Genomic DNA, 120,822 nt, shown 5'->3' on the forward strand with positions numbered 1-120,822 from the left:
CGGTTAGAATTAGGAAAGAGGAAGCAAATCGTTTCGTACGTGTTCGAGGAATGTCGACTACGTACGGATGCAGACCTTGACGATGCCTGGCAGTGCGATAGTAGAAAGGTGAAGGAGGAACCAGGTCAAAGAGTTCTTGTGCACACTCTCCGAAATATATCCTGTAGAATACCGATAGACTGGCAACTTTACGCCGATGTTCTAAACTTTGGAGTTTAGTATTCATCAGTGCTTCGTCACCAATGAGTCTTCTAGCTCGGCTTGGTCTTCAAAAGTGTGCGGAATTTCAGACCAGTAAATCTAAAAATACCTAAATAATTCTCAAAAACGCCTTTTGATTTATGCATTCACTTTGATTTAGGAGCGCGAACGAAATTATTTGGTTGATATTTTTATGCGCCACGCCGTTTTATTCATATTTAATGGCGCTATTTGTAAATAGGAGTATGATTTAGTGGGGACATTATTTCTCGTGAGCGTCCATTAGCGCAGGATGTATTAATAAACTGGAATTTTGTACGGGTGTAAGTTTTTTTGTTTTTAAAGGGTTGCTTATTGGACGTTTGAAAAAATTCAACTATCCAGGTTTAGATTAGACATATTATAAAGTCATTAATCTATTAGGTAGCCACTAGATGATTCTTACGGTTTCGGTTTTTTTAAAAACTCTGATTTTTTCGGTATGAAAGTAACCTATGGTTTTCTCCAGAATGCAAGCTATCTGTGTAGTCTTTTAAGTATACCTATCATTTACAAGGAACCAGACAAATCTGTATGGCGCTACATGCAGCATGCGTACACCGCTCGCCCTCCCACTGCTAAACATGCAGGGAAAGCCAGCCACCAAGCAAGCAATACGCACCACCACCACGCCGCACCACACAAATCCCACTCAACTCACACCCGACACCGGAGCAACCTCAGGAGAGGTATACCTACAATGCACACTTACAAAGACCTTTAACACTTGCAAAGACTTTGCATACTTTGCAAGTATGCATTTTAAAGCATGGAACGCCCTTCCGGCATCAGTTTTCCCTTCCATTTTTATTATGGGTATTTCAAGTCAATAGTGAATAGGCAACTTCTAGACAAGCGCGCTCCATCTTAGGCTGCATCATCACTTGCTAGCAGGTCTGATTGCAGCCAAGCGCTAGTCGTAAATTAAAAAAAAAAAAATATCTGCGAAGTCTGCCAGTCCGCACTGGGTCATGCAGCGTGGCAGGCCTAAACCCCTTCTCATTCTTAGATGAGAACCATTCTCAGTAGTGGGCTGGGATGGAATGATGATGGGACAGGTAGGTAGATGCGCTGGAAATTCAAGCACGTAAAATTGGCAATGCCTAATTGCGAATTAACATATTTTATTGCCAGAACAAAATTGCGAAAGCAGCTTTTTGCGGCCTACACGGAGGTCCTCATTGCATTGGAAACCAGCTAATTACCACACGCTTTAGTCCCGGCAGCCATATTGGCAGCGCGGCCAAGTGTCAAGGCGTGGTCCAACAAAAAGGGCCTATTTGTTCGATTTGAAAATGGAATTTTAATCGTCGCCCAGATAACTTTTTAGCCACTGACCTCTGCTTACTAACACAAATACCTACGCTAGACTTGAGACTGGCGAAGTGGAATTGCTATCGATACGCATCATAAGAAAGAAAGAAAGAAAGAAAATGTATTTATTTGTTGTTGGTGTCATAGATAAAAACAAAGTACATATACAAATATACATTTTCATCTGTGACACCACCCCAAATGGGTGTACAGCTCAGCATTATGTCCTGCATCATATGCAGGACGCTGATTTTCAGCTGTGACCCGGGTGACGCCACAGTCACAACAGTGAGTAAATTAAAAAATAATTTAAAATAACTTTAACCACAATATGTGTAGTATCCACATAAATATATATATATATATAATATATAAATAATAATAATTAATAATATAAGTATATATATACATATATATAAATAAACAGTTATAATCTTATATATTATATAATAGAAATATAATATATATAATATACATGAATAAATAAGTATGCAGAAAATAGTAATCTAGATAATGGATGTTTCAGCCGCAATATTTTCGAACTCAATTTGCTTGAATAATATAAACTTTTTCAATTTGTTCACAAAATTAGCTTTGCTACTATAATATATGTACTTTACAAGGAACCAAAAACTTAGTTTGCTATAATCATCCAAACCAAAGAAGTCTGTATAGTGCAACATGCAGCATGCGAAATGCACCGCCCGCCCTCCCACTGATAAACATGCAGGTAAAGCCAACCAAAAAGCAAGCCACACGCACCACCACACAAATCCCAACACCACTCGACGCACGTTTCCCCCTGACACCGGAGCATCCTCAGGAGATGTAGACCTTACAATGCCCAATTGCAAAGTAATTTTTATTTGCAATTTAAAAGTTTGCATTGTAAGGTTTCATTTACAGATTTCTTTGGTTTGGCGGATTATAGCAAATTAAGTTTTTGGTTCCTTGTATATCATGGATTTCCGCAAAATAACGCCTGCTTCTACAGTATAAACTACATTATATTATATCTACTTATAAAAGTAAGAACTAATATCATATTGACTCATACTTTGTCTAATAGAGTGTTTTGTTTGACATTTTCATAAACATACACAGCCACCAACGCGCACACACAAACACATGCAAAAGTATATGAACCTTCTGGCATATGAGCAACTCTCTTACTCCCAAAAGAAGGCTCCAAAATCTTTGCATTATTGCTAACCTAAGTTATTAGAAATAAACTTGATTTTCGAAATTTTGGCGCTTATAATAGCAATGAGCGTTATATTATGAACGTACCCACTTGGAACTAAATGTACCTATGTGATGAGACATCTTTCAACATGGTGTTAAGACAATGATCATTTCACAGGTAACCATTTAACAGGTAGGTTTTCATTTCGTAAGGTACACCTTTTCCAGCGTACTTACACAGGTCCATTTCAATGCTTTTTTACAGCCGCCACCGCATTTCGAACGAAATATTCCACGAAAAACATGCTTTTATCGTCCCAATTAAAATTGCGAACGCAAAATGGCTTCCGATCCGCCATTTTGTCGCGTAAAAAGTTCGCTTATAAATGGGTTGTTTGCCTTTTGTCATTCCAACGTCGCTTATTAGAGGAATGGTAAAGTTGCCGATAACAATAAGTTGGTATTGTTATTCTTTCAAAAGTTAGGTATGCGTAAAGTTTAGAGCCTCAATAGCTCAACCGGTAAAGGAGTGGACTGAAAACCGAAAGGTCGACGGTTCAAACCCCGCCCGTTGCACTATTGTCGTACATAGTCCTAGCACAAGCCTGACGCTTAGTTGGAGAGGAAAGGGGAATATTAGTCATTTAACATAACTAATATTCTTAAAAAAAAAAAAAGTTCTATTTCCATTAAAAACATAATTATCTTGCTTTGCCTTAGATACCTACTAATGTCTTGGAATAAACACTAAGGTGCCCACGCACTCGAACTGATCTGCAACTGAACTGCAGCTGAACTGCGCGTCGCGGCAGCGCGCTGCACGATATTCTCTCCGGTCAGTAATCATATAGGTACCTACTACCTATGTACATAGGCTTGCCACATTCCCCGTATTTTACGGGTTACCCCGTATTTCAGCGGCATCGGGCGGACGGACGGACGGATAGACTGACAGACAGACAGACAGACAGACAGATGTCTGATTTGATCACGTAGAGAAACTTGAAACGTTGGTACTTAGCTGTCTCCGTCGTTAGTTAAGTAAAGACTAATATTAGTTATTTTTTAAGTTCCTCTATGGAAGACATCATTAAAATAACTACCTATTCTCTGACTAACAATAATGGCTGTCTTTGATATAAATAATGCTTGTTATTTTTAAAGTTTATAAAGAAAATCTCTTTTCTTGCATTGTTATTAAATTTCAATATTAATAGTTAGATATAGGACTTCGTCTGTGTTGGTGTTAGCTGGCGGGCGTGCTCTGCCTTTTTGGAGTGTTTTTTTTTGTTAAAACTGACTGGAAAACGCTCTAAGGGGATGCCGTGCGTATGTCGGCGAGCGCCGGCACAGACGGGGTCCATACTTGTATAGTTTAACTAACTTGTTACAAATAACTACAAACTTGACATTGGTTAATCTTTGTAAAGCCAGACGAGAGGAAAAAAAAAGTTAGATATAGGCATTAGGTAAAGGGCATCTAAGACCGTATAGCGTAGTTAAGATATTGCCAACTATTCGGAGAGCCCGGGATTCAATTTCAGGCACTCACCTCTCACTTTTCGGAGTTATGTGCGTTTTAAGCAAATTAATAAATATAACTTGCTTTAACGGTGAAGGAAAACATGAAGAAACCTACATATTTAAGAGTTCTCCATTATGTTCTCAAGGTTGCGTGAAGTCTGCCAATCCGCACTTGCCCAGCGTGGTGAACTTTAGCCTAAAGTGAGACCGTAGTCAAGGGCTAACTTATCACACTTCACTAATATTATGAAGGCTAAAGTATGTGTGTGTGTGCGTGTGTGTGTTTGTTACTCTTTCACGCAAAAACTATTCGACGGATTTGGCTGAAATTTGGAATGGCGATAGATAATATCCAGGATTAGCACATAGGCTACTTTTTATCCCGGAAAATCAAAGAGTTCCCACGGGATTTCGAAAAACCTAAATCCGAGAGAACAAAGTCCCGGGCATCATCTAGTCATTGAATAAAAAGTAAAAAGTCGGTCAAAATGACGACAAAGCGTCTACTAAGATGCACTTCTGTAGGTCGAATCTTTTACAATCGAAGGACAAAGGTTTTGTGGGCGTGAATCTATTCATTAGAAACAAATTTATCTTTTGTGTTCAAAGATAGAAACAAATTTATCTTTTGTGCTCTCAAAAGATGTTGTTTTGTGAATCGCCGCGCCATCTCACTAGAGCTAGACTGTTGGCCGTTTGAACGCATCTTCAAAAAAAAAATGTGGTACGCCTATGGAAAAGATTTCGAACAAATCCTCCAAAATAATATTGTAAATGCGAAAGTGTGTCTGTTTGTCTGCTACGTTGTCAAAGTCTATATATTAAACTGATTTAAATAAAAGGTACAGAGATACTTAGCTTGTATCTCGGACAGGTTAAAGACTACTTTTTAGGTATCACGGAAAATCAAAAAGTTCCATTGAGATTTTTAAGAAACCTAAATATACCCAAATGAAGTCGCGGGTCTAATCAAGTAATATTTTTTTATTCAGATATAAGTTAGCCCTTGACTGCAATCTCACCTGGTGGTAAGTGATGCTGCAGTCTAAAATAGCAGCGGGCCAACCTGGAAAGGGTTTGCAGTTTTTATTAAACCCGTACTCCTTTGGTTTCTACACGGCATCATATCGGAACGCTAAATCGCTGGGCAGCACCTCTTTACTGGTAGTGTGGTCACTAGCCACGGCCGAAGCCTCCCGCTAGACAAATAATATGTAAAAACCCCACCACACCACACCACAAAAAAAAGAGAGAGAAAATGAAAAAAAAAGAGAGAAAGAGAGTGTAAAAAGAGAGAGAAAGTAAATTATTATGATATAACAATATTCAAATTTTATCTACAATTTTTGCATGAACTGCACTATAAAATCCGCCTCAAAACTCAAGGACCAAATCTCTAATGACCGCCACATGGCGCCAGTTTCACGGTGCAAAGTGAAATATGGTAGAAAATCGAGCTATTGCACGCCCCCCGGCTATTTGCAGCTATTTCAAGCCATTTTCAAGCTATTGAAATAATGACGGGCAGCTGTTTTTAACCCCCGACCCAAAAAGAGGGGTGTTATAAGTTTGACGTGTGTATCTGTGTATCTGTCTATCTGTGTGTCTGTGGCATCGTAGCGCCTAAACGAATGAACAGATTTTAATTTAGTTTTTTTTGTTTGAAAGGTGGCTTGATCGAGAGTGTTCTTAGCTATCATCCAAGAAAATCGGTTCAGCCGTTTGAAAGTTATCAGCTTTTTTCTAGTTACTGTAGCCTTCACTTGTCGGGGGTGTTATAAATTTTTAATTTACACTTGTATTAGAAAGTGATAGCTACTAAGTATTTTATTTATTTATTTTTATTTTTCATGTACCAAAATTGTAGTTAGTACCTACCTAGCCTAGGTACCTCAGAATAAGCAAAACTAGGGGCGATTCTAAAATCGATGCTAAGTACAAACTACAAAGTAATAATAAATTAAGTTACATTGGAAATACATACCTACTTATCTCTAAGCAGAGATTTCTTCCAGCTTCCCATTCCCATACCTACTTATATTTTGCTGTGTGTGATGTGTGTGTGTGTGTGCGTGCGTGCGTGCGTGCGTGCGTGCGTATCTACGCACATACGGACATACTTAGGCTACTTTTTATTCCAGAAAATCGAAAAGTTCCCACGGGATTTAAAAACTTATAGGTACCTATCCTCGGGAATGAAGTCGCGGGCATCAACTAGTTAGTAAGTAGGATTTTTTTTTTATATAAAAGAATATTAGCCATGCTGATATCATGACTAATACTCCCCTTTCCCCTCCAATTAAGCGTAAAGCTTGTGCCAGGAGTGGGTACGACAACAGTGCAACGGGTGGGATTTGAACCGCCGACCTTTCGGAATTCAGTCCGCTCCTCAACCGTTGAGCTATCGAGGCTCAAATTTCATACCTATATCTTAATAAGTTAGATATAAAAATTAAAAACACATAATTAAAAATTAGTCTCATCGTCTTATGCCGCGTAACACGGTATTTACAAAGATAAAAGCCGGTAGCCGGGTCGTTGAGGTATTTGTTGTGCACAAACACATCTTGTGGCTTTGACTAATTTCCGCCGCGGCCAGGCAAAGGCTGTTTGCTTATCGGCGCCCGCACTCAGGAATCACACATATATAAATTACGTGAAATAAATCATCGCTTACTATGTGCCTCATAAGAAACCTCTGAGTCACCCAGCGAGCGATGGAGTTATCTATACTCTATAGTCTATACCTACTAATAAATAAAATTGTGACTGTCCGTTTGAACGGGCTAATCTTCAAAATGGCTCAACCTATTTTGCCGGGACTTTCACAGACAAGTAGGGGATTAACCAAGGAGTAACATAGGCTACTGTTTTAACCGATTTTAAAAATGGAGGAGTTGTGTTTTTCTACCTATGCACTGATATCTCCGAGATTTCTGAACCGATTTGCGTAATTTTTTTTTAATCGATAGAGGAACTTTGGGACATTGTTCCATAAAAATTTGGATTCCAACTCCTCAATCCTGATGCTGCAGGGGATCTGACCAATCCACGCGGGCGAAGCTGCGGGCATCATCTAGTTCTAGTAGATATAGACTATTATTATACTACACTACTACTTATTAGGTAGGTACACTACTTTAACTTGACAGACACGACGGACGGACGGACAGACAGATAGACAGACAACAAAGTGATCCTATAAGAATTCCGTTTTTCCTTTAGAAGTACGGAACCCTAAAAATCACAATATAGGTACTTGACGGCAGGGGTTTTCTTATGAGATACTAGAGGATGCCCGCCACTTCGTCCGCGTGGATTTAGGTTTTTAAAGATCCCGTGGGAACTGTTTGATTTTCTGGGAGTTGCCTATGTCAATTACAGCGACGCAAGCTACCTCGGTACCAAATTTCATACAAATCGGTTAAACGGACGGGTCTTTAGGAATCCCGTGCGAACTCTTTGATTTTCCGGGATAAAAAGTAGCCTATGTCGGTCCCCGGGATATAAGCTAACCCTGTACCAAATTTCATCAGAATCGGTTAAACTGTTGGGCCGTGAAAAGGTAGCAGACACAATTTCGCATTTATAATATTAGTAATTAGTATGGACTTAGATAATACCTAAATTATAATATAACGTAAATAACGATTGGGGTATGGCTCCTCTCCAAGTTAGCCCGTTTCTATCTAAGACTGCATCGTCACTTACCACCAGATGCGATTGCAGTAAAGGTCATTCTAATCGAATAAAAAAGATAGATTTGGCTCTTCTATACAATGGATGGACGATAAATAGATTTTAATTTCTTACGCATTACACAGAACTCATAAAAATAGCATAAATCTTAAACTTTATTACCAATAGTCAATAGGTAACACAAAAGATCTATTGAAGTAACCACAAAACGTTATTTTGGTGAAACTTCAAGGTGGTCTCAGGTGAAAGAACATTGCATATGGTCAATATGAGTCAAATTAGTCCCCTTTGTGACCGAAAGTGGCTATTGTGGAGCCATTATACCTCAAATGGCACGGGTCACTTTTTGCTATTTTTGAGCTTTCAAAGATGTTTGACGAATTTTAAGTAGCATGTTCATGGATTGACCTTGAGTTAGCTGTTAGAAGGATACAATAATTCTCATAAGGCTAAAAATTAGTACGAATGTTTGGAACACCAATAAATGAATTGTGAAAAGTCCCCATCGATCCTAAATTTACAAAAAAAAAATTCAAGGTCAAAGTTCACCAAAACAGGATTTTTGCATTTTCCAGCTAAACGGTACAAAACCGCTATCTTTTTTCTAAATATAGATGTACAATATTTCCTGCCAGATCTGTGATTTTGGTGATTTTGGTACCTTTGAAGGTCTTGAAAGACAAGACAGGCAGTCAGACAGACAACGAAATGATCCTATAAGGGCTCCTTTTTAGGGTTCCATACCTCAAAAGGAAAAACGGAACCCTTATAGGATTACTTTGTGGTCTGTCTGTCTGTCCGTCCGTCGTGTCTGTCAAGAAAACCTATAGGGTACTTCCCGTTGACCTAGAATCATTTGGTAGGTGATGAGTCTTATAGCAGAATAAACGAATAAATCCGAAAACAGAGAATTTGTGGTTACATCACAAAAAAACATTAACAGGGCTCTCTCGGTCACTCGTTTCCACTCGTTTCATACAATCGTAGTTCCAATTTCATTTGAATATTAAGCAACCAAAGTCCATGAAATTTTGCAGACATATTCTAGAAACTAATATCTGTGTCTGTGGTGTTTTAGATTTTTCTAAAAATATGTAGTTTTAAAATTACAGGGGCTCAAAGATTTGTATGAAAATTTTTAAGACCGTGTAACTTTGAAACCGAATATTTTAACAGAAATCTAGAAAACCACAGACATAGATATTAGTTTCTAGAATATGTCTGCAAAATTTCATGGACTTTGGTTGCTTAATATTCAAATGAAATTGGAACTACGATTGTATGAAACGAGTGACGGAGAGTGCCCTCTTAAAATGTTTCACAAAAAAATTAATTTACTAAATCACATACATATTGATGGCGCTATTGTCATTAACTTTCTGTGTTGCACATAAAAATATTAAAATGACGATGTCTTGTACGATGGTTCGGAATCTTTCGTATGCGTGCCCGACTCGCACTTGTCCAGTTTTTTAGGGTTCCGTATTTTCTCTGGATCTCCTGAGAAAAAAGGAACCATAAAAAGGTCTCAACCTAAATATCCGAGGTGTACATAGCGAGTGGTCACAGGCTAAGTGGCGGGTCACGGTACTTGCAGCGCACTAATTGCCGTAACAGCGTCAATATTTGAGATCAATTAAACAAATTCTTTAATTATTCCTACTGTGTACCTGCTCTGTGGCGCCGATGTTTGCTCGGTATTACTCTATGGCTTTTATCTTTTTAATGTTCCATAATATACCTTCGAAGGCTATTCACATTTTTCTAGAAAAAAGGTATGACTGTGAACTATAAAAAAACCTCGGCCAAGTGCGAGTCGGATTCGCGCACCGAGGGTTCCGTACTCGGGTAATTTTCCCGACTTTTTACACGATAAATCAAAAACTATTATGCATAAAAATAAATAAAAATCTGTTTTAGAATATACAGGTAAAGCCCTTTTAAATAATACCCCACTTGGTATAGTTATTTTACTTTGAAAATTGAAACACATTTTAATTTATTTTTTAATGATGTAGCCACAAATTCACGGTTTTCGGATTTTTCTTTACTTGTGCTATAAGATTTACCTACCTGCCAAATTTCATAATTCTAGGTCAACGGGAAGTACCCTATAGGTTTTCTTGACGGACACGACAGACGGACAGATAGACAACAAAGTGATCCTATTAGGGTTCCGTTTTTCCGTTTGAGGTTCGGAACTCTAAAAAGGTATTATTGGCGTCACTCAGAAAAGCAGGTATTATTTAAATATTTTTATCGAATTATTGGAATGTCCTCTCCAAAACCAACACAAAAAACACTAGTTCAATGTGTAAGGTTATCCGAGAGTTATAATCTAAAGAAACTAATGCCAAAATAAGTAATTTAATTAGAGCGTGATTGCTATCACAACATCTAATTATCCAGTTCACAATCCAAATACCGAAAATATGCGATATCGCTCCGAATCTCAGAAGGAGACTGAACTTAAACCTTCAAAACACCCGTATTTATGCAAGTTCAATCTTGTTGGCCTCCTAGTAACAGATTGTATGACATCGAATGAGCCAAATATCGATTTTACCAAACTACCTTCATCAGCTAAATTAATAATTTTATATTATTTTTGACAACTCAAATCAACTTTTTTAAAATAACCTTACAGTATGAACTATAAAAAATTAAAACATTGCTTCGGTCTGATAGCACGTTAATAAGTACTTACCTACTACTAAATTAAAAAAAAAAACATTCAAAACTTACACGGTTTTTAAATCATACAAACTCAATACGCGATGAAGCGGCAATATACCTAATTAGAAAATAAAAAGAAATATTATATTTTTTTATTAACTGGCTCCTCAGATAAGTTACTAATTTTTTATTATCTAGAATTAATAAATATTATTTAACTTAGGTCATGTAGCTCTCACGGAACCTCAATAAAATATTTTTTTAGAGTTCGATCGCAATTAAAAAATGATAATATATAACTTTTTTTATTAAATTGTATAGGTGTTAGGTATACACATATAAATATCAGCTTTTAATTGGGATTGTATTTGTTTTATCGACTAATTCGTGTTTTTTTGATTATTTTATACCCATCACGCTATTCTATGTAGGCTTTATTGATATATTTTTTGATTCTTCAGTGAAGAAAAACATTTATCAATTTTCAATAGCTATCTTCCATTTTTCCGTTACGGTTTTGCTCAATGTTTCTGATACCTAAGCACCGCTAAGGTTTTTTTTTTAAAAAAAAAGAATGTTATGAATGCTAATCATGACTAATACTCCCATTTCCCCTCCAATTAAGCGTAAAGCTTGTGTCAGGAGTGGGTACGACAATAGTGCAACGGGTGAGGTCTGAAAATTAAAACACATTCTAATTTTTTTTTTTTTTATGATGTAATCATAAATTCGGGGTTTTCAGATTTATTCCTGTACTTGTGCTATAAGACCTACGGTCTACGTTAATCGCCAATCATACAACTAGATTTAAATGACCTATAAAAGTAACGTGTCAAATTTTATGCCCGGTAACGACTATTATACGAGTATGTGAAACGTTGATTGCAATTTTATTAGGTATGGTGTAAAAGAAAACTAAAGGCGATTAAAGGGTGTGTAATTTCAATTTAGGTAGATGTTCTAAGAGTGAAAAGGCATCCTCTAGGCAAGTGTGCTGTAATCTAGACCTCATCATTGCGTTTTTAGGGTTCCGTACCTTAAAAAAAAAACGGAACCCTTATAGGGTTCGTCTGTCCGTCTGTCCGCCTATCGGTCTGTCCGCCTGTCCGCCTGTCCGCCTGTCCGTCTGTCCGTCTGTCCGTCTGTCCGTCTGTCCGTCTGTACGCCTGTCCGTCTGTCCGTCTGTCCGTCTGTCCGTCTGTCCGTCTGTCCGTCTGTCCGTCTGTCCGTCTGTCCGTCTGTCCGTCTGTCCGTCTGTCCGTCTGTCCGTCTGTCCGTCTGTCCGTCTGTCCGTCTGTCCGTCTGTCCGTCTGTCCGTCTGTCCGTCTGTCCGTCTGTCCGTCTGTCCGTCTGTCCGTCTGTCCGTCTGTCCGTCTGTCCGTCTGTCCGTCTGTCCGTCTGTCCGTCTGTCCGTCTGTCCGTCTGTCCGTCTGTCCGTCTGTCCGTCTGTCCGTCTGTCCGTCTGTCCGTCTGTCCGTCTGTCCGTCTGTCCGTCTGTCCGTCTGTCCGTCTGTCCGTCTGTCCGTCTGTCCGTCTGTCCGTCTGTCCGTCTGTCTGTCAGTAAGTGTAAGTTCTCCTACGCTTATAGCTTGGAAGTTTGGAAGACTTGTTAAAACTCATTTATAAGAGATAGCAATACCACTAATTATGTGTTCGTCTGTCTGTGAGTACATTTGAAATGCTTAATCAATATAATTAAGCAGTTTTATGTGCCCTCGGAGCCGCGTGCAATCAACCAAGCCTTTTATTATTAAGTGTTTAATATTTAATCACTTAATTTTTGAGTTAGCTTCAGAATAAAGCCATTTGCGTCTAATTGTAAGATATTATGGTAAAAACTTAATATCCTATAATACAATATTAACAACCCATATGCAAAAACCGGTAAGTCGGACTCCACATGAAGGGTTCCGTATATTTTAATTCGCCTGGTGGCCATTTTCAAATTCGCCATCTTGGTTTTTTTATTATTTGTTGTTATTTATAGCCGCTTGGCGCGCTATGGAGCAAGTTACTCCACTTGCTCCATATCCAAGCTTGGGTATCACTCTCATGGATCAAATCCGGAACGAGGAACAAAAGCGATCGACATAGCTCAAAGGATTAGCAAGCTGAAGTGGCAATGGGCAGGTCATGTCTGTCGCAGAACTGACGGCCGATGGGGCAGACGTGTTCTGGAGTGGAGACCGCGTACCGGTAAGCGCAGTGTGGGACGACCTCCAGCCCGCTGGACCGATGACCTGAAGAAGGTGGCGGGGAGCGGGTGGATGAGGAAGGCGGCGGACCGTGTTTGGTGGCGCGCTCTTGGAGAGGCCTATGTCCAGCTGTGGACGCTTACAGGCTGATGGAATAGCGGCAATAGCAATACACAGTGTGAAAATTTCAACTCTCAATTTATAAGAGCAGCAATTCATAATGTAGTAAATATGACAATTGTATGTTCGCCTGTCTGTCTGTACTTCTGAAATGCTTAATCAATACAATTAAGGAGGTTTATGTTCCTTCGGAGCCTTGTCCAATTAACGAAGCCTTTTATTATTCAATGTTTAATATTTAACAATTTAATTTTTAACTTCAGAATAAAACCATTTGGCTACACTAATATTATAAAGGCGAAAGGTTGAGTGTATGTGTGTGTGTGAGTGTGTATGTTTGTTACTCCTTCACGCAAAAACTACTGGACGGATTGGGCTGAAAAATGGAGATAGATTACACCCTGGATTAGCACATAGGCTACTTTTTATCCCGGAAAATCAAAGAGTTCCCACGGGATTTTTAATAAAACCTACATCTACGCGAACGAAGTCGCGGGCATCAGCTAGTATTAAATAATTGTAAAACCTAATCAAGTGCGAGTCGGACTCCACACAAAGGGTTCCGTACAAGAAATGGAAAAGAATAGAATAAGTACAATAGATTTTTATTCAAGTAAACTTTTACAAGTGCTAAAATAATTTACCACAAAATTGTACTTTGGACACGAAATAACTGCCATATTTCATGATTCTAGGTCAACAGGAAGTACTACCTACCCTATACTATACTGACGATCTAGACAGACATGACAGACAGATAGATATGACGAAGTGATTAAAAATGATGAATAGAATCTCTTGACAGGTCTTGACAGACACTACAGACAGACACAGATGACGTAGTGATTAAAAATCATGAACAGAGTCTATTTGCTGAAAAACGTGGTTTCAAATAGTACTACACGTACGTTAATTAATAAAATAAATAAAATAAAACGTAAAACGTTTCGGAATAAAGTTGTCAAATAGATAAGATAGTCGAGTTTGCACTCGGCTCACCTCTGCCTGCTCATGCGCATTAAGACCATTACAGCTTTCTTGGGACCCATTATAGGGAACAGGGCGATTCTGCAACTAAGTTATATGCATTTTACATTTTATCACACTAATATTATAAAGGCGAAAGTTTGTATGTGTGTGTGTGTGTGTGTGTGTGTGTGTGTGTGTGTGTGTGTGTGTGTGTGTGTGTGTGTGTGTGTGTGTGTGTGTGTGTATGTTTGTTACTCCTTCACGCAAAATCTACTGGACGGATTAGGCTGAAATTCGGAATGGAGATAGATAATATCCTGGATTAGCACATAGGCTACTTTTTATCCCGGAAAACCAAAGAGTTCCCACGGGATTTCGAAAAACCTAAATCCACGCGGACGAAGTCGCGGGCGTCAGCTAGTAAGAAAATAAAGTCGCATCCATTTAAAGGTGAACGCACACTTATCCGAGCATAACACGTCGAACGACTCGAACGATACGAATTCTGTACTGGATAGAATTCTGTGTATGAAATCTTCCGATTCGGACGATTCGACGCGGGGAAGTGTGCGAGGTTTCATGAGATTTCATACACAGAATTCTAAAATTCGTTTCGTTCGATTCGTTCGACGCGTTCGGCTCGGATAAGTGTGCGTTCACCTTTAGGATAAGTTATGTGCATTTCAAAAAACTAATATACCTAATTTTGGTTTAGGTATATTAGTTTCTTATCTATACTAGTTATAATCACATCACACTAATATTGAAGGCGAGAGTTTGTGTGTATGTGTGTTTGTTACTGTTTCACGCAAAAACTACGGGGCGGATTTGGCTGAAATTTATAATGGAGATAGAGTATACCCTGGATTAACACACAGGCTACTTTTTATCCCGAAAACTAAAAGAGTTCCCACGGGATCTTTAAATAACCTATACCCACGCCAACAAAGTCGCGAGGATCAGCTAGTGGTGAATAAAAACTAGATGGAACAAACAGACCAGAAACAAAATGATCAGACGGGCATTTTTTTTTGCCCTAAAGTAGCCCTAAAGTAGCCCTAATTTTCTTTGATTTCACATCGTCATAGACTTTACTCCATTCCATTCTATCAGTCTGTATGCGTCCACTGCTGGGCATAGGCCTTTCCAAGAGCGTCAACGGGAAGTACCTACCCTATAGGTTTTTTAACAGACACGACAGACGGATAGACAACAAAGTGATCCTATAGGTAAGGGTTCCGTTTTTCTTTTTGAGGTACGGAACCCTAAAAAATACACATTTTTACTTATTTTATTTTAATAAAATAGTAGCACAAAATAGTTGTAGAATAACCCGCTCGGCACTTATCTCCGGATTCATCGGCGCACGCGACGTTTTCTAATTTGTAATTACGCGAGCCTGCCTTATTAACTTATTACCTTTGCCAGCCACGCCAGAACTTGGCTTAATCAGGTGTTGCTGGCGAAATACACTTATTATAACAGCATTAACAAACAAAACGGCTTAGCTTATCAAGTTATTTCAGGATACATACAGAAACCCGTAATTGCGAAAATAAAATACGGGGTTAATTAAACTCCCGTATTTTTTTCTGTCTGTCCGTCTGTCGCGTCTTTCAAGGAAACCTATAGGGTACTTCCCGTTGGCCTAGAATCATGAAATTTGGCAGGTAGGTAGGTCATATAGCACAAGTGAAAGAAAAAAATCTGAAATTCGGGAATTTGTGGTTACATTACAGACAACCGTCCAAGTGCGAGTCAGACTCGCGCACCGAGGGTTCCATACTCGGGTATTTTTTCGACATTTTGCACGACAGACAGACAGACAGACAACAAATTGATCCTATAAGGGTTCCGTTTTTCCTTTTAAGGTACGGAACCCTTAAAAAAATGCGTTCATGAACAAATAATTAGTATTTCCAATTTTCAAAGTAAGATATTCTATACCATAAGTGGAGTATCATATGAAAGGGCTTTACGTGTACATTCTAAAACAGATTTTTATTTGTTTTTATACATAACAGTTTTTGATTTATCGTACAAAATATCGAAAAAAATACCCGAGTACGGAACCCTCGGTGCGCGAGTCTGACTCGCACTTGGCCGGTTTTTTAAGTTTACGACATTTTCTTGTTAATTGGCCTTATCTATAACCGCAACACCTAAGAATTTCAATTACCAAGCACCTTAGTTAATTGAATCGCGCAATATACACGGGATATTCAAATAAACACGAATCCAAATACCAAATCTGGTAACCTTTATTGGGTTTGAATAAAGGGCGAGACGGAGTATCGGGGCTCGGATCTATTGTAATTATTTCCTTTAATCCAACGGATAGCATCGCACGATGTCTGAGCACCATTAGCAAGCCACCTCGCCACTCCGACACCAGAGGTCGTGCTCGTTTAGCTTTGCTTTTGGTCTTTTTTTAGGGTTCCGTACCTCAAAAGGAACCCTTATAGGATCACTTTTTTGTCTGTCTGTCTGTCAAGAAACCTATAGGGTAGGTACTTCCCGTTGTCCTAGAATCATGTTTGGCAGGTAGGTAGGTCTTATAGCACAAATACAGGAATAAATCTGAAAACCGCGAATTTGTGGTAACATCATTAAAGATAAAATTAAAATATGTTTCAATTTTCAAAGTGAGATAACTATACCAAGTGGGGTATCATATGAAAGGGCTTTACCTGGACATCCTAAAATAGATTTTTATTTATTTTTATGCCCAATAGTTTTTGATTTATCGTGCAAAATGTTGGAAAAAATACCCGAGAATGGAACACTCAGTGCGCGAGTCTGACTCGCACTTGGCCGGTTTTTTTTATTTGTGACCAAATTGGTAAGCATTAATAAATAAGATAAATTAAGTACTAGGAATGAGGTGATCCGCAGGAGAACCAAGGTAATAACCCAAACTATTAGAAAGCCGAAGTGGCAGTGGGCAGGCCATGCCTGTCGTAGAGGCGATGGCCGTTGGAGCCGGAAAGTCCTTGAGTGGAGACAGTGTATAAGCAAGCGTGGGGATGCCCACCAGCACGATGGACTGATGATATAAAGCGGCTGGCGGGAAGTGGCTGGATGAGGAAGGCTGAGGACCGGGTGTGGTGGCGCTCTTTAGGGAAGGCCTATGTCCAACAGTGGACGTCCACAAGATGGTAATGATTGTGATAAAGTACTTGGAAGCTAAGATGCAGTGAGTACAGGTAAACCCCTAAACAAGCTTGTATGGTACAGTCGCGTGAGGCGAGTCAAACGGGATAATTGCGTCTGATGCTCGCGACTGTCCCGTCCTAATGACTGTAATAAGTACCACCCAGACGGCGAGCTTCGATACCTGCGGAAACGTGGAGATGGACTTTATATTATGGTGGAATTTGATGTTGGCAGGTAGATACTTCATCCAAGGGATTTAGGTTTTTTAAAAATCGCGTGGGAACTCTGTCAATCAGACATAGGCCTGGCCAAGAGCGCGCCACCAAACACGATCCTCCGCCTTCCTCATCCACCCATTTCCCGCTATCTTCTCGAGGAAGTTTGTCATTTCCCGAAATAAAAATCCAATAATACTTCTGCTTCCCATTGCTCCAACGTTGGTCCCAATATAAAGCTCTCGCCATAGTAGCGTCGCACAGGTTGACGAGCTGTAACCTTACGACTTCATTAGAGCGCGTCAAGCGACCGCTCACGACGCGCCTCGCCATCGCCACACTGGTTGTGGACAACTCACTACTGCTTCCCATTGCTCCAACATTGGTACCAATATAAAGCTCTCGCCATAGTAGCGTCGCGCAGGTCGAAGAGCTGTCACCTTACGACTTCATTAGAGCGCGTCAAGCGACCGCTCACGACGCGCCTCGCCATCGCCACACTGGTTGTGGACAACTCACTACTGCTTCCCATTGCTCCAACATTGGTACCAATATAAAGCTCTCGCCATAGTAGCGTCGCGCAGGTCGAAGAGCTGTCACCTTACGACTTCATTAGAGCGCGTCAAGCGACCGCTCACGACGCGCCTCGCCATCGCCACACTGGTTGTGGACAACTCACTACTGCTTCCCATTGCTCCAACATTGGTCCCAATATAAAGCTCTCGCCATAGTAGCGTCGCACAGGTCGATGAGCTGTCACCTTACGACTTCATTAAGCGCCCAGTACACAATGGTCTGTGATGGGCCACGCTTTGCAATGCACAATTGTAGGCCACGATCACTTGGTGTTCACACAATGGCGCATGGCTCATTGCTGCCTGGCAAACCACTTGCGATGGACGTCGAAGTAATTACGGCTGCGTACTATCCCGGTCAGCGGCCGGTGACGAACTAAACAATGGCCGATTGTGTAAACACCACAGGCCACGCTACGCCACGATTCCTTTGAAGTGTGCCCAAAAAACCGACAACTCCCCGATTGCGCGCCACGATTGACAATTGTCCGCCATCATATACCATTACCCCCTGTACACAATGGCGATGGCCTGTAGTGGGCCCGCATGGGCCATTGTGTACTGGGGCCTTTAGAGCGCGTCAAGCGGCCGCTCACGACGCGCCTCGCCATCGCCACACTGGTCGTGGACAACTCACTACTGCTTCCCATTGCTCCAACATTGGCCCCAATAAATGCCTCTAGTATTTAACTGTCCCGACATTGGTTCCAATAATTGTCAAATCTTCAACATTTCTAAAATTACTACCTGTGTGTTTGTTGGTAGGTTTGTCCTTCAATCACACAGTTAGGGAGCAACGGATCAACGTGCTTTTTTTCATGGATATAGGTTTAAAACCTGGAGATATAGGATGCTTTTTAGATTAAAACTAACATAATTTTTAATCCTCTACTTTAATAAGGCTAGGCTAGCATGAATCTATTTCAAAGAAGTAGAATAAGCAGCTGTAACGGACAGACAGGGTTATTTTTTAACATTTCGGTACGGAACTCTAATTAATGCAATGTTTCATTGATTGCATCAAAGTAGATAGGTGCACTGGGCAGTATCTTTCAGTTTTCCAGATTGTTCTAATTTCCCTAAGTGACGTTAATGGCGTCCGTAACACGCTCGGTATAAACTTACTTATCACGAGTTAACGCGTACAACTCAGCTGTGGGAAATATTGTCTCTATATTATCTGATACAGGGTGCTCTGAGAAAAATGTTAAGTCGGCTATGATATAATATGGAGGGTGGGGCTTGAGTTTCGGAATTCCGGTTTTGGTAAAAACTCTGGAGTTTCGAAAGGTTTCAGGTTAGTTTATAAAATCATGGAATTGGCGTGAACGTAACTGGAGTTTCGATTTCAATATTTATTAGAAGCTAGAGAATGCCCGCGACTTCGTCCGCGTGAATTTAGGTTTTTAATGATCCCGTGGGAACTATTTGATTTTCCGGGATAAAAGTTGTCTATGTCAATTACAGGTACGCAAGCTACCTCGGTACCTCATACGAATTGGTCAAGTCGATTGGTCAAAATCTGTTAAAGTGTTGGGCCGTGAAAAGGTAGCAGACAGACAGACTGACAGACAGACAGATAGATAGACAGACAGACAGAAGACAGACATGGATAGGTAGAACTTTTTCAGCAGTTACATATACCTACAGTCTTCATAAATTGTACCTACATTAAGAAATAGAGTAGGTATGAGATAATAAGAGTAATTAATACCTCAGTATGACATAAAACTTATCCAGTTTTATCAATGAAAAGCATTATAAGAAAATCTTATGGGTACTTACTAATTAATTTTACCAGGTCGTAAAATAAAGTTTATTTTTTACTCGCTGATGCCCGCGACTTCGTTCGCGTGGATGTATGTTTTTAAAATTCCCGTGGGAACTCTTTGATTTTCCGGGATAAAAAGTAGCCTATGTGCTAATCCAGGGTATAATCTATCTCCATTCTAAATTTCAGCCCCATCCGTCCAGTAGTTTTTGCGTGAAGGAGTAACAAACATACACACACACATACAAACTTTCTCCTTTATATATTAGTGTGATAGTGTGATTTTTCAGACTTGAACATTCATTTAAGTGCAATAAATATTGAAATTAAACGTATTCACGTGTAATGAAGCTTCGAAACTCCGGCCTTTTAGAACGAAGCCGTGGATATCTTCTAGTTTCCATAAATCAAACACGCTGTATAAATGAGCAATACACATTTCCTATTGGGCGGTAAGTAGCCAGCGGCGTGGGTACGGGATAGCACGGGAAATTACATTAGCAAATTGTTGTGTAAACGTATGTGGGAACCGTACACCATGGAGGCCTTCCCGGTTCCCATAGGATGTACTTGTAGTATTTTATAACTGTTTTCGTAGTACAAACAGTCCGCTTTTGTGTACCTGAGTTTATTGTGGGCTCTTCTTAGACCGGGCGCGTTTGGAACCCTCGTAGCTTTAGTTTTAAGTTTACGAATCCAGACTCATGCATTAAGCAAGTTTATGAGAAAAAAGGGATTCTCCAATTACGGTATTTGCCTTCCTGCCATTCTAAGTCAACGGGAAATATTCATATCTACCTAATATCTAATATAGGTTTTGATTCCCTTGATGGGCTTTGACTGACAGACAGACGGACAGACAACGAAGTTATCCTGTAAGGGTCCCTTTTTCGTTTTTTAGATACGGAACTCAAAAAAAAAAAAACACCCTCATATTAATGATAATAATAATAATTATTCCGCAGTTATGAAGTTTTCCTTTTATTTTCAACTTGGTTAGAAATCGCATCAAAGTACTATTCGCAATATCAACAAATCAATTGTTTTGTTTGCATATCAAAGAGATCCTCAAGTACAATTCACATCTTCCAACCTTCAAGCATTCACCATTGTTGAAGAATAAAAGACAATGATGTGACAGACGGACAGACAGGACAGGCTGTATTTACAAGGCTTTGTTAATTATGGTGTGCTAATTTTTAGGGTTCCCTACCTGAGAGTGCAAACTAGACCCAATAGGGTCCAGTTAATAACTAAGCCTCTGCTGTCTGTTCGTCTATCCGTCTGTCTGTCAGTCAGCGGGCCGTATCTCGTGAACTGTAATAAATAGAGAGTTTGACAGAAGATGAAGGAAACGCTATTCTAAAAGCGTACTTAGGTATTACGTATGGGACTATGGTTATATCATGTATACTTAATGCGTACAAATTGACTTCTCACGCGCCATCTTTTTTTTTATTTGCTTTAAGTTTTTAAGTTTATGTATCAATTGTCATGTCAAAAGTACAATTTTAGGTGAACGGTAGCTCGACTCCGTAAAACCTGCGTCAATCGTTATTACAATCGCAATTGTTGTTATTGACTTTTATGATATTCTTGTTGCAACAATGCATTGTAACCAATAGTAAGCGAGCGTCAAGCAATCAGTGGTGTTTGCGATTGTGACATTGTAGCTGTCATTCTACCGCAATCGAGCTGAGGTACTTTTTAACCGACTTCAAAAAAAGGAGGTTTTCAATTCGTCGGAATCTTTTTTTTTTGACATGACAGTTGACCCATAGAATTAAAATGGCGCGTGAGAAGTATATTTTGTACGGACTATAAGTAGAGAATTTTGCTCATATATCACTAAGGGCCGGCGCACATATTATGGCGGAGCGCAGCGCAGAGCATGCCCGCGAAGTTTTCTAATCGCCTGACACATTACGCGAATTCTTACCGGAGAATGCGCGAGCACGCGCGGGACTGCGCGCGGATGCGCGAGTATCCGCACGGATGCACAATTGATTTTAGATATTACTAGCGACCCGCCCCGGCTTCGCACGGGTGTTCCGGGATAAAATATAGCCTATACGGATTCGGAAGAATCCCTCTAAGTAATGGTAAAAGAAATTTTGAAATCGGTCCAGTAGTTTTTGAGCCTATTCAATACAAACATAAAAAAATACAAAAATACAAAGGTTTCCTCTTTATAATATTAGTATAGATTTCAATGAGGACAATGTCGATAATATTTTGACTGTGAAAAATGCTCTGCGCTGCGCTCCGCCATATTATCACATATTATTATGTGCGCCGGCCCTAATAGGTTAGCCTTCAAGTCCTTGTCATTGTAGTCAAAGATGAACGACAAAGAGGCGACACCTGGCATTCGTTATTGGCAACGCATCGCTAATTGCCGTATGCTAATGCTTTAACACGTCCTTAACAAAGATTACTGATGAACTCACGGGTTTTAATACTGGTTTCACTTAGAAGCAACCTGTTTTAATATTCTGTCACGATTTTCCAACATGATGCATGATGCTTGAGTTTGAGTATGTACTTACCTAAGTAAGTATTTATCTGCTTTACTCTGGTTTTAGTTTAAACAAGTGTAAATTAAAAATTTATAACACCCCCGACAAGAGAAGGTTACAGTAATAACTAGAAAAGAGCTGATAACTTTCAAACGGGTGAACCGATTTTCTTGGATTATAGCTAAGAACACTCTCGATTAAGCCACCTTTCAAACAAAAAAAACTAAATTAAAATCGGTTCATTAGTTTAGGAGATACGATGCCACAGACAGATACACAGATACACACGTCAAACTTATAACACCCCTCTTTTTGGGTCGAGGGTTAAAAATAGTAATTATTGTAGAATTTTGTACACAAAATTTCATCCTAGCTCAGCGTCAACCCACAACTGAACACGGGTTTCCTTTTAGAATGAAAAAACCACCCAAGTGCAAGTCAGACTCGCGCACCGAGGGTTCCGTACACGGGTTTTATATCCGACATTGCACGATAAATCAAAAACTAGTCTGCATAAAAAAAAAAGCAGTTAAAGGCGTGACCCATTCAAAAATCATTTATTTACGGTATACATCCTTGTTTGAGTTTCAGAAATAAATTACATAACAACATTTGGAGTACAAAGACTGCGACAGACTGACACACAGACTCACACAAATGATCCTGCAAAGGTTCCGTTTTTCATTCGCACGTATGGAATCCTAAAAATTATAATTAAAATCTTAGATACTAAGCTACAAAAGGCACCATTAGATTTCTAATAGATAAATCAATATTTACACAAAGATTCACTGATGATCGAACCACTGTGGGTGTTTGTAATAAACCCGTGAAAATGACGTAATGTGTGTAAATAAACGTTCAAGCTCATAATTGAAGAGTACATAGATAACATTAATTAGTGGCTTCATAGTAATTGCAGAAAATAATCACTACCCATATTATAAATGCGAAAGTGCGTTTGTCTATTGGTTTGTTGATTTGTCTATATTTTACTTGTGCTATAAGAGTTACCTACCTGTATTTCATGATTCTAGGTCGACGGGAAGTACTAGGTTTTCTTGAAAGACACGAGTGACGGACAGACGGAGAGAACAAAGTGATCCTATGAGCGTTACTTTTTTCCTTTTGAGGTACGGAACCCTAAAAAAATACATATTGCAGGATTTTTCAACGATTTTCAAAAATTCTGAAGCCGTAACATCCGTTAGGTCATTTTTTTCGTATAAAATATAGCCTATGTCACCCGGACCATTCCAACGAATCAATTGACACCTCATTCATAAAAATCGGCCAAGTAGTTTAGGCACTACGGTGGAAGACACAGAATCTGGATACAAACAAACATACATACATACATACGTAGACTGCTAAAATCATTAGCCTTCCTTTTGGCTTTGCCGCAGTTGGGTAAAAAATATAAACTGATAGTCTCACTTTCGCATTTATATGTATTAGTATTGTTAGGTGGAGTTGTTGATAGTCTATGCGTGGCCTAGCTCCCTCTGACGTTCTACAAGAGTCTATGGTACTCTGTGCTCTAGACACGCTCTGGTGACGCGTAGAATGGCGAGTGGCTGTTGTGCTATAGTTGTAAAGTAATAAAATAAGGAAACAGTCGAATAAAAGTATATTAAAGTACATACAAGTGTTTTATGTCTATTAGTATGGATTAGATAAGTATTTTACGTGAAGTCGAGCTTATAAAAAAAAAAGATTCCGACCAATTGAGAACCTCCTCCTATTTTTGAAATCGGTTAAAAAATCAAAATATCAGCGCCAGCGTGCGATGACTCAGATTGCTTTAATTAACGTATCTCGAGCAATCTCTACTCGCCCTTTAACGATAGCTAGGTATATTAATTCTATCCTACCACCCTACACTAGTTGATATCGGCGACATCGTTTATTGCCTATCTTTTATTGAAAACTTAGGTTACGCACACATCCGATCCGAGTCCGTGAAAATACGGATATAACAAGTGTAGGTAAATTAAAAATTTAAATAACACCCCCGACAAGTGAAGGTTACAGTAACTAGAAAAGAGTTGATAACTTTATTTAGGATTAGTTTAGGAGCTACGATGCCACAGACAGATACATAGATACACAGATACACACGTTAAACTTATAACACCCCTCTTTTTGGGTCGGGGGTTAAAAAACTCGGACAGAACTTGGATATTGCTTACGCACTAGCCAGAGAATTATCTACATACAAACGCACTCTCCTATTTTAATATATGCTTTATAAATAGGGTTCCCTGGGCAGATGTTAGCTACTCGTTAACGAACATGCTGCGTTCTGCCCATTCATCGGTGATGTTGCTTACTACAACGTTGTCCATGTCCCGCTCGATTGCCTTCGCTTAGACCTTAAGTCCTCAACCCAACCGTTAGGTACTTAGACTTACCTACCCGCACCCACAAAACATGTGCGGACAGGCCGGTGTTCCGGTAGTAGTAATAGCCAATAGGTAGGTAACTAAATCAATTTCGTCTGTGCATACGTATAGATATGTAAACCGAGTTAAATTTTATTCAGCAAAAGCTAGGCAAAGTCTGATATGACCATACAGATCAGATAGTCAGAGAATAATCTACATACAAACGCACTCTCCTATTTTAATATATACTTTATAAATAGGGTTCCCTGGGCAGATGTTAGCTACTCGTTAGCGAACATGCTGCGTTCTGCCTACATCTTAATTAAAGACGACTCGAGGTGGGGCAGAGCGAAAGTTTTCTCGATAATTAAATGGGTAAATAAAGGCTGGGATTTCTTAAACTAAATGTGGTAGATGATGTGTGTTTTGTTGTTAGGACTTATTTAGTTAGAATGTTTTATTTATGATATTTTTTGTTGTTTCGATTTTATTTTAAAACTAAAGTATTTCAATGCTCGAATTCTGTCAACGTTGATGAAATTTCAAATCTCTTACTAATATCACAGATATTAGTACTAATTCTGAGCGCAAATAAAAAAACTTAAATATTCGTAACTATATTTTTCTAACCAATATAAAAAAAGGACAGGACAAACCAAATTTAATTCAGAACTGTCCAAATTCGTGACTTTAGATGCCAATCGTGAGTGAGCATATCGTTTAAAAAAAGTGCACTTAATTTTTTTTTTTTTAAATTCATTTTCCGTCCTTTTTACGCAATATTAATAAGAAAAAGATGCAGATACTCTAAATTTACTTAAGAGAAAACATTAGAATCGTCGCCATTATGAAATATTAAGCTTGTTGTAAAACGCGAGCGGGGCACAACTTTCTTCCCAGCGTTCAGTCGTATAGGGTAGTATATTGATGAGCAATTAAGCGCTGTGTTCGAGCAATCTCGGCGAGCAGAGAGATAAGGGCATTTGTTGGTGTCTCCGGGACAACTTTATGCTAATTCCGACTTTTGCCCGATCAATAGACGGTGGTCTTGGAAAGGTGGACTATAAAGGATTGCTTAATTAGCGTTTGGCTTGGAATTACTGTCATTTATCATGGTTTAGTTTGCCTTTAAGCCTAAATACAAGCTTTTTTTATTTTTCGTCAGTTATGTGATGACGCTTCATAATTAGCCGATCGATCTTATAAGGGACCTAGGAAGGCTAACGGGTATAAGGTGACTGCAATGACTGCAAAAGCTGCCAAATGTGCAAGAGATGCAAGAACCGCAAAAAGGCGCAAGAACCGCAATCTCGGTGAGCAAAGAGATATGAGCAATTGTTCATGCACTTGAACAACTTTATGCTAATTCCAACTTTTGCCCGATCAATAGACGGTAGTGTTGCAAAGGTTTACTGTGAAGGATTGCTTAATTTGGATGAGAAATGCTGTCATTTATTATTTTAAATACTTGCTTAATTTTTTTTTTTATTTGAGCACAGTGATGATGCAATCTCTGCCGGCTATCATTCGATCAATCTGATAGGAAGCCACGCTGGTGGATTGCAGTTTAAAGTGGTTGCATATGGCCGCAAAAGCTACCAAAGATATAAGAGGTACAAAAGCCGCAAAAAGCACAAGAAGTGCAAAAGCCGTAAAAAGCAAAATTGTACACTTTGCTGAAGTACTAGTACCTTGTTATAACTCGGAACTGCCAACTTTTGGATAGTGCCATTTTTGTTTTTTTTAATTTGCGATGTATAAAGAAATTAGCTGTTTTCAAAAGCGTCTAATTATTTGACTGAATATGACTGAATGGCGCGCCTATTTTACAATTGACTCCGCCATGCATCAATGGCTGTTTGTCAGCGAAATGATGCAGTACCCATCACACTGAGTGCTCTCAGAGGCTTTGCCTTTTCATTCTTTCACTTGGCTCGTAAAATTTATGAAGATTACAACCGACAATCACGCCTCTTCTAGTCCTTAGGCCTTGACCACGTGAATTGACAGGATATTATGCAAAAATATATTTCAAAATGAAAATTAATTTATTAACCCCCAAAAAAGGGGTTTTATAAGTTTGACGTGTGTATCTGTGTATATGTCTGTGGCCTCGTAGCTCCTAAACTAATGAACTGATTTTATTTTTGTTTGAAAGGTGGCTTGATCGAGTGTTTTTAGCTATAATCCAAGAAAATTGGTTCAGCCGTTTGAAAGTTATCAGCTCTTTTCTAGTTACTGTAACCTACACTTGTCGGGGGTGTTATAAATTTTTAATTTACACTTTTTTCATGTAGCGTCTAGCGTCTGTGACTCTACCACCGGTTCGGAATACAGATTCTATTGAGAAGAGCTGGTAAAAAATGCAGCAGTTACTCTTTTTAAATCATAAAAGGTTACATTGTGTAATACTACACAGCACTACACCATATTATGGAAAAGTGAAAGCTTGCTTCCATGCAACTATGTCACTAAAGAATTCATCAAGCAATTTTTTTTAATTCATTAGTAAGATCTCATCAGTAGAACTTGATCAGTGTGAAACTGGTAAGTTTACCGAAATATTAATCAAGCTACAATCACTGTCTTAAGACTAAATAGTCTGCTGGCTAAAGTCTACAGTTTGTATTAACCCTAAAAATCAATGGACACTCAACCTTCATCCATACTAAAGATTTATTAGTTCCTATTCGAACATAATCTCCACTAATTCACCGTAGAAAAATGTCGAGTTTATAGCCACCTGGACAAAGCCCTTTGTCGTCCGACTCAATATATTTTAAATGACTCCTTCAGACGGCCGCTCGTGAAGCCGATCCTATTGTGACTGATTCGAAAATCGAACGCCCGGGATATTTATTTTGAATTAAGAATAATTTCTTTTTTAGCTGCCGTCTGTGGAGTGTGCCGCGCATTAGTGGCCTTTGTAGAGGTTTTATTAATGAAGGATGGATATGACTTTTGGTTTTTTTTATGGACTACCGCATAGATCAAGGACCAAGGTGTGACTTTGATATTATGTATTGTTGATATAGGTAGTCCTGTTTAAAATCTTGTTTTCTGCAATGTGACTCTGCATACACATAGTAACGTTATGTATACACTTATACAGTCAGCATTGGTAAATATAAAAAAAAACCTAGTTATACACCTGGATGCATCACTTAAATTTTTTTAAGTCGCTCTTTTCAGTATCAGCATTCACTAAACGGACTCTAGTACATACAAGTACCACTATTATAAGTTGCACCGATTTACCTGCGCAGAAATCGTATTTTTGAATGACGCAAAAGTACATATTTCAGCCACTCATAGTGCGCGCCCGTCCGCCAATGGTTCTTGTCTACGCACCACATTTTGTACTCGCGAATTATGAGCGAGATAGCATGAGCCTCTGTTGTTCTTGTGTTTAAAATCTTAACGTCAAGATAATATAAGGTCTGTATTTCATTGGTTTTAGTCGGCGTTAGATTGCGCTGTTCTGCACAAACGACTTTTGCCGAGGCGACTAAAAAAGTGGTAGTAAATACTGTAACCTATTCTGTGATATTAGTAAAACATTGTCCAAATAGGTAGAGTCGGCAACTTTATAATAATTTTATTACCCGCTGCGGAGGTCTAGTGGGCGTTGATTAATGTGTATTCTCCAGTGTTGGTGAACGGATGTGGGGGAAATAAAAGTTTAATTGAGTTTCGTCTGTCAGATGCTCGAACACGCAAGAGGAATGGCCGGGAGCGATGGGCATGCGAGCTTCGCCACGGAGTAGATACCTGTCCTATCTATAGTTAGTTATATCTACGCACATTGCTCTTTGGGTTTTTCATTAAAAATAAAAAAATAAAAATAGCTACGTGTTTTATTATCTTCAGAAATCCTTACCCCAAAGGGGTTTTAATTAGGAGATGAAATTTTGTATGAAACTCCGTTATTTTAGTTAGGTATATCTATGAAAGAAAATTCGTTTATTTTGGACTTTCAGACAAAGATAAATTATTTCTTCGGAATTTTTAAATAGAGGGTTTTCCAAAATTCGTAAAATCCACGTCCGCTGTTAGTTTTAAGTTTGCAAAATATTTTAAATTATTGAATTCACTAAAAAAGTACGTCAAATTATGTCAAATTTTTATGACGCCACATCTGTGAATTTCATACAAGCTCCCTCACTAAGTGAGCGTTCTGACGTTTGATAAAAAGTCACTGATTTGACTAGTAATCCTCATCCCTATTAAGTAGATAGGTATATAAGTAGGTATAATAAGTAGGTAAGTATAATGCTCTACATTTCTTATTGAAATGTTTTTAAGTATTTATCTATACTTAAACAAGATAAAAATTAATTAAGTATAATAATACTACACAGATTAAAAATGCAAAAAAGAAAAAGTAAGAAATGGCGGCAGGTTAGTCGCCAAACATTGCTTTAATAATAATTCGCGGGGCAATATTTATGGCGTTCGATATTTAATTTCTCACAAAGGGGTTCCCGCCTTTCGCTAACGACCGCGCGCTTTTTATAACTTTTTTTTTTCAAACTACAGAAGGCTAATGCTGACTTGTTAAGTGATTCTGTGATATTAATGGTAGTTAATGAGGTCTGATTATATTTGAAACGGTTATCATATTAGGATTATCCTTTTTACTCGTAAATATTTTATACTAAGCGTTGCCCGTGACTTCGACGTATGAATTTAGGGTTTTTGAAAATTGAAAAGTTGATTTTCCGAAACCAAAAGTAGCCCTTGTCCTTAAGGCCCCGGGATGCAAACTATCTGAACCAAGCCTCAAAATCAGTTAGGTACTTAAACGTGTGGGTCGTGAAAAGCTAGCAGACAAACAGACAGTTAAGTCAAAGTCAAAATCATTTATTGAAAATAGGTACTATTGTACTCCTTTATTGGTCAAAATTGTTAAATTACTGTATATATTGTATATATTGTACAGTAGGCTCAAGTCTAAACCTAAAACACCTATAAATTACATTAAAAAAAGGAACCTAAAAAATATCGTGCTTCAAAAGCATTTAATAAGGAACTCAGAGCGAAAAAAAAAAAACAACTCTACCCATTTTTAAAAAGTTTTTAAATTACATTAAAAAGAACCTCTTAACAGCGTAAGTGTAAGTACTAGCCATACAAACACATTACAAACACTTCAAAAGGTTCGAAATATGAATTTTTCGTATAAACTTTCGCCGCACTCTTTGTCATCCGACGCCCGCTACCTGTGCCCTGTGCCTACACCACTGCACCGCCACGCTTCGTTACTGAATTTGTGCATTCCAAATTTGAATTATGACCGCCTTTTTTAAATGGCGACGCGTTGACTTGGATTCTTTATCATGTAGCGCAAAGTTATTCGAAATTTGAATTTTGCGCACATTCTGATTCTGTTTTTCTTTTTTCTTGAGGATGTTGGGGTTAGGAAATCATTTTTAAACTGTTATAATTTGATGGAACATTATTTCATAGACTAAAATGAAAATATTCTAATGTAATGAAAAATTCTAATGTAGTTAATTAAATTAGGTATCCAATTAGGTTATTTCAGGTCTGTTATACTATTATTTTGTGGCTGCCATACTGATATTTTTTGAACATGCCGCGCTTTTCCAGTCACTTCTTTCGTTTGCCGGACTCTAGCATCGAGCGAGTTTCATCCAAACTCACACATGGTGTAGTTCCACCAGACGCTAGTAAAAAAGTGGCGCCAAGAGTTACAGGTCAGTTGAAACCGGAACGCCCTTTGCGCGGCAGTATGACAACTTCTGAAGGAATTTTATAGTACCGATTCCTAATGAACCATAGAGACGGGTGTATCCTGCGCAGGCGCAGGGCGGGGCGTCTTGCGGTTATTTCCAGACTTTATGCCCTTTGACATTGTAGAAAATACGCTTGTAGCTTAGCCAGAGTGAACTGGAGTGAGGAAACTCTTGTTTTGATCTTGAATTGGCATCTGTCAAATATTGCTAAGAGTTTTTTTTATTCATTACAGGCAAGCTCTTGACGATGATGAAAAGTGATGATGTGGCCCGTAGACGCGTTTACCTAGAAGATGCCCATTCACTCTTGTTTTAAAGATACCCGGATTGTAATTGGTAGGAAACACAGATTGCGGAAGAGTATTCCAAACCTTAGCCATACGTATGCGGATTGCGGAATGATGACGCAAATCGTTTCGAACGTGTGGATGGACGTGAAATCAAAGATACTTACTTAGTTGTTTCATGAGCCTTCGTAGGCAGGCGTCAAATGCAGGTAACATTTGACGCCTGCCAATGAAGCCTCGAAGTTTTGGTATATAAGTTTCGTGAACTGTGCCCTAGCTTTGTCGTATTTCAACGGATATACGTCCACTGCTGGACATATTAAACCTGGTAGAGAGCCGCCATGTTTTGAAGCATATACATAGATGTCAAAGGTGCGTCAACCCCGTACCAATAATATTTATGTAGTAGGTACTAGCCGATGCCCACGACTTCACCCGCGTGGATTTAGGTTTTTTGAAATCCCGTAGGAACTCTTTGATTTTCCGGGATAAAAAGTAGCCTATGTGCTAATCCAGGATATTATCTATCTCCATTCCAAACAGCCAAATCCGTCTAGTAGTTTTTGCGTGAAGGACTAACAAACATACATACACACACACACACACACATACACACAAACTTTCGCCTTTATAATATTAGTGTGATTGAGAATCGGCACCTTTCCTTTCGTAAATGAAGCCTCAGTATTTTACTGTCGGTTGACCATCCCAAAAAATTGATGAAATTGCTAAGGGGCAACTCGGCTATTCGGACGAGTTTCTTTCGGTCGAGATGTCTAAGGCAATTTCTAAACTACAATTTTTGTTTTGAGAAGTGATGGCAAAATTCCTAAGCAGATAGGTATGCGTCTACATGCAAAATGCGAACCAAACATTGACATTTGAAATAATTAACATGAATGAATGAACCGTTCCAAAACGGCAGCGTTTATCATTAGCTTTTTTTGCTTCAGTTTTTAGGGTTCTGTATCCGAAGGTTGCCAACGTGGCCCTGTTACTACTCCGCTGTCCGTTCATCCGTCTATCCGTCAGCGGGATGTATCTCATGTAGGTAGATACCGTAATTGATATCCAGAGAATTTTCATTTTTTCAGAGTGTATTTTTATTGCCGCTAGAACTACAAATAAAACCAAGATGGAAATTTCAAAATGGCCGCCATGCAAATAATAAAAAAAAAAAACATAGTGTTGTATCTTGTACGACGATGATACGGAACCCTTCGTGTGCCAGTCCGACTCGCACTTGACCGGGTTTTTACATGAATATGCTTAGTTAATGACCTGGAGAGTGATATAGGTAACTTTTTACTCCCCAAAATCAAAGAGTTCCCAGGGGATTTTTAAAAATCTTAATCCAACGGACGAAATCGCGAGTATTAGCTAGTTTGAAATAATTAACATAAATGAATGAACCGTTCTAAAACGGCAGCGTTTATCATTAGCTGTTTTTGCTTCAGTTTTTGCTCCGTTTTGGAATTATGGAATTAGTTTACAAAGTGTCAAACTACAATGCCGCATAATTAGTAGAGAAACACATTTCGATGGTTGGGTTACAAAAACGCCGCATGCTTTTATGATTTAGGACCTGCTGGTTTTCGACCCCGGCTTCGTCCGCATAAATCGAAATGGAACAAAAATGTAGTGTTAATATTTGTTTATGTTAATTTAACTAACCCTAGGTATTAAAAATGTCTACGTAGATTAATTTCTTTTTACGATTTACCCTTCAAATTTTTCTCTGAATTTTAACAAGTGTTAATTAAAAATTTATAACGCCCCCGACAAGTAAAGGTTACAGTAACTAGAAAAGATCTGATAACTTTCAAACGGCTGAACCGATTTTCTTGTATTATAGCTAAGAACACTTTCGATCAAGCCACCTTTCTGTAAAGTCGGTTTACTGACGATAGTTGAAAGTGACAACAAAGGCCGATTGTGCTTCTTTGTCGCTCGTTCCGCGCTCTCGCTTGCACTTCAAGCCTTACATGGAACGCCTCAGAGCGAGGTAACGCCGCATGAGTCATGTTTTTTCGTGCGTGCAGCCGGCTCTATCGAATTATAAGACGTTGTCACGTCAAAAAAACTAATTAAAATCGGTTCATTAGTTTAGGAGCTACGATGCCACAGACAGATACACAGATACCACGTCAAACTTATAACACCCCTCTTTTTGGGTCGGGGTTTGAAAACGCTACTTTTAGCCTTGATCTACCCCACTAGTGAGGGTATGTGAATTTCTAGAGAGGTTTAGTTTCAAAGAAGTTTCAAAGTAGGTACCTATAAGTATGTAAGACCACCCCTAACTAAATAAAATAAATAAAAAACTAACTCCCCAATAAATCTCAGCATAAATTACTCCAAAACTACTGCGCACTGAATGGACCCAGTTTACCAAAATGGTGGATCATTAAAATCAAATCCCGTAACAAATGTATATAAAACGTTATAAAAACTCTTTGTGAATAAGTATGGTACCTACTCTTTGTGAATTTTAAAGCTTGGACCACACTTCTGGCGATCTAGACTTATTTTCTCCGTTCACTGTAGCTCCCGTATTTAATGAGTAGGTAATCTATGCTTTGCTTGAAATTTTTCTTGTTATTTACAAGAAAAATTGGCAATCAGTGGACACTGCCGACAGGAGAGAAGTTAAAACTTAAAACTGTGATTTAACAGTGATTTTTTAATTGGATTTTCAAATTAACTGTACTGACTACCTACTTATTACCCCCCCGACCCAAAAAGAGGCGTCTTATAAATTTATTAATTTGGCGTGTATCTGTGTATCTCTCTGTGGCATCGTAGCTCCTAAACTGATGAACCGATTTTAATTTAGTTTTTTTTGTTTGAAACGTGGCTTGATCGAGAGCGTTCTTAGCTATAATCCAAGAAAATCGGTTCAGCCGTTTTAAAGTTATCAGCTTTTTTCTAGTTACTGTAACTTTCACTTGTCGGGGGTGTTATAAATTTTTAATTTACACTTGTTAAAATTCAGAGAAAAATTTGAAGGGTAAATCGTACTTTTGACAATTGACACATAGATAGAGCAAATATAGCGTACGTTCTCAGATATTTTGTTGTATTTGTAGGTCTGAAATTAATTAATCGAACAGCGAAGAGTAGGTCTCAAAATGCAAAGCCTAAAATCTCTACACACATAAAAATAGTTGACCGCGACGGTCAGTGAAGCAGCCAACTGCTTTTAGTGTGCTTGGGCTTTAGAGAGATATTAATATAGGTCGTATTTAGAAACGCAGAACGCTGAACTCAAGACAGCTCGCAGTGGGATTGGGGCTTTAAATGCCATGAGAGCTATTTGTAATAAATTATAGAATAATTCGGGTGTAACAACAAATAAATCCTTAATAAGGTGTCGTTAAACTTTATTATTTAGTAACTGACTCCACTTAGAACTATTGTTAATTTTTTTTACCTCCCCAAACATCTGTTGGGATTCGCAGTATGAGGAAAATTTGGAGATGCAACCGAGCACAAAAAGAACACTTTTTCCATACGTTTTCTGAAAGTACCTACTTAGTACTCATATTTAAAAAAAATATACTAAACACTGCATAAATTTCAACCCCCTATTTTACCAACTTAGGGGTTTTTTTAAAAATCCTTTCTTAGCGAATGTCTACGTTATAATAGCAACCTATCTGCATGCCCAGCCCGATCCATGCAATCGTTTTAGCTGTACATAGATAGATAAGTCAGTCAGTCAGTCACCTTTTCCTTTTTATATAGTTTTGTATAGATGAAAATATTACTACAAAAAAATCATTGTGGAATGGTGCCAAAAATACTGGCTACATTTCCGCGCTGGGCAGTCAGGTTGACGCTTTGATTATATACTCTTAACTTTACTGGATTTGAGAATAATATTTTATTTTATGCTTGAACTTAGGTAATTAATAAAATTTATGGTAGAACTCTATTTTGTCATTATCAAAGTATTTGCCGTAATTCCAGACAGAAAATGTCACAAAAACAATTTTTTTTTCAAACCTTATTTTCTTGTCATTGAAATAAAATAGATAACATAGCAGTGCTTTTTATGGAATTAAAATCTAATAAGTCTTTCGGAATTACGATATAAAAGCGTATTGGTACTCGATCTCACAAAGGATTTCTGCACTTTCCATACTAAACGATAATAATATTATGACGCTGTAATCCTAAAGTTAGTGGTTTTATCTAAGCTGTTTCCACACACTGCCGAGAGTGACAATATTTATAGTTTATAGCCTCTATTATGCTACCGTAGAGCCGTATTGTGAGACCACTGTTGGCTCGTAACTTTTTATTACCGAAATTATTACTTATATAATGTTGTAAATGAATTATTGATTTTTTATACGTAATAATACTATCGAATAATCTAAAATTTATGCATAGACATCTCTATGTTGACTGCCTACGCCTAATTTTGTAGTAATAACTACTTACATACGTCATTATAATCTCATCTGATGGTTTTTTTTTTTGAAAAGAATATTAGCCATGTGATATTATATATTATTAGCCAACACTGATATTATATTATAGTAAAATTGTTTTTCTGTCGCTTGGTATATTTTAATGTTGTAGTACATTTATATTTATGAACTCGAAATTTTCTCCTCTTTCATTTGACATCCCACTCGATACAATAGCAAAAAAAAAAATTTGGAGATCCCCCACTTTTTTGCTGTAACATCCGTTAGATCATTTTTTTTCGTATAAAATGTAGCCTATGTCACTTGGACCTTTATGACGAATCAGTCGTAAAGATATGTTCCAGCCTGACTGTGAAAAATAATAACGCAAGCTTCCTTTTGTATCCTTAGTGCCAGGACTACAATGGGTTGGTACTCACGAAATAGAATACCTTTAAATTGTAGTAAAATTATGCGAAATTATGAATGGGGTACAAAAGACCCTTTTTCCTTAAAATACCTTTCACGCGTCAATGAAAACTACTGTGTCATGTTTCGGTAAACGAATGAAAGTTACCAAAATCATTAACAAACCAAATAATGATTGAGACACGCCGACGCCTGTGTGTCGATACATTGCAAATTGAAACTTAATGATTTCATCATTTAAGTTTAATTTGAAATGTAACAACAAACGTTGCAATAAGTATACTTATTTGATAAGTGAATTACAACTTAATGCCATTATCATTAGAGTGGATCTCTATTTTGTATTTAATAATCACTTAAATTGCAACCTAATACAGCAGTCGCTAAAGTTCAATTCAGAATGCGTTTGAAATCAACCCGTTCACAGAGATTGTGATTTTTTTTTAAATAATAATTAATCTTTCAATTGTATCATTAGCCGAATATAGTCGTGTTTACTCGTGCAATCTCGCGTCACTTCATTTTCTCTCCCTTTAAGTCTCATTTTAATGATAAATGATTGGAGAAATTGATGATTAATGACATTCTTCGGACGCGATGAAAAGATGCTAGCATGTGTGTCGAGGAATTCTAAGTTACCCTTACCAATGAAATGGATATAAATAATATACAAGCACGCTGGAAGGTTTTACCCATAATGGCATTTATAGTTCAAAAAAAAAACCGGCCAAGTGCGAGTCAGACTCGCGCACGAGGGTTCCGTACTCGGATATTTTTTCGACATTTTGCACCATAAATCAAAGACTATTATGCATAAAAATAAATAAAAAATCTGTTTAAGAATGTACAGGTGATTCTCCACTTGGTGTAGTTATCTTACTTTGAAAATTAAAAATATTAAATAATTGTTCATGAACAAATTTTTTTTGTGATGTAACCATAAATTCACGGTTTTCGGATTTTTGTCCTTCACTTTTGCTATCTACAAGACCTACTTACTTACCTTTCATGATTCTAGGTGAATTCTATAGGTTTTCTGACAGACACGACAGTCTGGCATATGGACAAACGGATAGACAGATAGACAGACAAACAGATAATGATCCTATAAGGGTTCCGTTTTTCCTTTTGAGGTACGCAACCCTAAAAAAGGTCGGCAATCGCAAGTCCAGCGTGTATTATAGAAGTCAGTGTAAGTTACTGAATCGTCAGATGTTTTGGGATCCATACAATTCCTGTGTCATTCATAACGTGTTATTGATGGTTCGTTGTTTGAGAAGTTAAATGAACTTAAATATACCGATGTCATTAAGTTGGATAGATCAGGAGCGATTGTGTTAAACGCATTGCTCTATTAGAGTTGTGATTTTTAACCGACTTCAAAAGCGTCTCGACGCACATTTCCAATAAAGTAAATATAAAATAATTTATAACACCCCCGACAAGTGAAGGTTACAGTAACTAGAAAAGAGCTGATAACTTTCAAACGGCTGAGCCGATTTTCTTGGATTATAGCTAAGAATACTCTCGATCAAGCCACCTTTCAAACAAAAAAAACTTAAAATCGGTTCATTAGTTTAGGAGCTACGATGCCACAGACAGATACATAGATACACAGGTCAAATTTATAACACCCCTCTTTTTGAGTCGGGGGTTAAAAACTAAATAATCGGGGATTATGTCCAGGTAGAAGAAGAGCAAGAGCATGCCAAATCAGAATCTGGAATGCACTTTGGTGACTTGATTGTTCCCCAACTAAACATTATAATAGGCATAAAACCGATCGCTCATGCAGATTCAGCTAGCATATGTAAATACGCAGATGACATAATAATACAAGGGTGGGGCCCGGACGCTAAACGCGTTTAGTTGGTATTAAATTCGATATATTTTTCCATATCATGAGGGGATGCTGCGAGGGGTGAATATTGGATGATGGTATGCAATATTATAGCTTATTTAAATAATTTATTAAAATAGCAACTTTCACCGCATGGATGACCGTAGAATGCCCTATCCGGTGGGAATTTAAAAAGATCTAGTCTTAATCCTTGTCTGTATTACAACGGAAACTTCTGTGCAAAATTTCAGCTTTCTAGATCCATGAGATTGGGTTTGACGTTGATGACAACGATGCGATGGAGTCGACGACAAGGAAAGATACTCACTTGAATTATTTATTTCCAATTAGGACCCTAAAATACAAATGTCAGGCCAAAAATACAAGCTAGGTAGGTACCTATCACACATTAAACCAAAGGTGCCTCAGTAACTTTCTGTTTAAACGCTACAGTTAGGATTGCCACCAATTATTGATATACGGGTTACCAGCATCAAGAATACGGGTTTCAGTTTTTTTTTACGGGAGAAAGTGTTTTACATAGATTGTTCAAAGGAACAGCTTTTAAAAGCTCTTCATTTTGTGCAACAAATGTATGAAAATCTTTGCATCTGCCTTCATAGTATAAACATTGAGTGATTTCAGCTACGCCGGATATCGTCCACGCATTGCCGCACAAGAAAAATATGACTTTGTAATAAATACGGGAGCCTCATTTACCCCGTATTTCATTTTCGCAATTACGGATATCTGTATTATCATACCCTGAAATACAGGGTAGCCCGTAAAATACGGGGCATCTGGCAATCTTAGCTAGATTAATAGATTAATGTAGTGTTGCATAAGCCCGTCCCTGCAGTCAGCTAAGCCTCGCTGAGCTCGGTTTAACAGTCAACTGAGCCAATAAAGGGAAAGCCCTTTCCGAATTCATTACTGTGTTTGTCGTTATTGCGTATCGTTGTCGTGTCGTAGTCGAGGGTATATCGTATTACAATACTTTTGACATCGTTATAGGCGACAGTTTTTAACCCCCGACCCAAAAAGAGGGGTGTTATAAGTTTGACGTGTGTATCTGTTATTGGCGTCACTCAGAAAAGCAGGTATTATTTAATTATTTTTATGGAATTATTGGAATGTCCTCTCATTTACCAACACAAAAAACACAAGTTTAATGTGTAAGGTTATCCGAGAGTTTTAATCTAAACAAACTAATGCCAAAATAAATATTTTAATTAGAGCGTGATTGCTATCACAACATCTAATTATTCAGTTCACAATCCAAATACCGAAAATATGCGATATCGCTCCGAATCTCAGAAGGAGACTGAACTAAAACCTTCGAAACACCCGTATTTATGCAAGTTCAATCTTGTTGGCCTCCTAGCAACAGATTGTATGACATCGAATGAGCCAAATATCGATTTTATCAATCTACCTGCATTAGATAAATTATTAATTTTATATTATTTTTGACAACTCAAATCAATTTTTAAAAATAACCTTACACTGTGTATCTGTCTGTGGCATCGTAGCGCCTAAACGAATGAACCGATTTTAATTAACTTTTTTTTGTTTGAAAGGTGGCTTGATCGAGAGTGTTCTTAGCTAAAATCCGAAAAAATTGGTTCAGACGTTTAAAAGTTATCAGCTCTTTTCTAGTTTTCTTGTAGAAAAGAAGGTTAGATAACCGTTAGGTTCATAATATTATGTCAATTGACAAGTGTCAAGCTGGACGTTGCCTAGATGCATAATTATTTATTTGAAAATGATGTTTTGGAAAACTCAGATACTTTGGATCGTAGGCGCGGAATAGACCAAGAAAATCGGTTCAGCCGTTTGAAAGTTATCAGCTCTTTTCTAGTTACCTACTGTAACCTTTACTTGTCGGAGGTGTTATAAATTTTTAATTTACACTTGTTCTAAAGAACATCAGCCATGTAATTCACTTAGGTACCTACATCCATACCACTTGTTCGGGAAACTCAGCCATTTGGAGACCTACGCCAGTGGACCTGGCTAGACTCACCATCATGATCATTACCCAACTTTTTATCACGGAAAATAATCTTTCCTGGTTATATTTAAGTAAATTACATCTAATCCACCGGTCAAGGCAGCCAAGGTCGGTCCACCACGCTGTCTAAGTAAATTGGCAGACTTCACACACCTTTGAGAACATGGAGAACTCTCATGCATGCAGGTTTCCTCACGATGTTTTCCTTCACCGTTAAAGCAAGTGATATTTAATTGCTTAAAACACACAAATTGAATCCCGAATAAGAGACCGAGGTTTTAACCACTAAGCTATTACAGTAGGTTTTAATATAAACAATTGTCATTTAAATACATAACACCCATAACACCATTCATTTCAACGATTCGGACCCTAAGCGAATCGTTTAAGCAATTTAATTCAATAAATTCACAGTAGATACTTACTGTAATTGTTAAATCATTGACTTTGCTTGTCGCATCATTTTATTTATGTGCGTTGCTTATAAATAGAATTATATTCAATGGGATTATAATTCGACAATCGAGATCGAAAATGGATACCTAATGCCTAAAACTGGGCTGTATTGCGTCACTCACACATTTATATTATTAATACTTCTATATAATAATATTTTTTTTTTTTAAATTATCACTATATACTCATAATTGCGAACGTCTGTTTGTTGGTTGGTACGTTGGTTTGTCCTTCAATCAGATCACAACGGAGCAATGAATCGATATGATTTTTTGCATGGGTAGGTAGGTATAAGGCCTGCAAAGTGACATAGGCTACTTGGAAAATCAAATAGTCCATTTTTAGTTTTTTACTATGATACGGAATCCTTCGTATACGAGTCCAACTTGAACTTGACCGGTTTTATCCATACTAATATTATAAATGTAAAAGTGTGTCCGTCTGTCTGTCTGTCTGTCTCTCTGCTACCTTTTCATGGTCCAAAAGTTTAACCAATTCTGACGAAATTTGGCACAGAGTTAGCTTATATCCCGGGGAATAAAAGAGTTCCCACGGGATTCCTAAAGACCTATCCGCTTAACCGATTTGTATGAAAGGTACCGAGGTAGCTTGCATGCCTGTCATGACATATGCATCTATTCATTCCGGAAAATCAAACAGTTCCCACGGGATCTTTAAAAACCTAAATCCACGCGGACGAAGTCGCGGGCATCCTCTAGTTACTATACTAAAACGTGACGTCTGTCTTACCATCTGTATAACCTCCTTCTAAGTAAAGGTAAAAACGATTTAGATTTGTACTTTACAATTGCACCAGATTGAAGGTACGGGTCGTTAGGTCGAATTGGGGAGTTAAACAGTACCTATAGATAAACTCCCAAAGCGGTCGATTATACCCCATAAAACGTTTATACGAATAATGTTTGACGTTTGGATACGTGTTGCGGCGTTTTTATAGGGGTTTATTGAGTTAACTGTGGGGTGGATGTGATTGCAATAGGTTACGCGTATAAAATATGTATGTGTTACTTCCCTCATACTTCTTCCCTGCCACTTCGGAGGCAGGGTACTTTATACCTTTCAAGAAAAGTTCGTTTTTAGGGTTCCGTACCTCAAAAGGAAAAATGGAACCCTTATAGGATCAATTTGTTGTCTGTCTGTCTGTCTGTCCGTCCTTCCGTCCGTCCGTCCGTCGTGTCTGTCAAGAAACCTATAATTATTATGGCTTATGAACATAATATTATGAATAATAACCTGCAACGACCAACGCAACACAGTTCGATAACAAATTGACTAATTAAGGAAAAAGGATAAGGTTTATTTTGAGCTAATTATACCTATTAATAGCTAATGAACAATAATATTAATTAATACAATAATGAACTTAATTGGTAATTATTTCTTTAATAATTTTTTCCTGTTTGGTAAGGATCGGTTTAATAGGCACGATTATTTAGTAGGTTCATAATAATGAGTAAAGGTCATCGCACACACGACACTTTTAGTAATAGCGAACTGCGATTTAGTCGCTTTTCGGATCCTTAGTCTCTTTTAGATCCATAGAGATCCAGAGAGAGAGAGAGTCCTCCTAATAATGTTTTTAGAGGAACTCTAGCTCTCTCTCTCATGGATAATGTCCGAGACGAGAAAATTTGTAGAAGAACAAAAGCGACCCTGTCGGTCGTCGGTAATATTCTTTTTGTAAAATCTAGTTAAGTAAATTTTTTTAAAAAGAATATTAGCCAAGTGTATCATTATGACTAATATTCTCCTTTCCCCTCCAACTAAGCGTAAAGCTTGTGCTTTGAGTAGATGCAACAATAGTGCAACGGGTGGGGTTTGAACCGGCGACCTTGCGGATTTCAGTCCGCTCTTTTAACCTTGATTGAAATTAAAATTAGTAAAATAAAACCCGTAAAACAGTTCTTAAAGCTCGTTTAATTCCTTTAATATGTCATACAAACATTTACATACATCGTGTGTTTCGGCCCTAATTGAAACAAATTACCCTCAGCTTTTTGGTAAACAGGAAAACCACACAAATAAAATATTTTATTGGGAAATAGACTGTACATAATTTATTAGTAACAAAATAACATTCATTTTGGTCAATTGACTAAAAGTGTATACCTACTTGTTATCTGGTACCTACGTATGTATACCTATCTAGAATACCTATACCTATTTTCTTGAAATGAATGTGATCTGAATATTAAGAAGGTTACGAAACTAAAAAACTAATAAATGTATGATGATAATATTACTCAAATCTTTCTTGATATTTTAATGCGGTACAAATTAACTACATATGTAGGTACTTCTTTGAAAAACTAAAACCCGACTGCGAGCGTCTTAATAAACGCTGAAATATTAGAGTAAAATTATTTTTCTGTCGCTTGGCATATTCTAATATTGTTGTAGATTTATATCCAGATACTCAGAATATTCTCCTCTTTCATTTGACATCCCACTCGATACAATAGCAAATTTTTTTTTTTGGATACCTCCACTTTTTTGATCTAACATCCGTTAGGTCAATTTATTTTTTAAAATATAGCCTATGTCACCCAGACCTTTACAACGAATCAATTGATACCTCATTCATCAAAATCAGCCCAGTAGTTTAGGCGCTACGGTGGAACACACAGAATTTGGATACAAACATACATGCATAGACTATTAAAATCATACTCTTCCTTTTGCCTTTGCCGCAGTCGGGTAAAAAAGCAAGCCTTGGTTAAGAAGTCTTATTGGCTTCCTATTCAAAGAGTCTGGGGTCTAAAAACTAAATCTACGCGGATGAAGACGCGGGCTTCATCTAGTTCAAAATAAATATGGGAACTTATCTAATTCAAAATACATAATAACGTTACTCAGCGATATCGCTCCACAATGAATGAATGATTGTGTAATGTACCAGAAGTGAGCAAATTCGTTTTTAAACGGCTATCAGTCGGTCATTAAAACGGTTGTGAATGCGTTCGCCTGTGCCACGCCATTTTAGGTTACTGGGGTGGCCACGAACTTGGAAATGCTATAAAATTGATAGCTAAATTAATATCTGTGTTAAATTTGGGGGTTGTTATCTCTGAAACTCCTTTTTAGCCGACTACGGCAAAGCCAAAAGGAAGGCTTATGATTTTAGCAGTCTATGTATGTATGTATGTAAGTTTGTATTTATGTGTGTTCCACCGTAGCGCCTAAACTACTCTCACATTTTTTGGATGTGACATCCGTTGGATGGATTTTTTTCGTATAAAATGTAACCTAGATGTCACCCAGACCATAATAACGAATAGATTGACACTTCATTCATCAAAATCCGGCAAAGTTGTTTAGGCGCTACGGTGGAACACACAGAATCTGATACAAACATACATACATAGACTGCTAAATTCATAACTCTTCCTTTAGGCTTTGCCGTAGTCGGGCAAAAACAGATGTGTAAAACTTAATCTGCTGGCTGGGTGGCTTTATTTCTTATTTTAAATTAAATTTTAATCTATTTTCCTATATGAATTAAAAAAAACACATTCTAGCCGTTTCATAATTCACGAACTCGATAATAAACGATAAACTCAGCCGTCGTAACTTAGCCTAAGTCCTCCTTTTTTAATCGACTTCCCAATTCGTCGGAATCTTTTTTTTTGTAATGTACCTAGGTATGTATGCTCGCTCGACTTCATACCTAGGTAAATTACACGTGTCGCTAAACAAAAATCATTTTAACTTTTTAGTGTTTGTGGTTTTTGAAGTCAGTTTTTTTTTGTTTTTTTATTATTCTGTAACATAGTCACCCTACTTACTTGCGTTTATTAAGTAGGTACACTCGATAATGGGACAGCACTACAATAGCGTTTGTCCAACACAATAGACTCGACTGCAGCGATTGTCGCCCCACATCTGGGATCCCAGATAACGACTCTTTGATCGTGGACACCTTGTTCATTCCATTTTCAAATCTTATGTCATTTCGAATGCGGTTACAGATTATACAGATATTTATTATCAGTGTTTTTTTCACACTTGAACAAATTTTTAATTTTTAAAGCCTCGATAGCTCAACGGTTGAGGAGCGGACTGAATTCCGATAGGTCGGTGGTTCAAGCCCCGCCCGTTGCTCTATTGTCGTACCTACTCCTCGCACAAGCTTTACGCTTAATTGGAGGGGAAAGGGCAGTATTAGTCATGATTAGCATGGCTAATATTCTTTTTAAAAATCCTTTTTTTAATCAAACAGAATTGCGACTATTTTTATCATGGTCATCTTTTTTATTCCATTTTCAAATTTATGTCATTTTTGCGGTTACAGATTATACAGATTTTTTTATCTATTTTTTTAGAGTAGATTGTCCTCGACACAGAATTCAAAAGTGAATAGAACTGGTGTCCATATGCTATTCTTTAAGTAATAAATGGAAACATAAACGTCTAAAAGTTAACATACAAAGAACGTAATGTGTGGCGATATGAGGTTTACCCACGCACTGTGAACATAGGTAGATACGACCGCAGAAACTAGATAGGTATGCCTGCTTTTACAACAGAAGCGCACATAAGGTGCTTACTTTCATTAATAAGCATTTCTATCAATATTCTCAATTCTGTGCTGTTGAAAGTTCAAACATTAAATCACAAAATCTCAACGAACCTAATACTCACAACAAGCGTAACTCTAATCATTTGAACAACTCTGTAATCATACGAACACTTTAAAATCGCCCCACCTTATTATATCAACCATTTTAACTTGACCCTCCCACCACCCATTAAACTTCTCCCCATAGGTAAATTACGCATAATTTTAAATACAGACAGGTCAAGTTGTATTGGTGTAGGGTAACAGGGTAGCCTATTAAGTGATGGGTAATTTAGGAATACATAAAGTACATAATAGGGTCCTTAACTCGGGCTAAATGAGGTGAAAACTGGGACGTTTACCCTACTTCCCCCGAAGGCTGGAGATGGAAACATACTTGCAACACTTGTTACTTATTGAGGAGAAATCAGTTAATTTAAAATTCATTTTCATCCTTTTTAGCACTATAAAAAAGACAAAGATGCAGTAAAAGTTTAGAGATAACTCAAAATTTAAAAACCCCCGACACAAAAACCTCTATAAGAAAACTAGAAAAGAGCTGATAACTTTCAAACGGCTGAACCGATTGTTTTCAATTATAGCTAAGAACACTCTCGATCAAGCCACCTTTCAAACAAAAAAAAAACTAAATTAATATCGGTTCATTCGTTTAGGAGCTACGATGCCACAGACAGATACACAGATACACACGTCAAACTTATCCCCCCACCCCTCTTTTTCTCCCCCCCCCCCCTCTTTTTGGGTCGGGGGTTAAAAACATCAGAGTCCACGCTATTCTGTTTTTAAGCTCTAGAAACATAGAAAAGTTTATTAGGTAATTTTTCTTTGTGCACCATCCCACGCTCTGTTCTTATACCTACCTAATTTTTTCACCAAAGGTTGCTTGTAAGAGATTGCTTTAGCAATAAAGCCGCCTTTGCACCCTCCTGTATAGTTTCTTCTGTGTGTCCTGTACTTATGTGTCTGTAATAGAGAATTCTTAGTAAAAAATTTAAAAAAATTGAACAGGTATTAAACACGCGTCATATTGTCGTTGAGTGGCGTTTTATTAGTATGTTTCCAGCATCAACCTCCTCCCCAGTGTGGGCTAATGGATGCGATATGGCGAAATACAAACGATGCTCACTTGAATGACTTTCGTAATCATTTACAATATTAATTTATATTTAACTGTGATTGCCCTACCGTTGAATTTAACTACCTAACAGTAGGTATAAATGAAAGGAGGAGAATAATATAATTATTATAGCTAGCAAAAAGGCCTTTGATTAGGTTAAGTACTTACCTAATCAAAGGCCAAGTGCTAACTTGTATTTTAATACAAAAAAAAAAAAAAAAATTAAGAACTTTTTATGAAATTCCTATGAATCTCACAATTCACTTATCTAATTTTCTATTCTTATGAATTAGTATGCCATAAAAATTAAACACAATACCTAATACTTCGGATGACAATAATAAAAGTCAAGAGATGTATGAACCCTTTTTTTTAATCTATGACATCAAAGCGTCCGCTCGAACAGATGTGCCATGGTTTTATTACCATTTAATGCCTATAAATAATTTGATTAGTTTCGTATTTATCAACATGGGACCATCACATTCTAAACGTCACCCATGCATGCGTTCATTCACTCATTCATTCAACTTAGGGTTATCACGTCATTATTTTAACAGTAAAAAAAATTTAAATCGGAAAACGTAAAATGTGTATTAAATGTTAATAAATGCCTAAGTTCGTGTACATAAAATATACTAGGTATATTTTTCATTATATTTCATTAGAATTTCTATAAAATATCTAGGTATAAATGGTACCCTAAGTACAATCCATTAGATATTAATAGAAAAGATTTTTTTTAAATTAAATTGTACATAATATTATCATCTAAACATATAAAGAGAAAGTCCTGACTCACTGATTACCTATCTTATCCACAGACAAGGGATAAGGCCGTACTTTAAGAAATTACCACAGAATCTGTTCACATACTGTTATTTTGAGCCATTTTTTTAGGTGATGTAAGCTTTTGGAAGCAAGAATGACTTGATGTATATTTAGTACTAGCTGATACTCGCGGCTTCGTCCGCGTGGATTTAGGTTTTTAAAAATCCCGCGGGAACTCTTTAATTTTCCGGGATAAACAGTAGACTATGTTACTCTCCAGGTCGTTAACTTTAACCATACAAACAATCACGTCAATCCAACTCAACCACCAAACAAACACATTTATGCATTTTTAATATTGGTACTTGGTAGTGATTCTGTGATGGCAACCCTAAACTCAAGTAGCTATGTTTTATAGCTGAATCCATACAATTTACCAAATACCGGACAACCATTTAAAAGCCACTAATGTTATCTTAATATCTTAACGGAATGAACACGTCACTTTTGACATACAATGATCCCATAAAACGAAAAATAAACACTCAATTGCAAACCCTATTCCAATAGCTATAAGAATAGAAATGAATCATCAAAATCGGTGCTATAATATTATGGTAGTTTATTATTCGCGTTTTTTCGCAGCACCTTCTTCTATAGAGTTCGATATCAAAAGATTTTTCGAGTTCTTTGAATTGACACAATAAGCTTTTGCACGTGGTTGTAAGCACGCGTTCCAAATTCGAATACATTCCAATTAAAAAAATGTATTTATAGTTACCTATGTGTACAAAATTCCATACTTACTTACATCTGAAAATATAGAAAGTTCGTAGGAATATTCGTATTTGACATATGCTTTTGGATAGGTCCTAATAGTATTAAAAAGATTATCAAGAGAAAACAAATAGGTAAAATTAACTAATCAGTTATTAAACTTAAAAAAAAAACAATTGCTCACGCCAATTCCTATTAAGTAATTTTAAAAATACCTAGAACAAATAGAGCCTCGATAGCTCAACAGTTGAGGAGCGGACTGAACTCCGAAAGGTCGGCGGTTCAAACCCCATCCGTTGCACTATTGTACCCACTTTTGACACAAGCTTTACGCTTAATTGGAGGGGAAAGGGGAGTATTAGTCATGAGTCAAAAGTCTGTCCATGTACCCAACTATCTTCTGTACAACCGATCTTTACGAAACCATGAGATAGCTTGCACCCTAGAGACAGTTATAAGATAGGTATATAACCTCTAAATTCTGATCCTGGACAGTTATTACAATATCTCATGGATATTTAAAAACTTGAATCCACACCCGCGAACATCTTAATAAAAAATCAATACTAATATTATAAATGCGAAACTGTGTCTGTCTGTCTGTCTGTCTAGTACCTTTTCACGGCCCAACAGTTTAACCGATTCTGACGAAATTTGGTACAGGGTTAGCTTATATTTCGGGGACGGACATAGGCTACTTTTTATCCCGGAAAATCAAAGAGTTCCCACGGGATTCCCAAAAACCCATCCGCTTAACCGATTTGAGAGTATGTAATTTGGTACCGAGGTAGCTTGCGTCCCTGTAATTGACATAGGCAACTTTTTGACCCGGAAAATCAAACAGTTCCCACAGGATCTTTAAAAACCTAAATCCACGCGGACGAAGTCGCGGGCATCCTCTAGTTAAAAATACGTCTATTTGAAAATATACCGTTCATTTCCTCTCCTACCTACCTACATAATTAAGTGACAAAGAAAAGTTGTAACTAAAAATCACAGAGTAAAAACCACCAGCCCCATACAGTTGGCGGCCACACACGTCGATGTTTAACCTCCTTAAAAGCACAACAGTAAAAGGTGTTAATGCGCAAACCACACGCGTTCCATTTTTAAAACGCAAACACGCATTTTAAAAACCATAATCTGCTTAGCTCGCTGAAATGGACATATACAAATACGCTGGAAGACGTGTGCCATACAAAAGTACAGTTACTTTTTGCGCCGGGAATTAAAATTTGACATGGTTTTCGTGTTGACACCATGTTGACAGATGTATCATCACTACCATTTAGTTCCGAGTACGCTCACATGATACGCTATTACTATCAGTGCCAAAATGGCGTAAAATCGTTGCTTCAAAAACAGTTTGGCAATCGCAGGTCCAGCGAGTGGTAATAGAGGTCAGTGGCTTAGCTTTGGCGCCTCTGTTTGTTCGAAATTCGAATGTTACACTCTTGTTACACTTCCCTATTCTTTATTCGATTGTTACACGTTGGCCGTTCGTTAATATTTGTTGAGGGTATAATGCGTTCAAATTAAAAAGATCTCTATTTACAAACGCATTACAACTGGATGGGGAAGAGTCTGGGGGTCGATTTAAAGTGGTTTCGTTAAGTGATGCTTAAGTGGGAGCCCTGATGTTTGGTTGTTTTAGGACGCTGTTTGTTTTTGGGCTTACACGACTCCTCTTTAACAAGATTGTGTTTATTTTTATCTGTTCGAACGAAAGGGGCTTTTGGTATCGGCAAAGGGACTTAATTATTGTGAAGCTTATTTTTAAACGCTTATTTTGATATTTTGAGACACAATTATTTATTTAAAGCAACCCTGATAACGGGCCGCCATTTTTTTAAATCCACTCTTGTGGCATACTTAGCTGTCAAAAGGTGGTAAGCCCCGGGTAAATATCTATGTACTTAATCTGTGTTCCTACGCCTAAGTTTCACACTCAAATTATTAAAAAAATCTTTGCACTCTTATTGTGACTTGACATAGGTCGGTAAGAGAAAGAATTTGTCTTTGCAGGCGTTTTAACTTTTACTATAATATCTTTGTCAACGAGATTATAAAACTCCATATTAACATTCAAATACCTATTACATTTTGGATTTTAAAAAGAAAGAAAGATTTTTTGGAAAATCCAACAGGATCTTTAAAACCCCTAAGTCCACGCGGACGGAGTTTTGAAAAATAGCTAATAAGTAAGTATAAACAATAACGATAAAAAACCATAACTGCAATTAAATCCGAATGAATATTTGCGCAATTTCTTAATTTCAAAAACAAAAGAATCTCGTCTTTTATGTCCTTTAACAGGGCTCTCTCCGTCACTTACTCTATACAATCGTAGTTCCAATTTCATATGAATATTAAGCAACGAAAGCCCATGAAATTTTGCAGACATATTCTAGAAACTAATATCTATGCCTATGGTTTTCCAGATTTTTGTTAAAATATTCGGTTTCAAAGATACGCGGTCTTAAAAATTCACATACAAATCTTTGAGCCCCTGTAATTTTAAAACTACATATTTTTTGAAAAAGAAAAATAAAACCGACTTCAAAAACCAAAAACACTAAAAAGTAGAAAATAATTTTTGTTTAGTTACACATGTAATGTACCTAGGTATGAAGTCGAGCGAGCATATTAAAACAAAATTAGAAATCCAAGAGTGAAGCTCGCCCGACTTCATACCTAGGTACATTACATGTGTAGCTAAACAAAAATTATTTTCTACTTTTTAGTGTTTTTGGTTTTTGAAGTCGGTTTTATTTTTCTTTTGAAAATTTTTTATTTCACAATTTTTAGTGACCTCACTGTACTATAATATGCTATGCCCAGTTAAAACCCTACTGTTTACTAAGCTATTACAGTGATCGCGAGCAATTTGCTCTTATCCATTGAGGAGTTTTGTTCTCCATCTCCGAAGATATTCATCAGATCTTCACCAAATCTGTATGGGACCACCTGCACAGTATACCCTTTCAAACAAAAAAAAAATTTTCCAAATCGGTCCAGGGGTCTTAGAGTAATCGGGGAACATACATAAAAAATAAAAAAAAAAAAAGATCCCGACGAATTGAGAACCTCCTCCTTTTTTGGAAGTCGGTTAAAAATCTAAAACACCACAGGCCAGATATTAGTTTCTAGAATATGTCTACAAAATTTCTTGGACTTTGGTTGCTTAGTATTCAAATGAAATTGGAACTACGATTGTATGGAGTAAGTGACGGAGAGAGCCCTGTTAATAAGAAATTGAGATATAAATTACGGAAAAAAGCGCGGGAGCGACAGATAAAGCATTATAAAAACCTAATACCGTTCCTCGAGAGGCCCTCATAAGAAAACAGCTTAACTGAAAATTTATACCGAAATAATACGAAAGGGCAATCATTTTTTAAATAACGACTTTCATATTCCCGAGTGGCGCGAACAATTTAGCGGAGATGAGATATTTTTTTATTAAAAGTGGGGGAAAAATGGGGGGGACGGGACTTCGGCCATTACAGCGAGAAATGACTTTTTAGTTGGCGCCTCTTTTCATAAGCTACAGGATGATCGGTATTCGGAACGGCATTCCGAACCAGCGGTAAATTATTTTGACGATTCAAAAGCATTTGTAAAAGTCTACTTGAATAAAAATCTATTCTATTAATAGAATATTAGAAAAAATATATCTAGATACGATCTATGACATAAGAATAACTTCTTATGTCATACCTAAATCGTTTTTTATAGTATGACTACAAAGTTCAATTGATTTCAAACCACTCAAAAGCGCTGGTCAGATCCTTCAATAAGACGACTTCTTTAAAATGCTCGCGCTTTCTAAGAAAAACTTAAGGATGCATTTTAATGCAACGGGTCAATGGCACGAACAATTTTGCGGTAGATATACTTAATATACCTAGAGATACCTACCTATTTTTTTTTGACGTGACAACGTCTTATAATTCGATAGAGCCGGCTGCACACACGAAAAAACATGACTCATGCGGCGTTACCTCGCTCTGAGGCATTCCATGTAAGGCTTGAAGTGCAAGCGAGAGGGCGGAACGAGCGACAAAGAAGCACAATCGGCCTTTGTTGTCACGTTCAACTATCGTCAGTAAACCGACTTTACAGACAACCAATTTTTTATTAAAAGTGGTGGCAAAGTGGGGAGTCAGAACTTATTTTCCTATATTATCTTGTTCTCTCAATCAGACAAATAACTTACCGCTATACTTACCAGGAGAGATCGCAGTCAAGTTACTTAGTCAACACATTTCCTTTATGCTCTACAATTGCTTCTTCTCTATTCCCCTGTATTATCTTGTTCTCTCAAAGAGACAAGTAACTTACCTATACCTACTTACCAGGAGAGATCGCAGTCAAGCATCTAATTAAAAATCAGAGCACGCTGTATAAGGTGGGCAATAGAAAAGCGGTGAAATAATAAAACGTGCGTCGCTTCGCCGCCCGCCCTCCCCCGCCCAGCGCTGTCATCGTAAACACATTTCCTACCTTCTTATTCTACAATTGCTTCTTCTCCATTTTTCTGTAGGTATTAGGAATAAGTAATCCATACTAATATTATAAATTTGCGAAAGTGGGTCTGTCTGTCTGCTACCTTTTCAGGGCCCAACAGTTTAATCGATTCTGACGAAAGGTACAGAGTTAGCTTATATCCCGGGGATGGACATAGACATACTTTTTATCCCGGAAAATTAAACAGTTCCTACGGGATCCTTAAAAACCTAAATCCACGCGGACGAAGCCGTGGGCATCCTCTAGTAGGATATAAGATCATCTTTATCTTGAAAATAACCTACCTACTATAGGTAAGTATAGCTATTTTTTACATTTTAAACTAGCTAACCCATTTTAGCGACTGTTGAAACAAGTGAAGTTTTTTATTCAGATAGGTACAAGTTAGCTCTTCACTGCAATCTCACCTGGTGGTAAGTGATGATGCAGTCTAAGATTAAAGCGGACCAATCTGGAAGGGGTATAACAGTTTTCATTAAACCCATACTCCTTTGATTTCTACACGGCATCGTACCGGAACGTTTAAACGTCCCACCAGACCAGACCAGAGAAATTATAAAATTCCAAACCCCTGGCGGGAATAGAACCTGGGACCTCCCACTAATACCTAAGACCACAGCGTTTACCACTGTGTCAGGAAGGCCGTCATTCTGTTGCAAGTCTGGCTGAGATTTAGGTATAGGACGCACTTCGACTTAGCTTAGACCTGCTAAGACACTGTTAAACCGAGACGTTATATCACTGGCATAAATCTATCTCGTTTTAACTGATACTTATTACTTAAGTCTGAGTACGTAAGTACCTACGCTCTATAGATCTCAGCCTAAAAAGTCGGTTTTTGAAGTCGGTTTTTTTAAGAATATTAGCCATGCTTATCACGACTAATGCTCCCCTTTCCCCTCCAATTAAGCGTAAAGCTTGTGCCAGGAGTGGGTACGACAATAGTGCAACGGGTGGGGTTTGAACCGCCGACCTCTCGGAATTCAGTCCGCTCCTCAACCGTTGAGCTATAAAGGAGAAGAAAATAAATCTTTTTATTTTAATCAACAAGGGCTCAATTTGTTAGTACTTAAGACAGACACACTCAACTAATGTTAAACTAAAGGTCTGGACTTCGTCTGTGTTGGTGCTGGCTGGTGGGCGTGCTCTGCCTTTTTGGAGTGTTTTTTTTTTTTGTTAAAACTGACTGGAAAGCGCTCTAAGGGGGTGCCGTGCGTATGCCGGTGAGCGCCGGCACAGACGGGGTCCATACTTGTATAGTTTAACTAACTTGCAAATTACTACAAACTTGACATTGGCTAATCTTTGTAAAGCCAGATGAGAGAGAAAAAAAAAACTAAAGGTCTGTCAGTCCATTTACTTACACCTAAACATAAGGGGATAGCATTTCCCACACAAAATCAATCACAAAGTTATCTCCGACACAAGCCGACATAAAGCCGTATACAGACATCACCCACCATTACTCTTTTCATTACCAAACGATAATCTCCCTGTACAATTAAATCGCGTTAATTGGCAAGAGGGGGATGTGAAACCGCCCTAACAAAGCCCAATTCATACCCCCCTATCGCCATTCAATAAGATTCAATTTCGCTTATCAGTTATGCAGAAGGTCCTTTGTTATTAGGGTTGTCATTAATTGCCAGCCATATTTAGATCATCATAGTGATCACTTCTTAGCACGGGTTTTCTCTCAGGCTGAGATTCCTTCTAATTCTTAGGTTGAAATCTACAGAGCGTAGGCACTTTGACTTTGCTCAAACTTAAGACACCGTTAAAACGAGACAGAATTATACCACCGGCGTAAATATGTCTCGTTTTAACTGAAACTTAAGTCTAAGCAAAGTCAAAGTGCGCTCTGTAGATTTCAACCTAAGAATGAGAAGGGCTTTGGCCATAGTCAACCACGCTGGTCCAGGTCGAATTGGAAGACTTTACACACCTTTGAGAACATTGTGGAGAACTCTCAGGCATGCAGGTTTCCTCACAATGTTTTTTTAATTGCTTAAAAATAATAATGCACCTATGTTTATTTTTCTCTCTCGTCTGGCTTTACAAAGATTAGCCAATGTCAAGTTTGTAGTTATTTGTAACAAGTTAGATAAACTATACAAGTATGGACCCCATCTGTGCCGGTGCTCGCCGACATACGCACGGCACCCCCTTAGAGCGCTTTCCAGTCAGTTTTAAGAAAAAAACACTCCAAAGAGGCAAAGCACGGCCGCCAGCTAACACCGACACAGACAAAGTCCCTGCACCTATGTTATTCTCCGAAAAGTTATTTAAGGTTTATTTCACTGCATTTAATTTCAAAGATATCGTACAAAAATATACTTCACTAAGTTCACAAATTATTACCTACATAGAGAAGTGGTGCGGTGAAGGCAGACTTGCCTAGAACAAGATAAAATACAGTTTAACACTTTTTTTTTAGGTTTCATGGCAGCCATTTTGAAATTTTTGGTATCTGTTGTTGTAGCGGCAATAGAAATAGGTAAGTAAGTAAGTACACAGTCTGAAAATTTCACCTCTTTCTCTATTAAATACAGTTTCCGAGATACAGCCCGCTGACAAACAGACAGACGGATGGACGGACGGACAGACGGACAGTAGAGGTATCCGTTTTAACTAGTCTAACTAGGTAATAGGGTCCCGTTACCACCCTTCGGTACGGAACCTTATAAAAGAAACTGGCAACCCTATTTCATTAATAACTGCGAATTGTCCCCAATTGTTGCGCAATTTTGAACCTTATCCCCTTGAATTACGATTTATTAATGACGGTTTTTTTGGCCGTAAAAGATCACAGATATCGATATAATGCGATTAACTTTAAGTGACATAGCGCTAACGATTTGATTTCGAATAGCTTTTGTAATCGGATTTTGATATATTTATGTCCTTTTGATGGTGGTTCTTTAAGAGGGCTCTCTCCGTCACTCGTTTCATACAATCGTAGTTCCAATTTCATTTGAATATTAAGCAACCAAAGTCCATGAAATTTTGCAGACATATTCTAGAAACTAATATCTATGTCTGTGGTTTTCCAGATTTCTGTTAAAATATTTGGTTTCAAAGTTACACGGTCTTAAAAATTTACATACAAATCTTTGAGCCCCTGTAATTTTAAAACTACATAATATTTTTAAAGAAATTTATAAAGAAAAATCTAAAACACCACAGACACAGATATTAGTTTCTAGAATATGTCTGCAAAATTTCATGGACTTTGGTTGCTTAATATTCAAATGAAATTGGAACTACGATTGTATGATACGAGTGACGGAGAGAGCCCTGTTAAGAAGATAACCTTGAGTCCTCATCATAAAAGGTAAGTGACTTCTTTGAAGATTAAGTGGGTTGGATTCTGTTTGAGTTGTAAGCTATTAGGTACCTAATTTTGGTAAATGTAGGAGCTTGAATCCCCCTTTCACTAAAAGTCCTTTACAGTATCAAGCCAGTATAGAGGTTATAATACCTATGTAGGGTAAGCCACCCAGAAGTCATCCCCTCACCAGTAATCGGCCTAAACAATATCTCCATAAGAATACCTATCTATGTAGGGTAAGCCAACCAGAAATCATCCCCTAACCAGTAATCGGCCATTACTAACAATCTCCATATGAATAGTGTTTTCAATGATTCTATGATCTAAAATTTATATCTGTACTTACTTAGGGTTTATTTAGTTACCTATTACAATATTTTCACCATGAAAAGGTGCGCTTATTAGGATCACAGCAGAAACAATTACTTGCCTACGTTCAAAATTAATATTACCTTATCATTTATACCTACTTAGGTAAATAGTAGATATTTATCTAAGTACCAAAGTATAGACACAGTAGAGGTCTTCAATGATCCCTTTAGCAATCCCCAAACAACACAGAACAACTAATAAAGATACCGAAGCAGACGAGCGAAGCGAAATTAATTCACAGCCAAGTTGCCAAGCGCATTCAATCCCGCTTCCGGAGAGAGCTGTCGCTTAGCGTCCTTTTAGAGAATACCTATTCCTAGATAGGTACCTATCTAGGTACATAGGCACATCACATTGTACTGCGACACGTTATGAAGGCCGTTTTGACATCTTGGAATAGTGATGTGACAGAGTAATTTATCGGAAAAAAATGTGCTGGCAGTAGAAGTAAAACCTTCAGAAACTTATACCTACCTATTTCGTGAAAGTGAACGCGAAAGATTCAGAAAAGTAAACGACAAAATGAGACGAATCCAGTATCAGTGAGTAGGATAACTATTGTAGGGTTTATTTGTTATACCTACCCAGGTAAGTAATAATGTTACCAATTTTAAAACTTATTTTACAGAATATGACACGAGAGCTGGTATGGTAGGTAACCTACCTTTGGTAATAATAATAATAGGAAAATCTGAATAATAAGTTACCTACTTAGCTATAAAATATGGTTCAATAAACCTTTTATAAAGTTTTCTACTTGAATTTCTTTATTGATCCCCATTGGTTTTTGACGCAAAAGAGACGCTTCGAAACTGTCTTCTCAGACCTGGGCGCGTTTGGAACCCTCGTAGCTTTAGTTTTAAGTTAGGTAATTAATTATCACCACTATATCGTACAAATTTAACAATTTCGACCATCAAAAAGAGTACAATTGTACCTACTTTGAATAAATAATTTTGACTTTGACTTTGACCTTGACTTTGTTGACAGTGACAGTTTTTTTTAAAAACTTCATTTGGGAACAAACGTCAAAACGGCCTTTGTAGTTCGTAGCCTGCTTCAGATATAGAATTATAGATACATAAATGTCTAGGTAAGTTGGTACATCACATTGCACCTAGCACCCGTGTCATAAACAAATCAAACATGGCCGGCGCAGATATTAATGAGACAATGAGACATTAGTTCGCTACAAAATGCCTCCGTATTCGCGAATAATTAAATCGTAAAGTCCCCTCTATGCCGCCTACGGCACCCGTCTATTTACTCCTTTTTCCATTCAACACAATAGCCACTGCAATCTGATACCAATACTACCAGAACATCACTAGTATTGTACCAGTGTCGATAAAAAATCAACTGTATAAATGTAGCGATACGGTTATAATTTCAATGGCACGGTATAACGATATATACCGTATTCCGTAGAGACTATTAATTTGAGCGCGACGGACCACGCCTACCCAATATCGCTTGACACACATGTCGGATTATATCGTTGTCTCGCTCTATCCGCGCCGCTTATTAAAATTCCTCGCTCGGTAGTTGCATCTCTCTCTAATGTACTGAAGAGGGAGGTGGTAGAGTGAATTCGTTTGCCGTCTGCGCCAATGCCAGCGCGATTTTCATCGCGCCGCCACGCGAAATATTACGCGGACAGTTTTCCGAACGCATTCGCAACCGGCGTTGCGCAAATACGCCACAATCGCGTCCGAAAAAATCAAATGCTGCCTTCTAATAATCTCCTAACTGCGAGATATTTACAACGATTTCCTAATACAAACGTGAGCGTTGCGCAAAGTACGCAAAAATCGCAATAGGTACTTCATTCGAAAAACGGAAAATCAAGTGTTATCTTCTACCTATAGTGTTTTCTTGATGTATTCGCAAACGTGAGAGTTGCAAAAAGTACGCAAAAATCGCGACACAGAACTGAAAAAACGAACATTCAAGTGTAATCTACTGGCAAATTACTTACTGCAATATAAAAATTTCCCAGTACTTAAGCATAACGGGAGCATAACGCAACACAAGCCAAATTCGTGCCTCAGCATTCTTATTTTTTTTTTTTTAACTAAGTGGTTACCAAATTAGACGGACAAACGCTTTACCAAAGTGTGCAAAATAAACCACATTCGTTCTATCAAACCAACAAACACAAGAATTCGGAAAGTGTGACTCCATCTACTTGCCTACATCATTATTGCTGATTACCTGCTGATACCTAGGTATCCACCTAGATACTCTGTGACTTTTCAACTTGTGATAAACAAATAATAATAATATTATAACTGCTAAATCGATACTGGATCCCAAATTCGCATCTGGATGCGTGATTTATGTCTGACTCAATGACACCAGTTTTTTAGTCACCCCTAAAACTAATAAACAATCTACTGTGACTGTAACCATTTGCAGGTATCTATACCTTACTTAGCAATCCTTTCCACATTGGATGCATGGATTATTAAAAAAAAACATAAATTTTTGGTTAATTAAACATTACCAAAAAAATAAAATAAAATCACCAATTCAACTCAAAGAAATACCGTGAACTTTGTCTCGTACCTATTTTCATTTAGTTCCTAAATCGCACATCACTACTCGAATAAAAAAATCAAGATTAAAAAAATAAGAAAACCTTATGATTATTGATTTATCGGTAATCGATATATCGGTTCGAAATATCGATTAAATTACTAATGATTTGGGAGAAGTGAAATGGTGATGTGAAATACCGTCGGAATGATACCGCAGATGAAATGAAGACTTCGATAGAATGTGAGCGGTCGGAAGCCGCTGAGAGCGTGGGAAAGGGACGGATATCGTTCAGCGTCGATTCTTTATTAGGGAGTAAGAGTGAGACGCCACGAGACACTCCTGACGCGATATCCAATGATGCAGAAAGTGCTGTAGAGTCTGATGATAGTGATGTGGATATAGAGGACTTGGAATCGAATGTTGGTGATGAGAGAGATGAACGAGATACGAATGATGGGGAGGAAACGGAGAGTCGGGGTGTGGTGGTGCCACAGCCGTTGTTGCCAAGGTTGTACCAAGGCCACGGTCCACCAACTTGGCCGTTTGGAGCCTTCCCCTGGATGACTCCAAACCCTATGTTCCGGGCTGGATCGCCTAATGGTAAGTCGCCACCTTATCTACCTTGTTTTGTTAGGAAAGTTAGGTATACCCATGGTACCTACTTAGGAACATTGGGCTCGACATCAAAATAATACCTTGTTAGAGCAAGCTAAGTATATGGAAAAGCTCTGACGAGTCATAAAGACAAAATCACATTTTTAGGGCTCCGTACCTCAAGAGGAAAAACGGAAGGATCACTTTGTTGTCTGTCTGTCTAGAAACCTATAGGGTACTTCCCGTTGACCTAGAATCATGAAATTTGGCAGGTAGGTAGGTATTATAGCAGAAGTACATCTGAAAATCGCGAATTTGTCGTTACATCATTAAAGAAAAATTAAAATGTGTTTCAATTTTCAAAGTAAGATAACTATACCAAGTGGGGTATCATAATATGAAAGATATATACATATATTATATCTATGTATAAAAGTGCTTTACTTGTACACTCTTCAGATTTTTATTTATAATAGTTTTTGATTTATCGTGTAAAATGTTGGAAAAAATACCCGAGCACGGAACCCTCAGTGCGTGAGTCTGACTCGCACTTGGCCGGTTTTTTATCTCTGTCATAGTTTAGCTTTGTTTTGTTGGGCCCAGTAGTCATCTGTGCCCAACAAGCCTCAGTGATAGTAATTTATGGCGAATATCACGAGTTTTATTTAGTTTTCTCTTTTAAAAGTGTTGAAGGTGTGAAGAAAGCTATTTACTAAGTACTTATAGTGTATAGCTGTGTGATCCGCTGTAATAGTCATAGGAAGCGCAATTTAAGAAACATAACCTTTCATTCGTAAGTATGATTTGTTTATGTTCTTTTGTCCCTTTCGGGTATACGCATCTGACAAATCTACCTTGATTCTTTATCTGAGGGTATTTACCTAACGTTTGATATAACCACGTATAACGAAGACTGAAGAATTACGTAGATTTAGGTAGGTCAGGTAGTAATACCTAAGTAAATAAGTAGGTAGGTACTTACGTGGCAACTTGGATTTGTTATAAAATCTATTTATCTTTAGTTGCTGTGTTTAGTCGACTTGCAAACGTGTGCGAGTTGGACTCGCATGCAAAGAATTCCGTACCATCGTCAAAGGAATAACACTTTTAATTTTTTTTAATTTTGATGGCAGCCATTTTGAAATGTTTATTAAGTACCTATTTGTTGTTATGCGGCAATAGAAATAAGTACCTACACATTCTGTGAAAATTTCAATTCTCTTTGGTTCACGAGATACAGCCCGTTCTCAAAAGACGGACGGACGGACGGACAGCGGAGACTTCGGGAGAGATCTATTATTATTAGACTTGCAACGAATATTCGGTTACTATTCGGTATTCGGCCTATTCGGCTGCGTTTATTATATTCGGCCGGATACCGAATATCTACATATTATTCGGCCGAATACCGAATACTTAAATAATATACTTTGTCATAGAGAAATAATTGGTAAAATGAAAAATTAAAATCGATTGATTACGTATATATATTCATATTTTCATTTCTGTTATAATCATTTAAGTTGTCATTGGTGCATAACACAGGTACATAATCATCTTATGAATTGGAAAAATGGAGGATTCTATGTATTTGTATTATTGTGGAAATCAAAATTTAGAAGGGTAAGGTTCTCATTTCTTTTATAATCATTTATTAAGTAGTCATTGGTACATAAAACAGGTACATATTTTAATCCAATTTAATAAAAAAAATCCAGCCGAATACTTTTGCCTAATATTCGGCTATTCGGTCAGGGGCCTGGCCGAATATTCGGTATTCGGTATACTGCCGAATATACTATTCGTTGCAAGTCTAATTATTATAGTAGAGCGTACTTTGACTTTGCTCATACTCTACGCTACGTAAGTAGGTACCCTCTATAGATCTAAGCCTTAGTAGTAGCTGTGGTACCTAATGAGTTCCCGTTGGCACCCTTTATTGCGATAGGTACTAAGTACCTAAGTAGATGTCCCATCTTAGACCACATCATCACTTTCCATCAGGTGTGATTGTGGTCAAACGCTTACATATAGTGAATAAAAAAAAAAGTGTTATTTCATATCTTGTTCTGATTTTCGTTAAAAAGCATTAGGTACTTAGGTAAATAACATTGAATGAATCAAAAAGGCAGGATCCATCCATCTTCTAAGTTCGTAATTTTTAAATTAATTTTTCCCAAATTGTTCTTATGCACCTTAGCAGTAGGTAATTTATCAATTTGCGTAATGCAGTTGTTAGCAATTCAAATTTTAAACAAAGGTAAAAAAAACATGCTTTACCAACCAAAAAGGAACTGGTCAAGTGCGAGTTAGACTCGTGCACCGAGGGTTCCGTGCTCGGGTATTTTTCGATATTTTGCACGATAAATCAAAAACTATTACTTATGCATAAAAAATAAATAAAAATCTGTTTTAGAATGCACAGGTAAAGCCCTTTCATGTGATACCTACCCCACTTGATACTTACCTATAGTTATCTTACTTTGAAAATTGAAACACATTTTAATTGTTTTCTGTGTTATAACGGTTGATGACGGTTTTCGGATTTTTCCTTTACTTGTGCTATAAGACCTACCTACCTGCCAAATTTCATTATTCTAGGTCGTCGAGAAGTATCTACCCCTATATTTGATTCCCTTTTCTTGACAGACAGACAACGAAGAGATCAAGAGAGAGAGAGGCAAGGGTTTCGTTTTTCCTTTTAAGGAACTCTAAAAAGAGAAATACAAAAACAAAGACAAATTAAACACCTAACTAAGAACTTTTCAAAACGACTTTTGCGAGGACAATGACTGTATGTTAATATAACCTCTAAAACTCTTTGTTTAATATACTTACCAGCATACCTAGTAGGTACATAATATACCTACTAAGCTTGAAATGATGTTGGCTTCATAGTCGGAGTGTCTGAGGTTCGATCCGGGCACGCACCTCAAATTTTTAAGCACCTAAGTATAACAACAGTGAAACGAAGTGTCTGAAGCGGACAATTATTATGGACTAGCTGACGCCCGCGACTTCGTCCGCGTGGATTTAGGTTTTTCGAAATCCCGGGAGAACTCTTTGGTTTTCCGGAATAAAAAGCAGCCTATGTGCTAATTCAGGGTATTATCTATCTCCATTCCGAATTTCAGCCAAATCCTTCCAGTGGTTTTTGCGTAAAGGAGTAACAAACATACACACACACACACACACACACACACACACACACACACACACACACACACACACACACACACACACACACACACACAAACTTTTGCAGATCTTAGGACACTGGTCCTAGGTCTCTGTAAAAGTCATAACCGATCATAACAAATCTGCTTATACCTAGTCTGTCGACTGGTCGCAGATCACACACGAGGAAAAAAAAAACGGCCAAGTGCGAGTCGGACTCGCGCACTGAGGGTTCCGTTCTCGGGTATTTTTTAGGTAAAGCCCTTTCATATGATTCCCCGCTTGGTATAGTTATCTTATATAGGCAAGATATTAGTTTCTAGAATATGGCTGCAAAATTTCATGGACTTTGGTTGCTTAATATTCAAATGAAATTGGAACTACGATTGTATGGAGTAAGTGACGAAGAGAGCCCTGTTAATATTATGTAGCATGATAGGTACCCGTGGGTACACTTTGATTTTCTGGGACAAAAAGTAGGTAGGCATAGACGTCTGACAGGTCGACGCTCATACAATTATCATACAGAAAATTGCAGAGAAATTTCTACTCTTTCCAAGGTACGGAACCCTCTGTACGCGATTCCCACTCGCACTTGATTGGTTTTTCAAAAATAGGTTCAAAGACGTAGGTTACCTATATTTTACTTGAAGGCCAAAACAAATCAAGGTTGCCAGACAATTCAATCAGAAAACGATTAATAATATATTGAATACAATACGATGCAGACTACTAAAATTACTTGCTCATGAATAGCCAGTTTAGCAAACTAAAGTTAAAAAAAACCAGCCAAGTGCAAGTTGGACTCGCGCACTGAGGGTTCCGTACTCGGGTATTTTTTCCAACATTTTGCACGATAAATCAAAAACTATTTATGCATAGAAATAAAGATCACAGTTCTATAAGTTCTTAAGTAGGTAAATATGGATTGCCTGAAAGAGATCACTAAGTAGAGTACCTAATAAGGTCGTCCTTTGTTTGTAAATCTTAATTGATATTCCGCCCGATACAATAGCAAAAAAAAAATTTTTGGAGACCCCCACTTTTTTGGATGTAACATTCGTCAGGTCGATTTTTTTTTTGTATAAAATGTAGCCTATGTCACCCGGACCATAATAATAACGAATCGATTGACACCTCATTCATCAAAATCGGCTCAGTAGCTTAGGCGCTACAGGGAACACACATAAATACAAACATACATAGACTGCTAAAACCATAACCCTTTCTTTGGCTTTGCCGTTATCAGGTTAAATACATACCTACCAATATAAATGTTGTCATTTGATTAACCTATTGAAATTAGCACCGGATAGTCTTACAATCGAAAAAAAGGTTAATTAGCACACAATATAAGTAATAGGTATATTATGTAACCTTTTTGACATAACTTTAACAATACTTAGGTAGGAAATTCGACTGTTTTTGGTAAACTTCCTAATGACTCATTAACGATTCAATGACTATTTAAAATGTTTGTATAGTAATTTGTTAAACTATTGTTTAAAATTGTAAAAACGGTTATAGTCGATTGGGCTTCTTATTCGGTAAGTCTGGCAACTTTAACAGGGCTCTCTCCGTCACTCGTTTCATACAATCGTAGTTCCAATTTCATTTGAATATTAAGCAACCAAAGTCCATAAAATTTTGCAGACATATTCTAGAAACTAATATCTGTGTCTGTGGTGTGTTAGATTTTTCTAATAATATGTAGTTTTAAAATTACAGGGGCTCAAAGATTTGTATGAAATTTTTTAAGACCGCGTAACTTTGAAACCGAATATTTTAACAAAAATCTGGAAAACCACATACATAGATATTAGTTTTTAGAATATGTCTGCAAAATTTCATGGACTTTGGTTGCTTAATATTCAAACGAAATTGGAACTACGATTGTATGAAACGAGTGACGGAGAGAGCCCTCTTAACTTTTGAGCTGTGTGCGTTCACTATTATCACTTGCTACTTTGAAGGAAAATATCGTAAGGAAACCTGCATAATGTTCTCAAAGGTTTGTAAAGTTTGCCAATCCACACTTGGCAAACTAGGGGATGGGTTGAAAATATTATGATGATGTTAGGTACCGGTGTAAAAGAAACAACGGGTTTTGTGAACTACCATTAGATACCTATTTAATACTCTCAAATCATTAAGCGCGCATTCTTATTAGAAAACTTCGATATCTAAGTAGGTAAGTAGGTAGGTAATTATACCTACTAGGAAAATTTTGAGATTTTTACCTAGTTCTTACTAGAATTTGTTAATAGTTATCATAAAGAGTGATTGATGTTTGGCCTTAGTTGTGACAGCACATATCAGTCAACTTAAGTTAAGCAACGTTGAGAAAAGTCGTTACATGGATGACCGACTTTAGAGTTTAGACGTCCAGTCTTCAAAAGAAAAGTGGCTAGGCGGATTGGAATCTTACATAACATTACATAATACTTTTGGAAGTTTATCCATGGATTTTCAATCATCAATTCGGCCTCTTAATAACTTAAGTAAACATTTAAGGAACTTAAGTAGGTAACTACGCAACGACGTATGGATATTAAAAAGTCCTAAATCATAGTAACAAATAGTTTTAGTTGTTTATGTAGTTAATGAGTCACTAAATAAACTTGAAGACAAGACACCTTTGTCTGTCGGCAACACCTTGTGTAATTAATGGGCGAACATTCCTCCGCTCGTTAATTTCTGTCATCGGCTGTTAAATTAATTACGGATTATTGATTCGGTTCACGATTTTATGTTGCGATAAAATTTGTAGAGTTCGGCAATCGTTGATTGGAATAGTAATCTAAGGTCACGCTCAGTCACTTAGCTCAACGGATTGCGAAGCTGAAGTGGCAATGGACAGGGCACATAGTTTGAAAAACCGATAGACGTTGGGGTCCCAAAGTGCTTGAATGGCGACCTTGCACCGGGATAGCGCAACGTTGGAAGACCCCCTATTCAACAACATCAGGCGAGTTGCAGGGAGCCGCTGAATTCAGGCGGTGCAAGACTGTTTTTTTTAAATTAGTTATATAGACTTGGCTGCAATCAGACTCGCTAGCAAGTGATGATGCAGCCTAAGATGGAGCGCGCTTGCCTAGAAGTTGCCTATTCACTCTTGACTTTAAGGTACCCATAATTATACCGTCCATATAAGAGGCCTAGATTATGTCCAGCAGTGGACCTATCGGTTGTTGATGATGATGGTAAAGGTCACACTCAGAGTCACTCAACGAGCGATGGAGAGAGCTATGCTTGGAGTCTCTCTACGTGATCAAGTCAGAAATGAGGAGCTCCGTAGGAGGACCAGAGTAACCGACTTAGCTCAACGGATTGCGAAGCTGAAGTGACTCTTGACTTGAAGGTACCCAATACCCATATTATACCATCCACATAGAGGTCCAGCTGTGGACCTATCGGTTGTTGATGATGATGGTAAAGGTGACACTCAGAGTCACTCAACGAGCGATGGAGAGCTATGCTTGGAGTTTCTCTACGTGATCAAGTCAGAAATGAGGAGCTCCGTAGGAGGACCAGAGTAACCGACTTAGCTCAACGGATTGCGAAGCTGAAGTGACTCTTGACTTGAAGGTACCCAATACCCATATTATACCATCCACATAGAGGTCCAGCTGTGGACCTATCGGTTGTTGATGATGATGGTAAAGGTGACACTCAGAGTCACTCAACGAGCGATGGAGAGCTATGCTTGGAGTTTCTCTACGTGATCAAGTCAGAAATGAGGAGCTCCGTAGGAGGACCAGAGTAACCGACTTAGCTCAACGGATTGTGAAGCTGAAGTGACTCTTGACTTGAAGGTACCCAATACCCAAATTATACCATCCATATATAAGAGGTCCAGCTGTGGACCTATCGGTTGTTGATGATGATGGTAAAGGTGACACTCAGAGTCATTCAACGAGCGATGGAGAGAGCTATGCTTGGTGTTTCTCTACGTGATCAAATCAGACATGAATACATCTGTAGGAGAACCAGAGTAACCGACTTAGCTCAACGGATTGCGACGCTGAAGTGGCAATGGACAGGGCACATAGTTTGAAAAACCGATAGACGTTGGGGTCCCAAGGTGCTTGAATGGCGACCTCGTACCGGATAACGCAGCGTTGGAAGACCCCCTATTAGTTAGACGGACAACATCAGGCGAGTTGCAGGGAGCCGCTGAATTCAGGCGGCGCAAGACCGTTTTTTTTTTAAATTAGTTATATAGAATTGGCTGCAATCAGACTCGCTAGCAAGTGATGATGCAGCCTAAGATGGAGCGCGCTTGCCTAGAAGTTGCCTATTCACTCTTGACTAGAAGGTTCCCATATTATACCGTCCATATAAGAGGCCTATAATATGTCCAGCAGTGGACGACTATCGTTTGTTGTTGATGATGATGATGTAGGTCACACTCAGAGTCACTCAGCGAGCGATGGAGAGAGCTATGCTTCTCTCTCTACGTGATCAAATCAGAAATGAGCCGTCGGTGAACGAAGAGTGACGGCTTGCGTCGCTGAAGTGGCAATGAGCAGGGCACTTACTTAGTTCGAAAAACTGGGGTCAGATGGTACTGAAATTGCTAGAAACTTAATTGATTACATATAAATTACATATTTACTTGAATGCATATACAGGGTGTAACCAGAACCCTATCAAAAACGAAGCCAAGTACTGATAATTAGGTACTGATAAGATACAATAAAAAACTACGAAAAAAATAATCCATATCCATACTAATATTATAAATGCGAAAGTGTGTCTGTCTGTCTGTCTGCTACGTTTTCACGGCCCAACCACTGAACCGATTTTAATGGAATTTGCTACAGACTTGGGATACATCCCAGAGAAGGACATAGGCTACTTTTTATCCCGGAAAATTGAGGAGTTCCTACGGGATTAAAAAAATCGAAATCCACGCGGGCGAAGCCGCGGGCATCCTCTAGTTAAAAATAATAATAACGCTAAGTTTTTGCTAGCGTTCTGGTTACACCCTGTACCTACCTACTCCGCTGTCCGTCCAACCGTCCGTCCGTTTGTCACTCCGTCTGTTTATCAATGGGTTGTAGATTAGTAAACCGTAATAGGTAGAGTTGAAATTTTCACAGAATGTCCATTTTTGCCGCTATGATAACAAATAAAAAAAAATTCAACATGGCTGCCATGAAAATTAAAAAAAAAAAACTTGTATGGAACCCGTTGTGTGCGACTCCGACACGCACTTGACCGACTTTTATCAAAGCGAAGTTGCTTAATCGGAGCAAAATCATGTTTTTACGTCCTCTAAAAATGCGATCACAGAGATATCGTTTAAGAAACTGATAGCCAATTATGATTTCCTGAGGGACTTCATTTGTTTCATCTTACCTGCGCGCGCGCATACTTCCCAGTACTCCGCTATCGGAATGATGCGTATTTCTTAATGATTGAAGCCATTAACGATAGCTTTTTTTATCGATCGCAGTTTTGTCGCTTGACTACGATCTTAACTGGTTAATGAAAATGCAGATTCATTGCCCGAGTATGGGTAGTATTTGACAGTTATAGAGCAAGATCCCAAGACCGCTAGACATTACTTATTGAGAAAATTCACTTTCTTAGAAAATAAGGAAGATCTGGCGGCAAAATAATGGTCGAAGATGCCAATCTTGGACCATTACTGTGTATGTTTATTTACAAGGAGCCAAAAGCCTAATATATTGCTGGTATTATTTGCTATAATTCGCTGAATTGTAGGTATGGTGCAACACACAGCATGCGATTTGCACCGCCCGCCACATAATAAATGCTTATTCTTTTTTTTAATATATATTTATTAACTTAAAAAATATACAGAGAGTTTTTGTAACATTCAGCGCCACAAAAACCACAATTGGTTTAACCGGGCACTGAGTTAACTTATTATAGCTATACAACAAACCAACATAATGACAAATCTAATCTAAATATCTTGAAATATTGTTTCGGGTGATAACGTTTTTATTTTTACTCCTCCAAACGTTTACAAAATTAGACAATTTTGGTCTCATTAGATTCAGTACGCCTTAATCTAGGCTCGTACGTTTCATTTTTTTCGTATTTTAGATTTTAGTATAGTTAAATGTATAAAACTAAATTAAAATATAAGTACTCAAGAAAGTTTTTAAGTCAAAAATATGGATATTTAGACGCTAGCAACTTTTTACAACAGCAATATTTCCTTAAAAGAACTAGCATAGCATAGATCATTCAAAAAATTATGAAAATTATACTACATTTACGTTGAGAAAAACGTTACTTATCGTTTTTTAGCCCCCGACCCAAAAAGAGGGGTGTTATAAGCTTGACGTGTGTATCTGTGTATCTGTGTGTCTGTGTATCTGTGTATCTGTCTGTGGCATCGTAGCTTCTAAACTAATGAACCGATTTTAATTTAGTTTTTTTTTTGTTTGAAAGGTGGCTTGATCGAGAGTGTTCTTAGCTATAATCCAAGAAAATCGGTTCAGCCGTTTGAACGTTATCAGCTCTTTTCTAGTTACGTAACCTTCACTTGTCGGGGATGTTATAAATTTTTAATTTACACTTGTTGTATGAAAATTTACAAGTAGACGCTCCTCTTAAATTCTCTGTACTTTTATTCTGTAAAAACAATATATGAAATAAATAAGTGGTTTAAATAAATAAAAAAATAACATTTTAATCTTTCACAAAACGTAGGTAATCATTTTGTCGCAGTTTTCTGCGTGATTACTGAAGTTTTTAATAAGTAGGTAATATTTTATCGCGATTGGTAATAAATTTAAATCAATTCTCTTCGACACGAGAGCCGCTGAGTTTAATTAATCTACTCTACTGAATAATCGGTTAAATAACGAATCGATTTGAGCGAAACGATTATATTGGAGTTATATATACGAGGTTGTACTTTTAACGAAAATTAAAATCAATTTTAAAATTATTTTCATAAACATTACTACATTGTAGTTCAATGTTCATATAAACGAGAAATACAATTTATTTTTCAACCTCTTGAATGCCAAAATTTAAACCACTGATTAGCTAAAATTCCTTCTCCCTCGCACATTCTACATTTTCAATGATTGTGAAAGAATCAGTACACTTTTAACAAATATGGGTCATCGTAAACAATAAAATTTCGTTCATTTTAGACATATTATTCTTACTGTAACACCAGTAAGTATTCATAGAGAAAAATTGGAAAAACATTCAGTAGGTATTTGTCATCACCATTTTTCTCTATCATAACAAGGAAGTATATTTGGATAAAAATATGTTATAATAAACGTTATTTAATCGTTTAGGTCTTCGGCCAAGACCTAAACAATTAAATAACGTTAATTGTTTAGGTCTTGGACCACATTAATTGTTAAAAGTTGTTATAAAAATTGTTGTTAAAAGTTTGTTGAGAGAGAAGTAAACGTAAACAAGTTAATTAAAAATTCAAAATATTTTTATTCAAGTAGATTTACAAGTACTTTTGAATCACCAAAAGCATCTACCACTGGTCCGGAATGCCTTTCCTACCGAGAAGAACCAGCAAGAAACTCGGCGGTTGCTCTTTTCAAAAATTTAATATACAATATTTTGCCATTATAAAAGTAATCGAAGTCCCGCGCATTGCTGGAGCGAGTTTCAGGTCAAATCCACGCTCTTTTATATAATTACATAATCTTCGATTGTATACCTAATATTTATTATTCTTAGTTATTATTAGCAACTTGAATAGAACTTAAATACTTGAAAAACCATTCCAGTTGCAATCAATATACAATCATTACATAGTTGACAATGTTGACGTTTCGTCCATACATCCAGTAGGGTAACTATCTTGGTATAGAATAAAACAGGACACGTGGTTTAAGGAACAATTTTTTTTATTTACCAACTAGCTGATGCCCGCGACTTCGTTCGCATGGATGTGGGTTTTTTAAAATTCCCGTGGGAACTCTTTGATTTTCCGGGATAAAAAGTAGCCTATGTGCTAATCCAGGGTATAATCTATCTCCATTCTAAACAGCCCAATCCGTCCAGTAGTTTTTGCGTGAAGGAGTAACAAACATACACACACACATACAAACTTTCACCTTTATAGTGTGATAGATATAGCTACCAACCGGTGCGAGGACACCATTCTGGCAGCTTGGGACTCCAACGTCTTCGTGTTTCAAATTCAAATTCAAAATATTTTTATTCAATTAGACTTTTACAAGTACTTTTGAATCGTCAAGAGCATCTACCACTGGAACACTAGAAGTTTTGGAACTATGTGCCCTGCCCATTACCAGTTTAGCTTGGCAGCACGTTTAGCTATGATGGTTAACGCAGAAAAAGGGTTTTTTTTTTATTTAATAGGAAGCCAACGGTATACAAAGAAAAGTAAGTATGACGACTTATATAAACTTAGGACTATCAATGTATACTCACTTACAGGCTAACTCAACATGCTTAATCTAAAACTTCTAAATAGTAAAACTTAACCTAAGACATTCTTTGCATAAAATCTATACCAAATAAATTAATTACTCAGTAAGCCAAAAGCACAACAATTATTAAAACTAACAATAAAAACTACAAAAAAGACTAAAAATAGCACCCTACAATTTCAAAATGAATCTTTAAATATTTTATATTAACTTACTATGGAATATTTAAAGACTCATTAGGTGGTTTAGCGGTTGAAAGCCCACTAGGTGAGCAGACGACATCAAACGAGTTGCAGCCAGCCGCTGTATGACGGCGGCGCAAGACCGTAGCATGTGTAAGTCGTACATGAAGCCTATGTTCAGCCGTGGACGTCTATCGGTTGATAATGATGATGATGATTACTAAGGTCCTATATGTATAGGTTATCGTAAGAATCCTTATAGCATCCCGAGTGATACTAGAGTTTTTCCATACACCAATAAGGCGGCTTGGCTTTTTAGTTGGTTTTTTGGTAGGGTAGTCTTGTTTTTTTTTAAATTATCACTTGGCAATTTTCGGCACAGCAACGGCTTTAAAATCAGGAAAAGTCCTTCAAAAACAGAAATCCTAGCCACCCTATATATAATAGAATCCCTTATTAACGGCGTCCCTAGAATAGCGATTCAGTTTTTACTTATTGTCCACTGATTCATTGAGAGTATCATTCATTGATAGGAATCCCGTCGGAAATGACAACCCGATGATTGACAGTTCAATGAGCTCGTTGGTGTTTTCGAGAAGTTGCAATTAGTTGCAATTAGCAACACCGAGTTGCCAGTCCTCAATGGTTTGTTGTGGCGAGTAACTGTACTTACTGAGAAAAGAGACTTTCTTTATACCTACTTACCTACTGCATTATACCTATTGGAAACTGAAAAATCTGTGAAATCAAACTATATTCTGATACTAGTTAATCCACCCCGACAACGTAGGCTTGGCTTGTGCTTATGGCAGTATCATCCCCACAGGTTTATATAATTTTTACTTGAAAGGGTCCAGTTTAAGAAATTAGCTCTGGTATCGACTAATTTGTGAGAATTAGTCGACACTAGAGCAGGGAACAGGGCCCTATTACTATGATCCTGCTGTACGTCCGTCTGTCTGTCAGCGGGCTGTATCTCGTGAACCATGATAGGTAGAGAGCTGAAACTTTCACTGATTGTGTATTTCTATTGCCGCTATATCAACAACAACAAACATTTACCTACTAAAAATTTCGAAATTGCCGCCATGAAAATTAAAATATAATAAGTGTTATTTCTTGTACGGAACCCTTCCTGTGCGAGACCAACTCGCACTTGACCGATTTTCTTTGTATCTACGTCAATTTAATAAAATCGACGTACAAAAAATTATGAGCTTAGTTCTTCGATCCATCACGTTGCAAGTAAATGGTTCATTTGCTTAAGAGGGCTCTCTCTGTCACTCGTTTCATACAATCGTAGTTCCAATTTCATTTGAATACTAAGCAACCAAAGTCCATGAAATTTTGCAGACATATTCTAGAAACTAATATCTATGTCTGTGGTTTTCCAGATTTCTGTTAAAATATGCGGTTTCAAAGTTACGCGGTCTTAAAAATTTTCATACAAATCTTTGAGCCCCTGTAATTTTAAAACTACATATTTTTAGAAAAATCTAAAACACCACAGACACAGATATTAGTTTCTAGAATATGTCTGCAAAATTTCATGGACTTTGGCTGCTTAATATTCAAATGAAATTGGAACTACGATTGTATGAAACGAGTGACGGAGAGAGCCCTGTTAACAAAAACTGCAAATTAACACTAATTACCTACTGCATATGCAAATGATCAGGTAGGTACGTACTAATAGCTATAACTAGGGGCTAGGTCCAAATCTTATCTATTTTCCTAGAAAATAAAGTTGCTGGCCTTTTTACCACAGAACTCTAAAAAAGCTAATAGAAGTGGTTCTTGAATCCATTTGAAACGAACGACGTTTTAATTAACCATCACGTAGTGGGTAACTATGAACATGACATACAGGTATGACAAAAAATGCAAATTAACAATAATTATAGCGTATGCAAATTACTAAGTATCTACGTACTAATCAGGTAAGTGGAAGCAGAGTCTAAATCTTGCCTACTTTCTGAGAAAATGAAGTTAATGGGCTGTGTATGTACATATTATCTATGCTATGCCACAGAATTTAAATCTAGTTATCTGACTAACAAACAACACACAGCCTAAACCGGTGGACTTTCAGATTCGAAATTTGGAAACATTTTTTGAGTAAATAGCTATAGGTATCTATCCTAGGGGTGCCCTAAAATGGGAACCTAAATCCATACAGACAAAGGGGCGAGTTTTGTCTTAGAAAATTAGAATTCTCACGGGAGACTTAAAAAATATTCGCGCGAAAACTTATAAGTACCTCTAGCAACTTATTAAATTGCGCAAACTGTAACGTTACACAAATATTTTCTGCTTTTAATTTTTTAAATTATAGCACCGATATGTCACTGAACATCTGTGTGTCAACAAACTTACAATCTTGTACCACTTCTATTCTTCTTCTTAATAGTCGTAATGGCCGTATACCTCATTGCTGAGGGTCGTTACTCCTTTCCATTAATCACATAAAGGCAGGAGTTCTCTTAGGATAATAATGCGGTGGGTTCACAGATTCTTCCACATACAACTCACTAAGAGAACGAGATTGCGATTCTTAGGTTTTAGTTACCTTAGTGATAGTAAACGGGAAACGAAAAGGCCAAAGGACCCCTAAAGTCGGTCACCTATCCAGATACCAACTTGGGTCAACGTTGTATAATCGCAATCGACTAGCACACACGTCCCATCACCACTTCTATGTGTATTCAGTATTCTATGATGTATGCAAATGAGACATATCGGTAATCATTTGCTAAATAAGGCACCTGCACGCATCGTGCTACGGATTCTTTGAAATCTGAACAAATTAGCGTAATATCTTCAGATTTCAAAGAATCTTGGATTAAGTCGTAATTATATGGACGATCATTTCAATTAGGTATGTCTGGTAAAAAGTATGTTCGAGTGGCTATGTTTTTGTGCTCTTTAGAAAACGGATACAAACAGACTTTTCAACTGAAAAATTTACAATAAAAATTACTTAAACTAGCTTTATCTTATTAATCATTAATGTACAAAATCATATCACGCCCATGTGGAATGGTATTAAAAATGCATTTCTGCGCTAAACAGTCAGTCTGATTGTTTAAAAAAATGAGAGATAAGAGAGGTAATACCTATACCTAATTATAGTATGGATTCGAGAGTCGAGACACGGTCTAATATGCGGCCGGGCACATGAATATTTATGTTCTAATCTAACCTAACCTAACTTTAGATTTTAGTACCTACTCAGATTTCGTTCTGAACCATATTTGGTTGATCCAACACATAATATAAAACACAAAACGATGTATCATACTAATCAAACTAATATTCTAAAGGCGAAAGTTTGTGTGTATGTGTGTGTGTATGTTTGTTACTCCGTCACGCAAAAACTACTCGACAGATTTGACTGAATTTTGGAATGGAGATAGATAATACCCTGCCCGGCTAGCATGGGCAGTACATAAAAATTATATCCCCGATTATATCCACTGATTTCTATGACATAAGTGGATATAATCGGGGGATATAATTCTTATCTACTGCCCATGCTAGCCGGGCTGAATTACCACATAGGCTACTTCTTCTTCTCTCTGGGCTGGTTTCCGCACTTAAAAAACATCCCGGACATACACAACACAGGCTACTTTTTATCCCGGAAAATCAAAGAGTTCCTACGGGATTTCGAAAAACCTAATTCCGTTAATATGTATTTAGATTTTTGATTCAATTTCTTTAGCGTACTTGTTTAACTTCACAGGCGCTGACTACTTTGTAGCTTGTTGTAAATAAACGAGTCTATGTAGGGATTCTGGCTAAACACGACTCTACTTACCTAAAAGCCTAGCAATTACGGATTCTTAGTCAATAGGCAACTTTCCAGAACCTAGTCGATGGCTACACGGCTAGAAAAGGCACCATCAAGCCGTGAGAAACATTGTACCTTTCTAAATACTAATACTAATAGTAGTCTATTACGATATATAGGACTACTATATTACTTTTACTAATAGGTACTAGAAGTGAAGAAAGAAAGAAGATACAAATTGTACAAGTGTAAATTAAAAATTTATAACACCCCCGACAAGTGAAGGTTACAGTAACTAGTAAAGAGCTGATAACGTTCAAACGGCTGAACCGATTTTCTTGGATAACTAAGGACACTCTCGATCAAGCCACCTTTCATACAAAAAAAAAACTAAATTAAAATCGGTTCATTAGTTTAGGAGCTACGATGCCACAGATACACAGATACACACGTCCAACTTATAACACCCCTCTTTTTGGGTCGGGGGTTAAAAAAGTTTACTTTCTTTCTTTCAAATCCAGTTGCTTCATGCGACTCGTTTGATGTGATCTATCCATCAAGTAGGGGTCTTCTACATCTTTCAGTGAGAGGTCCATTAAAGCACCTTAGGACCAAGACCACCTAAGTGTTCAAACGTCTTCGTTGTAAAACAGCCTTAAGAGGGGTCTCTTCGTCACTCGCGTCATACAAACGTAGTTCCAATTTCATTTGAATATTAAGCAACCAAATTTCATGGACTTAAGTCCATGAAATTTTGCAGACATATTCTAGAAACTAATATTTACGTCTGTGGTTTTCCAGATTTCTGTTAAAATATTCGGTTTCAAAGTTACGCGGTCTTAAAAATTGACATACAAATCTTAGAGCCCCTGTAATTTTAAAACTACATATTTTTAGAAAAATCTAAAACGCCACAGACACAGATGTTAGTTTCTAGAATATGTCTGCAAAATTTCATGGACTTTGGTTGCTTAGTATTCAAATGAAATTGGAACTACGTTTGTATGGAGCGAGTGACGGAGAGACCCCTCTTAAATAGTGAAATTGAAATAGAGTAACGCAAAACTGGTCCGTCGTCAGATCGGTTACTAATAACTGGAAGGTGCGGCGTGCCTCTAACATACTTAATTTGTTTCAACTTTAATTGGCGAATACTTGGCTAACGAGTGGTTATTATAAATTTATTGCAGTCCTTCTATGCTTTATAGCGCAGCTTAGTCAATAGCAATACGTTTTAATATTTTTTTCGGCATTTGCACGATAAATCAAAACTATTAAGCATAAAAATAAATAAAAATCTGTTTCAGAATGTACAGGTAAAGCTCTTTCATATGATACCCCACTTGGTATAGTTATCTTACTCTGGAAATTGAAACACATTTTAATTTTTTTTTGTGTGATGTAACTACAAAAACATGGTTTTCGGTATTTTTGCTACTTGTGCTACCTATTTACCTGCCTTTCCTAATTCTGGGGCAACGGGAAGTACCCTATAGATTTTCTTGACAGACACGGCAGACGCACAGACAGACAACAAATCCTATAACGGTTCCGTTTTTCCTTTTGAGATACGGAACCCTAAAAAATATCGTTAGGAAACCTGCATGTCTGAGAGTTCTCCATAATGTTCTCATAGGTGTGTGAAGTCTACCAATCCGCACTGAGCGCTGCAAACTATGGCTTAAGCCCTAAACCCTTCTCATTCTGAGAGGGCACCCGGGAATCGAACCCGGGATCTCCCATTAATATAACCACAGCGTTTACCACTATGCCAGGGAGGTCATCAAAGCTGATAATATGAATGAATCCCAGCAATTATAAAATACCCTTCAGGTACCCAGACAATTTCCGTCGAAAGAATTAGTTTAATTTTACTAAAAGTATGTTTCTTGTTTAGATAAAGTCCACCTGTCTTTTTGTTTTTTCAGCAATTACACCAAACGAAATGGGTATTAACTCCTTAATCGTTTCATACCATACTGAATTGATCAATTGACAAACAGCTGCTGTGAAGTGCGGACGTAGTAATGATGAGCCGAATGTTTGAAAAGAGCAATCGCTGAGTTTCTTGCTGGTTCGGTAGGAAAGTCCGAACCAGTGGTAGATGCTCTTGACGATTCAAAAGTACTTGTAAAAGTATAATTGAATAAAAATATTTTGAATTTGAATTTGAAAACGCAGATTCTACCTAACAAACAAATGCCGAAATTCGGCCTTACGTTGCCGAGATTTGGCGGATCCATTTCGTACGCTTTTATAACAAAGGCATAATTTTAGTCGTCGTCGTCGTTAAGGGCTTGCGTAGAATCCTGTTGCCTGAATCCAGTGGCTCCTTTTTTTTTCTCTCGTCTGGCTTTACACTGATTAGCCAATGTCAAGTTTGTGGTTATTTACAAGTTTTTTTTTTTTTTTTAATTTGAATGATTAAAAATATTACAATAAAACTTAAAGCTAGCCTTATCTAATTACTATACAAATCATGCCCGCGTGGAATGGTGCCAAGAATACTGGCTGCATTTTCGCGTTGGACAGCCAGGCTGATCCGTTGCGCAAAAAATGAGCCAGCCCTTCTGTCACCCGATGAGGCTATTAAACGCGGTGAAATGACTCGTAAAAATTTCTTTGCACTAAGACTCCATGGCCCCAAGTTAGGGAAACTATATGTATAAGTATGGACTTCGTCTGTGCCGGCGCCCGCCGACACACACGCGGCGCCCCTTTAGAGCGCTTCCCAGTCAGTTCCACCACCAATAAACACCAGCAGAACACAAAAACCGGCCACTTCTAACAAAAAACACTCCAAAAAGTCACAACACGCGCGCCAGCAAACGCCACCACAGACGAAGTCCAGTAGCTCCTTTGAACATTGAATTATAAGTGCTTATAATTCAATGTAGTACCTACTTCTGGCATCAGTTTAGCCCTCCACTTTTAATATGGGTTCCTATTCTAGGCAAGCGCGCTCCACCTTAGCATCATCACTTGTCCAGCCATGTAGGTCTATTAGTTGATGATCAAGATGATTGTTTTTGGTTAAACTCCATTTTAGTAAAAAAACTGGTCAATTACGAATCGAATTCACACACGAAGGGCTCTTTACCATGGTACAAGATTATAGCGGCAATATAAATACTCTCTGAAAATTTCAACTCTCTAAGTACCTCTTCTTATTCTTCGTTCTTCCTATTCTAAGGTTTTCTTTACCTATAAGGGTTCATGAGATACAGTTTGATGACAGACAGATGGATGGACGTAGGCTTAGTCATAGAGTCCCGTTGGCACTCTTCGGGTACGAAGCTCTTAAAAAAGAAAATTTCGGACGCCCCAGTAAAAACCCAGGAGTCTGGCATGCGAATTGCGTCCAAATTGGTAGCGACGGATGATATTAAATAAATAATTACACATTTGTCAGATGGGCGCAAAAAGCAGGGCTGAGCGGGCAGCCATATTAGGGCCGCTATGCCGGCGGGTAGCCGCAGGTGACTGCCAATTATCGGCGCGCAAAAACCGCGCGGACAAATTGTGAAATTGTTCACTCGTCCGACTTCCAACGGCGCGGCGGCCATGCTGATTTTCTTACGCACTTTGGACCGTGTTGCACCATTTATTTAGAACTAGAGGATGCCCGCGACTTCGTCCGCGTGGATTTAGGTTTTTAAAGATCCCGTGGAAACTGTTTGATTTTCCGGTAAGTATAAAAAGTTGCATATGTCAAGCTACCTCGGTACCAAATTTCATAAAAATTGGTTAAGCGGATGGGTCTTTAGGAATCCCGTGGGTACTCTTTGATTTTCCGGGATAAAAAGTAGCCTATGTGCTAATCCAGGGTATAATCTATCTCCATTCTAAAATCTTTCAGCCCAGTAGTTTTTGCGTGAAGGAGTTACAGACATACACACACACACACATACAAACTTTTGCCTTTATAATATTAGTGTGAAGTGTGATATTTCGGAGAGTGTGCACAGGAACTTTTCGATCTTGTCCCCCCTTCACCATTTTACCACCGAACCGCAAGACGTCGGGCGAGTTTCCATCCTTATGTCGTCGACATTCCATGTACACGCACGACACGTTATTTGGCGTCATTATTTCTCCACGCGAACGAAGTCGCGGGCATCACCTAGTATCCTATAAAACACCGATAAGTCGGCGACCTTACGCCGGTGATCGAGACTTTGAAGTTTGCTTGTGAATGTAGGTGTACAAATCCCGTGCTAACATTTATAAGCTTTATATATTTTATAGTCTGTGTCGCTACGCTTATGGTGTCACACACACATGCATAAGAATTTGTCTTCACTTTTTAAAATACCATATTATATGCTATGTATTAGCTTTTCTTATCTAGAGTTTCATAATAATAATTATGTTTGTTTTATAAATATCAATTGCTATAAAATATACAATATCAAATGACCTATTGCATACAAGGGAATTAAACGCCGTGGAAAGCGATAAAAAGCGTTTTTCTGCATCGCTGTCCCTCTCGTACACGAACGATTCAATACCTGCGAGAAAAGGACAAACATTGTGTTGATAAAGCGATAAGAAGTCGAAGGCGAGCACAAAATTATACAGTCAACGGACTTCAAGTTTTTACTGAAGCCTGCCATTTTTGTGCTAAAAGCAATACATAGAATTTTAAACTCTATTTCGAATGCTATAAGGTATATTTTACGATAATGGTGTTTTTTGGTTAGACGTCAGAACTCAGAACCTATTTTATAGTAGGTATATATAATACGCGACAGGTCAAATCACAGAGTTTTGTCCCGAAAATTATATACAAGTGCGGGTATCTGCATTATGATTGCAAGTGTTTCAGAATGAATAGCGCGATTTTTACTCGCTGTACGTGCTAGCTTTAACAGCTGACGAGCCATATAGCTTCACTCGCTTGGAATTTCTGGAAATCGACGTTACAATAAAGAAAACCAAAAAATATTCAAGTTCTTAAAAAAAAAATTACGAATCGACAAAACTGTCAAAACACAACGATTATACAGTCAATAATCCATATAGAGATCCAACTTATGCGGTATCAATACAATGGCACAAAAAGGTACAAATAAAGCAAAGAGCTTCCTTCGCAAGAGTGATAAAATACAAACTATTCAATAGTTCAATACCCACATCTAGATCCTAGATCCTAGGAGACGTATCAATGCGAACTGTACGCTAATGAAGATATAATATCCGTTCCGAAACGTATTTATTTCCCGCAGCCATTTTGTTTCGATGACAGCTCCCTTCGGGCGCGTAATGGCGGCCAATTATTGGGATTTAGTTCTCAATGTCGCCGCTTAATTGGATTATTGTTATCTGTACGATGAATTATGCAAATGGTGATGGTAGTTGGAGAGAAAATCTTACGAATCTCAGCTAAATTTCTTATCTACCTATCTACTACGAGAGTCTATAAGTGTACTAGCGCGCTGGTTTCACTCGACTGGAATTTTCGAAAATTGGTGACGGTGATTTCCAACCTTGAAACACTATACTTCTTCACTAACCGACTTCGAAATAAAAAGATTCCGACGAATTGAGAACCTCCTCCTTTTTTTGAAGTCGGTTAAAAAGCTTTTTTTTTGCTTAGAGTTCAAATTAATAACAAACTTTTAACTTGAAAAATAACAGACTGTTATATAAACTTTCATTCCCCAATTCACCCCCATAGGAGAGAAATTTACAAGAACTCTTTCTCAATGGGTTCCAGTCTTTAAATATTGCACATAGGTGCTCTCTATATCTTAGATAATAATGAGAAAAAATCACAACCGATTTTAAAATATTAGCACGTGTAACATAAAACATCTTGAGAAAAAATGGCGGCCTCAAAACAGGTGCTCTATTTGGAAGTTTCAAATGAAATAAGTATGGCTTGATTAAATCGTTATGCACAAAAAATATTTTATTCACGATTTTAACCTAAACCGGAACCATGAGGAACTATTTTTAACCCCCGACCCAAAAAAAAGGGGTGTTATAAGTTTGACGTGTGTATCTGTGTATCTGTCTGTGACATCGTAGCTCCTAAACTAATGAACCGATTTGAATTTAGTTTTTTTTGTTTGAAAGGTGGTTTGATCGTGAGTGTTCTTAGCTATAATCCAAGAAAATCGGTTCAGCCGTTTGAAAGTTATCAGCTCTTTTCCTTCTCTTTTCTAGTTAAATTTTTAATTTACACTTGTTGCTAAGCTAAGCTGGTATCATTATTTTTAAGTTTGACATTTCTAGTTGTCATTTTAGTCTCTGGGATAAAAACAATTGACTTTACGTGTATGTGGGGCACTCATGCTTGGCCTAAGATCTTAAATTGGCATTCAAGACGTGATCTGATGTGTATGGAGGCGCGATGCAGAGATAATATTCCTGAACTTTTTACAGACATGCGTCCTCGCAGTTATTCTGTGAAACGATTTGTTATTGCTGCCAGCACGCTATCAAACAATGTTAATTATTATTAATTACTATTCGCGCTAGAGTTCCGTTTGTGTGTCGTGAAAACGGATCAGACGATCTAGTTTAACTGTGAGTGATTTGTCGGAAAATATTACTTAAACAAGTGTAAATCAAAAATTTATAACACCCCCGACAAGTGAAGGTTACAAGAACCTAGAAAAGAGCTGATAACTTTTAAACGGCTGAACCAATTTTTTTTGGATTTTTTTTCTTAGCTAAGAACACTCTCGATCAAGCCAAGCCACCTTTCAAACAAAAAAACTAAATTAAAATCGGTTCATTCGTTTAAGCGCTACGATGCCACAGACAGATAGATACACAGATACACACGTCAAACTTAAAACACCCCTCTTTTTGGGTCGGGGGTTAAAAAAAACCGGCCAACTGACGCACCGAGGGTCCCGTGATCGAGTATTTTTTTCGACATTTTGCACGATAAATGCAAAACAATTATGCATAAAAATAAATGAAAATCTGTTTTAGAATGTACAGGTAAAGCCCTTTCATAATATGATACCCCACTTAGTATAGTTATCTTAATTTGAAAATTGAAACACATCTTAATTTTTTTTTAATGATGTAACCACAAATTCGCGGTTTTCGGATTTATTCCTTTATTTGTGCTATAAGACCTACCTACCTGCCAAATTTCATGATTCTAGGTCAACGGGAAGTACCCTATAGGTTTTCTTGACAGACACGACAACCAGGCAGACAACGAAGTGATCTTATAAGGGTTTCTCTTTTCCTTTTGAGGTACGGAACCCTAAAAACCGATAAACTTTGAGATCACGAGGATGGCGACCTTGCACCGGAAAGCGCGGTGTTGGAAAACCACCACTAGGTACCACCCCCAGTAGTACCACCCCCTGTTATAGTGGTTCCAACCCCAAATTGGAACCACTATAACCACTTACCTATAGGTGGACAGACGACATCAAACGAGTCGCAGGGAGCTGCTCGAATCGCGGCGGTGTGGTGCAAGACCATGACGTGTGGAAGTCCAAAGTCAAAGTCAAAGTCAGAATCATTTATTCCAAGTAGTACCGTAATTTACACATCTAAGTCAACAACATTATGTAGTGGGGCGCGTCATTTCAAAACAGACAAGCTCTACCTAGGTACTACTGTACCTACTTCTTTTGATGGTCGGAGTTGTTATTGTGTGATATAGTGGTGATAATTAATTACGTAACTTAAAACTAAAGCTACGAGGGTTCCAAACGCGCCCAAGTCTGAGAAGAGCCCACAACAAACTCAGCCGGGTATTCTTTTTCTTTATTAACACCACTTTACAAAATCACTTATGCTTTTCTTTTTTTTGTCTCTCGTCTGGCTTTACAAAGATTAGCCAATGTCAAGTTTGTAGTTATTTGTAACAAGTCAGTTAAACTATGCAAGTATGGACCCCGTCTGTGCCGGCGCTCGCCGACATACGCACGGCACCCCCTTAGTGCACTTTCCAGTCAGTTTTAACAAAAAAACACTCCAAAAAGGCAGAGCCCGCCCGGCAGCCAACACCAACACAGACTAAGTCCACCCTTATGCTTATTAGAACTATCGTAGGGTCCCAACGAGAGACCTTTGTCCAGCTGTGGACGTCAATCGGTTTGATAATGATAATGATGATAATTGAATAGCAGGACTAAGCGTCGCCGGCAGTACATTATGCTTGCAAATAAAGGTCACATAATTATACCTAAGTCAGAGATCAACGGCCGAGATTCATGAATTAAAACAATGCCTACAGGAAATTGAAGAATTAACATAACGATTGATTTGGTTAAAACAGGCGTAAACAATCAGACATAAAGTTAATGTCTATCGCAGACTGCCGATAAATACAATAGGTATAACTTCGGTGGTACATTTCAAACATAGAGTTGAAAACTAAAATCCGACTGCGATCGTCATAGCAAATTGATTTTCTGTCGCTTGGTATATTTTAATGTTGTAGTACATTTATATTCATGAATTGGGAATTTTCTCCTCTTTCATTTGATTTCCCACTTGATACAAAAGAAAAAAAATTTTGGAGACCCCCACTTTTTTCATGTAACATCCGTTAGGTCAATTTTTTTCGTATTAAATGTAGCGTATGTCACCCGGACCTTTACGACGAATCGATTGACACCTCATTCATCAAAATCCCCCAGTAGTTTAGGCGCTACGGTGGAACACACAGAATTTGGATACAAACATACACACATACATACATAGACTGCTAAAATCATAACCCTTCCTTTTGGCTTTGTCGCAGTCGGGTAAAAAGTCAGCGCAAGGGTGTTTGTGAATTTATTCGTATTCATATTTTCGTAAAAATATGATTCAAAGTGACCGCCCGTTTACGTACGCTTTGTACTTATTTGCGGCCATTTTGAATCGTATTTTAACGAAAACGAATATGAATGAGTGCACACACACCCTAAGTTTTACAAGGAACCAAAAGCTTAATTTGCTATAATTCTCTATAAAATCCGCCCTTTTTAGCGGATTATAGCAAATTTAGCTTTTAATTCTCGCTTTATATCCATCCATCCATCAGCCTGTAAGCGTCCACTGCTGGACATAGGCCTTTCCAAGAGCGCACCACCAAACACGCTCCTCCGCCTTCCTCATCCACCCGCTCCCCGCCACCTTCTTCAGGTCATCGGTCCAGCGGGCTGGAGGTCGTCCCACACTGCGCTTGCCCGTACGCGGTTTCCACTCCAGAACACGTCTGCCCCATCGGCCGTCGGTTCTACGATAGACATGACCTGCCCATTGCCACTTCAGCTTGCTAATCCTTGAGCTATGTCGATCGCTTTTGTTCTTCTGCGGATTTCCTTGTTCCGGATTTTATCCCTGAGAGTGATACCTCGCTTTATATAAGTACGTTTAATTAATGCGTTAGTCAATTTAGCATTTGACTCACGCAGACTGACTTTTCTTCAAAAATACTGACTTTTCTTCAAAAGTCAGTCGTCTGCGTGAGTTCTTCGCTGTCTATACCGACTCCGTAATGCACTAGCGCTGTAATTATTATAATTAATATGAATAAATTTCAATTTTACACGTAGTTTAGTTTCGAATGAGTGATATGTGTTTGTGTAACTAACTGTTCAGATTGCATACAAAGAACATTATCATAACAATAACTTGAGGTTTGCATTATTAATTATATGAATTATTTTATTATCATAGGCTTAATATAAAAACTTATCGCATTTAATACATACCTGGTAAACCAGAAATTATACTCAGATTGCTAATTTACTGTAACATTTACCCACCTTTTTTTTTCAATACACAGGAAATGCCTGACGCATACCCCTCCATCAGGCAAACGGAGAGGTTATGTGGGGCTTGCACCCACTAAAACCTGTATTCGTCCTCGACTGACTATTATTTAATACTAGCGCATGCCCGCGACTTCGTCTGCGTGGATTTAGGTTTTTAAAGATCCCGTGGGAACCGTTTGATTTTCCGGGATAAAATGCCTATTTCAATTACAGGGACGCAAGCTACCTCGGTACCAAATTTTATACAAATCGGTTTAGCGGCTTGTTTAGCGGATGGGTTTTTAGGAATCCTGTGAGAACTCTTTGATTTTCCGGGATAAAAGTAGCCTATGTCAGTCCCCGGGATATAAGTTAACTCTGTACCGAATTTCGTCAGAATCAATTAAACTGTTGGGCCGTGAAAAGGTAGCAGACAGACAAACAGACACACTTTCGCGTTTATAATATTAAGTATGGACTATAATATATACCTAGGTATTATGTAGTATTCCGAAAGAATTCTTAGACTTGCATTACGTACCTACATTATTTTGCCAAAAGTATATTTAAATAAAAACTAATGATTAAATGATAATTTATTCATTTAAATGTCAGTTAAGTTATAAAAATAATATTTTACCGACCACCTAGACTCTACCACCGGTTCGGAAAGTAAATTCCTCTGCGAAGAGCCGCCAAGAAACTCAGTAGTTGCTCTTTTATTTAAAAAAAATGCAATAAGTACTTAGGTACATAAACAATGAATAGTTCGCGACAGGTCGACATGGCAATCGGGGTATCGGCGGGGGACCCGCACGTCCCTGCGCTCTCCCACACTGGGTTAGCGCGGGGACTATGCAGGTGTGCGGGGCGTCCCGCGTCACCACCCCGATTGCCATGTCGACCTGTCGCGATAGTTCGCGACAGTGCATTCAGTGGTAGTCCACTGAATACAAAGCCAATTGTATAATAACCGCAAACGTTGTTTAATATAGTGTTTTTTCAAATCTAAAAACTTTCGGAATCATGTTATGAAATTATGGTTGGACAATACAATTATTTGGTACAGTTACTAAAGAATTAGTACTACCTACCTACCTAGTAGGTACCTATTAGGTAATTTTATGATTTCCCATTTTCATTCCTTCACGTTGGTTACCGCGTTCGCGTCATTATTTTTACTCTAACCTTCTGTGTCTGCCTAATGTCACCGCGGTTGACTTTTGGTATGTTAGAGCCTGCGCACACACAAGACATATATATACCACTTCTATTCGCCGCTGACAGTTGGCTGCCTGCTAACAATTGAGAACAAAATTATAGAACAAATTACTTTTTTTTCTTTTAGAAATTATTTTAGAACAACATTTTAGAGCGAAGTCGAAAATCCTACTGTTTTCGGGACTCCGAGAGCCTTATTCACATCAATACCACTGTTGAGCATTGATCTCCAGTCAACCTAATAGCGTCTTGGACTGTAGTAATAAAATGATGTGATGTAGTATAGAAGCAGGCCTTATTTTGCGGAAGTCCATGACTGCATACAAGGAACCAAAAGCTTAATTTGCTATAATCGGCTAAACCAAACAAATCTGTATGGTGCAACATGCAGCATGCAACATGCACCGTACGCCCTCCCACTTTCGTCATTTTGCAATCAGGCATTGTAAGGTCTACATCTCCAGAGCATGCTGCGGTGTCGGAACGAAACGTGCGTCGAGTGGTTTTGGGATTTGTGTGGTGCTGCGTGGTGGTTTGTTTGCTTGGTGACTGGCTTTTCCTGCATGTTTATCAATGGGAGGGCGGGCGGTGCATGTCGCATGCTGCATGTTGCATCATACAGATTTCTTTGGTTTGGCGGATTATAACAAATCAAGTCCTTGGTTCCTTGTATAATGATGTGATGTTTAATATAGCGGTAGTTTATGGGGCTAGAATTCATTATTAGAAAATGCATAATTTAGAAAAAATAGATTTCGCGTTATTTTTAACATAATTAATTATTATTATTAGCGTCACGCTGTATGGAAGGCAATCAATGACGCCACAAGGCATAAACGAAAAATATTTTTTAAACTATTTTTTCAAAGCTAGTATCCATGCTGCAATCTATAAATAAATAAAAAATTACCAACTCAGCCGGATATTCTTTTTTGGCGACTGTCTTGTCGTATGTGCGGTGAATGCATAAATTGCCGTGAATAAAAGATTCACGCAAGCGGTTCAGACTTGCCGCATGAATATTCATAAATTAACTTCCAAGTTATAAATATTTTGACTTTATTGTGACTTTAGAATTAGTTAACAGTCTAACGCCATAATAGTTTCTTGACCTATTAGAAACATTTGTTGTTTATGTGCGATTTAAATCAATAAATAGGAATTTATTTTAAACAACAAAACTCTTATTTTTTATATAATAGAATTCTTCATTGCAAACATTCATCTACATACTCGTATAATACAGAAAACACAGAAGAAACTATAGATGAGAGTGCATAGGCGGCTTTATTGCTGAAGCAATCTCTTACAAAAACCTTTGGTGAAAGAATTAAATTACCAGGGAACTAGGGTAAGCTAAGGTATTTAATTAATATTGGACCAAGATCCTAGGACCTCCAGACGTCAGGAAATTATATTCCGAGGAATAAAATATGTGGGATAAAGTCAATTGCGAGTCAGACTCGTACATGAAAGGTTCCGTACCATCGAACAAGAAATTTAAAAAAAAAAAAATTCAAGACGGTGGATGGACAGATTTTTATTATTTGTTGTTATATCTATACATATAATAAAATTGTTGAAAAGTGGTGTCTGTACAATGGAAATATATTAAAAAAAAGTAGCAGGGTTGTTATTATATCGATGCCGAACCCGAAATTGTAATTAATTTTTTTTTGTCTGTTTGTCTGTGTGTTTGTGCACGCTAATATCAGAAACGGCTTAATCGATTTAGATACGGTTTTCACTAATATATTGTAGTAAGCTTCACTTAACATTTAGTGTTTATTTCATGTCAATCGGTTCATAAATAAAAAAGTTATGGCAATTTAAAGAATCACGGCGAACATTTTTATTAGCTACCCAAACGACGGTATATGTAATTCAAAATATGCTGCCCGAAAAGTCACTATTCCAGGCGAACGAAGTCGCGGGCACAGCTAGTCGGTAATAGAAATACGCAATATTCTGTGAAAATTTCAACTCTGAAACCCTACAAATGATGTTTTACTACTTAGTACTTAGCCTTGCAATTAAACTTAAAGCTAGCCTTATCTAATTACTGTACAAATCATGCCCGTGTGGAATGGTGCCAAGAATACCGGCTGCATTTCCGCACTGGACAGCCAGGCTGATCCTTTGAGGAAAAATGAGCCAGCCCTTATGTCACCAGATTAAGCTATTAACCGTAGTGATATGTCTCGTAATTTTTTTAGTACATGGCCCCAGGGAATATAAAATGACAAAATATGAATTATTTCTTAATTACACAATTATCGAATGATAAATGGATGTATTTATTACGCTGTATATTATAATTAGAGTTTTATTTTAAACTTAATTTATGTTAATGGTCCCATATACCGAAAAGTAATCAATTTATTTGACTACTGTGTCGTGTATTGACACACACATAAATTATTGTAGTTAGCACTCTAGTAGTATGTAAATTACGATAATTTGGAAAATAATGAAGTCAGGTTTAAGGAATGTTTATGATTTCGCCAGGAAAAATAACAAGACTTTTTTCGATTTTTTTTCACATTTTTAATATTTATTTACTTATGCAAAATTTATTTTGCATTAATAATTCAAGGACAAGAAGAAATAAATTATTAAGTAGTCCTTGGTTTTGATATCCTCATTTTGTCCCCAGCCGGTCCACCAACGGGTCCTCCAGTAGTCCGATGCCAGCTCCGCAAGCACAAGCCTAATAGAAAGCCACGAACGCCCTTCACGACGCAGCAACTCCTCGCCCTGGAGAAGAAGTTCCGGGACAAGCAATACTTGAGCATCGCGGAGAGAGCCGAGTTCTCGTCATCTCTACGACTCACTGAGACACAGGTTAGTAGAATCTTTTTCTTCTTGATCTCTTCACACTTTTACACTAATATTATCACACTAATCACACTAATATTATAAAGGGGAAAGTTTGTGTGTATGTGTGTGTGTATGTTTGTTACTCCTTCGCGCAAAAACTACTGAACGGATTGGCCTGAAAATAGAGATAGATTATAACCTGAATTAGCACATAGGCTACTTTTTATCCCGGAAAATTAAAGAGTTCCCACGGGATTTTTAATAACCTACATGCACGCGAACGATGTCGCGGGCATCAGCTAGTAAATGAATAAATAATCTTTTCATTTTTGATTCTATTATTTTTATATATTTTTAAATCGCTTGTAATATGTGACAAAAAATTTCGTTTCGGGAAAACAACCATGAATTTCAGCGTGTATATGAAATTCTAAGATTTCTCTAAACAATTTCGAACCAAATGGTGCGAAAACGAAATACATTTTGCATAAAATTTTGCTTTATGTTAAATTTTGTTTCGATCACCATACGGCACAATTCACATATTTTTTTGTTATTTACGCAAGTAATAAATTAATAATTACCTATACTAATAAATAATTTCATAAATTGATTAACTCAATCGCTTTAAATTATGTGCTCATCAGTGAATATCTTTCATGATGTCAACACAGATAATTTAATGTTCAAATATGTAAAAATAATTGATTGAATCAACTAATTTACTCAATTATAATTTCTAATACGCGCAAATAAACATTGCTAACTAGGAAAATTAGCATTACTAGATTAGCTTATTGATTCCAAAACCGCACCTTCGCATTTGAATAAATTTTCGAGGTTGAAGAAATAATTAATTAATTAAATATATAATACCATTCATTATACTATACTTAAACGTCTGGATAAGTGGTATCTAATCGCTAATGTCTGGGATTTGCAAAATCATACACTGGCATGGTATATATTACTAAAGGATGCCCGTGTCTTCGTCCGCGTGGATTTAGGTTTTTAAAGATCCTGTGAGAACTGTTTGATTTTCCGGGATGAAATGCCTATGTCAATTACAGGGACGAAAGCTAGCTCAGTGCCAAACTTCATACAAATCGGTTAAGCGGATGGGTTTTTCCGGGATAAAAATTAGCCTATATCCGTCCCCGGGATATAAGCTAACCCTGTACCAAATTTCGTCAGAATCGGTTAAACTGTTGGCCGTTAAAAGGTAGCAGACAGACAGATAGACATACACACTTTTGCATTTATAATACTAGTATGGATTATTATTAGGTATCTATTGATTACATTGTATTTAACTGTAACCTATTCACGGTCCATCCCTTTTAACCGATTTTGACGAAAGTTAGCTATAGTTAGTGGAGAGATAGCTTGCATCCCGGAGATAAATAAGTTAATTTTTATTCCGTAAAATCAAAGAGTTCTCATGAGGTTACACGCAAACAAATAGGCACATAAAACTCAAAATTTAAGCCAAAATAATGCCTGTACGATTATGAAGATTTTATACTAATAAGAACATTATTATTGAATTTTAGATTACTTTTGGGTTGAAATTTAAACTGCCGCTATAAACTGCCTTTTTTAAGTAAACCTTTTTTCAATTACAGGTCAAAATATGGTTCCAGAATCGGCGCGCAAAAGCAAAACGGTTACAAGAAGCTGAAATCGAAAAACTTCGGTTGTCAGCAAGGCCCCTTTTGCCGCCATCCTTTGCGCTATTTGGCGGTGGAGGGGCCCCGCCGTTGTTCGCAGCGATGGCTGCGGCGACAAGGCCCCAGCTGAGCTTCCTAGGAGGCCCCCCGTCCCACCAGCATGCGATAAACATGAATATCCTCAACTCCTTACAACCACATTGACGTCAGGATCACGCTTTGACGCGTGACAACCAACCGCCATTTTCCTAACATGGCGGACAGAACTGTCATTTTGACATTTAAAATCGGATACATGAACTAGTAAAAGTGATTTTAATATAATATTCGGATACTCAGACTATGTAATATAAAAGTGATTTTAAATAAGTTTTAAATTAATTGGATACATGAACTAGCAAAAGTGATTTTAATTTTTAAAATAATCGGATGCACGGACTATAAGTGATTTATTTAAAATCTGTGGTGTTTTGTGCCAGTACTTAATTTTATTTATGCAATATTGATTAGGGATATAGGATGGTCCAAAATCCTAGGACCGCCAGACGTTACTTATTTTCTGAGAAACAATATGTGTAGGATAGAGTCAGTGTGTACTACGTACTTACTTTTTATTTTTAAGTACTATCTGCTGCTAAAGCAGCTAAAGGTACGTTAAAACATTACTCACTTTTTTTTAAGTTTTGGTGCTGATTTTTATGTATATTTCCTGAGTATTCATAATATAAAAATTACGACTCAGACTAAATAGGACTAAGATTAAATGTGTTATTTTTCGGGAAGTATTGAATATTAATTATTAACAACATTGTGTAAAACATACTTAATAATCAGCAATCAAACTTTAAGAAAAATGAATATAATGTTTTTACGAAGGTACCTTAAACCCATAACTTGGCTATCGTCACAAGTTAATAAATATCCGTAATTCCACACATTTCGTTTCTCGAAAATAAGTACATAGGTACCAACTTAACGTCTGGCAGTCCTAGGATCTTGTTCTAATAGAAGAGAGATTGAATAAGATTTTTTCTTTAAATTAAATATTTTTTTTCATAAAATAAGTGCAATTTCAAATAGAAAGATTTAAAATAGCCATAATGTATACATAAGTGAAATATTTAAATATAAATTTACTTCCTGTAAATATCGTAATAAAATAGTTTATAGTGATTTGTTATAAAATTGCGTACTTATAGTTTCCAATCTAATATGTGTAATGAAATGTGTCATTATACCTTTTATTTATTTTTAAGTACGTTATTAAATATAATAGACCATTTTATTGAGCAGATGATGCCTAATCACTTAATTTTGGAACTGATTAATGTAAAATGCATATAAAATATGGTTTTTATGGTCACTAATTTATTTTAAAAGCTTAATTTACGGTTTTTATATTCCTAATAAGCAACTCCTTGGACTTGACATGTAATAAAAGATGTTACGAATGCTAATTTAAAAATAGTATTATTTAATTATCCTTTTTAATAACTTTTTTACTATTCCTTAAAAGCACATAATGTCCTTTTAGCTTTTGGTAGGTTGTTGTTGGTTTAGGTACTTAATTAATCCCTACTACTAATATTTTCTTTAGTACCTAGGTCGGTAGGTACTAAGTACCCGTGACTTTTTTTTCAAATCCCGTGGGAACTTTTGGATTATCCGGGATAACTATTGTGTTTGGGTCTAATTGCACTACTATCTGTCATTTAATCATAATATTGCAAAATAAATATGATTATAACAAATAGCCTAGGTACCTATGTCCATTTCCCCGGGATTTTCTTAAAAATCGGTTTAATGGATAGGCCGTGGAAAGCTAACAGACAGACAGACAGATACAATTTTGTATTTATACTTATAATTAGCATTAAATATCGTGAGGAAACTGGCATGTTTGAGAGTTCTCCATAATAGCTCGTTCACACAGGCTACGTAAGCGTCTACGTAGCGCGTACCATTGTGTTGTAATGTATGGAGCTGTATAAAACATGGCACGCCGCTTGCGTAAAGCATTGGCGTATGAGTAACCCGGTGTGCTAGGGGTTTACGCGCGTCACTACGCACGTGTCACGTGTACGCAATTGGTGTGATCGACCTTAATGTTCTCAAAGGTATGTGAAGTCTGCAAATCCAACCATGGCTAACCCTTCTCATTCTGAGAGGAGACCAGCGTTCTGAAGTGGGCCAGCGATGGGTTAACGCAACTAAGCCATACGTCCTTCGACGCGAGCATAATCAACTGGGGCGTAGATTTGCGGAGGGTGAGAGGGAGAACTCCACGTATCGCGGTCTTGCACCACAGCTATCCAACGGCTCCCTCCGACTCATTTGATGTCGTCTGTCCACTCCGCAGAAGAAGACAGGGGAGAAGAAGGAGAATTATGCTCATCTTCTCCCGCGCTAAGAATTGTTTTTTTTTCCTCTCTTTTTTTTGTTTTTTTGTTTTTTTTTAAATTGGCTCTAAACCTGTGTCGGTTCAACGCTGAGATGTCTAGTCGCATACGACACCCGGGATCCTGAACCTCTTACCTGACGCAGACGGCACCGGTGGGGTTTTAGTGGGTATGCTGTACGAATGTGGTATCAAATGCATTGCTAGTGAGTCCCACATACCCGCTTTTGTGCGAGATGCATAAAAGGGGGTATTCCTGTGCTGCGCTTTACGGTGCAAGGTCACCATTCTATCACCTGGGGACCCCAACGTCTATCGGTTGTTAGGGTTCCTTAAAAGGAAAAACGAAACCCTTATTGGATCACTTTGTTGTCTGTCTGTCTGTCCGTCCGTCGTGTCTGTCAAGAAAACCTATAGAGTACTTCCTGTTGACCTAGAGCCATTAAAGGCAGGTAGTTAGGTCTCATAGCACAAGTAAAGGAATAAATCTGAAAACCGTGAATTTGGGGTTAAAATTTGTTTCAATTTTCAAAGTAGGATAACTATACCTAGTCGGGTACCTATCTAGTTTTTGATTTATCTGCAAAATGTCGCAAAAAATACCCGAGTACGGAACCCTCAGTGCGCGAATCTGACTCGCACTTGGCCGGTTTTTTCTAACTAAGTAGCTACATAATAACCCGTTGAACTACGTCGGTTACTCTCCTCATTTAATGATCACGTAAAGAAACTCCAAGCATGGCTCTCTCCATCGCCCGATGAGTGACTGTGAGCTTTCTCATAAGTCAATAAATTCATAATTATTCTTTTCAATGTCTTTTGCACTTCGTCAAGGTTCGATTGTATTCAATTAAGGTCCCATAAAAACCGGTGCTTCACTAATAAAGAGATCAATTTATTAGATACGCTTCGAGTTCTGTATAAATAACTAATTATAGTTAAATTGGTTATCGAAAACTCCACATTAATTTAGATTAATGTGAAATAATGTAGATAATAATTTATGAAGTCCGGAAGTTTACATAATCTGTGTCAACCTCATATGGCGAAGTGTTTTTATATTTTTTTATAATCATCACCATCATCATCATCATCACCCAACGCTGACTCAATTCTAAGAATTGGTCTCCTCCTAAAATGACCATGTCATAGTTCACCACGCTGGTCAAGTGCGAATTGTTAGACTTTTTTTCCTTTTTTTTTAAATGAAAATAGCTAGCAAATGAGCAGGCGGGTCACCTAATGTTAAGTGATTACCGCCACCCATGAACATTTGGAGTAGGTACCAGAGGAGCCGTCAATGCGTTGATGGCCTTTCAGGAATTTGTTGGTCCGCCCATTGAATAACACCATGTAGTAATCTAATGGGAACACCGAAGTAGGGAGTTGATTCCACAGTTTGTATGATATACGAGTAAGATTTAGACGACGCGACGTATTATAATCATAATTTCAATATATTTACCTACAATAACGTTTATAATGTTTAAACTATCGTGAGTTATTTCCATTTTTAACCCCCGACCCAAACAGAGCGGTGTTATAAGTTTGACGTGTGTATCTGTCTGTGGCATCGTAGCTCCTAAACTAATGAACCGATTTTAATTTAGTTTTTTTTGTTTGAAAGGTGCCTTGATCGAGAGTGTTCTTAGCTATAATTCAAGAAAATCGGTTCAGCCGTTTGAGAGTTATCAGCTCTTTTCTAGTTACTGTAACCTTCACTTGTCGAGGGGTGTTATAAATTTTTAATTTACACTAATTGTGAGTATAGAAAATACCAGCCATACTCACGTAGGTATATATACCTACGAGGTTAGGTACTTAGTCGATGTACCTACGTAAGTCCAACTTTCTATACTTAAGACGTTTATAATATTAAAGTTTACCAATCATTATGACCTCTACAAGGTCACAAAACCGCAGATCAGGTGTTCTTATACTAGTGAAGTCAGTAGTCACAACAAATTATGCCTAATCATTGGCTAAAATAGTCAACAAACACCGTTTAGCAATCATACAGTACGGCCGACATACGAAAACTTAGGGCATGAGGTGCATATTTTGCAGGTAATTTCTGGTTGACTCTCATCCTAGATGATGAAGATGATCTTAGTTTGATGATGATGATGATCTGAGTTTTTTATGGGCTCTTCTCAGACCTGGGCACGTTTAGAACCCTCGTAGCTTTAGTTTTAACTGACGTACCTAATTAATTATCACCATTACATCATTATCTTACAAATCCTACAAGTGACAATGTTACTTTTGAATGAATGTTTTGACTTTGACTTTGAAGTAGAAATGTTTTTTATTCAAATGAACTTATACATACAAAGTATTTTTCAAACCTGCAAACATTATCTAATCCATTGAAATAATTGCAAATAAAAATTCGGGAGCGTCCAGTATAGTAATTTCGTCAAGCAAATCAGTCACTAACTAAAATATTTTGAAAAGTCCCAAACTTGGACTGTACTTACGCGCCGTTTCGCTATATTGAAAACTAGCTGATGCCCGCGACTTTGTGGTGAATTCCGTAGGGACTCTTTGATTTTCTGGGATAAAAAGCGGCCTATGTTACTGTCCAGGTTTTTAGCTGTACCTACCCATGCAAAAAATCACGTCAATGCGTTGCTCCGTCGATTGAAGGACAAACCTACAAACGAACTTTCGCATTTATAATATTAGTAGTGATAGTGATAACTGATAGTGATAAGTATTTAAAATTAATGATTTACATAAGTAAAAGTGAGTCTAGATCCCTAGGGGTGTTCGACATTTCTCAGAACAGATTTCTGGAAAATGCAATATCTTGACATCTCGTATTATACGTCCAAATTATAATAGGCAACGTGAGTTATACCTACTTTATTTCTGAACTGTACGTTTGCTAAACCGTGGTCCTAACCGCAGGCTCTCAGATATGGACAAATTAGAAATTAGATTTAAGTAGGTAATATGATATCAAAATATTTACCGAGTAACAGATGCATCAGGTAATTGCGGTAACAAAAAGCGGTCAAGTGCGTGTCAGACTTGCATACGAAGTGTTCCGTACCATCGTAACTAGTAGAAATAATAGTTCTTATTTTTTTGTGATTTAACCTCAAATTCACGGTTTTCGGATTTTTCCCTTTTAAGGACTAACTTATGCTAATAAGATATTGCTACTTGTCAAACATGACTATAGATCATAGACATAGAGACATGAAAATCTGAACGTTATAAGCTTGCCATTATAATTACCTATCATCAATCCATTGCCAGCCAACTCCTGACTATGGTCTAATTCCTTCTCAAAGGAAGGGTTTAGGACATATTCCACCGAGCTGGTCAAAAGCGGATTGGCAGACAGACATCACATACCTTTGAGAACATTACGCAGAACTCTCAGGCATGTAGGTTTTCTCACGATACATGCTTAATGCTATGTACCCATATTCATACTTACATTTAAAACCATATGCTGTAGATCATTCATTAATTTAACATTCTGGTATTCAACAATAGAATTTAATGAGCAATTCAGCATTGAAATGTCTGCTTACAAAGTTTACCTATGTTCTAATTGGTTTTCTATATAAGCAGAAATACCTACTCAACTATTTACCAACCTATTAAGGTCCAACCATACAAGTGGACCTACGGAGTGCATGGAGTGGAGCCTTCAAGAGTTTTTTGGTAGCTGTAACCCCCCGTCCACACACTGCTCTACTCGCGTAATTAATCGCGACGCGCCGCACTAGGTCGCTTGCCCTTGCAACGCGATGGATGTCGAAACTTTGGCAGCGTGCCAGCGTTGCCAGAATGTTACTTTTGTAACATTTTACGTTACTTTTGACCCCCTCATGTTTCCTCCATGTTACACGACTCAAAATGTTACTTTACGTTACTTTTAGGACTTCATAAAAATATTCAAATTTTCCCAGCAAACCAAAAATAATCGTGAAACGGAACGCATCCAAAACAGTTTTCTTTTGTCGTAATTGGCCCATTTGTTAGTTTATTTCACTTTCTCTAAGTTATTGGTCTAAGTTCACTTTGTTTTGTAATTACTCTGTGATTAAAAAAGTGTTTTGTTTGTTTTTCTCCGTGACTCAACTTTGTTTTGGCCAAAGACCTTAAGTGTTTAGTCTTTGGTTTTGGCTAATAGTTATTCGTGGACTTCGTCTGTGGTGGCGTTTGCTGGCGCGCGTGTTGTGACTTTTTAACCCCCGACCCAAAAAGAGGGGTGTTATAAGTTTGACGTGTGTATCTGTGTATCTGTGTATCTGTCTGTGGCATCGTAGCGCCTAAACGAATGAACCGATTTTAATTTACTTTTTTTTGTTTGAAAGGTGGCTTGATCGAGAGTGTTCTTAGCTATAATCCAAAAAAATTGGTTCAGCCGTTTAAAAGTTATCAGCTATTTTCTAGTTTTTTGTAGAAAAGAAAGTTAGATAACCCTTAGGTTCATAATATTCAAGTGTCAATTGACAAATGTCAAGCTGTCAAGATGGACGTTGCCTAGATATACATAATTATTTATTTGAAAATGATTTGTCGGGGGTGTTGAAAATTTTTAATTTACACTTGTTGGAGTGTTTTTTTGTTAGAAGTGGCCGGTTTTTGTGTTCTGCTAGTGTTTATTGGTGGTGGAACTGACCAAGGAACTGACTGGGAAGCGCTCTAAAGGGGCGCCGCGTGTATGTCGGCGGGCGCCGGTACAGACGAAGTCCATACTTATACATATAGTTTTCCTAACTTGTAAATAACTACAAACTTGACATTGGCTAATCAGTGTAAAGCCAGACGAGAGAAAAAAAAAAGTTATTCGTTGCGGGGTAGTGATATTGTAGTAAGGTATCTAAGTACAAAAAAAAATAATATCTTTATTTCGTCAAAATTCGAAAGTGATTGGTTTGTTCGTTATCCTTATCGACTGTGTATATGTGTTGCTAACACTACTTGCTTGGTAAGTAAATGTTGTATACAATGTAGTTTTAAGTAAATAAGTAAGTAGTTAACTAATTAGGGAATCAGTATAATGCAAAAACAAAGTCATAGTATTTGCAACTGAAAGCAGTTTGTTTTTGTATTGACTGTCATCTTATTATTAAGTCACATTAGTTTCCAGAAGTTCATTTAGCTATTTACTACTTAGGTAGTTATTGTTGTAGGTAACTTCGGTTTTCTTTACAGGAATGAGAGCGAGCTGAGTCGATACCGGCCGGAGTAACCTAAAATTTGAGTTTTGCTATCGAATCTATCGATCTCTTTGCTGAGACCAAGGTAAGTAGTTAGGTACCTATCTAGTATTGTTCAGTTAACAAAACGAATTTGAAATTACCGCGTAATTTTCTTCACTGCGTACCTACCTAGTGCGTTTTTTTTATTCTCTCGTCTGGCTTTACAAAGATTAGCCAATGTCAAGTTTGTAGATATTTTCAAGTTAGGGAAACTATATAAGTAAGGACTTCGTCTGTGCCGGCGCTCGCCGACATACGCACGGCGCCCCTTTAGAGCGCTTCCCAGTTAGTTCCAGCATGGTTCTAGCACCAAAAACGCCAGTGAAACACAAAAACCAGCCACTTTTAACAAAAAAAAAACGCTCCAAAAAGGCACCACACGCGCGCCATCAAACGCTACACAGACAAAGTCCACCTAGTGCGTAGCCTCTCAAACAGTCCTGTGTTGCCAGATCGCCCGATATAAGACGATTTTAATCTTTTTAACCCCCGATCCAAAAAGAGGGGTGTTATAAGTTTGACGTGTGTATCTGTGTATGGCATCGTAGCTCTCAAACTAATGAACCGATTTTAATTTAGTTTTTTTGTTTGAAAGGTGGCTTGATGGAGAGTGTTCTTAGCTATAATCAAAGAAAATCGGTTCAGCCGTTTGAAAATTATCAGCTCTTTTCTAGTTAATGTAACCTTCACTTGTTAGGGTGATATAAATTTTTAATTTACACTTGTATTATAAATTGATTAACAAAATAAGTTACTGTTATAGCTATTCAAAGATATTTCTAAATCCGTTGTTATATTATTATTTTACATATTGATTTGGTTTTTTTTTTCAGGATCAGCAGTCAATTTATTCAATCAACAATTATTATTGCGATTCTTTTTAAGCTTAACTAATGGGACAAGAAAACTGTTTAAATTTTTGTATAATAAAATGCCATATTAACCTGTGCACCTTATTACTTTTATTTTCCACGAAAAATAAGGAAATGTTACTTTTCTCGTGAAAATGTTACATTTTGAGATGTCTCGTGTTACAATTGACTATCTGCCACTGGCAACACTGCAGCGTGCGCGCTATTGCATACTTACCGACAAAATAGGGAGCGATGGGCGTGAACGAGGAACATGCGAGTAACGCTGCCACACTACGTCTCTGCCTCCGTTCCTCGCTCCTTCCCATGTCACACGGGCAGTGTATGGACGGGGGGTAATAATTTAAGAAAGAGGAGAGGAGAGGGACGAAGGAATAAATGTGAGAAGGAGAAAGTGAGAAGCTAATTGTACCGAGAAAGAGATAGCAGTAAAGTAAGTTAAGAAGATGAGGGCAACAAAAATCTAATTAAGTAGGTACATCTTTTTAAAAACAAGTCGTAAATAATTAAAAAATACGGACAAGTGCGAGTCAGACTCGTGCACCGAGGGTTCCGTACTAGGGTATTTTTTCCAATATTTTGCACGATAAATCAAAAACTGTTATGCATTAAAATAAATATAAATCTGTTTTAGAATGTACAGGTATTAAAGCCCTTTCATACGATACCCCATTTATCTTACTTTAAATTTTGAAAATACTAATTATTATTTGTTCATGAACACATTTTTTGTGACATATCCACAAATTAACTAGCTCAAAATTGCTCACCTCCAGTGTGCTATTTTGAATTTAAGTTAAATTTTGAATTTAATTTAAATATCCACAAATTCACGGGTTTTCGGATTATTTCCTTTACTTGTGTTATAAAACTTACCTAGTTACCTGCCAAATTTCATGATTCTAGGTCAACAGGAAGTACCCTATAGGTTTCTTGACAGACACAACAGACGGACAGACAACAAAGTGATCGTATTAGGGCTCCGTTTTCCTTTTGAGGTACGGAACCCAAAAAAAAAGAGATCTCTACGAAAATTGTAATAAGCTACCCGTGCAAAGCCGGAGCGGATTGCTAGTTATTTATTCATGCTAAATAGGATAATTTATCATTAAACAAATAAAAAAGGTATGCCTCATCATTAAACGGTCGTACAAAAAACTATTTGCTTCGTCTGTACCTACTAAGTATGCCCAATACATTAACGTTAATAAAATTTATAATCGACACCATTACCACCAAGGAAAGGAGCCTGTCGCCGGGCCACGGCTTCTTATAAATAGCGTCAGGTAAAACGTGGTAGATTTAAATATGCTTCTTCGAAATGCTGGAACAACCTGCCTCCTTCAATGCGCAAATCTAAACTTGACTCAAAACAAACAGAATGTTATTGTTGTGTCAGCAAAACCTAGGCATGGCTCACTCCAGAGTTGAGTCCTCGTCCTCTGAGAGTTGTTTTACTCTATTTTACCTACATTATTATTAAATTTTTATACTAATACATCTGTTTTTTTCTTTCTATTCTAACCGAATTTTGACTACGTATGAGTGCAGCCAATAATATAGCCAATGATAGGCCTCCTAGTCAGGGAGTCCGGGGTTCAATCTCGTGCCTCTAACTCACTCTAACTTATCGGAGTTATGTGCGTTTTAAGCAATTCTAGTAATATAGCATTTATTAAAAAAATAAGCACATGCATATCTCAAAGCTCTCCATAATGATTTCACTTTTCAAAGGTGTGTGAAGTTAGCCGGCGTGGTAGATTATGGCCAGACCTTTCTCATTCTGAGAGGAGACTAGTTACTCCAGCAAGTTTGTAGGGGGGCGGTATGTAGGCTCGACCATACCAGGTAGCTTTGCCGACAGTTGTAAATTTCTATAGGTATATATTACTTAGTGCAGATTTCAGAAAACTCTGTTAGTGTGAATCATATTTGCGTGTTCTACTTTGACTTCCGATTAAGGTCCCCGTGCTGCCATCTAGTGCGAGCGTCGTGAGTAGTCCGGCTTGGGTTCGGTATCGAGTGATTGTTGATTGATTTCTACGTATGAGTGAGAAGGGCCATCTGCTTGCGAATGTGGCTGGTGGCGACCGCCACAAGTCCGTGGCCCCGCGGTTATCCTGTTATTTTTACACGTAAAAGCAATTGGCATAATCGACACTCCACCCCGAACATACATAAAAGGGACTAACAAGAACTATCAGCGTAAGGCCTGACGCAGACGACCGACTAGAGTCACCGATTTGTCTACGCATTGGTCTGCGTTTTACAGACAACGTACGTGAAAAAAACCCGGCCAAGTGCGAGTCAGACTCGCGCACCGAGGGACCCGTACTCGGGTATTTTTTTCGACATTTTGCATGATAAATCAAAAACTATTATACATAAAAATAAATAAAAATATTCTTTAGAATGTACAGGTAAAGCCCTTTCATATGATACCCCACTTGGTATAGTTATCTTTGTAAGTTGAAAATACTAATTATTTGTTTATAAATACCTACATTATAATTTTTTATGTGATGTAACATTTGATTCACGGTTTTCGGATTTATTCCTTTACTTGTACTTTAAGACCTACCTACCTACCTTTCATAATTCTAGGTCTCACCTAACCTGGAAGGGATATGGCAGTTTTATTGAACCCATACTCCTTATAAAAAATCGCTTTGCGGCACGGCTTTGCCAGTAGGGTGGTAACTAGCCACGGCCAAAGCCAGACCAGACATTTAGAAATTCTAAACCCCTATATATATTTTTGATGAGAGAAGTTTTGATGAGTGCTAGTGTGGTCTAGGCCTACTACTTACTAGTAATTGGAGGTATGTCCAAACGTATATTATGGCGTATTCACGGTTGGCGAGCCAACTCGCGACGAGTGGCTTTCCAATTTAACATACTCGCTTACCTACTTGACCGAGCCACTAGCACGAGTTTGAACATCTAGAAAACTTTATTATTATTACTACTCTTTATTTGTACTACCACAAGAAGGATTACAGTAAAAGAATAAAAAACACAGGCAGAAATAGGATACAAAAGGCGGCCTTATCGCTAATTATCAATCTCTACCAGGCAACCTTAAAAATAGGAGAAAACTTTGATGTGGACCCAGGTAGGTTGACTAGGATTTAGGTTTAAAAAATCTCAAAGTAATTGTTTGATTTTCAGGGATAAAAGTGAGTATAATATGGCTAAGATGCAAGTTATCTATGCCTTTCATCTAGATCGATTCAGTGGCGGAGATGTGAAAAGGTGTAAAGAAAGAAATGAGGAAAGAAAGAAAGAAACAAAATGTCTAATGGAAGTGAAGTACTTTAAGGCAGATCATAAAAGAAAAAATAAAAACGAAAGATACTAATCGCTAATTTGATCGCTATATTAATTAAATATAGCGATCAAATAAAAAGTTTTCTTTCTTTACTTTCTTTCTAAAAAGGAAAATTGTACGATGAATTCAATCTTTTTTTTTCTAAAAATAATAGAATAGAATAGAATAGACTCGCAAGATAAGGTCTGCTTGAGAAAATATGTATATGTATAATATACCTACATATACCTACTTACCTTTACACGTTTATAACATTTATTTATTTTTATTTAAACAGCTTCATTGCACAAAAAATACAAAGATAATAATAAATGATACAATTTTAGAAATGCAACATTGTACATTAACAATTTAACATTGTAGTATGGATGGGTATATTGGGACGAGTCCTAAGAAGAAACTCGATTTCGATTTTCGGATGGTAAACTATAGGTACTCCTACTCATGCTAAGGATACATTGCCACTAATTGCAAGGACAAAAACGCGTACAAAGTTTTTGAGTGGATGTTAATTCGGTATAATTCGTATAAGCCAGAGATTTGTATGCGCAGGAGTGGGACGCGGCCGGTCGCTACCATTAATTACTCATTTATTTATTTATTTACCAAAATGGCGGGTTTATTGCTGCGCGCCAACAATTTATTGTAATTGGTGAGTTTATTCGTAATGATGCGGATAATGTCGATATGTCCAGTTTCGCGCGACCTCCGGGGTCTTCCCTTTTTCAGGGTTCCGTACCCGACCCAACGCGACCCTCTTATTAAGCTACAGCTGTCCGTCCGTCTGTCAGCGGGCTGTAATTCATGAACCGTCATAGGCAAAGAATTGAAATTTTTAGGTGTTTCTATTGCCATAACAACCAGTAATTAGAATTTCAAAATGGCCGCTATGAATATAAAAAAACCGGCCAAGTGTGAGTCAGACTCGCGCACTGAGGGTTCCGTACTGGGGTATTTTTTCCAACATTTTACACGATAAATCAAAAACTATTATATACATAAAATAAATAAAAATCTGTTTTAGAATGTACAGGTAAAACCCTTTCATATGATACGCCACTTGGTATAGTTATTTTATTTTGAAAATTGATTTCAGATTTATTCCTGTACTTGTGCTATAAGACCTACCTACCGATCCAATTTCATGATTCTAGGTCAACGGGAAGTGCCGTATAGGTTGTACAATCAATGGTACGGACCTCTTGTTGTGAGAGTTCGACTCGCACTTGGCCGATTTTTTAGAGTTCGGTGAATGAAAAACGAAACCTGCATTATTATCAACATGATCAACCCATCGCCGGATCACTACTAAGCACAGGTCTACTCTCAAAATATGTATTGTATTCAAAATTGTATACTTTTTAATGTTAATACATATTAGATTTAATAACTATCTAAATAGGCAATGGTGATAATTCTTTTTTAGAGTTTGGTGGGGGAAGCTCACAACAAAAATTAATTTTGCGGAACCCTCACCGTTTCAGCGCGGTTCGCTCTTGACAGCTTCTCGTTAAACTCACGTCAGTTTTTAGTTTTTACAATACACATCGATGGATCACGGAGGCCATTGCAGTTGCAACTTAAAAAGTATTACTTATTTTTAAAAACTGCTACTTGTTCTGTAAATGGCTTACACATTCATATTTACCTTTTGCGATTAACATTGCATATAAGAGGTATGTTACGGGCAAAGTGCCCAACTGGGCAAATTTGTTACTTCCCGGACAGAGTTGATATTGTACTAACCGGGGTTAGTGCAATGTCAACCTTTTTCTTCACACTATCACATCACACTAATATTATAAAGCCGAAAGTTTTTATGTGCGTGTGTGTGTGTGTGTGTGTGTGTGTATGTTTGTTACTCCTTCACGCAAAAACTACTGGACGGATTTGGCTGAAATTCGGAATGGAGATAGATAATATCCTGGATTAGCACATAGGCTACTTTTTATCCCGGAAAATCAAAGAGTTCCCACGGGATTTCGAAAAACCTAAATCCACGCGGGTGAAGCCACGGGCATCGGCTAGTTACTTATAATTTTCGTACCATGAAACAATAAATATCAGTTACAAAAAAAAACGGTGATTTATACGATAGGCAAACTGGAAATCGTATTAGACTTGCGACTCCTAAGCTCCGCCTCGATAGTCCGAAAGCATTTTGAAATGAGTAGGTGATTAGTGATTACCTCTTCGTACATTTAAATGGCAGTAAGAACAGATATATTCTAGTAGGAGTTAGTAGTCAGAGTTACAAATTACATAGTTGCAGAGATAATGTAATATTTTATGATAAAATTTCACAGTGAATTTGTCAATCATACTTGTTTTTACACAAGTTTAAAAAATCTATTAAAAGTATGCTCCTAAATACATACAGTACATAGTTCTAGCCGAATATAGCTAAATAAGTTTTATAGTAAAGTTTGAACGCCTGAGAGTTCAACATAATGGGTTCTCTTTCTCAAGGGTTTGTGAATTAGGCATTGTAAGGTCTACATCTCCTGAGGATGCTCCGGTGTCGGGGCGAAACGTGCGTCGAGTGGTGTTGCGATTTGTGTGGTGCTGCGTGGTGGTGGTGCGTGTGGCTTGCTTGGTGGCTGGCTTTTCCTGCATGTTTATCAGTGGGAGGGCGGGCGGTGCATATCGCATGCTGCATGTTGCACCATACAGATTTCTTTGGTTTGGCGGATTATAGCAAATGAAGCTTTTGGCTCCTTGTATGTCACGGACTTCCGCAAAATAACGCCTGCTTCATACTACATTTGTGAAGTTTGCCAATCCGCACTTGACTAACACGGTGGACTATAGCCTTCTCATTCTGAGATGAGAACCGTACTTGTGATAATGATGATGGTAAAGGTTTTTGTTCCGTTTGCTCTGTGCAAACTCATCTTTGCCTCGGTATAAACAGCTTTGCCCAGCCTGTGTACTTTGCCTGTAACACGATACATACAAAGAATGGCTGAAAGTCATTAGTGCAAATACTTGCAATTAAACTGTTCATTCGCGAATATAAAAATTAATTAATTACTATTGAATGCCTGTGGTCCAATTAAACCTAACTACCCATTAGTTACATAGAAATCACTCTATTAGGTATACTTGGGTGCATACCTGACCCTTAGTTGGATGCGTTACATAACAATCATTTAGATGCATTAAGGAAGGCTGTATATATAGATATAGCGTAGAGGCTGGACCCTATACTAATTACTCTCAAAGAAACACACAAATCGTGTGCGGACAGGCCGGTGCGTCGGTAGTAAAAATAGATAAATAAATCAGTTTGCTTGTATGGAGTGTCGGGGGTTTATTATTATACTCTGATGATATCGCAATCACGGGCTATTTTTTTTTCTCTTAAATCTGGATTTACTCTGATTAGCCAATGTCAAGTTTGTAATTATTTTCAAGTTATTGAATCTATACAAGTATGGACTCCGTCTGAGCCGACGCCCGCCGACATACGCGCGGCGCCCCTTTAGAGCGCTTCCCAGTCAGTTCCACCGCCAAAAAACAACAACTAACACCAAAACCAGCCACTCTTAACAAAAAAAATCACTCCAAACAAGCACAGCACGCGCGCCAGCAAACGCCATCACAGACGAAGTCCTCAAGGGCTAATTTTCCATCAAAAAAAAAAAAAAACCATAGATTAGTTAGTGAGACATCTGTCAACATAGAGTCAACACAAAAGTCATTTGACACAAAGTGTCAATTTTAATAATTAGTACCTAACTTACCTACGCTCGCTGGAGAGCTTAAGTGGGCTCTACACTCGCGGCGCGAACGGCCGCGAAAGCCCGCGACAACTGCGAATCACGAGTGTAGATGTTGTTCACGCCTTCGCGTTCGCGCTTCGCGCCTTTCCCCGATCAGTGTCGGTTTTTGGTCCGCGACAAAGGGTTTGCGGCGCGAACGTGAACGCATCATCGACGTCACGAACAAGACTTGCGAGTGTGGAGGGACACAGTTCACGCGGGGATCGCGGCATACATTCACGGCGTGAAATAACGGCGCGACTTCACGTGCGAGTGCAGAGCCGGCTTTAGAATCGGCACAAAAATAAGTGTACCTTTTCGAGCGTACTTGTATAATATGTCCATTTCAATGGCCACACCCCAAAAGCCCTGAATCAATTACATTAAATACACGGAAAAGAAATAGCAGAGTCTGATTGTACGTAATTAGTGACCGAGCAATAATTAACTATAATTATCACGCCAAAACTGCCTCGCAGCAAGTTTTGCTCATTAGCTCAATAATTACTAAACTAATTTAACATTCAGACCCGTTATCTGATCGAATACGCACAGGACCCAAAACCGGGCCACGAACTGTTAATAAAAGCGACTACTTCTAAAGAAAGCTCGCATTTGATCGGTTTTCAGGGTTCCGTACCTCAAAAGAAAAACGGAACCCTTATAGGATCACTTGGTTGTCTGTCTGTCTGTCTGTCTGTCTGTCTGTCTGTCGTGTTTGTCAAGGAACCTATAGGATACCTCCCGTTGACCTAGAATCATGAAATTTGGTAGGTAGGTAGGTATTATAGCACAAGTACAGGAATAAATCTGAAAACCGCGAATTTACGGTTACATCATTTAAAAAAATTTAAAATGTGTTTCAATTTTCAAAGTGAGAAAACTATACCAAGTGGGATATCATATGAAAGAGCTTTACCTGTACATTCTAAAACAGATTTTTATTTATTTTTATTAAATCCTAAACAAGATAGAATTTACCTTCCATCAGAGATAAGATCTAAAATTGAGGAAAAAAGGCGACTTAGACGTGTCTGGCAAAACTCACGCTGTCCAGATGACAAAACTAGTCTAAATCGTGCCATAAAGGAACTTAAAAATATACTAGCAGACTCATCTAATTATGCGATCAGAAATAAACTTGAACAGTTATCACCGGCAGGTCGTGGAGATCGATCTCTGTGGAAGGCTACAAAGACTCTTAAACAGCCTCAACAACAATTTCCGCCTATTAGAACAGGTTCAACTTGGGCTCGAACTGACAGTGAAAAGGCGGAAGCTTTCGCTGTCCACCTCAGCAATGTATTTCAGCCCAACGACTCCTCTGATCCAGACGACCCAGAAATTCAAGATATCCTTAACCAAGATCTACAGATGTGCCTACCTCTAAAACCAACTTCCCCTAGAGAAATTTCAAAAACCATTGCTTCTCTCGACAGCAAGAAAGCGCCCGGATTCGATCTGATCACCCCTCGGTTACTTAAGGAACTTCCTAAAAAGTGTCTTACTTTTTTGGCAAACCTTTTCAATTGTATGCTCCAAAAAAGCCATTTTCCTGACATCTGGAAAGTAAGCCAAATCATCATGATACCTAAACCAGGTAAACCACCAGAAGAAGCCACCTCTTATCGACCTATTAGCCTTACTCCTGTTCTATCGAAGGTCTGGGAAATAATATTTCTGACTAGACTAAAAGACGCTTTGGATGACAGTGACATTATTCCAGGACACCAGTTTGGTTTTCGCAAAAAACACTCAACCACAGAACAGGTTCACAGAGTCTACCATACAATACGCCAGTGTCTAGAAAAGAAAGAATATTGCTCAGCTGCGTTTCTCGATGTTCAGCAGGCCTTCGATAGAGTATGGCACAAAGGACTTTTGGCCAAAATCAAAACATTTTTACCTCATTCTATGTTCCTCTTGTTGGCATCATACTTAGACAATAGAATATTTCAAGTTAAGCAGCGCGATGCCAGGTCTAACTTTTATACATGCTTCGCGGGAGTTCCCCAGGGTTCAGTTCTTGGACCTGTACTATACAACATTTTCACTTGTGATTTACCACAATCACCAGATGTTACCATAGCTACGTTTGCCGACGATGCCGCCTTCTTATCGTGTAATAAAGACCCCAATCAAGCTAGTGGCCGCTTACAAGAACATCTTAATAAAACCAACAATTGGCTAACAAAGTGGCGTATAAAAGCAAGTGCCTCCAAATCACAACATGTAACATTTGCTTTAAGACGAGGCGACTGTCCTCCCGTGAGACTAGGCAACGATGAATTGCCAACAACTACTTGCGTTAGGTATCTTGGATTTTATCTGGATAGACGTCTGACGTGGAAGCATCACATAGATCAAAAAAGGAATGAACTAAACACTCGATTCAGGAATTTGCTTTGGTTGCTTGGTCGGCAATCCACGCTAACGCTTAACAACAAAGTACTTGTTTACTGCACTATATTGAAACCCCTTTGGCTGTATGGCATACAATTGTGGGGCACAAGCTGTAAGACAAATATAATGCGGATTCAAAGGGTTCAAAACAATATACTAAGGACAATAACTGACGCGCCCTGGTTTACACGCAACGATGAATTACACCAGTATCTTCATATACCAACTGTTGCTGAGGAAATAAACAAGTACTCCAAAAACCACAAAGTTCGTCTTGCCAAGCATCCAAACCCACTTGCCAACTCACTTCTAGCCGCCCCCAGAGTTAAAAGATTAAAACGAGCTGACGTGCTCGATATGTGATGGACGTTGGAGCAATGGCCCTTCCGTTTTAAATCTCAAAATTAGCCCAAATAATCTGCTTATAGTCCCCCGACTGATTGCAGATAATAACAGGAAAAAAAAAAAAAAAAAAAATTTATTTTTATGCATAATAGTTTTTGATTTATCGTGCAAAATGTCGAAAAAATTCTCGAGTACGGAACCCTCGGTGAGCGAGTCCGACTCGCACTTGGCCGGTTTTTTAATGTTTTGTGGTACGAGACTAAAATCCTGGCTCTGCAGTCAGTTATAATATTCTTCACAAAAAAAATTTCAAAAGAAAAATAAAACCGACTTCAAAAACGACAAACACTAAAAAGTAAAAAATAACTTTTGTTTAGCTACACGTGTAATGCACCTAGGTATGAAGTCGAGCGAGCATATTAAAACAAAATTAGAAATCCAAGAGTGAAGCTCGCCCGACTTCATACCTAGGTGCATTACACGTGTAGCTAAACAAAAGTTATTTTTTACTTTTTAGTGTTTGTCGTTTTTGAAGTCGGTTTTATTTTTCTTTTGAAAATTTTTTATTTCACAATTTTTAGTGGCCCTACTGTACTATAATATGCTATGCCCAGTTAAAACCCTACTGTTTACTAAGCTATTACACTGATCGCGAGCAATTTGCTCCTATCCATTGAGGAGTTCTGTTCTCCATCTCCGAAGATATTCATCAGATCTTCACCAAATTTATATGGGACCACCTGCATAGTATACCCTTTCAAACAAAAAAAAAATTTCCCAATCGGTCCAGGGGTCTTTGAGTAATCGGGGAACATACATAAAAAATATATAAAAAAAAAAAAAAAAAAGATCCCGACGAATTGAGAACCTCCTCCTTTTTTGGAAGTCGGTTAAAAAACAAAGAGTTTACCAAAATCAGCATATTTAAAATTAGTTACTACCTGTAAACAAGATTTCTTTGATCATAGCTTCATAGTAATAAATTATAATTAACTGATAATTATTACGCCAAAAACTTGCCAAAAACTGTCAAAAAGGAGCGAATGACGGTAAGGCCTATGCTAAGACTAGAGTCTTTTGGGCTAGGACTAGCTTGAGCATTCTCTTTTTGGGCTAGGTCTAACTTGTGCACTCTACTATTGGGCTAGGACTAACTTGAGCATTCTCTTTTTGGGCTAGGTCTAACTTGTGCACTCTACTATTGGGCTAGGACTAACTTGAGCATTCTCTTTTTGGGCTAGGTCTAACTTGTGCACTCTACTATTGGGCTAGGACTAACTTGAGCATTCTCTTTTTGGGCTAGGTCTAACTTGTGCACTCTACTATTGGGCTAGGACTAACTTGAGCATTCTCTTTTTGGGCTAGGTCTAACTTGTGCACTCTACTATTGGGCTAGGACTAACTTGAGCATTCTCTTTTTGGGCTAGGTCTAACTTGTGCACTCTACTATTGGGCTAGGACTAACTTGAGCATTCTCTTTTTGGGCTAGGTCTAACTTGTGCACTCTACTATTGGGCTAGGACTAACTTGAGCATTCTCTTTTTGGGCTAGGACTAACTTGATCATTCCCTTTTGTGGCAATTGATTTGGACTTTTGTATTATCTACTTTACTATAAATTACTTAAATTAACATAAATAATAAATTACGACTTTATTAAATAAGTGATGACAAACATTAGCAATTAATGCGAATAATATATGGTTTGATTAATATTTCGAAAATTCCAATTAATAAATAAGTTGTTAATAATCAAAATAGCAGATGTCGCGATTTCATCAGAAAAAGTTCGGAAAAATAATAGTTAATAATCGAAACATTTAAATAAAATTATCGGTCACTAGAGGATGCCCGCGACCGTCCGCGATCGTCCGCGTGGATCTAGGTTTTTAAAGATCCCGTGGGAACTGTTTGATTTCCCGGGATAAAAAGTTGCCTACGTCAATAACACGGACGCAAGCTATGTCGGTACCATATTTCACACAAATCGGTTAAGCGAATGGGTATTTAGGAATCTCGTGGGAACTCTTTGATTTTCCGGGATAAAAAGTAGCCTATGTCCGTCCCCGGGATATAAGCTAATCCTGTACCAAACGTCAGAATCACTGTTACACTGTTGGGCCGTGAAAAGGTAGCAGACAGACAAATAGACAGACAGACAGACAGATAGACAGACAGACACACATTCGCATTATTTTTTTTAAAGAATATTAGCCATGTTAAGTGACTAATATTCCCCTTTCCTCTCCAACTAAGCGTCAGGCTTGTGCTAGGAGTAGGTACGACAATAGTGCAACGGGCGGGGTTTGAACCGTCGACCTTTTCGGTTTTCAGTCCACTCCTTTACCGGTTGAGCTATTGAGGCATTTGTAATATTAGTATGGATAAAAGATTATCTTATCAGTAATCATCAGTAGTATCACCTGTGATCGTTTTTGCTAGCGTTGTTACACCCTGTATACGTACTCTGCGGCTAAGGTTTCAATTGAGACGCCGGAGCCTCGATGAAGAGGTGCCCCGACACTGGAAAGGCGTAAAACAATTTTCATAGCCTCTTAGCACTAACTAACCAATCCCGCAATAGGGTTGGCAACTGACAAAAATCTTGCTTTGAAATATTCCTTTAATCTAAATACATAAAAGGAAAAGGTGACTGACTACTGACCCAGTATAGGTTTTCTATGTTACTCTGACTGACCTATAGGTTTTCTTGACAGACACGACAGACGGACGGACGGACGGACAGACAGACAGCCAGACAACAAAGTAATCCTATAAGGCTTTCGTTTCCCTTTTGAAGTACGGAACCCTGAAAAATAGATATTTAGACGCTAGTAACTTTCAAGAAGCAATATTTAAAAAAAATTAAAACCTACGAGCTAATAGTCCTTCATTATATCTACAACATTTTTAACAATTATGAAAATCAGACTACACTTACAGGGAGAAAAACTTTTTGTATGAAAATTAACAACTAGACGATCTTCTTTATCTCAACTCGCCTCGAACAGTTCAAAAATAAATAATTGGATTAACTGTTAAGAGGAAAACCATCTCGAATGACTTAGACGATTTCACCTTCAAACTAGCAATTTTGACATGTCATGACCCTCTATTGACAATTAATCAAGCAGACATTTCAATCTGCGAAATTTACGCGGACTTTTAGTATTTTGACGTAGGAGGGTAAAAGATCCAGTACATGAACGAATAAGGATTACCCTGACTTTCACCTAAAATTAAGATATATGAGAATTGTTCTATATATAATTTTTATTTTTTGTGTATCTGTACACAGTATATCAAAAAATCAAATAAAATGCGTGGTATTAATTATTATAAATTATTTTATTTAACAAAAGGATAAATTGCCAGTAAATGAACTGGGAATTTCAGTGAATGAACGAACTCTATCTAGTGCATAAACTCTCGATTCCTATTAATAAATTCTTAAGTATATTTTCGGCTTGGAATTTTAAAAATATTGTCAGATTTTCAGTTTTTGACTTATTGTATATTTTTTTCTACATTTTGCGCGATAAATCAAAAACTCTCTTACATAATAATAATAAATAAAACCTGTTTTAGAATGTATAATAGAGCCCTTTCATATGATATTATCCCCTTTGGTATAGTTATCTTAGTTTGAAAGTCACCTAAATTTTCTGGAAAACAGTCCAAATGACTACAGAGAAAATGAAACTTAACGCCCTTGTTGCATCCAAGTCGCTGGAAGTGCAACATCAGCTACTGAATGTGTTAAGAGTAGTGAGAATAATATACCGTAACACAAGTGTCTGATGTTATCAGATTTGTTCCTTTGAGCCGAGAAGCCACATGTTCTGATGCTTTTTAGACAATCTAAGATCTCTCATTAAGTGATCCAAATAATTTTGATTGAATGGTCTAAGTTGAGATGTAAAAAAGTCACTACATCGTCACTACCTTCTGAAAGTTCTTGAAATGGTAGATTAGAGGTACTGGGTTGGGGCTGAGGTACAGATTTATCACCAGAAGTCAGAATCGTTCAAATTGCAGACTGCAAGTTACAATAGAGCCGCTTGGAACAATTTTTTTGCTGTTTCTTCTGGTAATATTCACAACGCAGAAATAATAATCATCATGGTGTTTAGATGGTTCGCGCCAAATAATAAAATTTTTTTTTAGTAAAAGTAGTTAACTATTCTTATTTGCTCATAAACGCAACGAGGAAATACAGCTTACACATATAAAAATTGGAGTCCAGGCCTTGCTGTTAGCTGCTAATGGGTTCTCAAAGTGGCCCGAGTATGCTTGTTTTACTGGGCACAAAAGGAAAGAATGAAAGGAGCTTACCCAGTACATCTTAAAAGATCCGTTATAGATACATGCATCCTGCTATGCCTTACCTATGCCAGCCAAACATGGGTCCAGACAAAGAATATAAAAAGAAATAGTAACTTGCTAAAGGGCGATGGCAAGTTGCATAAATTAAGCAAAAAATATTCAAAGTGAGAATTGAAGACATAAGAAAAAAGACAAAGCCTACAGACACCTTGAGACATGCCCTAAAACTGAAATGCAAATGGTCATATTGTATCGATTTTTACAGATGAAAGAAGGACAGGTAGGTAGACCGAAGACGCGTTGGTCTAATGCTATTGTGCAAATCGCGAGAGAAAATTAGCTTGATAGTACCAAAGACAGAGAGAAATGGGGATACCCAAGAGGGATCCATATCCAAGAAAGAAGAATACCAGAATAAATATAAAAAAAATTCAAAAGAAAAATAAAACCGATTTCAAAATCACAAACACTAAAAAGTAAAAAATAATTTAAGTTATTGTGGTTTTTGAAGTCGGTTTTATTTTTCTTTTGAAAATTTTTTATTTCAAAATTTTTAGTGGCCCCACTGTACTATAATAATATGCCATGCCCAGCTAAAACCCTACTGTTTACTAAGCAATTACACTGATCGCGAGCAATTTGCTCTTATCCATTGAGGAGTTCTGTTCTCCATCTCAGAAGATATTCATCAGAACTTCATCAAATTTATATGGGACCACCTGCAAAGTGTACCTAGCTTTTCAAAAAAAAATAATTTCCAAATCGGTCCAGGCGTCTTTGAGCAATCGGTGAACATACATTAAAAAAAAATTGAATTTGCTCTTATCCATTGAGGAGTTCTGTTCTCCATCTTCAAAGATATTCATCAGATCTTTACCAAATTTATATGGGACCACTTGCAAAGTATACCCTATCAAACAAAAAAAAAATCCAAATCAGTCCAGGCGTCTTTGAGTAATCGGGGAACATACATAAAAAAAAAGATACCGACGAATTCAGAACCTCTTCCTTTTTTTAAAGTCGGTTAAAAATATACTAAGATTTACTAACATGGTGTTATACCACAGAGTAGCAAACAGAGGCAAAGCTTCTAAGAAGCGAGCAAATTTTATAACTATTTTGGTAGGGTTGGCACTGGAGGATACAATTTAATTAACAATAGTTATTTGTTCAACAAGATGGTAAAGTTTGTTTTTGTTGTGTTTGCTTAGTTTAAATATCGATCTTTAAATATCGATCCATAGATCTAAATATCGATTTTGAACGAAATCAGTCAATTTAGAAAGAATTATAAATGGTGCCAACTTTTTTAAATTTTGGTTACAGTTTCCTATTTTGTGATCCCAGGGAGCTCTAAATATCAATTTTGAACGAAATCGGTCAATTAACAAAGAATTTCAAAATGGCGTCGACTTTTTTAAATTTTGGTAACAGTTTCTTATTTTGTGATCCCAGGGAGCTCTAAATATCGATTTTGAACGAAATCGGTCAATTAACAAAGCATTTCAAAATGGCGTCGACTTTTTTAAATTTTGGTAACGGTTCCTTATTTCGTGATCCCAGGGAGCTCTAAATATCGATTTTGAACGAAATCGGTCAATTAACAAAGAATTTCAAAATGGCGTCGACTTTTTTAAATTTTGGTAACAGTTTCTTATTTTGTGATCCCAGGGAGCTCTAAATATCGATTTTGAACGAAATCGGTCAATTAACAAAGAATTTCAAAATGGCGTCGACTTTTTAAATTGGTAACAGTTTCTTATTTTGTGATCCCAGGGAGCTCTAAATATCGATTTTGAACGAAATCGGTCAATTAACAAAGAATTTCAAAATGGCGTCGACTTTTTTAAATTTTGGTAACAGTTTCTTATTTTGTGATCGCAGGGAGCTCTAAATATCGATTTTGAACGAAATCGGTCAATTAACAAAGAATTTCAAAATGGCGTCGACTTTTTTAAATTTTGGTAACAGCTTCTTATTTCGTGATCCCAGGGAGCTCTAAATATCGATTTTGAACGAAATCGGTCAATTAACAAAGAATTTCAAAATGGCGTCGACTTTTTTAAATTTTGGTAACAGTTTCTTATTTCGTGATCCCAGGGAGCTCTAAATATCGATTTTGAACGAAATCGGTCAATTAACGAAGAATTTCAAAATGGCGTCGACTTTTTTAAATTTTGATAACAGTTTCTTATTTTGTGATCCCAGGGAGCTCTAAATATCGATTTTGAACGAAATCGGTCAATTAACAAAGAATTTCAAAATGGCGTCGACTTTTTTAAATTTTGGTAACAGTTTCTTATTTTGTGATCCCGGGGAGCTCTAAATATCGATTTTGAACGAAATCGGTCAATTAACCAAGAATTTCAAAATGGCGTCGACTTTTTTAAATTTTGGTAACAGTTTCTTATTTTGTGATCCCCAGGGAGCTCTAAATATCGATTTTGAACGAAATCGGTCAATTAACAAAGAATTTCAAAATGGCGTCGACTTTTTAAATTTTGGTAACAGTTTCTTATTTCGTGATCCCAGGGAGCTCTAGGTATCGATTTTGAACGAAATCGGTCAATTAACAAAGTATTTCAAAATGGCGTCGATTTTTTTAAATTTTGGTAACAATTTCCTATTTTGTGATCCTAGGGATCCTCAGATATTGATTTTGAACAAAATCTATGACAGTTCAAGAAAATAGATTTTAAACACTATTTAAATTATTATCATTAACATTAAATTAAATGAAAACACGACGCGCGACGTGTACTGCAGCCCCTGAACTTGAGCACAGGCCGAGCCGGTATAAACCGATTTCTCTCCGTACGCGACGTAGCGCCTGTGCTCACGCACACACGCGCCTCAAGCTTGTAGTAGTGTACCTATCGTAGCGCGCTTGTATGAAGCTTTGACTCTGTTCGCTACTCATGTGGTTATACAACGCAATACCACACTCACAAACACTCGTACAAACATACAACACACTCACACACACACATGGACGCACGCACACGCACTTTTGAACGGTTTGAACGGAACACGGTTTTGAAATTGAAATTGAAAAAAGTGTAAGAATTTGTAAGAAAATATTTAAAAAAGGTATATCAGCCGGTTTTTTATTCCAGCTCTTAATACATGTAAAAACGTCCAATCTGTTCATTTACTCGAGCCTTTACCCTAGTACCTAATTATATCGACCGCCCCATATCAAAACAAAGTAAATGTCATTTTTCCGAAAATCGTTTTATGTCATAAGCCTAACTTTCATAGTATGTCCCGTTGTATTGTAAGGACACCCACATTAAAGTAAAATTAAAAGCTAGTAAGTCGCTTTGACCATTTTAAAACATAGTAAGTCTTTGAACTGGCTAGGTTTTTATAGATTAATGCGCCTTACTAAGTTTTTAAAAGGAATTAGATTAAATAAAATAAATATCACCCATTATCTAAATACCATGTCAAAACAGTAAATACTTAATAATGCATTAAAACTTAAAAGTAAGATAGGAAAAGTCAATGACCTCTACATGTCAACTGTTAAATATGGTTTGCAAGGGAAATACTTTGCATACTTACATAATGTTTTTAGGGTTCCATATCTCAAAAGGAAACACGGGACCCTTATAGGATCACTTTGTTGTCTGTCTTTCTGTCCGTCTGTCCGTCTGTCGTGTCTGTCAAGAAAACCGATAGGGTATTTCCCGTTAACCTAGAATTATGGGCAGGTAGATAGGTCTCAACTCTCATAGCCCAAGTAAAGGAATAAATCCGAGAACAAATTTCGTGATTCTAGATCAACGGGAAGTACTGTATAGGTTTTCTTGACGGACGGACGGACAAATGGACAGACAGCAAAGTGGTCCTTTAAGAGCTCCGTTTTTCATTTTGAGGTACAGAACCCTAAAAAAGAAAATGATGCACATGTAATGAATAAATGTGTTGGCCAGTCTTCACACTAAAATATTTAAACCCCTTTAATTTAAAAACTGTCATAGCCTAGTGGTTAGAACGTCCGCCTCCTAATCGAAGGTCGGGGGTTCGATCCCGGAATCACGCACTACTAACTTTTCAGTTATGTGCGTTTTAAGCAATTTAATATCACTTGCTTTAACGGCGAAGGAAAACATCGTGAGGAAACCTGCATACCTGCAAGTTTTCCATGTTCTCAAAGGTGTGTGAAGTATGCCATTCCGCATTGGACCAGAAAGAACTACGGCCTAAACTTCTTTTGAATTTAAACCACTTACTAGGTTTTGATCTGAGAAAGAAATTTGACATTAATTGACAAAATTGAGAGACCTAAGCTTGTATAAGAACACAGAAGTGTCATAATTCGTGTTCACTTTGCCTAACGTCTCTCAGAGAGCAGAGAGAGATTTAAACTGTTTCTTATAATCACTGGCCATATTTCAAATGCGAAAGTGTGTTTGTTGGTTTAATATTCAATCACGCTGCAACGGAGCAACCAGTCGACGTGGTTTTTTGCATGGATACATTTAAAGACCTTGAGAGTGACATCTCTCTCCGCATCGTATTCTTTATTGCTGAGGGTTGTGACCTCTTTCCATTATTCCTACATCTAATGGTAGGTTTTCTTGGGATAATAATGCAGTGGGTTCAAAGAGCCTACGGAACTCGACTAGAAAAACGAGATTTTGACACTTAGGTTTAACGGTTATGAATTAGTTATTAATATCAGTGATAAAATTGATTAGGGCTGTCAGGTAAAATGACATTTATCTCGGAAAATCAAAGAGTGTCCACGAGATTTTTTTCCAAGTTTGCGCTACTAACTACATATATTATGAAGAGGAAAGGTTTGTTTGTTTGTTATCGATAAACTCTGAAACTACTGAACTACTTGCACTAAAGACATAATCATCAACATCAACCGACAGACGTCCACAGTGAACATAGGTCTTTAATAGGGTCTTCCACATGCTACGGGTTTGCGCCGCCTGAATCTTTGCGCTTGCGCTTGACGACAATCATGCTTTAAAGAAAGCAATGATGAGGTCCAAGTTGGAGCACGCTTACCTAGAAGATGCCTATTCACTCTTGGCTTGCAGGTATCTAAGGTATATATGGCAGGAAACACGGCCGCCGAAATGGCGTTCCAACCTTTAGGCTCTCCCCATTGCCCGCAGCATGAATCTGAGCTTTCTTATGAGACCCATGGTTATATTATGTACATATAATATCTCATAAGAAAGCTCTAACACACAATCCAGCTAAGTAAGTCCAATTTCGAAAAAAGCTAGCTAGCCGACAAATCTAACTCAGGCAGCCTTCGGGAACCTTCGAGATGTCTCTGTCCAAAATTCCTCAATGTTTGAAGAACAGTCTTTGAATAGTGCATATTGTCAGTGATGAAATATGGATCCGAAATATAGGTCTTTTTTTTGTACACAGGAAATGCCTGACGCATACCCCTCCGTCATGTGGGGCTTGCACCAAACTTGCACTACTACGAAATCCATTTCGGAACACGGCACCCGGAACGAGGCGCGCTATCTCCTAACATAGGTATAATACCTATTTAGAACACTTACTATCTGTCATCATAATCTATGACAACCTCCGAGTATTTACCTGGTAAAACCGTAACTTTAGAATAAAATTTAGTATATAAGCAGGCTTCATTTAGAAATGAAAAAATCCCTATTTTATTTTTCAACGATTATAAACACAACTTTCATTCAAAAATAATAAGCTTATTAAATAATATTTTGCGACGAAATGACGCGCACAGTCCTTCCGCCATGACAGTCCAGTGGACACTGAATTCCATAGAGCGCCTGCAAGAAAATAAATAGCACAGGAAGTTTTTTGGTTAGTTTTAGATTATTTAAGAAACGAAAAACATTTAGTATAAAACTAACAGTTAAAATTGATTGCTAAACTTAAACATATCATTTTCTGGAGGTTGGCTTCAAAGTATCAAGATGTTAAAGAAAACTTTTACAGAACAAGTTGCGAACAGCAATGTTTTCAACTTGGTTTTTTTTTTTATTGGGATAATGTATACTAAATAAAAAGAGGCCCTTATAATCTTCACAAACTGAAGTTTTTAATTGCATGTATTTAATAGCTGTTAATGCTTTAGAAAAATAAACAATTTACTTCAAAGTACAGCATTTTTGCGATTTGTCAAATAGCAATTACCTTAATGGGCAACCCTAGGATTAAGAATGCAATTGGCCGTCTGGCTAAGTGTTGTAGCCTGTAGGCTAATTAAAACATCAGCCGGCCAGTCTGCCCCGAACATAATCTTTCATATTTTGTCTTAGCTCCCTGATACGGCTCGAGGCACTGCAGCCCAATAAATAAGGAGTATGGTCATTATCAGGGTTTCAAGCTACATTTTTGATACGACTTTGCTTGATAACTTTAGAATAGAATAGAATAACATTTATTTGCTGATCCAGCACATATAAACATTTACAAAAATAACGCCTTAAAATCTAACTTTACTTAAAAACAGTATGAATACTTTGTCGTGCCAACGAAAAGCCCCGAAACTCAGTTAAATGTTGTGGATACACAATGTATCCACATTCCACAACGCTGTTATTCTATTAATTATAATATACTAAACCTACTTGATTCATTTTCGTGATTTTTTTAATAAACCAATGGGAATAATAGAAAGAGCTAGTGTTTATTTAATGAGAAGCTAGTTATCACTTGTCAGTTGTCACCCACACAGACAGTAGACTCATTATAAGTATAGAATGTAACGGCTATACCTACTTACGTATTTAGTCGATGTCAGCCCGACTAGCAATAGCACAGACTGTATTGTAATAGTCCATACTAAATCCAGAGGTACTACAACATTGTCACTAAAAGAAGTGTGAACAGGCACCTTCTAGGCAAGCGCGTACCACCTTAGGATTTAGGGGATCTGATAGATACAAGCAGACAGATACAAGCTAAAAGAGTGAATAGGCACCTTTCTAAGCAAACGTGCTTCACCTTAGCCGGCAACATTATCTACTTTGATATCGTTAGGCAAACAGACAGACAGACCCAGCAATATTCAATATGAAGGGGCAATATTCGATCTGACAAATGAATCTGGTGGCAGTATAAGTTATAGGTTGCGCGCAATTATTCACTCGCGTCTGGCTCTGATTGCACCACGCCCTTGTTTGATATCAGCTCGCAGATAGCGTGAGAACTGACGGATCAGGGATACAGTGCAAAAGCCAGAGTACCTTTGTCGCTGAAATAAAAGTGAATAGGCAACTTCAAGGCAAATGGGTGTCACCTTAGGATGCATCATTATTCATTAACTACTTTGGTGTGATAACAGTCAAGCGCATGCCTATGTAGTTAAAAAAAATATGGATCTTATGAGATAAATCAGTCACTCAACGGGCGATGGAGAGAGCTATGTTTGGTGTTTCTCTACGTGATAGAAATGGGGAGAATCAAAGTAGAGAACGATGGTTGAAGAACTAATCAATAGCTCAACGCGTTGTCAAAGCTTTAAGCTAAATTGGCAATAGGCGAGCCACCCATAATATTTCGAAGAACCGATATTCTTTAGGATCATCAAATTCTTTAGGCATCGCCAACGTTTGCGCTTTGCACCCGAATGTAGTCGAAATTCCAGGGACACGTGCGATGTGATTTGCCTCCTCGTCTTTAATCGGAACCGGTAGCATATGAAATGCCCTTCCAGGTTCCAGCATCAGTTTTCCCCTCCAGTTTTAATATGGGTACCTGCAAGTCAAGAATGAATAAGCATCTTCTTGGCAAGTTCGCTCCATTTTAGGCTGCATCATCACTTGCCATGCCAGCAGGTCTGATTATTAGGTCAGATTATATAATTTTGACGTGACAACGTCTTATAATTAGATAGAGCCGGCTGCACGCACGAAATAACATGACTCATGCGGCGTTACCTCGCTCTGAGACGTTCCATGTAAGGCTTGAAGTGCAAGCGAGAGCGCGGAACGAGCGACAAAGAAGCACAATCGGCCTTTGTTGTCACGTTCAACTATCGTCAGTAAACCGACTTTACAGACAATCAATTTTTTTTTAGAAAAGATCGTTTAGGCCCTTTTTGCAATTAAAATAAAACTATTTTTGATTTCTTTCATTTACTATAAGTAGAGTTGGACAAGCACTCAAAAGTACTCGTGAAAGTTTAATTGAATAATAAATTGTTTTATTTATTTAAAATAAAACTATTCCGAATTTCGACAACATTAGTTATTGATATAAGCAGCTGTGACAGACGGACAGGCGAACGAATTCGCACCATGCGAATCCATATTTGTATCATTTTGGTACGAAACACTAATATAGTTCTGCGGTTCGCCAATCCGCAGAATTTACACACACTTTTAGGTACAAAATCAAACGAAGTCGCGGGCGTTAGCTTGTATATAAGTTATACCAGAATAAGTCATCAAGGGATATGTTTTATTTGCGCAAACCAATTAACGCAACCAACGCCGCCCGCTTTATTATTCCAGCGATTAATCGATTCCATTCGGGTTTTTAATATCGATACCGATCTCAAATCAATTATGTTTATTTGCTTGAGCGTACCCGCTTAATCGAATTCGATTGCGAATGATTATTTTGCGAAATAGGCAATGATGAAAATTTTAAACTTTTATTATAATCATAATGGAACGACATTAACAGGGCTCTCTCCGTCACTCGTTTCATACAATCGTAGTTCCAATTTCATTTCAATATTAAGCAACCAAAGTCCATGAAATTTTGCAGACATATTCTGGAAACTAATATCTACGTC

The 120,822-nt window shown here is 37.6% G+C and overlaps 1 protein-coding gene and 2 long non-coding RNA genes across 3 annotated transcripts; 1 reads left to right on the forward strand and 2 right to left on the reverse strand.

The window, feature by feature from the left end:
* Positions 1-37,989: 37,989 nt before the first annotated feature.
* Positions 37,990-62,340, reverse strand: LOC123877660. Its single transcript, XR_006798636.1, has 3 exons — positions 62,329-62,340; positions 46,627-46,632; positions 37,990-38,086 (listed from the first exon to the last, which is right to left on the reverse strand). It is a non-coding gene; the product is annotated as an uncharacterized LOC123877660 (long non-coding RNA).
* On the forward strand, positions 57,769-89,789 carry LOC123877654 (muscle segmentation homeobox-like). The gene is made up of 3 exons (XM_045924501.1): positions 57,769-58,387; positions 87,556-87,743; positions 89,345-89,789. The coding sequence occupies exons 1-3, from the start codon at positions 58,009-58,011 to the stop codon at positions 89,591-89,593; spliced, it is 816 nt and encodes a 271-aa protein (XP_045780457.1). The 5' UTR covers positions 57,769-58,008; the 3' UTR covers positions 89,594-89,789.
* On the reverse strand, positions 72,561-74,885 carry LOC123877662. Its single transcript, XR_006798638.1, has 3 exons — positions 74,873-74,885; positions 74,136-74,137; positions 72,561-72,729 (listed from the first exon to the last, which is right to left on the reverse strand). It is a non-coding gene; the product is annotated as an uncharacterized LOC123877662 (long non-coding RNA).
* Positions 89,790-120,822: the final 31,033 nt, after the last annotated feature.

The sequence above is a fragment of the Maniola jurtina genome, chromosome 24 (assembly GCF_905333055.1).
Source record: "Maniola jurtina chromosome 24, ilManJurt1.1, whole genome shotgun sequence".
In the NCBI taxonomy this organism is placed as follows: domain Eukaryota; kingdom Metazoa; phylum Arthropoda; class Insecta; order Lepidoptera; family Nymphalidae; genus Maniola; species Maniola jurtina.

Coding starts and splice junctions, on each gene's coding strand:
- LOC123877654 (XM_045924501.1), top strand. CDS start 58,009: ATGAAGACTTCGATAGAATGTGAGCGGTCGGAAGCCGCTGAGAGCGTG. Junction 58,388..87,555: donor CCGGGCTGGATCGCCTAATG/GTAAGTCGCCAC, acceptor TTTTGTCCCCAG/CCGGTCCACCAACGGGTCCT. Junction 87,744..89,344: donor TACGACTCACTGAGACACAG/GTTAGTAGAATC, acceptor TTTCAATTACAG/GTCAAAATATGGTTCCAGAA.